The 144,179-nt window shown below is 36.2% G+C and overlaps 2 protein-coding genes across 9 annotated transcripts; one reads left to right on the top strand and one right to left on the bottom strand.

The window, feature by feature from the left end:
* The first annotated feature begins 31,064 nt into the window (after positions 1 to 31,064).
* On the top strand, positions 31,065 to 67,654 carry Tex9 (testis expressed 9). Of its 4 annotated transcripts, XM_047539513.1 has the most exons (12): positions 31,065 to 31,175; positions 31,278 to 31,369; positions 34,703 to 34,766; positions 36,305 to 36,384; positions 44,034 to 44,082; positions 44,859 to 44,941; positions 46,440 to 46,612; positions 48,467 to 48,549; positions 48,964 to 49,137; positions 56,547 to 56,681; positions 66,725 to 66,859; positions 67,398 to 67,653. In XM_047539513.1, the coding sequence occupies exons 1-12, from the start codon at positions 31,149 to 31,151 to the stop codon at positions 67,473 to 67,475; spliced, it is 1,173 nt and encodes a 390-aa protein (XP_047395469.1). In that variant the 5' UTR covers positions 31,065 to 31,148; the 3' UTR covers positions 67,476 to 67,653. The 4 variants fall into 4 exon arrangements, with proteins under 4 accessions (XP_047395469.1, XP_047395470.1, XP_047395471.1 ...); XM_047539514.1 differs by lacking the exon at positions 66,725 to 66,859; XM_047539515.1 differs by lacking the exons at positions 31,065 to 31,175; positions 31,278 to 31,369; positions 34,703 to 34,766; positions 44,034 to 44,082 and having other exon boundaries at positions 36,325 to 36,384.
* Mns1 (meiosis specific nuclear structural 1) lies at positions 37,590 to 101,062 on the bottom strand. Of its 5 annotated transcripts, none has more exons than XM_047539512.1 (11): positions 100,933 to 101,062; positions 100,037 to 100,258; positions 95,090 to 95,217; positions 87,041 to 87,143; positions 83,759 to 83,988; positions 82,948 to 83,164; positions 82,740 to 82,847; positions 77,044 to 77,301; positions 73,632 to 73,757; positions 72,078 to 72,185; positions 37,590 to 37,718 (listed from the first exon to the last, which is right to left on the bottom strand). In XM_047539512.1, the coding sequence occupies exons 1-10, from the start codon at positions 100,933 to 100,935 to the stop codon at positions 72,093 to 72,095; spliced, it is 1,488 nt and encodes a 495-aa protein (XP_047395468.1). In that variant the 5' UTR covers positions 100,936 to 101,062; the 3' UTR covers positions 37,590 to 37,718; positions 72,078 to 72,092. The 5 variants fall into 5 exon arrangements, with proteins under 5 accessions (XP_047395468.1, XP_047395465.1, XP_047395466.1 ...); XM_047539509.1 differs by lacking the exon at positions 37,590 to 37,718 and adding an exon at positions 54,388 to 56,009; XM_047539510.1 differs by lacking the exon at positions 37,590 to 37,718 and adding an exon at positions 56,068 to 58,899.
* Positions 101,063 to 144,179: the final 43,117 nt, after the last annotated feature.

Here is a 144,179-nt window from a genome sequence, read left to right as displayed (position 1 = left end):
GCATCCCTATATCTTTAATCAACACAGAGGGTTTGTTGATTAGCAAAATATGCTAGAGATTATTTTTGTTGGTAAAATAAATCATATCTGAGAGATGTGAGTTGACTAGGAATATTATACTGGCCCTTTCACAGTTGCATGAACAGGAACAGGGTACAAAAATAGAGTGATCCCATTCGTGTAATCATACATGTACATAGGGTGATGATGTCTGTCTCATTCCACCATTTCCCCCCCCCTCTCATTTCCTTCTACATATTCTAAAGTTCCCCCATTATGCTCTCATTCCCCAACCCCCCACCCCCATTATATATCATTCTCCACTTATCAGGGAAAACATTCGGCCTTTGGTTTTTTGGGATTGGCTTGTTTCACTTAGCATGATATCTATTATTGTTTGTGTTCTTGATAATAGCCATTCTAATTGGAGTAAGATGAAATCTTAGAGTTGTTTTTATTTGCATTTTTCTAATTACTAGAGATGTTGAACACTTTTTTATATATTTATTCACTGCCTGTGTGTCTTCTTCTGTAAAGTGTCTGTCTGGTTCCTTGGCCCATTTATTGATTGGGTTCTTTGTATTTTTGGTGTAAAGTTTTGTAGGTTCTTTATGAATTTTGGAGATAAGTGCTCTATCTGAAGTGCATGTGCACAACCATAGAAACGAAATGATGTACCCCATTTGTGTACAATGAATCAAAATTCAGTCTGTAAAATATTAAAAGCTAAATAAAAAAAAGAAATACATCAGGAATCATTAGTGATAATTTCTGATTGTATGTACTTATTTTAGAATATTGAATCAACTTGCTAATCTTCAGGGGAATAAATTTTACACTAAAAAAGAAAATAGAGTGATTCTTTAGTCTCTACCCTTTGGAATTAATTCCAGTTAATCCTTTGTACAGCCACTTAAGAAGGATTTTGTGGCCTGACTACAACTAGGAGATGAGCTAAATCATGTTTCATCTGCCTTGAGTGTGTCTTTCATGCAAGCTACTTGTTCCAGTGCTTAAAAGGACAGAAAGCTGAGGCTTAGCAAGATTACACTGTAGGTTGTATGACTTTTTGCTCTTTCTTACTAAAAAAAAGTGTTTGTGTGTGGCAGAATTTGGCCTGGAACCTGATTTCATTATAAAACCTACATCATAGATGGCACAAGAAGAGATGGATAGTTGCCATCTACTCTAGCTATTGGAAACTCCAATGGAGCCTAATAATCAAGTAATGATCAAATTGACTTAAGTCAGTTTGGAAATGCACCATGGAAGACAGCTTGTTTTTACGGCCCTTGCTTCTTTGCTAGATGAGTATGTGCTCTCTCCTGTGCAGCAGAGAGTATCATCTTTATAGAAATACAAAAATGTTATGTGGTAAGGAAATCATAGAATCATATAATCTGCTTATGAAGGCTTGGAAAGATTAAGCCACCTTCTCAAGGTTAGTGCCTGAGCTAATTAGTGGTGAAAGAGGGACCAGGTCCTGAGTCTTGTGACCCAGAAATCTCACTGTACATAATGGAACCATATTTTCAAGCCAAAACACCTGAGCTATGTGATCTAGAGTCTAAAATGACTTATCAGGGTGAAAGGACAAGAGATTTGGGGTTCCAAAGGTACAGCAAAACACCCTCATTTCTTTCATTTATACTTGGTTCAGTTATCACTCAATTGTTATGCTTTCAATAAAAATGCTAAAAAGATATAAAAAGTGTGGGAAAGAGTACTACATATTCAAATGCCAATGATTCATACTTGTTTTACTGTTTAGAAATATTAATGAATACATTTAACTGTAATTTCAAAATACTATAACTTGCCAGGCATGGTGGTGCTTGCCTGTAATCCCAATGTGTCGGGAGGCTGAGGCAGGAGGATCTGAGTTCAAAGTCAGCCTCAGCAAAAGCAAGGTTCTAAGCAACTCCGTAAGCACCTGTCTCTAAATAAAATACAAAATAGGGCTGGGGATATGGTTCAGTGGTTGAGTGCCCCTGAGTTCAATTCCTGGTACCCCCCCCAAAAAAAAAACTATATCTTAAGATGTAGCCATTTAGATTATAGAGATTCAACATCATGTATTTTATTTTTGCTCTACCTCAATTTAGAATCCATTTTTTCATATTTGCAAAGATTGATTTTTATCTTTATCTGAGTACCACCAGTTCAGAGTCATCATGGTCTCCCATGTGCAGTTTTGTACTTGGTGTACTCTCTTTTCTTCCCAGACTACTTGTCATTTGTTAGTTTATAGTAGTGATAAATAATGCATCATATCCTGTAATCTCAAGTGGCCAGCCAGAGAGCTACCTAACTCTTTTACCCTCACATGAAGATACAACTTCTGCCACTCTGTTCCTATTGACCATCTGGTTGCAGCCCTTATGGTCATTCTCAAGCTGACTCTGCATGCTGCCTGCAACTTCCCTCAGCAGGCATTCTGTGTTCCTGGTATCACTACCTTCTTGGGCTCTCCACTGTAGTTTCAGCTTCACACACATACTTGCCATGCACTGCCTAGCCTCTAGTACTTTCCTTTGAAATCTTGGTGAAAGTTTTCCATGGCCCTAAAACTTTTGCATGCTGCATCCCTGCATCACCTAGATGACATAAGTTCTGCCAGCAGCATGAGTTGTACCTGGGCCTGCTTGAAACACAGCTGCCTTGGCCTCTGCCTTGGCCTCTCTTGCTAGCAAAATTTTCTAGGCAGTCCTTAGTGAGCTGGGGCTTTAACTCTCAAAAGACTCTGTCCTGGAAACTCTTTGAAACAATATGTACTTTTATACCTTTGAGCCTGCAATGGATCTTGATTTCTGAGATCACCTTAGAGTATCTTTCCTATTGTTCTGGTGCAGAGCAATTAACTTCTTTTGAACAATGCTAATCTCCACACTCTTTGAACACATTCTTTTTCTCATTAAGCTGCAAATTTTTCCAAAATTTCAACTCTTCTCTTTACTCCTATTCTCACTATAAATTTAGCTAAAAGCAGCCAGTAATACTCATGGAATACCCTGGGATTCTGTGCTGCCTTGAAATTTCCTCCACCAGATATTTTAGTCCATCATCTTTAAACTCAGCCTCCCACAATGTCTCAGGGCATGGATGTAATGCAGTTAAAATCTTTACTATGGCGTAAAAAACAGTGGCCTTTATAAGTCCAATTTCCAAAAGAGTTCTTATTCCTATTTGAAACCTCATGGGCATAGCCATTACTGTTCACATTTTTGTTCTGGTTTTCTGAGCCCTCACTAGAATTGCCCATTAAGTTCTGCTCCCAGCATTCTAGGCTTTCTTTAGAAAGGAAAAGCCAAACTTTCCCAAATTCCTCCAACAAATCAATTCCAAAGCCTCTTCCACATAGCTTGGTACAATTGAGAGATGTTAGAACTTTAAGAGGTAGATAGAGCCTAGTGGGTGATATATATGTATATTATATAATATATATGTTATATATACATGTATGTATATTATATTGTTATATATGTAAGCAAAAATAACCAACACAGTTTCAGCACTGTAAATAATGAAAGTACGAAGAACTGAGATGGGAGTATACTTCATGGATCAGCTATGCCTTTTATTCAGCAGCAGAGTTAGGTATCAGAGGACTCATTTTCTCGGTAGAAAATGGCCCCAATTACAGGGGAGGTATGGGTTTATATAGGTTACATACTGGGAGATGACTTAACCACTGAAGACTTTATCAGAGCATATCAGTTTGGGCACTCAGGAAACAGTCTGTGAGAATTTGAAATTTGTCTTTACTGGGCAAGCATGGAGGGTCTAGAGTTCAGCATTCAGCTCTTTCCCTCCAGGGTCTATTGTACTGTTACTGGGAAAAGATTTATTTGGGGAAGGATCATTGTTTTGGCTTCTTCACAGAGACTTGTCATTTTAGGCTTGATGGACAGTTCATTCCCAGGGATTGTCCTGTCAATGGGAAAGGATGTATTGGGAAAGGATCGATGTTATCAATGTTTCAACTTCTTCCTCCCTTCCTCCTCCCAGGCCACTGTTTTGGGGGTGTTATTTCCATATCCTTCAATATATACATTATGTATATTATATATATGTAATATGTATATATATGTGTGTTATGTATGTTATATATATATGTATATCATATGTATATGTTATATACACACACATATATATATAATAACCTAAAATCTCCTACCAAAGTTCCACTTCTTAAAGTTTCTAACACCTTCCAATTGTATCAAGCTATGTGGAAGAGGCTTTGGAATATATACCTATATATATATATATATATATTTGCTTCAGAAATATTTCTAAAGTCTATATTTTCTCCACTTAATGATTTTTCAGTTTTACCAAATGGCTGGGTCTACTTCTGAAATCTCTCTTTCTGTCCCATAAATCTATGTATCTACATTTTTGTTGGTACTTACCATCTTAATTACTGTAGTAACTCTTCTTTCTTAAAATTGTTCTGGCTGGTTGTGTTACTTAGCTTTCCATCACTACAACAAATATCTGAGACAATCAGTTTATAAGGAGAAAGGGCTTAGCTTTGCTCACAGTTTTGGAAGTTTCAGTCCGTGATTGTTTGGACTCATTGCTTTGACTGAGGCAGCCCATCATGGTGGGAGCGCACAAAAGAGCAAAATTGCTTACTTCATGGTCAGGAAGCAAAAGAGAAACAGGAAGGAACTGGGGCACCATTATTTCCTTCAAAGGCATATTCTCAATGACCTGAATCAGGCCTCCCCTAGGCCCCACCTCTTAATGTTTTCCCTAACTCCAATAGCAGCAAGCTGGAGACTAAGTCATGAACATGAACTTTTGGGGGCATTTTAGTTTCCATTTGCATAAGATATCTTTTTCCATCTGTTTTTTCTCAGCCTATTTGTGTCCTTACATGTGAACTAAGTCTCTTGTTGGCAGGATATCACCAGATTTGAACTTTTTATCCATTCAGTCATTCTATATTTTTTAATTAAAGAATTGGATCCATTTATGTTCAGTGAGAGGTAAGAACTTATACCTGCCATTTTGTTGATTGTTTTCTGGTTGTTTTGGAGGACTGGCAGTTGATTTTTCCTTCCAGCATTTTCAGTATATCTTACCAATCTCTCCTGCTAAGAAATCTGCTGATAATTTAATTAGTATTCCTTATAAGTTACTTCCATATTCTCTTCTTGTCTTTTACTTTTGTCGGTTTGATTATAATGTGCCTAAGTGAGGAACACTTTAAGTTGAATCTACTTTTTGTTCCCTCAGTGCAGGAGATCCAACCCAGGGTCTTGCGCATGCTAAGCAAGTGCTCTACCATTGAGCTACGTCCAAGTCCTTGAGTTGAATCTTTTGAGTGTCATGAATTTGCATGTCCATGTCTTTAAGACTTGGTAAATTTTCAGGTATTATTTTCTTAAACAAGCTTTTGGTGCCTTTCTCCATCTCTTTTCCCTCTGGAATTCCCATAATGTGAATATATGTTTTGCTTAATCATATCCCATAAGTCCTGTGGGCTTTCTTCGGTCTTTTTCATTCTTTTCCTCTTTTTTCCTTTGACCAGGTTGTCTCAAAAGAACCTTTCCAATTCAGAAATTCTTTCTCCTGTTTTACTTAGTCTGCTGTTGAAGGTCTCAACTGTATTTTTAAAATTTCATTCATTGAATTCTTCATTTGTAAGATATCTGTCTGGTTCTTTCTTATGATAGCTATCTTTCTGTTGAATTTCTCATTTAGATAATGAATTGTTTTCCTGATTTCATTGAATTATTTGTATTCTCTTTTATCTTACTGATTTCATTAATATCATTATTTCAATTCCTTTTCAGGCAGTTCATAAATTTACAGTTCTTTGGGGTTAGTTACTAGAGAATTATTGAGTTTCTTTGTTGGTATCATGTTTTCTTGTTTTTTATGTTTCTTATTTCCTATGTAGATATTTGTTCATCTGGTGGAACAGATCCCTTTTCCGACTTTCATAGGGAAAGAGTGGCTTTCATAGGGAAAGACTTCCACCTGCAGGTGACTCTTAGGGTGTCATTTTTGTAAGATACATTGGTTTTGATTCTGGTTCTGGGCAGTTCCTGTTTAGTTTTTTTCTTGAATTACAGTCCCTCAATAAACCATCTGCACCTAAATCTCTGTTTCATATTCTGATCTTAGAAAACCTTAGCAATGACACATTGCTATCAGGTACAAGAGAGAAATCAGACTCTAGGAATGATATCCAGGCTTGAATCACCCACTGGCAAGTTGTTCATGAGTATCCCATTGGTGATCATAGATAGAGTATTGATAGTTCTTAGTAGGCTGGGCATACTCTTCCAGTATGGTTAACTGCATTATCTCTGTGCATTTCTTCAGAAATAATCGATATCAGTGATGCCTATAAGTGCCTCAGTGTCTCAGCTGCAGGAGTCTGCGTGACTGCAATACCAGGCTGGTTTGCATACAGGGGCAGGTAGATATGGGGTGCTGCACTGGCTCAGTTGTAGCTCTCCTATGGACAGGGCACTAAGTTGGTTTGCACATTGCGGGTAGCAAGGAGCGGGTTCACCAACTAAGTACCCATCTTCTAACAAGAATGAGTGGGACATTTCTAGAGACCCAGAGGGTTCAGGCATACCTGAGATTCAAAGTTCTGAAGTGGAGCTATTCAGAATCCTCACTCAAACCTCAGTGTCTCACTTTTCCCTTCTCAGTGCCCTGACTTTGGCATTTAGAACATGGAAGGATTGAGAACACAATATTTTCTAAAATTCTGCTACTCTTAAAAGTAGGTTCTGAGCAGATGAAAGTTTCTTTTTAAAATTTTTTAATTAAAAAAAATTATTTACAAAGACATTTGGCAGCTATATTGACCATTACTTGTGTTGGGACATAGTTTTCCAACGTTTGCCCTGGCATATTGCTCATGCTTTAATCTATTTTCTTTAAATATATATCCATTGTACCCATTTTCTTTGGTTAAATACAGAACCACAAATTCTGAGCACAAATCCTCACATTTACCTAATTGTGGCAAAGGGAAAGGTGAAAGAAAAAGAAAAACAAGGGAGACTATAACTCAAAATCAAATCTACTAATTTAGATGTTAAGTATGAATTCCTAGGAATACGTAGCTAGAAAAAATAGAAAACTGTAAATGTAAGAAAAGTATAAATATAAAAGTAAGCTGGCCCTGTGGCATACTCCTATAATCCCAGTGATTTGGAAGACTGAGGCAGGAGGATTACAAGTTCAAAGCTAGCCTCAGCAACTTAGTGAGGTCCTATGCAACATAGCAAGACCCTGTCTCAAAATCAAATAAATAAATAAATAGAAAAGACTGGGGGGGGGTTCAAGATGGCGGACTAGAGGGTGACTGCATTACATGTTGCTCCAGGACTCAGGATACAAGAAGAGGAGATATTGAGAGACTTGGGACCAACTCAAAGCCACCGGGTGAGTCTCTCCCATTGGGGAGGCATCCCGGATGAGGTAGTAGTCCCGGAATGCAGGGAACTTTGTGAAGTAGACTTGCCCAATGAGACACCCCTCCCCCCGCTGGAGCAGTGAACTCGGACAACTGGGAGCATCGTAGAGGAGGCCGCTCAGCACAGCGCTTGGACTTGGAGCAACCACTGGGGCTCCAGGTGGCTGCCCAGAGGAGGAGCTGTGCTGCGAGCTGTTTGGACACAGAGCTACCACTCCTGAACACCAGGGGGCTGCCTGGAGGAGGAGGAGGAGCATGGCGGATCACTTGGACTCAGAGTGACTGCCCAGGGCTATGGGCGGTGGCCCAGAGGAGGAGGCGCACGGTGAGTTGTTTGGACTCAGAGCGACCGCTCCTGAACATGGGAGGGGGGGGCGGCCTGGAGGAGGAGGAGGAGCATGGTGGGTCACTTGGACTCGGAATAACTGTACCAGGGCTACGGACAGTTGTCGGGAGGAGGAGGTGCACAGTGAGCTGCTTGGACTCCTAGAGACCGCACTGGAACACCGGGTGGCTGCCGGGAGGAAGAGGAGTGCGGCGGGTCACTGGGACTCGGAGTGACTGTACGGGGCTCCAGGTGACTGCTCAGAGGAGGGGCCACATAGCCAGGCGATTTGGTGCAGAGCAGGGTCCCAGGACCTAGGCGGTTTCTTGGTGGAAGAGCTGCACAGAGACACGCCTAGGGGCAGAGCGAAGATTCCAGGACTGCGGGCAGATTCTCTGAGGAGAGGCAGCCTAAGGAGACTCGTCTGTGAAAAGTGAGGCTCCCAGACCCAGGAGGTAGGTCCGGGCCCCTGGGAATGTTGCAGAGGAAGGCAGCCCAGCCCAGGTGGTAGTTGTGGATTGAGGGGAACCTCTAGGAGGGGAACTGACCAGCAAGACCTCCCCACTGGGTGAGTCTTTCCTGCTGGGTGAGGTTTTCCCACAAGGACGGTAAAACCAGAGACACAGGCCCAAACAGGCCTTGTCTCAGCCCGCAGCCTAGTTCCTCTTTGGATGACCATTGGTCAACAAGTGGAGGCACCTCTGCCCACTAGCAGGGAATATACCCCACTTGAAGGCCACCACCCCTACAGAGGCAGCTTCCTTGTGGAGCACCACATTATCAACTTCCTCCAAGAATTCAGGCTACTGAAGGATAAGAGGGGATATATTAGAAATCTTCAGGGACATTGTAAGTCAACAGAGGAAATCTGCAATATCTCAGCGGTCCACTGATACCTGAACAATATGAGAAAACAAGGGAAGAAAATGCCCCAAACAAATCTAGATGTTACATCAATAAAATCCAATGACAGCATGGCAGAAGAAATGACAGAAAGGGAGTTCAGAATGTACATAATTAAAATGATCAGGGAAGCAAACAATGAGATGAAAGAGCAAATGCAGGCATTGAATGATGAGATGAAAGAGCAAATGCAGGCATTGAATGATCACACCAATCGACAGTTAACAGAGCAAATACAGGAAGCAAAAGATCATTTCAATAAAGAGTTAGAGATATTGAAAAAAAACCAAACAGAAATCCTTGAAATGAAGGAAACAATAAACCAAATTAAGAACTCCATAGAAAGCACAACCAATAGGATAGAACACCTGGAAGACAGAACATCAGATACTGAAGACAAAATATTTAACCTTGAAAACAAAGTTGAACAAACAGAGAAGATGGTAAGAAATCATGAACAGAATCTCCAAGAATTATGGGATATCATGAAAAGGCCAAATTTAAGAATTATTGGGATTGAGGAAGGCTTAGACAAACAAACCAAAGGAATGAACAATCTATTCAATGAAATAATATCAGAAAATTTCCCAAATCTGAAGAATGAAATGGAAAATCAAGTTCAAGTGGCTTATAGGACTCCAAATACACAAAATTACAACAGACCCACACCAAGGCACATTATAATGAAAATACCTAACATACAAAATAAAGACAGAATTTTAAAGACTGTGAGAGAAAAGAACCAAATTACATTCAGGGGGAAACCAATACGGATATCAGCAGATTTTTCAATCCAGACTCTAAAAGCTAGAAGGGCCTGGAACAACATTTTTCAAGCCCTGAAAGAAAATGGATGCCAACCAAGAATCTTATACCCAGCAAAACTTACCTTCAGATTTGATGATGAAATAAAATCCTTCCATGATAAACAAAAGTTAAACGAATTTACAAAAAGAAAGCCAGCATTACAGAACATTCTCAGCAAAATATTCCATGAGGAAGAGATGAAAAACCAAAAAGCAAATCAGCAAAGGGAGGAATTATCCTAAAGGAATTGTTAAATAAAGGAGGAACCAAGTTGTGTCAAAAAAATAAATAAATAAAATTTAAAAAATGAACCAAATGACCAGGAATACAAATCATATCTCAATAATAACCCTGAATGTTAATGGCCTGAACTCATCAATCAAAAAAACATAGACTGGCAGATTGGATTAAAAAGAAAGATCCAACAATATGTTGCCTGCAAGAGACTCACCTCATAGAAAGAGATACCCATAGACTAAAGGTGAAAGGATGGGGGAAAACATACCATGCACATGGACTCAGCAAAAAAGCTGGGGTATCCATCCTCATTTCAGATAATGTGGACTTCAAGCCAAAGTTAGTCAGAAGGGATAAAGAAGGACATTTCATACTGCTTAAGAGAAGCATAAATCAGCAAGACATAACAATCATAAACATCAATGCCTCAAACAGTGGCTCATCCATGTATGTCAAACAAATCCTTCTCAATTTCAGAAACCAAATAGACCATAACACAATAATACTAGGTGATTTTAACACACCTCTCTCACCACTGGACAGATCTTCCAAACAAAAATTGAACAAAGAAACCATAGATCTCAATAACACAATCAATAATTTAGACTTAATGGACATTTATAGAATATACCATCCAACCAAGGGCGAATACACTTTCTTCTCAGCAGAACATGGATCCTTCTCTAAAATAGACCATATATTATAACACAAAGCTAATGTTAGCAAATACAAGAAGATAGAGACACTACCTTGTATTCTATCAGATCATAATGGATTGAGATTAGAAATAAATGAAAGAGTAAAAAACAGAAACTACTCCAACACCTGGAGATTAAACAATATGCTATTATATGATGAATGGATAACAGAAGATATTAGGAAGGAAATTAAAAAATTCTTAGAGGTAAATGAGAATAAAGAAACATCATATCAAAATCTCTGGGACACTATGAAAGCAGTACTTAGAGGAAAATTTATTTCATGGAGCACATTCAATAAAAGAAGTAAAACTCAACAAATAAATGACCTAACACTACAGCTCAAAGCCCTAGAAAAAGAAGAATAGACCAACACCAAAAATAGTAGAAGACAGGAAATAGTTAAACTCAGAGCTGAAATCAATGAAATTGAAATAAAAGAAACAATACAAAAAATTGACAAAATAAATAGTTGGTTCTTCGAAAAAATAAACAAAATTGATAAACCTTTAGCCAAACTAACAAAGAGAAGATGAGAGAAAACCCAAATCACTAAAATTCGGAATGAACAAGGAAATATCACAACAGACACGACTGAAATACAAAACATAATTAGGAGCTATTTTGAAAATCTATACTCCAACAAAATAGAAAATTTCGAAGACATCAACAGGTTTCTAGAGACATATGAATTGCCTAAACTGAACGAGGAGGACATACACAATTTAAATAGACCAATTTCAAGTAATGAAATAGAAGAAGTCATCAAAAGCCTACCAACAAAGAAAAGTCCAGGACCAGATGGGTTCTCAGCCGAGTTCTACAAAACCTTTAAAGAAGAGCTCATTTCAATACTTCTCAAAGTATTCCATAAAATAGAAGAGGAGGGAACCCTCCCAAACTCATTCTATGAAGCCAATATCACCGTGATACCTAAACCAGACAGAGACACATCGAGGAAAGAAAATTTCAGACCAATATCCTTAATGAACATAAGACGCAAAAATTCTCAACAAAATTTTAGCAAATCGCATACAAAACATATTAAAAAGATAGTGCACCATGATCAAGTGGGTTTCATCCCAGGGATGCAAGGTTGGTTCAACATCAGAAAATCAATAAATGTAATTCACCATATCAATAGACTTAAAGTCAAGAATCACATGATTATTTCAATAGGTGCAGAAAAAGCATTTGATAAAATACAGCACCCCTTCATGCTCAAAACACTAGAAAAAATAGGGATAGTGGGAACATTCCTTAACATTGTAAAGGCCATCTATGCTAAAGCCCATGGCTAACATCATTCTAAATGGTGAAAAACTGAAAGCATTCCCCCTTAAAACTGGAACAAGGCAGGGATGCCCTCTTTCACCACTTCTATTCAATATCGTCCTTGAAACTCTAGTCAGAGCAATTAGACAGACCAAAGAAATTAAAGGGATATGAATAGGAAAAGAAGAACTCAAACTATCCGTATTTGCTGATGATATGATTATATACTTAGAGGAACCAGGAAATTCCACCAGAAAACTTTTAGAACTCATAAGTGAATTCAGTAAGGTAGCAGGTTACAAGATCAATGCTCATAAATCCAATGCATTTTTATACATAAGTGATGAATCTTCAGAAAGAGAAGTTAGGAAAACTACCCCATTCACTGTAGCCTCGAAAAAAATAAAATACTTGGGAATCAATCTCACAAAAGAGGTGAAAGACCTCTACAATGAGAACTACAGAACACTAAAGGAAGAAATTAAAGAAAACCTTAGAAGATGGAAAGATCTCCCATGTTCTTGGATAGGAAGAATTAATATTGTCAAAAAGGCCATACTACCAAAAGTGCTATACAGATTCAATGCAATTCCAATTAAAATCCTAATGATGTACCTTACAGAAATAGAGCAAGGAATTATGAAATTCATCTGGAAGAATAAGAAACCCAGAATAGCTAAAGCAATCCTTAGCAGAAAGAGTGAAGCAGGGGGTATCACAATACCAGATCTTCAACTCTGCTACAAAGAAATAGTAACAAAAATGGCATGGTATTGGTACCAAAATAGAAAGGTAGATCAATGGTACAGAATAGAGGACACAGACACAAACCCAAATAAATACAATTTTCTCATACTAGACAAAGGGGCCAAAAATATGCAATGGAGAAAAGATAGCCTCTTCAACAAATGGTGCTGGGAGAATTGGAAATCCATATGCAACAGAATGAAACTAAACCCATATCTCTCACCGTGCACGAAACTAAACTCAAAATGGATTAAGGACCTCGGAATCAGACCAGAGACCTGGCAGATAATAGAAGAAAAAGTAGGTCCAGATCTTCAACATGTCGGTTTAGGACCAGACTTCCTCAACAGGACTCCCATAGCACAAGAAATAAAAGCAAGAATCAACAACTGGGATAGATTCAAACTAAAAAGTTTTCTCTCAGCAAAGGAAACTATCAGCAATGCAAAGAAAGAGCCTTCAGAGTGGGAGAAAATCTTTGCCAATCATACTTCAGATAGAGCACTAATCTCCAGAATCTATAAAGAACTCAAAAAACTCTACACCAAGAATGTAAATAACCCAATTGACAAATGGGCTAAGGATATGAACAGACACTTCACAGAAGAAGATCTACAAGGAATCAACAAATATATGGAAAAATGTTCAACATCTCTAGTAATAAGAGAAATGCAAATCAAAACTACACTAAGATTCCATCTCACTCCAATTAGAATGGCGATTATCAAGAATACAAGCAACAACAGGTGTTGGCGAGGATGTGGGGAGAAAGGTACACTCATACATTGCTGGTGGGGCTGCAAATTAGTGCAGCCACTCTGGAAAGCAGTATGGAGATTCCTCAAAAAACTTGGAATGGAAACACCATTTGACCCAGCTATCCCACTCCTTGGCCTATACCCAAAGGACTTAAAATCAGCATACTACAGAGATACAGCCACATCAATGTTCATAGCTGCTCAATTCACAATAACCAGACTGTGGAACCAACCTAGACGCCCTTCAACAGATGAATGGATAAAGAAACTGTGGTATATATATATACAATGGAATATTACTCAGTCATAAAGAATGATAAAATTAAGGCATTTGCAGGCAAATGGATGAAATTGGAGAATATGCTAAGTGAGATAAGCCAATCTCAAAAAACCAAAGGACAAATGATCTCGCTGAAAAGTGGATGATGACCCATAATGGGGGGTGTGAGGTGTTAGTGTTAGGGTTAGAGTTAGGATTAGGGAGGGGGGCAAGAATGGAGGAAGGACTGTACCGAGGGAAAAGAGTAGAGGGAGGGGTGGGGGGAAGGGAAAAAATAACAGAATGAATCAAACAACATTACCTTATGTAAATTTACGATTACACAAATGGTATGCCTTTACTCCATGTCCAAACAGAGAAACAACATGTATCCCATTTTTTTACAATTAGAAAAAATGTGAAAAAAAAAAAAAGACTGGGTATATGGTTTAGTGGTTAAGCACCCTTCAGTTCAATTCCTGGTACCAATATAATAAAATAATTTTAAAAATAGTGATTTCTAGTGTTCTGATATCCCCATTTATCAATTCTTTTTATCTATTTATTTATTTGTCTTTATTACTTTTTTATTTGTTCTCATTGGTTATATATGACTGTAGAATGCATTTTGACACTTCGTTTACAAATAGAGCATAACTTCTTATTCCTCTGGCTGAGTCACACCTTGTATGTAGGGTAATAATGTCTATCTCATTCTACTGTCCTTCCCATCCCCACCATCCCACCCCTCCTCTCACTTCCCTCTGCACAATCAAATGTTTCTTCACGCTTCCCTACCCCCACCCCCATTATGGATCAGCATTCACTCTTCAGAGAAAACATTTGGCCTTTGGTTTCTTGGGATTGGTTTATTTCACTTAGCATGATATTCTCTAGTTCTACCATTTACCTGCAAATGCCATAATTTCATTCTTCTTAAGGCTGAGTGATATTCCATTGTGTCTATGTACCACATTTTCTTTACCCATTCATCTGTTGAAGGGCATCTAGGTTGGTTCCATAGTTTAGCTATTGTGAGTTGAGCTGCTATAAACATCTATGTGGCTGTGCCACTGTAGTATGCTGATTTTAAGTCCTTTGGGTATAGGCCAAGGAGTGGGATAGCTGGGTCAAATGATGGTTCCATTCCAAATTGTCTGAGGAATCTCTATACTGCTTTCCAGAGTGGTTACACCAATTTGCAGTCCCATCAGCAATGTATTTATGTACCTTTTCCCCCATATCTTCACCAACCCTTATTATTGTTTGTATTCTTGATAATTGCCATTCTGAGAGTGAGATGTAATTTTGATTTGCATTTCTCTAATTGCTATGATGAACATTTTTTCATATATTTGTTGATTGATTGTATTTCTTCTTCTGCAAAGTGTCCGTTCAGTTCCTTTGCCCATTTGATGGGGGTATTTGGTTGTTTTTGGTGTTAAGTTTTTTGAGTTCTTTATGTGTCCTAGAGATTAGTGCTCTATCTGATGTGCATGTGGTAAAGAATTTCTCATATTCTGTAGGCTATCTCTTCATGTTATTGTTTCCTTTGCTAAGAAGCAGCTTTTTAGTTTTAATCCATCCCATTTATTGATTCTTAGTTTTGCTTCATGCACTTTAGGAGTCTTGTTAAGGAAATCAGGTCCTAAGCCAACTTGATGAAACTTTGGGCCTACTTTCCCTTCTATTAGGTGCAAGGTCTCTGTTCTAGTGCCTAGGTCCTTGATCCAGTGTGAGTTTTTTGTGCAGGGTGAGAGAGAGGGATTTAATTTTGTTTTGCTGCATATAGATTTCTAGTTTTCCCAGCAACATTTGTTGAAGAGGTTATCTTTTCTCCAATATATGTTTTTGGTGCATTTGTTTAGTATGAGATAACTGTGTTTATGTGGGTTTGTCTCTGTGTCTTCTATTTTGTACCATTGGTCTACATGTCTATTTTGGTGCCAAGACCATGCTATTTTTCTTACTATTGCTCCGTAGTACAGTTTAAGGGGTGGTATTGTGATGCCTACTGATTCAATCTTCATGCTAAGGATTGCCTTGTCTATTCTGGGTTTCTTATTTTTCCAAATGAATTTCATGATTGCTTTTTCTATTTCTTTGAAGAATGTCATTGGGATTTTAATAGGAATTGCATTAAATCTGTATAACACTTTTGGTATATGGCCATTTTGACAGTGTTAATTCTGCCTATGCAAGAGCATGGGAGATCTTTCCATCTTCTAAGGTCTTCTTTAATTTCTTTCTTTAGTGTTCTGTAGTTTTCATTGTAGAGGTCTTTCACCTCTTTTGTGAGATTGATTCCCAAGTATTTTATTTTATTATTTGGGCTATTGTGAATGGAGTGGTTTTCCTAATTTCTCTTGCTGTGGATTCATCCCTTATGTATAGAAATGCATTTGATTTATGGGTATTGATTTTATATCCTGCTACTTTGTTGAATTTATTTATGAGTTCTGGAAGTTTTCTTGTGGAATTTTTTGGATCTTCTAAATATAGAATCATGTTGTCAGCAAATAGTGATAGTTTGAGTTCTTCTTTTCCTATTCGTATCCCTTTAATTTCTTTTGTCTGCCTGATTGCTCTGGTTAGAGTTTCAAGGACTAGGTTGAATAGAAGTGGTTTTAAAGGGTTTCCCTGTCTTGTTCCAGTTTTTAGAGAAAATGCTTTCAATCTTTCTACACTTACAACAATGTTGGCCATGGGCTTAGCATAGATAGCCTTTACAATGTTGAGGTTTGTTCCTACTATCCCCAGTTTTTCTAGTGTTTTGAACATAAGAGGTGCTGTATTTGTCAAATGTGTTTTCTGTGTCTATTGAGATGATCATATGATTTTTGTCTTTAAATCTGTTGATGTGATATATTATGTTTATTGATTTCTCTATGTCAAACCAACCTTACATCCCTGGGATGAACCCCACTTGATCATGGGACAGTATCTTTTAAATATGTTTTTGCATGTGATTTGCCAGAATTTTATTAAGAATTTTTGTGTCTATGTTCATCAGGGATATTGGTCTGAAGTTTTCTTTCCTTGATGTGTCTTTGCCTGGTTTTGGTATCAGGGTGATACTAGCCTCATAGAATGAATTTGGAAGGGATCCCTCCTTTTATATTTCATGGAATAATTTGAGGAGTATTGGTGTTAGTTTTTCTTTGAAGGTCTTGTTGAACTTGGCTAATTATCTGTCTGGTCCTGGGCTTTTCTTGGTTGGTAGACTTTTGATGGTATCCTCTATTTCATTGCTTGAAATTCATCTGTTTAAATTGTGTATGTCCTCCTGCTTCTGTTTGTGTAGATCATGTCTCTAGAAATTTGGCAATGTCTTTGGGATTTTCTATTTTATTTTAGTATAAATTTCATCATGAATTTTAGTAATTTGAATTTTCTCTCTCTCTCTTCATTATCATGGCTAAGGTTTTATCAATTTTATTTTTCAAAAAACCAACTTTTTTTTAACACAACCTCTTTATTTTATTTATTTATTTTTACAGACTGCTTATTGTTTCATTGTACATAAATGGGGTACAACTTTTCATTTCTATGGTTGTACATGATATATATTCACACCATTCGTGTAATCATACATGTACATAGGGTAATGATGTCTCTCATTCCACCATCTTTCATATTCCCGCCCCCTCCCCTCTCTCATTTCCCACTATGTAACCCAAAGTTCCTCCATTCTTCTCTTACCCCCTGTCTCCCAACCCCCATTATGTATCATCATCCACTTATCAGAAAAAACATTCGGCCTTTGGTTTTTTGGGATTGGCTTATTTCACTTAGCATGATATTCTCCAATTCCATTCATTTACCTGCAAATGCCATAATTTTATTCTTCTTTATGGCTGAATAATATTCCATTGTGTATATATACCACAGGTTTTTTTTTTTTATCCATTCATCTGTTGAACATCTAGGTTGAGAACTTTTTTTCAATTGTTTCATTTCAATTTCATTGATTTTAGCTCTGATTTTAATTATTTCCTGTCTGCTACTGCTTTTGATTTGTTCTTATTCTAAGACTTTGAGATGTAATGGTAGGTCATTTATTTGATGACTTTTTATTCTTTAAATGTATTAGCTTAATGCAATGAACTTTCCTCTTAGCACTGCTTTCATAGTGTCCCAGAGATTTTGATATGATGTATTGGTGTCCTCATTTACCTCTAAGTAATTTTTTATTTGTTCCCTGGTTTCTTCTGCTATCTATTCATAATTCAATAGCATGCTATTTAGTCTCCAGGTGTTGGAATATCTTCTATTTTTTATTTTGTCATTGATTCCTAGCTTCATTCCATTATGATCTGATAGAATGCAGGGTAGTATTTCCATTTTTTTATATTTACTGAGAGTTGCTTTGTGGCATAACATATGATCTGTTTTAGAGAAGGATCCATGTTCTGCTGAGAAGAAAGTGTATTTGCTTGATGATGGATGAAATACTCTATATATGTCTGTTAAGTCTAAATCATTGATTGTATTATTTAGTTCTGTAGTTGGTTTAGTTTTGTTTGGAAGATCTATCCACTGATGACAGAGGTGTGTTAAAGTCACCCAGTATTATTGTGTTGTGGTCTATTTGATTCTTAAAATTGAGAAGGTTTTGTTTGATGTACGTAGATGCTCCATTGTTTGGGGTATATATATTTACAATTGTTATGTCTTGTTGATGTATGATTTCCTTAAGCAGTATGAAATGTCTTTATTTATCCCTTCTGACTAACTTTGGTTTGAAGTTCACTTTGTTTGATATGAGGATAGAAACCCCTGCTTGTTTATGCAGTCCATATGAGTGATATGTTTTTTCCCAACCTTTCAATTTCAATCTATAGATGTCTTTTCCTAGGAGATGAGTCTGAAAGTTTCTTTAAATGCTACCAGTGAGGATCTTTAGTATTTACACTTTGCTTTGCATTGATGAATAATCACCCTTCCTGTTTTAGGGAGCTTTTGCATTGCTACTAGCAGACATGACAAGAATAGCATAGAGGAGAAAAAGTTTATTTTGGTTCACAGTTTCAGAGGTTCAGTCCATGGTCAACTAATTCCACAGCTCTAGGTCTGAGATGAGGCAGAACATCATGATAGAAGGGTGTGGTGGAGAATAGCAGTAAAGGACATAACAGCCAGGAATCAGAGATAGAGCTCCACTCACCAGGGACAAAATATATACCCCAAAAGCACATCGCCAGTGACCCACCTCCTCTGACCACAACCTACCTTGCCTACGATTACCACCTAGTTAATCCCTATTAGTAGATTAATTCACTGATTAGATTACAGCTTTTATGATCTGATCATTTCACCTCTGCACATTCTTGCTCACATTTGAGCTTTTGGGAGATACCTCATATCCAAACCATAACACTTAGCCTACTTTATTTTATTTTCAAAGCATTGATGCTATTCCACAACAGCTATACAATTCCATAATGCTTATAATTGTTACTTCCTACATACTTCCAAAATGCCAGGATATTGCAAAATCAGTGCATCCCCTTCCAGTCAATGTCTATGTGATTTACAAAACTCAAAAAGTCTTAACAATTTTACTGCTTACTATAGTAGAAATTATCGGAAACTGTCATTACTCTACCTACCATCATCTGCAGTATACTCATTGACAGCTGGCTAGTGTATGATTCAACTCCTATATGTCATTATGAGAGCCTGACTTCTGGCTCATCCTAATACCAACGTGTCATTGCTGTGGTTTTCTAAATCAGAATATGAAGCATGGATTTAGGTACAAGTGTTTTATTGAGGGATTGTACTTCAGGAAAAACCCTAAAGAAAGAAAGAGGAGAAATATAAGGAAGAGGAAAGAACATGCAATACTCCCATTGTCTACTGATAATTTAAACATTAAAGTAATATAAGTAATCATTATTTTAAAATCGATTTAAAAAGTTGAGTTTATAAAAGTTCATAAGTGGACAAGACACACAAAAGAGAAAAATTAATATAAAGTACATAAAAAGATGATCATAAATACCAAAATTTCACTTTAATAGAAGTTGTTTAATGTTAATTCTAGGTGCACATGAGAGTTGATGATAAGCAAAACTGCTGATGATTTTAGAGATAGAAGTGGAAAAGATAGTTCTTTTTTTAACTAATGAGCTCATATTGATCTTCCCAGTTTATCACATCATGTGGCTGTTCTCAAATTTTCTCATCAACTGTGTTTGTTTTTGAAATGTGAGATATTTCTACTACATTGACACAGCTTCAGCTTTTTGCTAACCACTTTGATGAAGCCTAGAATGTAGAATTTTTAAAGTTCAAATAAGAACTTCTACTCAGGACTAAAATATCACCCTATCCTCTTCACTTAACTTGGTCATCAGTTGTTACTTCTTTTTCGATCCCATAATAATAATAACCAATCTATGCCAGGCGCTTTCCTTATAGTCCATATTCATTACTCTCTCCTTTCACAATAACTTTGTAAGGAAGGAAGTGTTATTGAAGGATTATGGAAAATAATATTCCTACAAGACAGCTCCCCAAGAAAAACGGAGGGACATTGTGACTTGGGAGGAGGGAGGGGAAATTAGCCAAATATCAAACCTCTCCCAATAAAATCCTTTCCTAATAACAATGGACCCTGAAGGGAAAAAGCAAACTTTCATCCCTTCCCATATTCATCCCCAGTATCTTCATCAAAAGCAAACATTTACCCCTTCCCAACCTCAGTGCATCTTGAAGGAAGGAGGCAAATACTGACATACTGGGCCCTGGACTTTGACCTTCCCCCATTGCAATTAGCCCTAAATGGAGGCATAGCAAATAGTGAAACTCTGGGAAACAATGGATTCCAGAGAAAAAAAGCAATGGGCAAGATTTGAGTACTCATCCCTCGGGATCTGGACTCCTGTCTCCCCAGATAATAATGAGTTTCAACCTTTTCACAACTACCTTCCTAAGTTAAAGTTCTAGCCTGCACAACTAGCCCCTGACTGTCCAAACCGCATGTCCGCAATTTCCAATGAAACTATAAAAACCCAGTTCCTCCTGAAACCTGGGGGCTAACTCCATACCCAGAAAATGGGCCCTCCCATGCCTGATCTATGGACTTCACTGCAGAATAAAGGAAAGCTTGCTGATCCAAGGTTTGCTTCCCGTCTCCTGCCTCCGTCATTTGTGGGCCATGAGCTTACAGTTATTATTCCCGCTTTTCTGATTACAAAACTAAGGCTCAGAGAGGTAAAGTGAAAAGTTTACATAGACAATAAATAAATGAGCTACACATAGTTACCTCTGCTCATTTTAGAAATGCTGTACCAAGATAACTGATTTTAAGAAGTCAAAACTCAAGAATACTTGTCTTTTCAATGACCATTTGTTTTACTTGCAACAACAAACTTCCATCCGCCCATCTGTGGTCAAGAAAAGAAGTAAAAGCAAATATTATGGCTCAGAGAATTTAGTGTTTAGTTAGAAAGAAAGAAAGAGAAGCTTTTGTATGAAGCAGAAAAGTTGGTGTTGGGGAGTGGCAGAAACAGACACACCTAAAAACTGGCCCAGTGCAATGAATTCCCAAACAGACGGTAAAGTCCTTAAAAAAAAAAAAAAAAAAAAAAGGAAAGAAAGAAAGAAAGAAAATAAGCAAAAGGTTTCATTGGGACTGAAATACAATCCACAAGGAAAAATGTGGGGTTTAAAAAGATTTTTTTTTAAGTTGGAGAGAATGATTTTATTTTATTTGTATGTGGTGCTAAAGATTGAACACAGTGCTTCACACATGCTAGGCAAGTGCTCTTCCACTGAGCTACAGCCCCTGCCCAACAAATGTGGTTTTCTAAAGGAGATTACTTAAGATGTTTCCTGCAGTTGTACCCAAAATGGCAGCTCCTAGAGAGAGAAATGGAACTTCTCAGTTGTTCTTTCTCAACAGTTAGCAGGATATATGCATTCCAATGGAGTAAACTCTCAAGTTACTTAACTCCAAACATTGTCAGCCAGATGAGAAAGAAGAGAAATTAACCATAGTATTCAGAAAAAATGATTTTAATCTTCTTCCAAGGACAACAATTTACCATACAAGAATCCAGATGCCATATAATGTTCCAACTTGCCTTGAAGCAAGAAAAATACAATGGCAACACAGCAGGAGAAAGAAAACTATGAAAAGAAAACTCTATGATGAAAAATGAGAAATTATATTCCATTTTTGTATGATTTATCAAAATGCATAAATGCATTCTACTGTCATGTATAACTAATTAGAACAAATAAAAAAATTTTTAAAAAGAAAACCCTATGATGAAGAGGGAAGAAATTCAGAGAAACTTGTAAAAATAATGTTGAATAATTCATGGATCAGGGCTGGGAGTGTAGATCAGTGGTAGAATGCTTACTTAGTATGCACAGGGCCCTGGGTTCAATCCCCAGCACCACCAATCCCCTCCTCAGTAAATAAATAAGCAAACAAATAAATAAATACATATGTATATACAGCTCTATCTTTGGTTAGAGAAGAAATTGGTGCAAAAATTAGAAGATATTTGAAATGCTTGATACTGAATATAGTCCTTAAGATTGTCAGAAGTTATTGAAGTACAACTTAGAGAAAATGGATAGGCTTGAATCTTTATATCAGAAAGGAAAGAAAACTAAATATAAAATTTTTAAAGCTTCCAAGAAACTAGCAAAAGAATAACAAATCAAACCTAAAGAAATAAGACAGCAGGTAACAAGACAGCTAAGTGACAGAACATAGGTTAGTGGTTGCTTTGGAGTTGGAAAGTTGAGGGGAAACAGGAAATGAGTACTAATGGATGTGGGGTTTCTGGGATAATAAAAAGCTCTAAAATTGTGGTTATGGTTATGAAAACTCTGAATATACTAAAACTACTAATAATCCACTTTAAATGGGAGAATTATATACTGTGTGCCTTAATGTTACCTACCACACTGGGTAAACATTATCATATTTGAATATTTAGCTAAACAGGTAATTAGAAAAAAAAATCAAAAGCCTAATGAAAAAACTTTGTTTTCTTCTTGTTTTTAACCTCAAAAGCAGAATTTCAGAAAGGCTAAGTATTTTTTCATTTGTAGTACTGTTTGTCCCTGTTCAAAATAACCCCTAGACCCTATCCATGATTCCTATTATTAAATCTGTTACCTCAACTCAGTCTACTCAGTAAGTAAGGTAGATGGAAGCTAGTATGGTTTAGAGAAAGTATCTCCATCTTACTTGTTTATCTATTTACTGATCTATCTATCTGAATTCTTTTACTTTCTCCCAAACATTAGTGGTAATATTATAAATGCAGATATTCCTAGGAAAGCTTATAAATTTCCTCCCACTGAATGAGTGGTGGGAAAAGAAGTAAGTGGTTCAATGAGTGGACACATATTTCAAAATCCTTATTTGCTGATTCCAACATCTGGGTAATCTCAAGCTCAGTCTCTTTGGATGGATTTTTATTTTGACAATGGATCACATTTTCATGTATCTTCTTATGTTAAGTAAATTGAATTATATCTTGGACTACATAAATACTAATGTATAGACTATGGATTGTCTCATGTTCTTTCAATGAGTTATTTTATCATGTAATTAAGTTGGTTAGACTCAATCTGCAAACTTTATCTCTTGGAAAACATCTCACTTCAGATATTCAGGATTGGCTGAGCTGCTTGAAATCTGACCAGGCATGTATAACTTGGTAGTCTACTGGAGATCTGGGTAGACTTTACACACAAAATTTGGGCCTTCCCACTCTCTTGTCCAGTTGTTCCAGTATCTGCTCTCTTGTTATTTAGACCAGAAGTCTAAGAGTTTTATATCAGAGTTTTAGGCACCCCATGTTGTGCCAACTGCTGTTTGACCTCACACTAAAAGTTATAAAAATGGGAAATACCCCACACTATTCCCTTCACCCAGGTATCATTTCCTTTCATAAATTGCTTGCTTTTGGTCATTCTTTAGTGCTCACAGGTGTGTGTGTGTGTGTGTGTGTGTGTGTGTGTGTGTGTGCGTGCGTACTTTGTGTGTTTGTAGCTATCTGCAAAATGATTGGGTCAGTAAATTAACTCAAAAGTTGAAATCTGTTTCTCTCTTTTGCTTGAAGAACATTTGTTCATTTTGTCAAGAATCAGTTAAGACATTATCTCTTCTGAGAAACTCTCCCTTTTTCCTCCTTCAGGTTGAAAGTTAAGTGTTCCTTCCCTGGGTTTTAATAGGTCCCCTGTGCCAAATTTGTAGATAATACTTATCTGTTGTAGTGCAATCACCTGTTACATTTCTTTTCCAAGAATTTAAACTTTGAGATCCTACTTCATTTTTTCATCTTTGTACTCCCAATGTTTAGTACAAAGTCTAGTAGACATGTATTGAATATTTCTTGAAAACTCCATATTAAAAGGCAAAATATAGGCACATACCTGCAATCCCAGTGGCTTGTGAAGCTGAGGCAGGAGGATCTCAAGTTCAAAGATAGCCCCAGCAACTTAGCAAGGCCATAAGCAACTTAGCAAGACCCTGTCTCAAAATAAAACATAAAAAGAGTTGGGGATGTGGCCCAGTGGTAAAGCACCCCTGGGTTCAATCCCTGGTACCAAAATAAAATTAAATTAAAATTAAAGGCAAAATAAATACATTATTTTTTGTGCTTTCCTATTGACAAGTATGTAACATCCATTAAAATCACAAAGTTCAAGGGCCAACACCAACCTGGTAATAGTAGGGTGATTCTGGAGAACTGCTAAGTAGACTGGGGTCCTAACAAGACTTCTAAATGCAGCAATAGAAATGACAGTTTAATTTAGGAACTGAGGTAGGATCTACACCATGAAGGCACTAGTGATGGAGGTAGAGAAGAAGGCAATCACGTGGTGGGTCCACAGGTGTCTAGAGGATTCTCATTCCATTCACACCAACTACTTCCCAATTCATTCATTCAGTTTAAAATAGTCTTAGAACTATTGAGCCTCAACATTTAACCTCGTAATATTCAACCATTAACACCTTAGAAGATAGTCAATTAACAGACAGATAACTGAGGCAAAGACCAGGAAGAAATGTGACATATAAGTGATTAAGGAAAGGTATTACAGTATGTCTGGCAGTTGCATGGGTAAGGTAGAAGAATGGCAACTGTAAAATATTTATGTAGCTTCTTTGAGAGTATTTTAGGAGATCCTTGGTTAATTTTCCCTTCATAGGCTACCAACACCAGACACTTAGGATTCTATGAATAATAGTTTCTCTTTCTTTTGAGAAAAAGATGAACATAAAGACTTATGGGTATTAACCATGTTTCATAAGTCTTACCCAGATTTTATGCAGCATTCTAAGAAAGATAATTTTCACATTACAGCAATACTTAGGAACTACATGGATCCAAAGTAATTTTATTCTAAGTTTATGCCTGGTTACTACTTATTGTCTCTTATAAAGACAAAGAAAGACCCACTTAATAAAATTTCTCAAGTAGATAGTGGAATTGTTAGGATATCATTACAAATGAACATTTCAACCCTAAAAGCAATTATAAGATGATGAGAACTCTGATCATTTTTGAAGGAATGTGTTTGTCAGACTTGTGTCACTGTGACAAATACCTGAGAAAAACAACTTAGAGGAGGAATGATCTATATTGGCTCATGGGTTCAGAGGTTTCTGCTCATGGTTGACTTGTTCCATTGCTTTGGACCTGAGGTGATGCAGAACATCATGACATAAGAGTGTGTCAGAAGAAAGCTGCTCAAGTTGCACAAGCCAGGAAGCAAAGAAAGGTATGGGGAAGGACCAGGGACAGGATACAGTACCCAAGGGCACATCCCAGTGACCTACTTCCTCCAAACATGCCCCACCTGCCTTGAGTTTCCACCATCTTCCAGTAGTCCATTCAACTATTGATGAGGTCTGAGACTTTACTTCCCAAAAGCCCCACCTATGGACATTGCTGCATTGTGAATCAAGCCTTCAACATGAGCTTTTGGGGGTCATTCTAATTCTAAACCATAATAAGGAAATATCAGAATATAGGCAAAAAGTTTCTCAGTCTGCACTCAAAAAGTCGGGATGTGTAATTCCTCTTGAATATGAAAAAATTTATGTCACAGCTGTGCACAGTAGCATATACCTATAATCTCAGCGACTCAGAAGGCTGAGATAGGAGGTTCACAAGTCCAACTTAGCAACTTTGGGAGACCCTTAGCAACTTAGTGAGATCCTAATAAAAAGTAAAAAGGACTGGGGATGTGGTTCATAGGTAAAATGCCCTTGGTTCAGTCCCCTACACAAAACAAACAAACCAAAAGTCGAAAACTGTGTCAGAAGCAGAGGATTAAAACTATGCACAGGCTTACCTTAACTGATCTCTAAATCTTCGGCTATGCAAAGAAATTAGACCTCACCAGAGGTTATTACCCTTAATTTCAGTAAATGTCTTAAGAAGACTTAGCAATTATTGAAATATTGAGCTCTAAAAATTCTGGTTTCATAAAGGCACAAATTTGGATTAATAATATCTTGTGTGAAAGAGAAAACTGCATTGTGTAGTGTATTTGGCATTGTGTATTCCTTTAATTCAAAATGTTATTCCAACTAAAGTACCAAGTTGGAATCTACAAAATTTTTGCTTCTTGTTCCTCTAAGTCCTAGAATGTAGCTTTGATAACAAGCCACATGGTGCTTCAGGTGAGTAGGAGAAGATGCATAAGAAGTACTTAAGGAAGCCCTTGGTCTGAAGGCATTCCTTTAGGTGAGCTTAAAGCTCTTCTAAAGTGGACAAGATTGAAAGAGAAGCAATTTTGATGCTTTGGGGAATGAACTTCATTTCCAGGGAGTGGGTGTATGCATAGGTTTCAAAGGAATTCCAAATAGGAGATGGTGGAGAGTGTTGAGTGACAAAGTGTTAGATAAAGGCACAGCCAGATGTTAATTACTGCAGTTCTATTTCAAATTTTGCCATGTGTTTATACATTAGTATAAACCTATTTAAATAATTTACTCTTTTCACAATCCAGTGGCCAATGGCACTTCTATTCTTGTTTATTATCTCTCTTGTTTCAGTATTCTCACCATATGACACTTTATACCAGGTTATTGTAAAACAGCAATCATATTTGTTATCACAGCACAAGATTTTTTAAAATAAACTCTCTTTTTGGGTAGTTTCTTTTTAAATTTGTTTTTAGTTACACGTGACAGTAGAATGTACTTTGACATATCATACATACATGGAGTGTAACTTCCCATTTTGGTGCTTGTACATGATGTGGAGTTACACTGGTCATGTATACAGCTCAGTGGTAGAGTGTCCCTGGGCTCAAATCCCAGTACTGCAAACAAACAAAAACTAAACAAACTTGCAGAAAGAGCGTTAGATGTTAGAGACACGGAAGAAAATTCCAGGGAAAAAAGTGAATAATGGAACAATCTTTTTTATTTTCTAAATTTTCTTTCCTTTAAAATTTTTTTTTTTTTCGGTACGGGGGATCGAACTCAGGGCCTTGTGCTTGCGAGGCAAGCACTCTACCAGCTGAGTTATCTCCCCAGCTCCTTAAATTTATTTTTAACTGATACATAAAAACAAAATTATACCCATTAGTGGGGTACCACGTAATGTTTCATACATGTATATATTGCATAATTTTTAAATCAGTTTTGACATGTCCATCTCCTCCAACATTTGTCATTTCTTTGTAGTGAAAACTTCCAAAATCCTTTTTTCTAGTTTTTTGAAATGTATAGTGCATTTTTGTTCTCTACAGTCACCCTACTGTGCAATAGCACACCAAAACGTCTATCTAACTATAGCTTGTTATTCATTGATCAACCTGTCTCCATTCCTCCCTGTACCCTACTTTCCCTAGTATCTGGTAACCACCATTCTACTCTCAACTTCTATGAGATTGACATTTTTAGACTCCACATGTGAGTGAGATCATACACTACTGTGCCTGGTTTATTTCACTTAACATAGTGATCTCCTGTTCCATTCATGTTACCACAAATGACAGGATTTCAGTTTTTAGAGCTGAATAGTATACATACCATATTTCCTTTATTCATCAGTTGATGGGCCTTAGGTTGTTTCTATTTCTTGCCTATTGTAAATAGTGATGCAAAGAACGTGGGAGTGCAGATGTTTCCTCAACATTCTGATTTCATTTCCTTTGTCTATATACCCAGCATTGCGATTACTGGATATGGTAGTTCTATTTTTAATTTTTGGAGGAACCCTCGTACTGTTTTCCATAAGCTTTACTAATTTACATCCCACCAATAGTGTGCAAGGGTTCCCTTTTCTTCACATCCTCACCAGCACTTGTAATCTTCAGTCTTTTTGATAAAAATCATTCACTGAGTGAGGTTATATCTCATTGTGGTTTGAATTTGCATTTTCCTGATGTTGAATGTTTTTTTCATACACCTGTTGGTCATTTGTATGCCTTATTCTGAGCAATGTCTATTTAGATCTACTGCCTATTTTTAAAGCATGTGGCTTAAGGTTTTTCTTTTTATTGTTATTGTTTTAGATATCACCCCCTTGTCAAATGTATATCAATACTCACCCTCTGTTCCCTGTTTCCTGAGGAAGGATGCTTACTCTCTCTTACCCAGGCTTTTCCCTTTTCTGAATAGCTCCTACCCTACCCACTAAGAAGGTAAAGTTCATCTTACCTATGAAACTAGATAGAAGGCAACCAATCATTTCTAATTAATGGGTGGTTAATCACCTGTAATAGTTGATCCAATTTATTATTATTGTAGAATTTCACCCATTATTTTGTCTTTCTGAATTCCATTACTATTAAACCATATGGTTTTAGTCTAAATACCTCCTCCTCCTCCTCCCACTTCTCTTCTCCTCCTTTTCCTCTCCTCCTCCTCCTCCTCTTCTTTTTGTATTTCAATAAATAAATTGCTTATTGTAGGTTATCTGTCTTCTTTTCTCTTGAGATACTTTAAAGATCTCATTTCTCTTTTGGTGTTTTGGAGTTTGTGGCAGGTCTAGGAGAAGACTTTTAAAGTTATCCTCCATATGATACACTGTATTGTTTGAATTTATGCATTTGTTTCTTTCCTAAATTTTGGGAAATTCTAAGCAATGAACTTTTTTAATATTGCTTCTCAATATTTAAAATATGTCCTTGGAATTTGATTATTCATATGTCTGATCCTCTCAAACTTCTGTCATTTAGCATTTCTTTTATATTTCCCATGTCATTGTTCTCTGTTCATTCTGAATAATTTTCTCAAATATTTTAAGGGAAATGTTATTTCTAGCTTAGAAAAAGGGTTTCAGATTCAGGGTTTTTTTCGTTTTGTGTGTGTGTGTGTGCGTGTGTGGTTTTTTTTTTTTTTGTTTGTTTGTTTGGGTTTTCTTGGTACCAGGGATTGAACTCAGGGGCACTTGACCACTGAGTCATATCCCCAGCCCTATTTTGTATTTTATGTAGAGACAGGGTCTCAATGAATTGCTTGGTGCTTTGCTTCTTCTGAGGCTGGCTTTGACCTCCTGGCTTTGACCTCCTGGCTTTGATCCTCCTGCCTCAGCTTCCTGAGCTGCTGGGATTACAGGTATGTACCCCCAGGCTTGGCTTGTTTATCTTACTGTTCACATAGCCTTGTTTATGAACACAGTTCTTCTATAGACATTTTCTTGCATTAATCCTTTTATTCTTAGTTGCCTACTCCAAGGATCAGTTTCATTGACTGCAGGAGAGGGTGGGTGGAGATCTGGAAGGGAAAATGTCAGTGGGACACATGATGGACATTTTTCTTACTTCCTTCAAGTTTAGCAATGTATTTATATATTTTTCAATATAGTCATTTTGCAGTAGAAAGGTGCCCCAGATCATGTGTATCATAAGTCTTTTAGAGCAGAAACACTTTTAATTCATTTTTAAAGTAGACTTTATTTGTAGAAGTGTTTTTATTTACAGAAAAATTGAGAATATGTTAGTGTTCCCATATATCCTGAACCCAGTTTCCCCTATTAACATCTTACCTTAATATGGTTACATTTGTTGTAATTAACGAACCACTGTTAATATATTATTATTAACAAAAGTATGTAATTTATTCAGATTCTTGACTTTTTATCTAACTTCTTTTTCTGTTCTCAGACTCTATTGGGAATATCATTTTATGCTCCCTAGGCTCCTCTGGGTTGTAAGAGTATCTCAGACTTCCCTTGCCTCAGATGACCTTGGTAAGTGAGGAGTAATAATATGGTATTTTGTAAATTTCCCTCTATTGGAATATTTTGTGGTAAAAATGTAAAATTTAGCTTTATAGCCATTTTAAAATGTAAAATTTGGTGGCATATTTAATGTGTCTAACATTTGCAGTGTTGTGCAATGATCCATTGCTATCCATTTCTAGAACTTTTTCACTGTCCTAAACAGAAGCCCTATATTTTTCATTCCATTATCTCTTGTCTCCAGTAACCTTTATTCCATTTTCTATCTCTATAAATTTGCCAGATCTAGGTACATGATATAAGTGGAAGCATACAATATTTGTCTTTTTGTATCTGGTTTATTTCACTTTGCATAATGCTTTCAAGATTCAGTTATATCGTACCATATATCATGACTTCATTCCTTTTTAAGGCTAAATAATAGAATAGTCCGTTGTGTCTATATGTGAATATATATATATAGTTTCTTATATATTCTAGACACAAGTCTCTTATCAGATATGGTTTGGTTTTTTTTTACTGTACGGTATCTTTTGAAACAAAAAGTTCTTAATTTTGGTGATGTTCAGTTTATCTATTTTCATTTGTTGTTTTTACTTTTGGCATAATATCAATGAATCCATAAGCAATTCAATGTCACGAAGATTTATACTTAATGATTTCTTTGAATAACTTTATATTTTGCTCTGTAGTTTAGGTCTGTTATCCATTTTGAGTTAATTTTTGTACATGTGTGAATTAGGGGATCAGTTTCATTCTTTTTTGCATGTGGATATCCAGTTGTCCTCCATTTTTTTACTAGTATTCACAATGAATGATCTTGGCACCCTTGCAGATCAGTTGATAGTAAATGTGAAGGATTTCTGAACTCTCAATTTTAACTGGATTATTGACAACTGTGCTCGACACACAGTCTTAATAGTAAATGAGATCATTACTCTCTAACTTTGAGGTGAGCACTATTTTTACTCCCATTTACAGATGAAGTAGCTGAGACATACAGCGATTTATCCAAGACCATACAACTAGTAAGTGGCAGACCAAGGATGTAAATCTGGGCTGACTGACTTGAGAGCGTAAGCATCTAGTAAATGCTATATATCAGGAATTCAGAATTCTACTGGAAAGTGTATTTTGAACAAAAGATAGGGGGAGTGGGACTGGCTGTAAAACACAACAGGATAGGGGCTTTAGTCGCTGGTTGCATTAGAAAAGGACCTGCCTTCCTTGGCTGAATCCCAGCCACTCCGCAAGTTGAGAACTTTCACCTGCTGTACGTCAAAGCAGTAAGTCAGCTTCTGGATTCCTGGAGTAGAGCAGGCTCTCGGTTAGTTAACTGCCAAGGTGCAGGGCGCCGGCCCCGCCCACGGCCCGGGCCTGGAGCCCCGCCCACGGCCCGGGCGTGGCACCGCAGTAGTAAAAGAGCGGGAGGCTACGGGGCTTGGGGAAACTCTCGCGGGAAGATGTGTCGTAGCCTCGGTAACCGCGTCCCAGTCGCTTGAAAGATGGCGGGTCGAAGTCTTGGTCTTAGGGTCAGTATCCTCCTAGACCTCTTGCCGGCACAGGGGCTGCGGGCAACGAGGACATCCAGCTTCCTTGAACTTCAGGTCTGAAAGTCTCTGCCTTTTTTACAGAGACGTAGCGTTCCAGGGACTCCACTTCCGCCGCGTGCGCAGAAACCTGTTACACCTCGACTGGATCTCCTCGCCAAGGAGGAAGAATATAAGTAAGAAATTAGGCGGTTGAGTTTTCTTTCATCTAAACGAGGCTGCTTACAAGTATTTTTTTACTGGAGACCGGCAGAACTTTCTTGACCACCTGCCCCCTATCTTTTCTTTCACCTGATTAGCCCGACTGTGTCCTAGAAAATATTTGAAGTGGGAGGAGATTCAGCCCTAGTAAACATGTTAGTCCGCAGGAGGACCGCAGGAGGATATTGTTCAAAAGTGATTAGGATAGCAGAGTTGCCACGTTGTTGTAGGGTATTTCCGCTTAACTTCCGGTTCCTAGAGTTAACGTTATGTAGATTTCTTTTAAGCTCGTTTTCTAAATTGAGAGCATATTTTTCAGGGAAACAAGAATTATGTTCTTATCCATATTTGGTGGAGTTAAGAGGAGGATTTCCTTTATCTGTTTTCAGTGTCATTGCAACTATCCTGAGAACACTACATTGATCCTTGTCCCATTCCTCTCATCAATGCCTAATTTTCACACAACATCTAGGGTGATCTTTTATTTTGACTATATCATTCCATTGTTTTAAACACCTCGGAGGTTTCCTTTTGCACTTCAAAAACTCTGCCACGTCCACCTCCTCCTTTTTATTTGATGTCCCTCCATATACCTCCTTTTATCTCCCTCTACCCCTTGTCTGTCTCTGTGCCTAGAACTGACCTTTATTTCCTCAAGCTTTTTTCTTTTCCTTGCAGGCAATCTTCCACCAGTCATGCCCAGAATGCCTTCTTTGACCATGCTAAACAGACCACCCCGTGGTTCTTTTTATTTTTATTATCGATTTTCTTCCCATTTATCATGTGTTTTTCAGCTATTTCACTGCTGTGACTAAATGACCCAACTAGCACAACTGTAGAGGAGGAAGTGTTTATTTGAGGGCTCACAGTTTCAGAGGTTTCAGTCCACAGACAGCTGGCTCCATTCCTCAGGGCTGGAAGTGAGGCTGAGGCTGAACATCATGGCGGAAGAGTGTGGCAGAGGAAAGCACTCACATTGCCATCAGGAAGCAGAGAGAAAAAGACTCCACTCTCCTAATACAAACTATATACCCCATAACCACTCCCCAACTGCCTCCAGTTACCACTCAGTTAATCCCATTAGGGACTAATTCACTGATTAGGTAAGACTTTCACAATCCAATCATTTTTCCTCTGAACTGTCTTGCATTGTCTCACACGTGAGCTTTTGGGGGACACCTCACATCCAAGCCATAAAATGTTACAGTGAATTCACTTGTTTACTTTTTAAAAATTTCTGCCTCTCCACTCTCTGTAAACTGCACTAGAGCAGTGTACTGTTTTTAGATGAAGTAGACAAGCCAACTTGTTTACAGCAGGTAGAAAGATACCATCCTACTCTTTCTGTTAAAAAATGCCTATTGTCTCAGTTCAAGAGTGTACTTAAACAGCTGAGTATGTTATCCATATACAGTTATCAGTGGTGCTGGAACCAGAATGGTTGTTTTTGTTGCCATTCACTAGATAATATTAAATATCTACATTGATAAGGTTAATTTAAGTTATTGAGAATGTTTTGCAGCTGGCTCTGGTGTGTCATTTAGGTTATAGAGTCCTGCTAAAAGTCAGAAATCTATAGGAAATATTCTGTTTTAGTAGGAGTTGTTCAGCAGTGAAAGTGGCCAGTTGCTAGTTCTGTTCTCTGTACTATAAGGTCTGCAAATCTGAGGCAGATTTGAGTATGTACAGAGTAACTCCCTGGCTCTGCCTAAAACTTCTAGAGCACTTCTGTGCCATACTTAATTGAAGAATGTCTGACAATCCTTATAAGCAACTTTATAACAGTATTTTGCCACCTGTTGTCTTAGTATTAAGCATTGTGGTATATAAAGTCATTTAGTAGAACACAGCTTTCCCAGTAACCTCAATCTAGAATCTGCTGCATTTCAGCTCCTGTCATATTGTTGGAGGAAACAGTCACTATTGGAAGGGATAGACTAAGGAACATGATAATCACTCCAGTTGATAGATTCTTCAAACTTCATGTCTCTATTATAAAACCAGGGAACAAAACTAGATTACACCATAGCTGGTAGAGCAAGCCCTCTACCTCATAAATCCCAATTACATAAGATTTATGAATTTTCAGGGAATTGATATCTTTATGCTATTGAATAGTTTGCGAATATGATACATTTTCACTTACATAGTTTTGGGGTTCATTTAATAATTTATTTTACTACATACAGATCTTGAATACAGTCTCAGGGTGCCTTAACAATTTTGGTTACTTTGAGTGACTTTTTAAACTACATTTTCTAATTGGTTATATATGTAAGAACATTAGTAATTTTTGCATGTTGTGCTATATCTGATGTAGACAAAGATCTTCCCCTGCTGAATTTATTCATTCTATAGATTCCCTTGAAGTTTTGATGAAGATGGTCATATGCAAATTATGATAGTTTTGTCCCTCTTCTAATTTCTCATATATTGTCTTTTACTGCCTAGGGCAATGTAATATAGAATAGAAAAAGACATGATATACTTCCTTCTTGGCTGTTAATTTTGAGGAACCCACTTTTAAAAATCTTTTTGATTATGAATTCAGTTTCAATGATTATGCATCTATTTAGATGTACTGTTGCCTCTAAAATAAATATTGGTTGATAGTTTTCTAGAAAAGCATTCATGTGTGTTTTAAAATGTATTAGCATAAGTTTACTGTATACTCTTTTACATCTTGACTATATGTGTAACCGTATATATACCTACTTTTGGTGCCTTTTTAGTGTTTTTTATCTTCTATCTTGCCAGGAGATTTGTGTATTTTATTGGTCTTTTCAGAGAACAAGCAATAGTTTTCTTGTTCATCTGTTTTTATATCATTAGACCTCATAGAAATATAAATTATTCTTATGGTGAATTTACTTGTTAAGCTCATTAATTTTGTTCTTTAATACATACATATTTAGGTCTGTAAATTTCACTTTACTACAGCTTAACTATTCCAGGACCTGTTTTGTGATATATACAGATAGGCTAAGCCCAAGAGGATGACAAGTGGAATTCTTGTTTATTCATCCACTTTATTCTTCCTGAATTTATTAGATATGTTATTTCACCTGGAGTAAAGGGCTTCAGAAAGGCTAGTACTCAGTATGTTTGAGTTCCCAACACAGAGGAGGAAGAATCATGGAGGGTTGGGAATAAGTTCCAATCACTGTGATTATTTTAGAGTACAAATGTCATGTGTACGTTCTGACATTTGTTGATTAGGTCACCTGCTAAAGTGTAATTGCTGCAGTTTAATTTTAAAATTTTTATTAGAATGTCAATATAACTCAGTTATTATTTTCTCTTTTTAGGCGTTTAAATGCAGAATTGGAGGCAAAAACAGCTGACCTGGTTCGACAGGCTGAGGAAGTAATAGTAAGTAGATATACATTTATTAATAATTCCATGTAAGTGCTCATTTAACTTTTTAATTTGATGTATAGCTTATGTTCAAAAAAGTAGCCAAAGCATAAATATTCAACTCAATGAATGATCACAAACTGAACATGAATATCTATGCATATGTATACGTATGTGTACATGTATTTATTTTGGGTAAGCATACATTTTCTAAAAACCACTAAATCTAAAAACCAAAGATTGTCTTCCATTTAGATGCTCCAGTCTTTAACAAGAATACTAATATTTAACAGTCTTTTCTAGTACCAAAAATTAATATCTGAGAGTACCTATATAGAATTAACACTGATAATTCAGTAGGGATAGAAATAAATGATCTCTAGAGGAAAGTTATAACCATTATTACTAATATTCAGATAATTTGTTTTTTAAATTCTGTTGAATCTGAGATTCTTAAGGCTAAACTAGAATTATACTTATAGTCAGGAAAAATGTTGTGAGGTTGTATCTAGGCATATTATTTGCCATTCTGGTACCAGATTGGATATTCCTACTTTAAGCACTCCTCCTTAAGCATTAGCATTCCTATTTTTAATTGATAGGAAGGAGTAGCCCTCCTTAGAAGAGCAAAGCAGCTGCTTTCAGAACTTACCAAAATTTACCCAAATTTAGGTATGATTCTTCCTTTAATCCCCGTCTCCCTGGCCCCAAAAATGAAATTGATGGAGGCAGGGAAAGAAATCTAGCAATATTTGAATGCCCTATACAAATCCATTATTGTTAGTTTAGGAATAAGAAATGTATCATAACTTTTGAAGTAATAGATAATGGTTACAGATATGCCCATTGCATTTGTAATTAAGCAATTTACTAAAATTGTTTTCCATTTTATAGTTCTGACAGTATCTGAAAAGTAGGATCCCTACAGAAGGTTCCCTTTCTTCTCTGAGTCCCCTAAAAAGAACTTTTTTTTTCCCCAAAAAGGAGCAGAAGGGAAATAGCAAATTCTGGGAAATGGAAAGAAGCATTGTCAACCCACCACAGAAACTAACTGGATGTAACTTTTGCCATACTGAATTTTTGTTTGCTCACTTTCATTTCTTGATACATATCTGCCAAAGGTTTTTACTCCTGATACTTCATTTTTAGGATCTTCATGGTCATCTCAATATTAAAGTGTTACCTGTTCTGAGACAAGTTTTTCTACCTGTTAAATGAATTTTTTCATTTCTTATATCTCTAATTTCCAATGCATGCTACTTAAGATGAAAGACTGATATAGTTGGAAGAAACAAGAATTGCAAATATAGGGACCTTGTTATTTGGATTTTTTCTTTTCAAATTAACTTTCTTATTGAAGATAAATGAAAAGTGAAACTGTAACATACCAGACTCTATTTTCATACCATAGTATTTCAGATTCTGTATTTTGGTATCCTAAAAAAACATGAACAACTCTGAAATGATTAATGTTCAGAGAGGCACTTGAATATATCCTAGTTTGTTGGAATTTTTTCTATGTAACCTGTGACTTACCTTTACTCTTTAACTAGAGAGATCAGCAAGAGGTACGAGCCAGGCCTTTTTCAACACAAAATAAATCTCATGAAGAGGAAGATGATTTTAATACAAGGTAAGAGACTTAAATTCTTAAATGCCATTGATTGGTTTTTAAATTCAGGATCTATGTGAATCTTTTATTATATAAAATTTTTGGCATGCAAATATTGAAAATTTACAATTTGAAGAATAATATGTAAAATAATAATTATGGGCTTAGCTAGTTAGATAAAAGGGAAGCCCTTTACTTTATCATGTAATTCTTGAAGTATTATTTTCAAATAGATATTTATGTCCTCATTTAAAAATCTTTAACTCAGAGAGGTTCAACAGCTTGTCCAGCGACAGAGAAAGTACATCCTTTCCCTGAGATTTGAACCACAGTTGATATTTCTAAACCTGTTCTGACATACTGTATATTACCTTTCTCTCAAAACTGCATACGAAGATAAGGTAAAAAATAAATTAATAAAGATAATATATATCAAAATTTTTCTCTTGAATCTCATGTGAACTTTTGAAATGTCAAGAAATTAGAGAACCTTAAAAATATTTATGACTAAATTTAACTGGAAAAGTATAAGAGCAGCAGAGCATGGTGGTCTATGCCTATGATCCCGGCTGTTTGGGAAGTTGAGATAGGGGGATTACAAGTTTGAGACCAGCCTGGCTAATTTAGTGAGACCTTGTCTCAAAATACAATTTTTTTTTTTTTTCAAGGGCTGGGGATATAGCTTAGCAGTAGAGGGCTCATACCACTTGTTCCATGGGCAAAGCCCTAGGTTCAATCCCCGACACTGCTAAACATCTTGTAAAACCTATTGTAGTAAAGGCAGTGATGATCATCAAACAATACAGGTCTCTAGCAATTGTTAATGGAATTGCAGAAATAGACAATTCTTAAGTTTTAAATTGCACAGCGTCCTGAGGCGCTTGATGAAATCTTCTACCCTACTCCATCCTGCCATGTATGTGACTCATCCCTTTGTCCAGCATATCCATTAATCAACCCATTAGTCTCTTAGTAGCCACCTCAGATCAGATCAATTTTTGTGGTATTGCAATGTTTGTGTTCAAGTAAGAAGGTTAATAGTAGCCTAACTCTATGTCACAGTACCGGTGTCATTTCCCTCACTTCATCTCATCACATTGAATCATCCCGTATCATTACAAGAGAAATACAGTACAATAGAAGATTTTGAGAGACCATATCCACATAGCTTTGATTAAAGTGTATATTGTTATATTGTTCTGTTCAATTATTAGATATTGTTTATCTCTTGTGCTTAGTTTATAAATTAAACTTACCAGAGTTAGGTTTCTAGAGGGAAAACCAGTTCCTATGGAGTTTGGTACTGTTGTGGTTTCTGGTATTCATTGGGGTGTAGTAATGGCACATAGAACTGCCTAGAATGAAATAGATAAAAAAAAAAAAATCAACTCTACAGAAATAAATATACAACTATATACCAGTGAAACTTTAAGAGTGGCCTAAAATTATTTGTACCAATATGAATCGTAGAACATCTTGGATTCCCCCATTTTCTAAGATCAAGAAGCAATCTATGAACACTGTATAATCCTAAGAGGGAATAATGTTTAAACACCTCACAAAGCTTAGAAACAAAAGAAGTATGTTACTAAAGTGGCAGTTCTTTGGCTTATGCTTGAAACACTGGGACTTTATTTATTAAAAAACAATCATTGTTAGCCATTCAACAAATGGTGCTGGGAAAACTGGAAATCTGTATGTAACAAAATGAAATTAAACCTCTCACCCTGTACAAAAATGAATTCAAAATGGATCAAAGACTTACACACTACAGCAGAGACCTTGCGCCTAATAGAAGGGAAAGTAGACCCAAAGCTTCATCATGTTGGCTAAGGACCCGATTTCCTTAACAAAACTCCTAAAGTGCAAGAAGTTAAATCAAGAATCAATAAATGGGCTGGATTCAAACTGAAAAGCTTCTTCTCAGCAAAGGAAACAATAACATGAAGAGATAACCTACAGAAAGGGAGAAATTCTTTACCAAATGCACCTCAGATAGAGCACTGATCTCCAGGATATATAAAGAACTCAAAAAAACTTAACACCAAAAAAGCCAAATAACCCAATCAAATGGGCAAAGGAACTGAATGAACACTTCGCAGAAGAAGAAATACAGTCAATCAACAAATTTATGAAAAAATGTTCATCATCTCTTGAAATTAGAGAAATGGAAATCAAAACTACTCTTAAGATTTCATCTCACTCCAGAATGGCAATTATCAAGAATACAAGCAATAATAAGTGTTGGTGAGGATGTGGGGCAAAAGGTACACTCATATATTGCTGATGGGACTGCAAATTGGTGCAACCTCTTTGCAAAGCAGTATGGAGATTCCTCAGAAAACTTTGAATGGAACCATCATTTGACCCAGTTATCCCACTCCTCGGTTTATACCCAAAGGACTTAAAAATCAGCATACTACAGTGACATAGTCACATCAGTGTTCCTAGCAGCTCAACTCATAATAGCTGAACTATGGAACCAACCTAGATGCCCTTCAGTAGATGAATGGATAAAGAAAATGTGGTACATATACACAATGGAATATTACTCAGCCTTAAAGAAGAATGAAATTATGGCATTTGCAGGTACATGGATGGAGCTGGAGAATATTATGCTAAGAGAAATAAGCCAAACCACAAAACCAAAGGCTAAATGTTCCATAATGGGGGTGCAGGGGGTAGGGAAGAATGACGGAACTTTGGATTGGGCAGAGGGGAGTGAGGGGGGAGAGGAAGGGGTGTGGGGTTAGGAAGGACAGTGGAATGAGACTGACATTATTACTCCATATACATGTATGACTACACTGTGGATGTGACTTTGCACCATGTACAGCCAGAGGAATGAGAAATTGTGCTCCATTTGTGTACAATGTGTCAAAATGCCTTCCTCTGTCATGTATAACTAATTAGAACAAATTAAAAATAAAAAAAGTTAAAAAAAATAGTTGTTGTATATAATAATTGCCAAAAATGAACAAAATTTCCATCATGTGGTGAATGGATAAACAAATTTGGTACATCTATGTGCTAGAATGCTACTTAATGGACAGAAATGAACTACTGATACAATAGGGTTAAGTGAAAAGATACCAGACTCAAAAACATAATCTCTTTCCATTTATAGTCATACATTATTTACTGACAGGAATACAGAAGTGATTTCATCACTGTAAACCTCAGAGTATGACTATAGTAGACAATAGGAATTTTCAACTTCATTATAATCCTATGGGACTGCCATTGTGTATGCAGTTCATTATTGACCAAAACATCCTGAAGGGGCTTGTTTTAGTCAGCTTTTTCCACTGCTGTGACTATAAGACCTGACAAGAACAATTTTAGAGAAGGAAAAGTTTCAGAGGTCTCAATCCATAGATAGCTGGATCCATTTCTCTGTGTTTGAGGTTAGGTAGAACAACATAGTGGAAGAGGTGACAGATAAAGGTGGCTCACGCGATGATCAGGAAGCAGAGATATTCCACTCCCCAGATCCAAAATATACACCCCAAAGGCAAGCCCCCAATGCCCACCTCCTCCAGCCATGCCTTACGTGCCTATGGTTACCACTCAGTTAATCCCTATAAGGGGATTAAAGCACTGATTAGGTTAAAGCTGTCATAACACAATCATTTCACCTGAACACAATGTTCTTGCATTGTCTCACACATGAACTTTTGGGGGACATATCACATCTAAATTATAACAGGGCTCATTACTACATTTGGCATTCTGGAAAAGGCAAAACTATAGGGATGCAAAACAGATTAGATTAGTGGTTTGTTTTCTGAGGGTTAGGGTAAACTACCAAGGAGCATATGGTATGGGATGATGGAAATATTCTCCATCCTGGTTGCTGTGGTGGTTGTGTGAGTACATAGGTTGGTTAAACTCTATGGAATTAGGGGCTGGGGATATAGCTCAGTTGGTAGTGTGTTTGCCTCACAAGTACAAGGCCCTGGGTTCAATCCCCAGCACAAACACACACACACACACACACAAAGTCTATGGAACTATATACCTGAAATGAGTATATTTTATCATGTAAATTATAATCTCAACCTGAAAAAAATGTTTGAACACTGTTAGTATCAGATCTGACTACTAGCAGTACAGTAATGAAAAACAACTGACCCTGTTCCCAAGAATTTAATATCTAATATGTTGCTTTTGTAATTTTTTGGTAAATCAACAAAGGTATTTTATTACTTGATACAACCATGTGTAAATATAACATGAAGCCACTTATCTTATATGTAATGATCTGTGATACTTTATTAAAAAATATATTTAAAGGTTTTCAAAATTCCAAAATTTATATTACAAATTTGACTTTTATCCACTAAAGGATTGAAATGATAACAACAGACGATTTCCTAGTTTCTTTTGAAGGAAGTGAAAGAATGCACAAGCATGAACTTGAATCTGTTGATTTTTCTTTTACCAAGTTTTCCTTAAGTGAAAAGTGGTGAAAATGCCTGTTTACCTAGATCACATGGATTTTTACTAGTGTTTGAATGGATGACTTTTAACCATGTGAAACACGGTACTTGATTAGTTGGGAATCATTGAAAATGGGAGTTAAATAAAGAGACCACCCATTTCAGGTCAGAATGATGATAATCCATCTAAATAATTATAATCAAGCAGTGTATAACAGGTCTTCACCACCTAGTATTACTCTTGGAGAAAGTAAGGTAGGAAACCAGGATTTAATTTTTCCTTAAATACACATATCTATCAGACTGCTGGAAGCAAGATTTGCCACACAAATAATTTCAATCACATTATAAAGAAACCTTTCATGGAAAAATCTAACAGAAGTAAGCAGATTACTGTGATGTAGTTCATTTTCCATGGAAATATACAAGTAAAGTAATATCACTGAAATCTAAGCGAAGCATAAAACTACTAAATGTCTTTTGCCCAATATGAATGTGTTTGGGACAGAATGGGGTCAGGGTGGAATGGAAGGTACAGAGAAGGTACAGAGGAAATGATAAGCAATTGAAAATTAGAGTGATTAAAGAAGACACTGAAAATTTGTGTAATTGAAAGTGTTTTCATGTCATGTGAGACTCTAAAATTTAGTCTCTGTAATTTTAAGATATTTTGAAAAACCTTTTTTCCCTTCTCTAATGCGTTTTTAGTAAATCATTAAAAGGTCATATTCAATATTATCTAAACATTTTATGTTTAATATTTTAAAAAATCTATGCACAGCTATTTCAGTAGTGGCATCTGATGGAAAGTAATTTCATGTCTCCTTTGGCAAGGAGTTCTAAGGTAATGTGATGGAATTTTTTTCATAGCAACAATAAATATTATTGTATATTTTCAGAGGTATTAGTGTGGATGCTGTAGGCAATTTAAGGGTAGGTGAACTTTCTCTGTAATAGACTAATAGTAAATATTTCTGAATTTGTGAGCTATACAGTCTCTGAACTACTCAACTTTGCTATTGTACAGTGAATATGGCACAGATAACACATAATGAATGGGTATGGATTAATTTGGCCTGTGGATTATACTTTTGCTGACCACTATAAACACTTCTTGTTATAAACTATAAACATAATTTGAAATCTAAAATAAAATATGCATAAAAATGAATTACACTTTGAACGTATTCATTCATTCAACGTATATTTTAGTGCCAACATAAGAACTTATGAGTGAGATACTGTGCCAAGTTCTAGTTGTTGAGTAATGGAAAAGGGAGATCTGATTCCTGCCTTCATGGCATTCACAGTATAATGAGGAAAACAGACACTGGTCAAGTATTTAAATACATTAGAAGAACAACATTGTGCTCGCCAAAAAACAAAACAGAAAAACTCCTGTGGTGCCACACTCCTGTAATCCCAATGACTTGGGAGGCTGAGGCAAGAGGATCACAAGTTCTAGTTCAGCCTCCACAATTTTAGCAAGACCCTGTCTCAAAAAAGGACAGGGAGTCTGGGGTTGTGGCTTAGTGGTAGAGTGCTTACCTAGCATGTGTGAGGCACTGGGTTAAATTCTCAGCACCACATATAAATAAAGAACCATTGACAACTAAAACAAATTTAAAAAGGAATAGGGACATAGCTCAGTGGCAGAGTGCCTTTGGGTTCAGTCCTCAGTACTGGGGTTGGAGGATGGAGGAAGTCCTGTGGTATATCATTTTTGTAAATGGATAATCCTTCTGTGTAGCCAATAATGATTGTGATTTCCATCCTTTAAAATTTGGGCTACCTTTACCTATAAAAATATTGGCATTATAATGTAACTTCTCAAAGGTGAATTATTTAACCAAAGCACCTTTTTCTTTTTCCTTTTTTTAATTAGAGCTTTATGGTTATACATAGTAGTTGGGTTCATCCTGACAAACTCATACATGCATGGAAATCAGTTTTGGTTCATGATTCCCCGCTTTTCCTTCCTGACCTCCCTCCCCTTTCTCCTTCCTCTGTTAGATTTCCTTTCACTCTTCTATTAATTTGTATTTGATTAGTTCTTTATGTTTTCTTATCCTTCCCTCCCCCTTTCCTTTATTTTACTCTGACTTCCGCACATGAGAGAGAACATTTGACCTTTGAGTTTCTGAGTTTGACTAATTTCATCTAGCATGATATTCTCCATTTCCATCCATTAACCAGAAAATGCCATAATTTAATTCTTTTTAATGACTGAAGAGAACTCCATTGTGTGTGTGTGTGTGTATGTGTGTGTGTGTATGCCACAATTTCTTCATCCATTCATCTATTGGTGGGCATCTGGGTTGATTCCATAATTTAGCTGTTGTGAACTGTGCTACTATAAATATTGATGTAGCTGTGTTGCTGTAGTATGCTGATTTTAGATCTTTTGGTAAAATAACCAGGAGTTGGATAGCAGGGTCTTATGGAGGTAGTTTGAGGAATCTCTCTACTGCTTTTCAGAGTGGTTATACTAGTCTGCAGTCCCACCAAAAATGTACAAATGTTCCTTTTCCTGACACAACCTCACCAGCATTCATTGTCGTTCATAGTCTTGATCATTGACATTCTGACTGTAGTGAGATGAAATCTTAGTATAGTTTTGATTTGCATTTCCCTGGTTGCCAGAGATGTTGAACATTTTTTTCATTTATTTATTGGCCTTTTGTGCTTCTTCTATTGAAGTTTGTTTTGTTCTTTTGCCCGTTTATTGATTGGGCCTTTTGTTTTTTAAGTTTTTTGAATCATTTGTGTGTTCTGGATATTAATTCCCTCTTGGAGGGGTAGCTGGCTAAGATTTTTTCCCATTCTGTACGTTCTTTCTTTGTGCTCTTAATCATTTCCTTAGCTGTGCAAAAGCTTTTTAGTTTAATGGCTTCTCACTTATAGATTATTGGTTTTATTTCTTGCCCTTTGGGTTTTTTGTTAAGGAAGTCGGTGCCAGCACCTGTATGATGGAGCAAAGCACTTTTTTCTACTGACACTCATTCAAAATAAATTAACATGTGAATAACTAGAATTAAAGCAAAACAGTCCTAAAAACACAATTTATTAATATAATCAATTATAGAAGTAATCCTATATAATTTATTCAAATTTAATATGTGGATAACTAGAATTATAGCAATAGTTGTATGTTTTCAAATATAATTTATGTTCAATATCATTGTCTCTATTATCTATTATTAATATGTAACATTTGTTTTTGTGTAGAGGTCTATTATCATCTGAAGAAATAGTTCATCTACATTCAGAAAGTAAGGTATGAAGTCAATCTTTCTGTGAATGCAATTACATTCTGTAGAATTTAAACATACAGAGAAGGGGTAAAACTTGATAGAAATAGAATTCACTTAACATACTTAAACATACAGAAAATGAGTATAACTTGGAGGAACTAGAATACAAAACTTGATACTCAGAAGGGATGCATTCATGAAGTGCTGCTTATAAAATGAATCATTTTCTCTCATAATTTCATTGAACAATTTGGATTACAGTAGAAATTCCAGGTGGATTGAGTTTGTAACCTGAGACTTTTCAGTTTTCTCTCTGAAGCATAATCTAATAGAAGACCTGAAAAAGAAAGGTACTCATATACAAGGAGGGTGATTTTAATGATTTAGTCATTCATTTAAATATCCACCGTGTAGAGATCACTCTTCAGGTACTGGGAATCCTAGGATTTACAAGTTTCCTACCATGAATATCTAGGCCTAGGGAACTGCATACCTGAAGGTCAAGGAAGGCCTGCTTAAAGAATAGTTCATTAGTGAAAGCTAGATTTCTTGAGTCAAAGCATCCAAATTTAATATTTCACTAACTGTGCTAAATATCCTTGAATCTTTGGGACTTATTTTATTGCTGAATCTTTGGTCTTTTCCAGGTACACAATTGTGGGATTCTTAAAAATACAATTGAATTAATTTCATGAAAATAGCAATTTTTTTGTTGTAAAATAGCAATTCAGTGTGTTACAAAATTGCTTTCCTTGGCAAGTGATTAGACTAATCAATCATTTCAATTCTTTTCATGTAGTCAAAGACCAAAAGTATTGGTTCTGTAAACAAGGTTCAAAACAAACTACACTCTGCAAATAAAGGAATGAAAACAAGTTCAAGGTATAGTATAATTTTAAAATTATTACATTCTTTTTTAGTTTTATAAAATATATACCCAAAATATATAAAGTTACAATGCATATATCTTATTCACATTTGGTTATTTTGAACATTGTATACTCAAATGTTTTGTAGCAGTTAATGACCATTTTGTAAAAGGGGAAAGATTTATATGATCTGAAGAGAAACCAGAGTATGAACATTTTGCATTTTTCTCTTAAACACAACCACCACATTTCAAATATTTTAAATGTTATTAGTGAGATATTTTCTTAGAACTGGGATTAGAACTTTTGTCACTTTGCCTAGTTCTCTCAAAATACTAAATAGTCTTCTATTTTTTGAGTATTTAACAGAATGCCATACATTATTATGTAAGACAAGAATGTTGAGATAAGAATGATTTGGCAGTTATAATTTCTTCTGTTGGTTTTGGTGAAATGAATTCAAGGTGATCCTTAGAATTAGAATCATTTTTTAAAAGACACCCAAAGGCTGTGTAGGCTAGGAGACTTTTTCTAGAAAAGGAAGAGGTTAGGTTGTACCATCCAGTCTAATTCTTAGCAAGTTTCATTATATTTATATGACTATTACCCAATCTGATAATCATTATAATTCAGGGAAACTCTTTATTGATTCTTATCTTTTAATTGCTTAAATAACTTTTCCAGTTTTATTAAAAAGAAAGAAAAATTGAGAAAGGGATAAGAAGAGAAATACAAAAAATACTGAGGAGAAGAACATTTGTAGCATATGTATATCACTGGAAAAGGTTAACTTGTTTTTAGACCCTACATATACTTTTTTTTAAAGAAAGGATTTCTGGGCAGGATTCTGATACCTTTTGGAACCATGGACTTGTTGACGTGTAAGGCCTTGCCCACATCTCAGTGCCTTTGTAAAGGCCCTTTATTTCATAGTTCTTCCACTTCATCAAAAAAAAAAAAAAAGAAAGAAAGAAAGAAAGAAATCCAAAGAAATCCAGCTTTTTGATCAAATTTGATTTTAGTTAGAATGTGATTCCTTAGGTGAACAAAAAGGTTGAGATGAGCACACCAATAACTATTTACTCTCTAATTCTCTTTGAGGTATTATTCTTTGTTGGTAGAATTATGGCCAGGCAGTATCAATTTTTATACTTCTTGTCAGGCAGCACATAAAATTAAAAGCCACAGGCTTTTTGACATAGGTGGCCAAGTTCAGTACTTAGTTTTTATGTTCATTTGTTTGGAGGCTATGTCTAGACCAACTATCCTCATAAAGTCATCTCTTAGCTTGTGTGATTTATAAAGATTGAAAGTCTGCAAAGTCTTTTATAATATAGTCCTTCAAAGTCTCAATCATAATTTGCATCTTGAATTTAACATTTGTAATAATTTTGATATTTGGGCAAGGCTGTATCTCCTTTCTACATTTCTATTTTTGCATGCACATGTCCACACACACCCCACACACATATGAACATTTATCTTCATGCATTCATATTTTTTAATTTTAGTGTTAAATTGAAACACTCTGATGTACAAACTGCTGATGATGTTGCCATTCCAGAGGATTTCTCAGACTTCTCACTTGCAAAAACAATTAGCAAAATTGAAGGGCAGCTGGAGGAAGAGGGCTTACCTGAAGATGATGACATTTTCTCCAGTGTTAGTAAAGATATTGGAACAGGTAGATTTTCTTTTGTCATTTTTTTCTTCATATCACAATTACTTAGAAAAAAATGATTTGGGCCAGGCACAGTGACCTATACCTGTAGTCCCAGTAGCTTGTGAGGCTGACACAGGAGCATTCAAGTTTTAAGGCCAGCCTTAGCAAATTAATAAGGCCTTAAACAGCTTAGACCCTGTCTCAAAATAATAAAATAAACAAGAGTTGGGGATGTGGCCCAGTGTTTAATAACCCCTGGGTTCAATCCCTTGTGTGAAAAACAAAACATGATTTGGGGGAACATTTCTTGCACTTAAAATATTTATTGCGATGTCTTGGATTTGTTTCAGAACAATCTAGTGGGATGTGGTGATGGGAGGAATGAGTGGGATTATAGATGAAATAATATTGACTGTGAGTCCATAAATTGTTGAAGATGGGTGGTGGGTAAGTGGGAATTCATGAACTTATCTTTCTACTTCTGTAGATGTTTGATATTTTCTATTACAAAAAGTAAAAATTAAAATGACTATAATGTTGTTTGGGTTTATTGAGCACTTTTCAACTAAAAATAGTGTTGCATAGCTCATGATTAAAACATTAAGAAATCTCTGCTTCTCATGTATTGTTATGTTTTATTTATTGCATGTTAAATCAATACATGCAGAAGGATAAATGAATTAATGATGTATCAACTATAATAATAAGTTTTCTAATATAATTTTCCTTTTTATTAACTCAACCTTTGCATATCACTATAAGAATAATATGAAGTTTAGATCATCCAAAAGCATTATAATATCAGTAATGGCTCTAAATTTGTTAAATTTAAGAGGAGCCAGCTATGTTGTTGAATAGTAAATAAGACAGTTAGACGTATGAACATAGTTAATGCTGAACTATAATAAGTCAATTAATCATGACTTCATGCAAGCCCCTCTGTCATTTGAAATTTAGCAGTTTTGTTATATAATCATAATATTCTCTTGATTCTTTGGAAAATTGTAAATTTGTATGTGTAATGATATCAAACTGTATACTGATCAGTCATAAATGGAGACAATTAATTTCCATATTTATTACATTTACTGGCCTAATCAAGCTTTCCAGGGCTAAGTATGGTAGGGAAGATAAGTGAAATCATAAATCAGCGGTCTTTCAGTCTTGCTTAAGATGCTTTCAAGGAAGTGATGACCAGACCATGGGTAGGCAGTCACCCATGTCCACAATGTTCCTGCTCCCATATACAGAGAATGGAACCAGGACAAAGCACCTTTACCTTAATGCCACTTTTTTCTTATTGCTGAATTATCTCTGCCACTCTCAGTATCTTCCTTTTTTAGAATCTTTGACCTAAGTGGGAGAATTTTCTCTTACTCCAGATGATTGCTTGGAATGGCTGGGTTATGTGTTGGAGGAAAAGATCAAAAAAACAAATCTGCTCTATAAGATTTGAAACAGACTTTCACTAGAGAAGATTTGTATTCTATTCTGTCAGTCACTTTGGGACATTACTGACCTGAGACCACTGTAAATTCTGTTTATTATGGACCACCCTACTGAGTATGAATTTGGTCTGTAAACTAGGGAGTCCAGGTACAGGTTAGATTCTCAGGAGAAAATTTTCTTCCTCTAAACTGAGTTCTAATGATGAGATGTGTATAGTTCCTTGTTGTTCCTTTCTGTTGAGAGGATTTATTTCTCATTCATCTTTATCTTAGAAGTATTTAATGCCTTTAGTGTCCCTTAACAGGGATATATCAGTAGACTCACTATTTTAAGCATTTTTTTCCTCATAAAGTAGTAGTGTGTCTTAAAACTGCTGATATATTAGATTCAGCAAAAGAAAATAAATTCAATCATTTAAATCCACAGAGGCACAGATCAGATTTCTAAAGGCCAAACTCCATGTTATGCAGGAGGAATTGGATAACGTTGTATGTGAATGCAATAAAAAGGTATGATTTTAAAACTTCTCAAAAGAAATGCTCTAACATTTAAAGACATTTTGGGGCAGTTTCAATTATATTTTAAATAGCTTTATTTTTAGGTATAATTCAGTTACATTTTGAATTAAAATTACATATAAATATGGAACTTTATTCTGAGATGTTGAATTATCACAAAGACAAATAAGTTTTAAAAGTGCATTAATTAGAATTCTTTTTCCTACTTACAAAGGTAAACTATTAAACACAAATAAGATATCAGACTTACATTTTAGAAAATGAAAATGGAATATGCTTTGTTTTTCTTCATTAAATGGGTATAAATATCTCATCAAAGACCATATTCTGAAACTCCTCCTTTCTGCTTTGTTTGGATATGAAATTGTGTGTATTTTGTCACACTCTCTCTAATTTCATAACTAGGAAGATGAAATTCAGGATTTAAAGTCTCAAGTAAAAAATTTTGAAGAAGATTGTGTGAGACAGCAACGAACAATTAATATGCAACAGTCTCAAATAGAAAAATATAAAAGTCTTTTTGAAGAAGCAAATAAAAAATGTGATGGATTACAACAACAGTTGTCTTCAGTAGAAAGGGTAATGATTTTGCTATTTTTTCTGAACTTAATGCCAAAGATATATTAAAACTATTAAAGTAACATTTGTATAAACACCACTTTTGGTTGTTCAGTTATTAGTATTTACTGAAAACTCTGCTTTTAAAACAACTCTACTAGAATATAATCCACATACCATATTTCATTCTTTTGAAGTACACAATTCAATGGCTTAGTATATTCACAGGATTGTGCAACTACAACCACAGTCAGTTTACACCATTTTCATAGTCTCAAAAAATACTATGTACCCTTTGGTTACCACACCCAACCTCTCTTCCCCCAAATGCTTCCAGCCCTAGGCAACCACTAATCTATTTCCTATCTCAATAGATTTGTCTGTTCCAGAAATTTCATATACTTGGACTCATATAATATGTGATTTTTATACTGACTTTTTACTTATGATGTTTTTAAGGTTGATCCATGTTGTAACACCAATCAGTATTTCATTCCTTTTTATTGGCAAGTAATATTCCATCGCATAGCTATAACTCATTCATCCATTGGACATTTGGATTGTTTCCACTGTTCAACTGTTTTGAATAATGCCACTATAAACATTCATGTACAAGTTTTATGTGAACATATGGTTTTTGAGTTATCTAGTGACACTGTGTTTAACGTTTGGAGGAACTGCTCAGTTTTCTAAACTGGCTGCACTATTTTATATTCTGCCAGCAATGGAAGGAGGGGTCCAGTTTCTTCACATTCTCACCAAAACTTGTTACATTATATTTTTTATTGGAACTATTCTGGTGTGAAGTAGTTACCTCATTATGGTTTTGCATTTCCTTAATGACTGATGATGTTGAACATCTTTTCATGTGCTTATTGGCTTTTTGTATCTCTTCTTTGGGGAAATGTTGATTCACATCCTTCGCCCATTTTTAAAATTGGATTTTTTTTTATTGGTAATAACATTTATATATATCCTATATATAGCTTTAAGTTCCTTATCAGATATATAATTGGCACATATTTCTCCAAATCTGTGGGTTGCTTTTTATTTTCCTTAGAGTATCCTTTGAAGTATGAAATTTTATCTAATTTTTTGGTTGTTTAGACTTGTAGTGTCATATCTAAGGAAAGAATATATTTAAATGAACTATTTAAAATTTTTCTACTTACCATTGTGATAATAAAAAATATACAGGATTACTTTTTAAAACTTAGTGATGATAAAAATATAATATAGCATGTACTGAGATTTTTTGTAAGAAAATATGCCTCCATTAATACATCATTGTGATCTCTTTAATGTGTTTGTATGAAAGCCTACTTTTAGACATTTCATTTTGGTATAATTGCCATTGTCTTTTGGTAATAAGTTTAATAATCAGATTTATTTAGGTTAAGTTCATATACAGTAAATTTACTTTTTAGTATACAGTTCTATGAGTTTTGATAAATGCACACAGTTGTTTAACCATTACCATAATCATGTTATAGAACAATTTCATCACCCCCAAATTCCTTGTGAATTTAGTCAAGTCCTTCCCCTAATCCCAGCCCCAGTCAACCACTGATAATTTGGCCTTTTCCAGAATCACATAAGCTATATCCTTTATTTTTTCCATTTACCCTAAAGCATTTGAGATTTATCCATGTTGCCCATTCCATTTCATTGCTGAGTAGTGTAAATGTTGAATGATATATATCACAGTTTGTTTACCCACTCATTTAGTAGTAAAAAATAACTTTAGTATCTAATGGTTTAAGTCTGTGCTATCCAATAAGGCAGCCATTTACTATTTGTAGCTAGGCTACATTGTGATGTGCTATAGTATAAAATAAACATACACTTTGAAGATTTACTATAAAAGAATGAATAATTTAAAATATCTCAATCTTATTTTATTTATTAGTTATACATGATAGTAGAATGTAATCAATCTTATTTTTTATATTGGTCACATGTTGAAATAATGTTTTAGATATACTGGGTTAAGTGAAATACATTATTAAATTAATTTTGCCTTTTTCTTTTTAACTTCTTCAAAGTAGCTACTAGAAAATGTAAACATGTTCATATTTTACTTCTGTCAGTTTAAGAAATATAGATGATTAGTATAAAAAAAAAGCTGTGATTAGAAAATCAACTTTTTTTGGTGGTGGTGTAGGAGATTGAACCCAGGGCCTCATGTGTGCTAGGCAAGTACTCTACCACCTCTTTTTTAAAATCTATTTTTATCTATCTTATTTATTTTTCATTACTGAGGATGGAACCCAGAGGCATTTTACAATGAGCCACATCTCCAGTCCTTTTTAGACAGGGTCATTAAGTTGCCCAGGCTGGCCTCAAACTTAGGATTCTTCTGCCTCAGCCTCCTGTTACTGGGATTATAGGCATGTGACACTGTGTCTGGCTATGCTATTTTAATTTGTTATGGCTACCATTTTTCACCACACACCCAAGCACTGGCCCTATGACTAGTCTAGTCTCAAATAATATCAAGACTTTGGTTACATATTTGTTTGCTCTCAAATCCTATCCTATGCATTCTTTCTTTCAAATGTTTTCATTCATCTCTTTCAGTTCATTGTCACCACTTGGTTCAAGCAATTACTACCTTATTTCTGAATCCTCTTAATGGGTGATTTTATGTTCATTCTCTTTGTCATCCTGTACTCTATCAATGGATAAATGTTCTCAAAGGCAGCACTGCTTATACCCTTTCCTTTGGGGAAAAAGAGGAATAATTTTTTTAATGTTACATAGTAGGGGAACTGAGTCTGAGTGGTTAAGCAAACAGAATTCCAACTGTTTTGTCTGACTCCAAAGTCTGCATTCTGCCCACAAACAAGGTCAACTGTTTTTTAAAATATGTGTATTAAGTTATTTAGCAGCTGATGGTGACAGATGGATTACTTTCTAAAGTATAAAAACAAAAAGCATTAGACTTTTTCTGTTGATGATCTTTTAAAAAATTAACTTTATTGAGGAATGACTTAAATACAATTAAGACTTTTAAAAATACACAGTTCAATGAGGTGGTTTTGTTTTCTGTACTGGAAATAGAATCTAGGGGGGTGCTTTACCACTGAGCTACATCCCCAGTCCTTTTTTTTTATTATTATTTTTTTTTATTTTGAGACAGAGTCATGATAAGGTGTTGAGACTGGCTCCAAACTTGTTATCCTCTTGCCTCAGCCTCACAGGCATGTATGTGCCAGTGCACCCATTTGCAGTTGAATGAGTTTTGAGGAATTAATATATCCTTATAAACACCACAATCAAGATAAAGAAAATTTGTCTCTCCTTCAAATGACCTTTGTACTACTTCTCCGATAAACTTCCAGTTTCTAACCAGGGACCCAGGCAACTGATGATTTGCATTCTTTTGCTACAATTTTGTTTTCTCTGTTCTAAAATTTCATATAGATGGAATCATAAATATGCAATTTTTGTCTGGATATTTTTGTTCTTAATGTTTTTGAAATTCATCAGTGTTGTAACCTGTTTTATGGTTCATTTCTTTATATTGCTGAGTAGTATTTATTTGCAGATATACCACATTTTGTTTATATGTTTACTAGTTGATTTGGGCATTAGAATTTTTTTCCAGTTTATTAGAAATAAAGCCACTGAATTTCCATATGCAAGTATTTTGTGTAGATTCATATTTTGTGAATACATTTCCAACATCAGAATGTTGGATAAATTTTCTGGGTCTTATAGAAATTATATATTAAATTTTTAAAGAAATTATCAAACTGTTCCAAAGTGATCATTGAATTTTGTATTCCCGCTAACAATATATGAAAATTCAGTTCCTCTGTATCCTTAACACTTGGTATTCTCAGTCTTAATAATTTTAGCTCTACTAAGGGAGAAGTAGTAGTATATCATTGCAGTTTATTTCTAAACTATTAATGTTGAACATCTTTTCATGTGCTTACTGGCTGTTCATTCATTTCTTGTTATGTGTTGTTCAAACCTTTTTCCTATTTGAAAAACATTGGGTTGTAGGAGTTCCTTATGCCTCTTTATATTTAATCCCTTTTTTAGAAGCATATGTATTATGAATAATTTCTCCTAGTCTGACTTGACTTGGATTTTCCTAACAGTATGTTTCCAAAGGCAGCAGTTTTAAATTTTGATGCATTCTATACATTCTTTTTTTCATTCTCTCCAGAAACCTTTTTCTGCTCTAAAGTCATGGGGATTTTCTCCTATAATTTGTGTGTGCATGTGCGCACATTTGTGTGTATAATGTAAAATAAAAATTACATAATGTCATATTTTTCAAATTTTGTGGTATTAAGGGTTAAAATCAATGTTTAATTTTTTTGTGTGTGCAATTTCTCCCCATTTGGTTACCATGTCACCTGTTTAGAAAATGAATTGACACCATATATATTATATATATGTATATATAATATATATGGTTTATTTCAGGACTCTACTTTGTTACATTGATCTATTTTGATATAATTCATAAGATATAATTTGTAGGTAAAATCATGTGCAATTTTCTTTTAGAAAGGATTTTAATTACCAGTTCAATTTATTTAATGCATACATCTATTCTACATTACTTTTTGAATCAGTTTTGGTAATCTATTTTTTAAGAAACCTGTCCGTTTCATCTAAGTAGTCAAATGTATTGGCATAAATTTATTTATAATATTCCTTTATTTATAATACAACTTATAATTTACAATTTATAATACCTATCTGACCTACAATATGACCCTTTTCATTCCTGATATTCATAATTTATTTTTAACCAATCCTACTTTAAATTTATTTACGAATCTTAAGCATAATGCATTTTCTAATACATTTTCCCTCCCACTTTCAGAGATGATTATTACATAGTTGGTTTTCTTTCTTCAACTTTCCAATACCCTTTCTAGACTCTCTGAGTTCATGACTTTCCCCTGTTTCATTAAGAAAACAAAAATCAAAAGATAACTTCATCATCCTATCATGAAATCTTCCAGCCTCTTTGCTTCTACACTAATATACTCTGTCCCATTATAATGGATTACTACCTCTTCTGTTTAAAGCTGGTCCTTGTACATGGATCCCAGGTGCTCACTCCTACTCAAGGACTTTGCACCTTGCTATTATCCTGCCTTTGTCTTGCAAAATTAAATTTATTGGGTTCTTTTTCGTGAGTATACAAACAAGCCATACAATCTCACACACACACATATATATTTATTTAAAACCTGTTTAGGTCCCATATCTCCTCCCACCCTACATCATTGCTACATTTTCCACAGCTGCCAAGTCTGTTCTTATTCTACCTTAGTCACTTGTTTCTGAGACCTGATCTGATCATTTATTTATCCTTATCTGATTTTTCTCACCTGAATTACTGTAGAACTTTGTCACTCTGCCAGCATTTACATCATTGTGTTGTGGCTGATTCATGTACCTCTCTCTCGCCCCCAATGCCTTTTATGAATGCTTTAAGAATTATGAGAGGATGTAAATTATTTCCTCTTGAAGGTCTTAGCATTTGGGTTTTAAAGTTAAAATTTTATTTTCTTTATGCTACCAGCTTTTTTTCTTTTAAAACATATGACATTCAGAACTTGGGATTTTTCATAAAACTTTTGTCTAGCAGTGTACAAACTGCTTTTTTGGGGTAATAACATTAATTTTATTGTCTATTTTCAGGATGCCAATAGTATCTTGTCTGTACTTAGTAAAAGATACTAGAGTATGATTGAACACAGAAATGTTTTCAAGTTTATTAGATTTTCCTTTCTTATTTGCTTTATGTATATAGAACAATTTTATTTCCTGCTTTACTATTCTTCTGACTACAGTTTATCCTTTTTCTTCCTCACACCTCCCCAGAAGGGGACAGTATTGATTCAAGAACTGGTGGGAGAACATCATGTAGTGAAGGATGTTTTGCATTTTTTGGTGAAGTAGGTTCCAAGTCACCATCAGGAAGGAGAAGGATTGCTTCATTCCCCTGGTCTGTGAGAAGAGGCTGAAATGAGGTAGCAAGAACTGTGGACTTTGCAGCTAATGAGCTTCTTTTGCTTTTTCCATGTGAACAGTGAGATAAATCATATGAGCTTTTAGTGTAGCTGCCACCCACAAAGCTGTGAAGAAGACTGTGACAGCAGATGGTATCCAGACGCAGTTTGATTTGTTTAGAAACCTACATAAAGAACAGCATGTGTTGTTTTGTTTTCCCCCTTAATTACTCAAAGCCAAGGAGATCAGTATCCAAAGATGATATAGTGATATATCCAGGAAAAAAAAATTGTGAAAGAATACAGACTATGTTTTTATTGCATCATTTAAGTTCTACAGTATTTTTTGGGTCATGGCTTTCTGTAAGGCCCTAGACTAAGCCTTATGTTGAAGGGGGTAAAGAGTGGGTTAAGTATTAAGTTCAATTTAATAAAGGTGTGATTAGTTCCTTTTGTATGCTTTAGAATAAAGTGCTAGAAATTAAGACAGTTTTTGTCCTCAAGGAGCTAGTTTACACTGTGGTGGGGAAAATAAAGCAAATGGACAGTTTCAGTGCCACACAGCAGGCACTATAATAAATGTATATCAAGATGTCCTAGAGGCTCTAAGGAAAGGCACCTAATCCAACCTGGATGGATAGTGAGGATTAGAGATGGGAGGCTTCCTGGAGGAGGTAAAGTCCTGTGAACAACAATAGCTGAATATTAAAACAATGAGTAGGTTAAGGGATCAGGAGACTGAGAGGCAGGAAACATGGCTGGGAGTGATCCAAGTATTGCTGATATTAATGAAGGTAGTATCTGTGAGAGATGAGGCTGGTTGACAGGGGCCAGGTTCTGGTGGGAGTTCGAAGTTACCAGTATGTTCATGTTTCTTAATGTTCTTCATGTTGGCCTGTTGACTCTCTGCAACAGAATATCCTAGGTTATTTACAGAAATGTAAGTGTAATCCTAACCCAAGATATAGAAAATCATCATCCTTAAATTATTTTTTCTGCTCAGAATTGGGATTTTCCTATAGGACTAATATAGAATGTTTTGCACTTGATGAATATTTTCTTACATATTTTGCCAGTTCTACACAAAGAGTGTGGGAGAGTGAATGTCTTACATTGGTCTTTTGGGAGGCTTCTGAAAGAACTGTAGTTATAAAAAGTTGCTTATAAAAAAATAGGGAATGTGTTATATTGCTGTGGATCAATAAAGGGAGAAAATTCCAAGGTAATCTGAGAGTTTAGTTCACAACTACATTTTTAGGATATATTTTTCTAATACCAGTTTGGGGCTAGAAGTCCCTGAGAACTCTAACACTTAGTGTTCAGCCACTAGCTGTGTATGGGGCCAGTAGTGGGTAGGGGGTTGTTTGCAGGGATATTTGGGGAAAAGCAAAGAATGAAAAGGTGGAAAATATAAAAATGGAAATTATCTTTTTTACTATGCAGGAATTAGAAAATAAAAGAAGACTACAAAAACAGGCTGCCACTACCCAGAGCACCACAGAGGTTCGCTTGAATAGAGCCCTAGAAGAAACAGAGAAGTATAAACTGGAGTTAAGTAAATTAAGGCAAAGTAACAAGGTATGAAAAGATTAAATAGTTTTGGTAGAGATTGCTTTTGGTAACTTCCTCTTACGCAAGCATCAAAAATAATAGTTTTAAAATTACAATCCCCGATGTTACGTGAACATTTTTCATTTTCAGCAAATTAGGATTATATGCTGGGGCTGTTACCATAACTGGGTGATACCACAGTTCTTTAGAGGATTCATTCATTTCTTTATCCAAAAGATCTTTATGGATGCCCATGTTATATGCCAGACACTTTACTGAGCTCTTGGGATAAGTAATGTGGAGGTGGGGAGTGTCTTTTCCATCATATGTTGGTTATATTCTTTGCTGAGCCTCAGTTTTCTAGTATAGAAAGTGATGGGCTATTTTACTTGGCAGTGGTTCTCAAACTTGAGCTTGTATCGGGATCACCTGAAAAGTTTGTTAAAACAGATTGCTGGGTCCCAGCCTTGGAGATTGTGATTTAGTAAACAGGATGAGGCCTGAGAATTTGGAAATTTAAGAGGTTCCCAGGTGACGCTGCTGCTGGTTCTGAAACCATAGTTCAATAACTACTGTTACAGAGCTATTAGAAGGATCACCATCTCCAAGGTCTAGCCAGTACTTGGCATAGGAATAGCATTCAGTGCCTTAAATAACTGTTAAATAAATGAAGGCTCAAGTACTGATGTATATGAAGACATCTGTACATTCTGTAAATATTGACCATTAGTTTTTGGTTCTCTGTCAACCTGAAAGGACAAAAGTTGATACTCCACTGTAATCTCTCCCTTAGGACAACATTTAATAATTTAACAATGACTTCTTATATGAGGAAATTAGGAACCACCTTTACTTCATACACAGATAATATATTCTGGATTACATTAGTAACATTTAATAGGCATAGAATGGAATTGGCCTTGATTAGTCCTCCAGCATGTTTAACAGAGGCAAAAATGTGACAGTGACTGCAGTTTTAACAATATCATCTGTGAGATCATTTATGCTATTTTGATCAAACTATTTTCATGTTCAAGGGCCATCAGTGATGGCATGATAACTTAGATTTATTAGTAGAAGTTATCAGATGACAAATTAAGTCATCTTTACAGATAATAATTAGCATATTAGAATATTTCTAATTTGCATTTTAAAAGGATTTTGAAGATAGTAAAAGGAAGAGTAACCATGATATACATATACATATCAGTATTTGCAATTCTGGTTGCAGAACTGATCTTTATATTAGCACACATTAGAAAAGTAGAAAGAAAACTCAGTTTCTAGCAGATGATTCCCCTTATTCTACCCGGCCATCTTAAAAATTCAGATGATGAAGACTTGTTATGTGAACAACTTATTTTAAAATCATTAACACTATAAAAACAACTTAGATGCATTCAACATACAAACTTCTGACCCCAGAAATGCATTATGGGTGACTGATTTAAATACAGTGGCATATTTGTGAATATATTGCTTACTATGTACTATAATGTAGACATTTGAGGCCGGAGTTTAAAAATGTAACATTTTAGAATTTAAAAAAACTATGTATTTGTCTTATACTTTTTAAAACAATTATTCTGCCTAACATTTATCTTTGAGGGATGTTTTGGGGCTATATGGTAATTCTCTTATAGTCTAATCTGTGTTTTCTTTTGTAAGCAGTTTTTTTCTTTCAATTTAATTCTTTGTGCTTCTCATTCTGATTAAACATATAATTATTTTTAAATAGGCAATTAAAATTATTCCAGTCTATATGTTTAAAGAATATAACAGGGAAAAGTCATGTTTCCATAAAATTGAACAAGATTACCTCCTAGTCATAAGAAAGTTAAAGATCTGTTTTTAAAAATAATGGTAAACTTATTCTCCACAGAGGTTAGGAAGCAAATTTGGTTTTAAAGTAAGAGTAACTTCTGAAATGTAAAGTCAGTCAATTTAAACCAGGTGCTGTATAAATGTAGGAACCTTAGTCTCAGTCACTATCATGTCCTCAGGGCCTGGCACATGGTCATTGCTGAAGTCACACTGAAGGAAGGAGTGATAGAAGTAAGGTTTTAATTGGAATTCCACTTAAAAACAGGGCATTTGATTTGATGGTTGCTTGAAATCCTTTTACAATATGACACCAAAGTCCATGTTTCTTCATTTAGGAAGACATAATTTCTGATTCTTCATTAATTCATGTAGAAATATTAGGGCCTGATAAGTACTGTATTGGCCAGACCTTTACTAGAGGCTGAAAGATATAAAGGAGATGAAAATTAAATGTGTTCTTTGCAATCATGCAGCTTTTAGTGGATTGGAATAGATGTTTAGATAACCCATCAAGCAAAATTAAGGGGCAACTATGAGAAATGCTGTGGGTAAGCTAAGCTCTGAATAATATATAGGAGTTAAATACCAAGGGAGATAATTATGGACAGAAGGAATACTATTGTAAAAATGGTTCTCTGGCAGGAAAAGAGGACAAGTTAATGAAAGGCAAAAACAGATGTGAAGGGAGTGATACAAAATGAGTCTTCAAGTTTAAGTACATAAGGATCAAATCATCTGACTCCTTTAGGCCAGGGTTAAGGATTTTAGATTTCATCCAAAGAGCAGTGCAAAACTACTGTACAGTTATTCTCCATAGGGCAGAGGATTGATGGCAAGCAGGCCAGAATGGATGCACATAGACTGGTTAAGAGTAAGTGTGTGAGATGATGATGTAGTTTGTGATAGTGGTAGAAATGGAAGGAGTTAAGTACCCAAATATATTTAGAGGCAGGCACAGTGGTGCATGCCTGTAATCCCTGCAGCTCAGGAGGCTAACGTGGGAAGATTGAAAGTTCAAAGCCAGCTTCAGCAAATTAGTGAGGCCCTAAGCAAATTTGTGAGATCCTGCCTCAAAATAAAAATAAATAAAAAGAGCTGAGGATGTGGCTCAGTGGTTAACCCCTAATGCACCCCTAGGTTCAATGCATTAGGGGTTTGTGATAGACTGGATATGGTCTGTGGGAAAGGGAGGCTTAAGGGAGGATTTTTTGACTTCTGGTTTTTAAAAACTAGATAGTACCATTCACTGAAATAAACACTGGAATAGTTCTGGAGAAGAAAATTTTTAGTTGTTTAAGAATATATTAAGTTTGAAGTTATATATTATACATTTCCTCTTGTATTTCTCAGACTAAGTCTGCAATGAGTAGGAAGACAGAATTAAGTGAGAGGGAGAGAAAAGCAAGAGGGAGAGAAAAGCAAGGGCCAGACTGAGCCTTGACGTATTCCAGTATTTCTAAGGAGTGGTCAGTAGTGTTGAATGCTAAGAGGCTGTGAAGTCAAGTTCTGTTAAAAAAAAAAACTGCTATATTCAACCATACCAAAGTGATCACCTGAGAAATGTTTTGGTAGAGTGGTAAGGGAAGAAGCCAGATTTCATGGGGAAAGAAAAATGAATGCAGGTGAGGAAATGGAGATAGTGAATATATATGTGTGTAATTCTTCGAAGACACTCAAAAGGGCTGAGTTGGAGGGACAGAGTTGAGTGAATTTTTTAATGGATAATTTACATACAATAAAATGCAAATTGCACATTGCACACCGATTTTGGGCTGCTCCTTTTAGTCAGTTTTTTCGATGCTATGACTAAAGGACCTGACCAGACCAACTGTAGAGGAGGAAAAGTTTATTAGGGGGCTCACAGTTTCAGAGGTTGAAATTCATAGACAGCTGGCTCCATTCCTTGGTGCCCAAGGTGAGGCAGAACAACATGGTGGAAGAATATGGTGGAGGAAAACAGCTCAAATGATGATCAGAAAGCAGAGAGAGATTCCACTTGCCAGATACAATATACGCCCCAAAGCCACATTTCCAATGCCCCCTTCTCCAGGCACACCCCACCAACCACTCAGTCCCATCAGGTGATTGGGTTAAGGCTCTTGTAACCCAGTGATTTCTTCTCTGAACTTTCTTGCATTGTCTCACGTGAGCTTTTGGGGAACACCTCACATCCAAACCAAAACACCCCTACTTACCTGTATAACCAGTCACTATATAGAGTATTTACATTTCCCCAAAGTGCCTTTGTTTCCCTTTCTAGGTCCCTCCCAGAAACTGCATTGCTCTGATTTCATTGGCTTCTGTCACTTGGCATAATCATGATCATAAGATTGACCTATGTTGAGTTTTTATTTTTTCTTGATTCATCTTATTAATGAATTATTTCCAAAGACTCAACTTTTGTTTTTATTTTCTTTATCATTTGTTTTCTATTTCACTGAATTCTTTTTATTATATCCTTTTGTGTACTTGCTTTGGTTTTAATTTGCTCTTCTATTCTTAGCTTCTTAAGTTGAAGGCTTAGATCATTGATTTTTAGACCCTCCTTTCTAAAGCATTTAAAGCTAGTTTCCCTTAAATTATGCTTTAGTTAAGTCCCAGACTTTTTTTGCCATCTTTTAACTAAAATTTCTATTTTTAATATACCTACTGTGATACAATCAACTTACAATAAACCTGTAGATATTCAGTATAAAATGTATTGATTCTTGACTGTATACCTATGAAATAACCACCCATTATATATCTGTCACCTCTGAAAGTTTGTGTCCCTTTACAATCCTCTACCCCCTGGTAATTTGTTTACATTTTCTAGAATTTTATCTTTAAATTTTTTTTCCCAGTGTGACCTCTTTTATTCAGGACAATTATTTTGAGATTCATCCATGTTGTTTCATGTGACAATAGTTCATTTAATAAATTTTTTTACCCATGGTATAAATGCACCAATATTTGCCCATCCATTAACCTATTGATAGACAGGTGGGTTGTTTCTAATTTTGGCCTATTACAAAACCTGCCATGAACATTCACGTATAAGTTTTTGTGTAGACATATGTTTTCTGTTGAGTAAATATGTAGGAGATGAATGTCTGAGTTATATTGTATATTGCTAAATCTAAGGTAAGAGATTTTTTCTTATGGAAGCTGCATGCCTTTTAGCTTTTATGTTTGGTTTAGTATTTGTATACGATGTGAAATAAACAGTAAGGTTTTATTTTGTTTTGTTTTGGGTTTTGGGGGCATATATCCCAGTACTGTTTATTGAAAAGATGATTCTTTCATCATTGAATTGTCCTGAAACTTGTTGAAAATCTGTTGTTCAGATAGGTGTGGATCTATTTCTGGAATATTTATTTAATTGGTCTGTATGCCTGTTTTTATGCTAATCTTTGTTTTGATTAGAGCCATATAAGTCTTGATATCAGTGAGTCCTTCAACTTTCTTCTTCTTTTTATAAGTTGCTTGGTTATTCTGGGTCCTCTTCCTACAAATTTTAGAACTACCTTAACAGCTTCCACAAAAAATCCTGTTGAAATTTTGATTGGCATTACCTTAATCCATAGACAAATTTTGGGAAATTTGACAATATTGTGTCTTTTAAATCACAAATAGAGACTATATTTAAGGCATCAATTTCTCTAAGCAATATTTTATACATTTTAATATGTAGGTCTTGTACCTTTGTCTCAACTTATCTTAGTATTTCATATTTTTGATATTATAAATGCTTTTTTTAAATTCAAATTTACCTTTGTTGCTAGAATAGAAAAATACAATTTAACTTCAGTATATCATATATGTTTGCAGTAATGCTAGACTCACTTATTCCTTAGGATTTTTTTCTGTACAGATCATGGATAAAGTACCAATTAGTAAATATTTTAGGTTTTATAGGCTATGTATGGTCCCTTTTTGTGTACTCTTTACTGGTTTTCTTTTTAAACTTCATCTAACCCTTTAAAACTAAAAACATTTTTAATTCATGACCTTATAGAAAAACTGACTGCAGTTTCCTAGAAGATCTTATCAGGAATGCCTATGGGATTTTTTTCAGTCGCCGTTTTCTTGATCTTTTAAGATGATAACATATTTTTCTTTTAGTCTGTTAATATGAATAACATTGGTTGATTTTTCAAATGCTAAGACAACATTATATTCCTGGGATGAACCTCACTTGAGGGTGTTTCGTTATCCACTTTATATAATATTGGGTCAAATTTGTGAAAATTTTAGAGACTTTTTTTTTCTTGTATGTATATGTACACATAGGAACATACTTTTAGTCCGTAGTTTGTATGTGTGAGATTGTGGTGTTGGAACTGAACCCAGGGCCTCATGCATCATACAAATGAACTATATCCTCAAGCCCTTGTTTTACTTTTCTTGTAAATTATTTCCAGTCTATAGTTTTTTATAAAATTTTTTGTTTTCTTTTGGTATAAGGGTAATAGAGATGTCATGTAATTAATTCCTAACTCATTTTTCTGGAAAAATTTAACTTTCTGAAAAAGCTTTTGTAGAGTTGGTATGTTCTTCCTTGAGTGTCTGGTATAGTTCACAAGTGAAGCCATGTGGACCTGCAGTTTTATTGTAGAACTAATTTAAAATTCAAATTCAATATATTCAGTAGTTAAAGAAGTATTCTTTATAGAGGCTATTGTATTTTCTTGTTTTTATGTTTGTATCTTGCAAGGAATCTGTCCATTTCACCTATGTTGTTTATTGGCTTAAAGTTTTTATACTATTTCCTGAGTATTCCTTCTACATTCTTTTTGCTGACCACCAGCTTCCTCATTCTTTTATTGGTAATTTGCTTCTTATCATTCTCACTAGAGCCTTACTAATTCTAATTTCACTGATTTTTCTCTATTTTATGTCTCTTTTAATGATTTATGCTCTTTATTATTTCTTTCCTTTTCTTTATTTTGGGTTCAATTTGTTCTTTACTCATTTCTTATAGTGGAGTCTGCTGAATTGAACCCTTTTTTAATGTAAGCATTTAGCCCTAAAAATTTTCTTCTGTGCATTCCTCTAGCTATTTTACACAAATTAAAATTATTCTATTTTTAATACTTTCTAATTTTCCTTTTGATTTTTCCTTTGACTCATTCATAAGTTACTTTGGGATTTTCTTTGACTTTTCTAATTTAATTATATCATAGACAGAGAATGTATGTGGTCTCATTTACATCACTGTAAATTTATGGAGACTTTTGATCCAGAATCTTGTCAAATACTTTTTTGGCATCAGTTCAGATGACCATGTGGGGTTCCTCCATTCTGTTAATGTGGTATGTTAATATTGATTTTTGAATGTTTAACTATGGTTGCATTCTAGCAATAAGTCCCACTTGGTCACCATGTATAATTCTTTAAATGTGCTGTTAACTTCAGTTTGCTATTATTCTGTAAAGGATTTTTAAATCAAAATTTATCAGGGATATTGGTTTATGGTTTTCTGTAGTATACAGAAGTGTTCTATTCAATTTGGGGGAAGTATGTGAGGATGGATGGTATTAATTCCTCTCTAAATGTTTGGTAGAATTCACAAGTGAAGCCAGGCAGTTCTGGGCTTGACTTTATTGGAAGGTTTTTGTTCACTCACTCAGTATCTTTATTAATTATAAGTTTACTCACAATTTATATTATTCAGTTTTGGTAGGCTGAGTTTCTAGGAATTTATCAATTTCATTTAGGTTATCTGATTTGTTGGCTATAGTGTTCATAGTAGTTTTTAAAAAAATTGTAGTTATAAATGGACACAATACCTTTATTTTATTTATTTTTATGTGGTGCTGAGGATCAAACCCAGTGCCTCACACATGCCAGGTAAGCACTCCACCACTAAGCCACAACCCCAGCCCCCAGAGTAGTTTTATGATACTTTTTATTTCTGTAAAATTGGTTGTATTGCCCTTTTTATTTCTGATTTTAAGTATTTGAATCCTCTTTCTCTTTTCTTTGTCTACCTGAAGTTTCATTAATCTGTTAATCTTTCCAAAGCATCAACTGTTTCATTTGATTTTTTTTCTCTAATTTATCTCTGCTCTTATATTTATTATTTTCCATTTCTACTGGCTTTGAGTTTAGTTATTTTGAGTTCTTTAATATGTTAAATTAGGTTGGTTTGAGATCTTTGTCCATTCTTAATATAAGTATCACATCCTTAGTATCAGCAATGTTTACACTCTGCCCTATTAAGTTTTGGTGTACTGATTTTCTAATTTCCCTAGTTATATCTTCTTTGACCCACTGGTAGTTTGAATGTGCTATAGTTTGGATCCTGAATGTCCCCCAAAGGTTCATGTGTTGAAGGCTTGGTTGCCAGCCCATGATTCTATGGGCATTAATGGACCTTTAGGAGATAGGGCCTATGGAAGGAAGTTAGGTCATTGGAGCATGCCCCTGAAGGGGATATTGGGACTCCAACCCTTTCTTCTTGTTGCTTCCTGGCTGCCATGAGGTGAACAGGCTGCCTCTGCCAGGTACCCCCTGTTGTCTTGTACTGTGCCCAAAGCAACAGGACCAGGTGACCATGGACTGAAACCATGAGCTAAGATCAACCTTTCCTCCTTAAATATTCATCTTAGGTTTTTGTCATAGTGATGGAAAGTTGACTAACATAGGACTGTGTTGCTTAATTTGGATTTTCCAGTTTTTCTAATTTCATTCCAATAATAGAATAGATATTTTGTTTGATTTCAGCATTTTAAAATTTATTAAGACATTTTTGTGGTCTTTGATAATCTGTCCTAGAGAATGTTCCATGTGCACTTGAGAAAACTATTCATCCATTGTTGGGAAGAGTATTTTATATTTTTCTTTGGTCCAGTTGGTTTGTAGTATTCAAGTCCCCTGTTTCCTTTTTCATTTTCTACCTAGTGGTTGTATCTATTACTCAAAGCAAAGTACTCATATTTTCTACTATTATTGCAGAGCTGCTTTTTCCTTTAAATATGTTAATGTTTACTTCATAAGTTTAGGCACTCTGATGTTTGATGCATAAATATTTATAATTAACAGTTTTGACTTAGCCTATTTTCCCTTCCATCTCAGAGAAGGAAATGGGGAATGACTATACCAGGGAGGATGTGGGGAAAGAGCAAACACCATTTGATTTTTGCACTTTTTTTTTTTTTTTTTTTTTGGGGGGGGGGTGCTGGGGATCGAACCCAGGGCCTTGTGCTTGCAAGGCAAGCACTCTACCGACTGAGCTATCTCCCCAGCCCCGATTTCTGCCCATTTTTAATGTGGCTTTTGCTTGACTAGCATTCTCTTCATTACTGCCTATGTTTTAGAGTTAAGAGTTTTCACAGAACTACTTTGGTCTGGATATGGGAATGCATAGGCCTGGAGCTTCTTAACGTGCCATAACATCACTTTTAAAGAGTTGTTTTTTCTAAAGAAAAAGTATAGCTGGGTACATGCTTGTAATTCCAGTGATTCAGGCTGAGGCAAAAGGCTCCTAAGTGCAAAGCCAGCCTCGACAACTTAGATCCTGTCTCAAAACAGAAGGGGGAATTGGGATGCTCAGTGGTAGAGATTTCCTTTGTTATCATTTTATTGTATGAAGGACTAAACATTTCAAGTACAGATCTTTCTGTACTTAATAACTTCTACTGATCCACCTTAAAGTTCACTGATTCTTTTTTGCATTGTCCAACTCAATTTTACCAAGATTATAGACTTGGTCTACCTTATGAGCAGTGCATGTATTCTCTGCTCAGACTGTACCTGTTCCCTTTCACAGGTTCCTAAGACCCTCAGTCCTATAAAGAGGGAAACATGTATGCAGATTCCAAGGGTTTTTACAAAGGATTTCTCACATAGAAACCTGAACCACCCTGGCAGTACTGTTACTCCAGCAAGATGGCTATTTTTGGTTTGAGGTTTATCCCTATGAACTCATGAACTGGTTAAGTACACTAATGAAAAATGAGGTGAATGTGGACTCAACCGGTATGTCCTTCAAGGATCATATTTTGCTTACTACTTATTACTCATCTATGACTTCAAATGTATTTTTTGGGTTCAAACATTTGTTACTCTCAGGAGAGTTCATTCAATGCAAGTTTTTTAATGAGACCTGAGCATGATTTAAACCTATCAAATTCCAGTTATTTGGTAATGCAAAGAAAATTTTAAATCATGTATATTTCAGTTAAAAATTTTTATTACCGATGTGATAGTCTTAAGGAAAAGAATTATAAAGATTACATATTAGAAACTTTTTTCTTTTGTAGGACATAGCAAATGAAGAACACAAAAAAATTGAAATGTTAAAAACAGAAAACAAGAAGCTAGAAAAACAAAAAGGAGAATTAATGATAGGGTTTAAGAAACAATTAAAATTAATTGATGTTTTAAAAAGGCAGAAGGTGAGTATCAATGAGCGACTATAGATATTATCTGGACCTTTCTATTAAAATACTTATATTTTTACTTTATTTTGACACCCCTAGACAAATTTCTATCTAAATAAAATCTATTACACATACACTTGTATAATGTATCATGCAAGTAAATTAGTTATGTGGAAAGTGGGATTGGTACAAATACGTGCCAAACATAGATTCACATATAACAATGACTACTTAGGTGACTATTTTCCTTTTCAAACCTTAAAGAACAGAGTCCAAATCACTTTTGTTCCTTGCTCTAAATATGTGGTAAAAGGATATGAACTCATAGTATTCCCACTTTCCTTTTTTATAAAGGTCAGGTATTTTACAATATTGAATTTTAATGGTAGGTTGGTTCAGTATTACTGTTGGATAAGAAAGGCTTTTCAAATAGTTTGCTTATTAGAATACAGGTTTCTACAACTTATATTTTGATAGCATTATCCACACACTTTTCCTTGTTCTATGGTCTACTCAATATTAAGTCAGACAATATTGATTTCTTTTTAAACAGATGCATATTGAAGCTGCCAAGATGCTATCTTTCACTGAAGAGGAATTTATGAAGGCACTTGAATGGGGCAATCCATAAATGATCTACTTCAATTAGTCTCTATAACTTTAAAAACTTATAAGGGGTTTGAAGATATTTGTGAAATCAAAATAATTTCAAAGATTCCCTAATTAGATGTGGGGATATAAAACTTTTTCTGATATGTAATTATTAATAAAAAAGAAATATTATATAAAATCAGCAAGACTTTAATTTTTAATCTATTTCTTATGACCATATCCTTTTTGATTTTTTACAACTGCACTGAAAAATATTTTACATTCTAGAAGATGAAGCAAATGGTAGAACAGGACTCTCCAGTGATCTTCTCACAGGTGTTTAATGCTTAGTACCAGAAACCTACAGGTACTGAGGTCTGCCTGCTGATAAGGTTTGTACATAATCTAAGGCTGCTGCAGTTGGCTAGCAGCCTTGAGTCTGTCTTACAGGGATATGAATTCCTATATTGTACCAGGGTGTGTGTACTAGTCTGGAGTCAAGGGTAAGTCTGCCCAGCGTTGGTTTTAACTGCAGTGGGCCTGCTGTTAGTGTCTCCAATACTCCACAGCCAAGGAAGACTCTAATGGTGGTATATAAGTCATGTATGTTTAGTATGAAGGTTTACTGGCAAAATTGAAAGTACCAATTTGTTAAGGGATATATATAAATGCACAAAGATGTAAACTGACATAAAATATATAAAATGGGAAGTAACTTTATGTGATCAGTTATCAGTCTAACATAATAACCTGTTGTAAATACAACAGGAATTTGCGAAAATTTGGAGATGGAAACTGAAAGAGCTTTAAATGTTATAAGCAAAGCTTAATGGGCGATTCTAGTGGGAGCTCAGAAGACTAGAATGCCCACAGGACAAAGCACAGTAAAGATTTGGTGCATGAGGTTTCAGAGGATGAGGACTCTACTAGAAATTAAACTACAGTCCAAAGAAGTTGTCTACATTTTGCCCATCTTCTAAGACTTTGTGAGGCTGAATTTAAGTGACGGACTAATTAATCTGGTGGAGGAAATTTCAAGACAGCCCAACATGGAATATAGCTGGCAGCTTTTAGCCAAGTTTACTGTGATAATTAGGAGCTGAAAGCAAAAAGATTTGAAAACTTGGTCAGAGAAGTGTGAGTAAAACTGTGAGTGCTAAGGAAAGTGTGGTTGTTAAAGAGATTATTACTAAAGAGACACTGCTAAGTACTTAGTAACAACAGAAGAGATGGCTTGAGGAATCTCGGAAATTGGCAAGATCACAACCATCTCAGGCTCCAGGATGTAAGTTATTTTGAGAAAAGACCCTGTGGGAACCATGTGCAGGGAGGGTTAGGAAGTAGTTTCACCTTGCTAGCCACTCAGAGGTTGCTACAGCCATGGTCCTTAGAGGCTTGGCTACTGCTAAAGATGGCAGGAGACCTTGGCATCAACCATGTGGTGCTGGTTCTGCAGGAATGCAGGATGCTAGAGTTAAGGGGATCATGGAGGCTTCCACCAAGATAAACTTTTCTTCCTCTGATTGTTCTTATCAGGTCTTTTGGTCACAGTGATGAAAAAAGCTGATTAAAACAATTACAAAGAAATAGAAAAACTTAACAGACCAATAGTGTGTCTCAAAATAAAAGTACAGGGACTGATGGTTTCACTGCTGAATTATACCAATCATTTATATAGGATTTCTTCTCACTGTTTCTTAAAAAAAAAAAAAAAAAAAAAAAGAAAAAGAAATTCTTCCAGACACTCTACTAGACCAGCAACACTCTGATACCAAAATGAGACAAAGTCATAACAAAAAAAAAAAGAGGAGGCCAATATCCCTGATGAACACAGATGTAAAAATCCTCAACAAAATACCAAATTCAACAGTACATAAAAATCATTCACCATGATCAAATGGGAGTCATTCCAAGAATGCAAAGATGATTCAACATAAAAACATATCACATTAGTGGAATGAAGAACAAAAACTATATTTCAACAGATACATAAAAACACTTGATAAAGTTCAGTATCCCTTCATGATAAAAATGATCAACAAACTAGGTATAGTAGGAATGTTCCTCAGCACAAAGTCATATGACAAACCCATAGCTAACATAGTACCAAATGGAAAAGTTGAACTTTTCCTCTAAAATCTGGAAAAAAACAAGGAAGCTCATTTTTGCTACTTTTATTCAAGATAGTTGAGGAGGTCCTAGCCAGAGCATTTTATTAGGCAGGAGAAATAAATGTATCTAAGTTGAAGAAGAAATTGTCCCTATTTGCAAATGATCTAATCTTACATATAAAAGACCCTAAGGACTCTACCAAACATGTTAGGTCAAAATCAGTGAAGTTACTGGATACGACAATCAACATAATCAGTAACACTTCAATATGCTAACAGCAAAATATCTGGGAAAAAAACACAAAGCAATCCTTTTTAAAATAGTTATAAAAAAAAAAAAAAAAACCAGTAAATTTAACCAAGGAGGTGAAAGATCTGTTCTGAAAGCTACAGAATACTAAGTGAAGGAAATTGAAAAAAATACAAATGAAAAATGTTTCATGTTCATAGAAGAATAAATATTAAAGTGTTCATACCACCCAAAGAGACATATAGATTCAATGACGTCCCCCTCAAAATACCTAAGAGATTTTTCACAGAGATTAAAAAAAAAATCCTAAAATTCATATGTAAACACAAAAGACCCCAAGCAGCCAACATAAGGAGGTGGAAGGCGAGAGGCATCATAATCCCTAACTTCAAAACATTTTATAAAACTATATTAACCAAAACAGCATGGTACTGGCATAAAAACACAAACAGACCAAGGAACAAAAAACAAAATAGCACAAATAAATTTGTGCATTTACAACCAAATGATTTTCAACAAAGGTGCCAAGAACACACAAAAGTCTTTTCAGAAAAAAAAAATGGTACTAGGAAAGTCAGATATCTGTATGCAGAAGAATCTCAGATCCTTATCTCTTAATATATACAACAATTAACTCAAAATGGATCAAAGACTTAAATGTAATACCTGAAATTATGAGACAACTGAAAGAAAACAGTGGAAAAGCTTCTGGACATTGATCTGGTCAATGGTGGAAAATTATTAATATGACCTCGAAAACACAAGCAATGAGATAAATGGAGTTAAACTAAAAATTTTCTGCATAGTAAACAGTCAACAGTGAAGAGACAACCTACAGAATAGGTTAAAATTATTTTGCAAAGTATATATCTGATAATATCCAAAAATTAATAAAAAATACACAAAAAAACACCCCACTTTAAAAATGGACAAAACATAGACATTTCCCAAAGAACACATGCAAATCCAAGTATATGAAAAAATGCTCAATATCATTAATGATCATGGAAATGTGAATCAAAACCACAGCAAGATACCACCTCACTCTAGTTAGAATGGTGATTACTGAAAAGACTAATGGTAACAAGTGCTGACAAGGATATGGAGAAAAAAACTTGCATACTGTTGGTGAGAATATAAATTAGTAGAGTCATTATGGAAAACAGTATATAAGTTCCTCATATGTTAAAAAAAGTAATTCCATTATTGGATATATATCCAAAGAGATATCCATATGTTGAAGAGATGTGTACTCCTATGTTTACTGTAACAATATTCACAATAATCAAAATATGGAATCAACCTAAGTGTCTAATGATGGTTGAATGGATAAAAAAAAATGATAAATGTAAAAGATAAATGTAATTCTATTCAAAGAATGAAATGCTGTCCATATGCAACATGGATGACCTTAGAGGACATTACATTATTAAAATAAGCCAGTCACAAAAAGACAATGCACAATCTAGCTCATATATGGTATATAAAAAAAAAGCTGATCTCATAAGTAGAGAATAGGATAGAATTATAGTTGCCAGAGGATGAGTGATTAGAGAGGATATTAGAATATGTTGGTCAGAGGATACATAATCACAGCTAGGAGGAATAAGATATTTTATTATATAGCATGGTGACTGGTTAATGACAATATGTTCTTAAAAAATGAAAAATGGATGTTATGTGCTCTTAACACAAAAATGGTTAATTAGCTAGATTTAATCATTCCACAATGTATTTATATACTTCTAAACACTGTCAAACATGATAATTTCATTGTCAATTAAAAATTATTTTATGTTCTAATAATTTTATGTTCAATTATGAACTAGAAAGATTCTTTTTAAGTACTTATGATGATCAAGCTCATTTAGTAATAAAGCATTTTAAATTATTTTTACTTACTTTAATCCTCCTTTAGAGTAGACAGAATAATGTACTTTAAAACCAAAATCTAAATATGCATTTCCCTGGCCAAACCAAATTAGTAAAGTTCCCAAACATAAATATAGATGAAGGGCAGTTCACTAGAAACTAGAACTCAGTACTAGCTAAGGTAAACAGACTGTCTACAGGATGGGATGAGAAAAATCTCTGAACAGGACAGCCTAGGAGTACATATGCATATATATAAATTTTTCAGTTAAAATATTAATCTGACACTTGTTTATAAATTATGAAATACAGTGATAGAAAATACAAATAAAACATTCCTGTCACTGAACTGTAAAATGAAAGTTACGCTGACATCTAGTGGTAATGTACAGAAAAATCCAGGTTTTACCAAATGTTGATGGTATCACTTTTCTTCACAAATTTCACTCCTTTTCTGGTATGCTTTCCTAAACTCTTCGCCAAGAAAATCAATATCATCCTCTTTTTTAAATATTCCCTACAAGAACAATATTTTGTGTTACTTTTGAATGCCAGAATATGCACTAAATGCTTTTAAGATAACAAATACACTGACATGAGGTTAGTAAAGTTATCCAAAACAATTAAATCTATTCAATAAACTTAATGTTTTCCAAAAATATGACTTTATATTATTAGACCCAATTTCCTGATTTATCAGATCCAGAGCAGGTACTTGTGATGTGAATCTGGGCTTTTCTACTTTATAATTAGGATTGCCTGGAAGGAAAAGAATTTAATTTATATTGTACCCTACTCTTGTCTAAACAGTTCTATAATATGAGGAAGGTTAAAGATGAAGACACTAAGTTCTACTACATTCACACATGGGATCAGTTCTCCATGCCTCTGTTCTATAGCTAATCAGTAAACATTCAATCTGGCAGGAAAGAATTCAGATTTAGAGTTAAGTCATTTACGCAAGCCTTTGAAATTCTTCACAGTTCTATTCATTTTTCTTTTCCCCTACAGAATACAGCAAAAGTCTCTTTAAAACAAAATTAAACTGATATATCTGTCTTGCATTCTAAAGAATTTAAAAAATCATTTAGGTCATTTGGGCCTTTAGGACAAAGGATAAAGGTCATTTTGGGGTATCAGGATTATTAAATCATCCTCCTGCCTCCACAGTTATTTTCTCCACAAAAATATTGACACCCAGATACTCTCCTAGAATTAATAATTATTTTATGAAATTTATCTGTTACGAATGGATTTTATCATAAGTCCATTAACATTAATATATATAATTCGTTATTTCTAAGCAATTAGCTATAATGTCCTGAAACCAGGCAATAATTATTCATATATCTATCTTTCTCCTTTCTTAGTTTTGGACTGAACATTAAAGATGCATTCAATTCTACCACATTAATAAATCAAAAGGTAGATTTCTATATTTGAAGGATGGTGATTTTAATTATGTGAATCTAGATGTTTACGTGACCTATGAAACTCATTATGATATATATATGAAAATTTACTATCTTTTGGAATTATTTTTAAAAACTGATGTTACCTAGACCTAGTTGTAACATACCCTCCTAATATAGAAAAGATCTGTTTCAGATTCAGTTCAAGCTTGGGCCTGTCTTTGGGTTATCAATTATAATGTTTTCACATAACTTATCATTGGAATATAAAGTATTGTAGTTGCTTTAGGGTGGTTTATTTTTGGATCTCCAATGCTTGAAAGGGGAGAAAATAACCTAAAATCTAAATTCAGTAAATTATTTCATAGCTCAATGTGCCAAGACCAACTCCCTCATTTTAGAGACGTTTAAATATGATCCCCCAATGAGAGTCAATGCCTGGCCACTGTTACTTTATAACAGCAAGATGTGTGTGACATCTTCATCTTCTGATATTCTAATATCACTTTTTTTTTTTCACTATTAGAGGCCTTGAGATAAAGGTCACTTACTTTAGGGAGATATCCTAATAATTTTGTAGCATGTTCTTTGAGAAGTTTTATCCTTTCTTCCTCAATAATATCGTTAATACACCTTTGTCTTCTTTGCTGTAACTGCCATTCTTCCAGCTCACGTTGCTGGAAATGCAAATCAGTTTTTATTAATGGTCATGAAATACGTTAATCTTTTAAGAATTTTTCAAACAAAACTAAAATAAAACTTTCAGTGAATTATGTGATAAAATTGTTGAATTATTTGATACTTAGTCCAAAAGAAACTAGTGTATAGTATCTCATATCTTGTATGTACACACAGGTTTTTTCATTTTTTAAAGTTACAAGAATAATAGTTATGACTGGAATTTTTAAGGAGACAAGTGCATACAGCAAAATGTCAATACCCACTGACTTCCTAATAAACAGTATAAAAACAGTTTATAGGGTAGGACAAAAACAATTAGTGAATAAAACAGGGATATCCAAAGAATAAATATTTTCTCATATGCATCATATTTTTTCAAAGTCCACATGAAGCACAAGAGTAACAATACGAATTCCAGAAGAACCAGTATTTCTCAGTATTTCTCTTAGATAACCACATTAAAATTCTGTGCCATATAATGCAGGTTTTATGACTGTAGCTCAAAGTTTGAGGTCTTTAAAGGGACTCACAGAACTGTATCCAAATATGCCTATTGAAAAGGGAAGGATACAACATGCAGATCATTGAAACAGTGATGAATCTCTGCCAAGAACTGCTTTAGAGTAATGCTAAAGTTTCCCTTGAAATAATATACTGAGGTCACTACTCATTCAGTCTACTCCTTATCAAAGATAGTAAACCATAAAGGAGGATGTCTGTCTTTGATACAATAAAAGCAAATTTCTACATAAGGTAATAACTCTTCTAAGTTACTGGATAAAAATTAAAATGCTGGCACACAGCCATATCCAATGCCACTTAAAACTGCAACTACTTCTCAAAATATTTTTATCTACTATATTAGATGAATTTTTATTTTTTTTACAGAATAAGTATGGTGATGGTCAATTGAGAAAAAACTTTTGCTCACTGATCTTTCTTGCTACTGAATCAAGGGTTGAGTTGCTCTTAATTTATCTCTAAGGTGAAATAGGATAATAGAATTTGCCATGAAATTGTTGTACCTGATTTTTTTTTTTTTGAGATTACAGTTCTAAGGCTTCCTTATAGCTAGTTATGGCCACAAGGTCAGTGGAATATAAGTGACCTTCATATGGAAACTTCAACCTTTTATCACCATCTGCTGCTTGAAATGTGGATACAAAGGCTAAAGGTCTGGCTTACATCACACACATGCCATAGTGAAAAGCTAAAAGGAGCCTGAGTCCCTGAAGACTATGGAACAGAGCCTTCATTTCATCCCTGAATTGCCTACCTGTAGATTTTCATGTGAGAGAACAATAAACTACCTACTAATCCACTGTTAATTTGAGACTCAATTTCTAATCAAACCTAATCCTGATTGAGCCATTCTTCATTTTTTTAAAAATATTTTTTAGTTGTAGATAAAACAATACCTTTATTTTATTTATTTTTTTATGTAGGGCTAAGGATCGAACCCAGTGCCTCACACATGTTAGGCAAGTGCTCCACCACTGAGCCCCAACCCCAGCCCTGAGCCCTTCTTTATAAAGGGGAGATGCAAGAAACTTCTGTAATGTTGTGGAGAAAGCACACTTAGATTTTTGTCTAATGATGTAGAGTCTCTGATTTGGGTACAATATAGGATCTTCATTCTTGGGATACAGTATGCCACATTATGTGTAAATCCTAAAAAAATTTTCTAGTAAATAGTATAAATGGTTTAGAAAGCATGAGACTTATTACCCATATAAGAGAAATTCTGAATAACTCTTATAGGAAATTATGGGGAGTTTCAAAATTTTTCAGAGGTAATCAGTAGCTAGGAGCAGTTCTGAACTCTAAAAAGAAGAATTAGAGCCTTATACCTAGCAGTGTAAGGCTAATGGAATGATGATTTTTCACTGCCAGAGGCCAAAACAAAAACATTGCCCAATCCTCCTGACACTTAAAGCTAAGTCCACAGCCGCATACTGAGGATGTCTATGATTTTTTTAAAAATTAAGACAAAAATTTTATAATTTACAATTTTTGCTTCAGGTGATTTTATTTCACTGCCATTTGTAGCTGTCTTGCTGACTCCTCTAGGGTCTTTCTGACCATCTCTACAAGCCATGAGAGAGGACAGTCAGGCACTGGTTCTACTTTTTGATAAGATTTAAAGCCTTAAGGGAATTCCAAAAGTCTTTTAATTTTCTGCCTTCTTAATTACTGTACTTCCTAACATGGTTGATCACATTCATTAATATAGCATTTATAAAGTATTTACCACGTCAGGCAGACTGCTAGATGCTTTATAAATAATCATCTCCCTTAAAGTATAGTTAAATCATGATTGGTTCATATTAAGGCTAGGGAATTGAGATTTTATTCTACAAAAATCCACTGAAGTTTAAGCAGGAGAAGACATAAGATTTTTTAAAACCCTGGTAACTTGTGGCAGAAAGTTACAAAGAGACCAGTGGAAGACAATTTCCATAGTCTATGGAAATGCTATTGAATGTCTGAACAAAGTTACAAATAAACTAGATTTCAGAGTAATTGCTAAGGTGGAATCAGAATTTGGTGACCAACTAAAAATCATTGAGTGAGTAAGAGGGAAAATCTAGGAATGGTTCCAAGGTATGTTAGGCTTTTTTCGCTGTGACCAAAATACCTGATAAGAACAGCTTTACATATGGCCCTCTCAAGGATTGCCTGCAGGGATTCTGACCTTGCTACACTTTGTCTGACCTCCCAGGCCTTCCAGTTCAGTGACTCCCACTGGAAAAAGTTCATGGTTACACAGTATTCCAGGTATTCATGATCTATAGCTCTTCTCTGCTATATCAACACATACATACCTATATAACAGCACATGCATGTGACATCTTTTTTTAAAGTACCTTTTTAGTTGCATATAGACACAAAACCTTTATTTATTTGTTTTTATATGGTGCTGAAGATTTAACACAGTGCCTCACATGTGCTAGGCATAGGCTCTACCACTGAACTACAACCCCAGCCCCAGCATGTGACATATCTTTATAATTAGTTTTTGTATTGTTCTCTTAACCAAGACCACAAATTCACAAATGACATGGACTTAGTTGTACTTACCTTTCTCAACATCAGACTGTATGTAGCACATATAAACATCAATAAGTAGTTTCTTAATACCTTAATAAATGATTGGTCAGAAAACATATCACAGATTGATAAACAGATATCTAACACTGGCATATAAAAAGTTCTCAGTAAATGTTTAGTGGATGAACAGATAAGCTGGTTGCTGTTCAATGTTAACAAAAAAATTCTTACTTTGTCTGCGAGAAACTGGTTACGACGTTCTTCAATAAGTTTTTCCACAGCCCTTCTATGTTCCAGTTGCTTCATTCTTTGTTTCTGAGCATTCATTAATTCTATTCGGTCATCCTCAGCAAGTTTGGCTAGCATAGTTTTTCTAAAGGCCTCCTCCTCTTCTTTTGTAGCCTGTAATACTAATTCCTTCAAAGCCATTTGTTCTTCAAAATCTTGCTTCATCTTTCTTTGCTTTCTCAATTTCTCTTCTGCTTTCTCCTAAACAACAATGCAGATAAAAGTTAATTTAGTAATCATTTCCTTAAATCTAATTTACAAAGAGTAAATTAATATTACTCTTTGGTTAAGCTTAATATTACAAAGTGAAATCAATTATGAAAAACCAAAAAATAATGCCTTTTCATAACACTTTGCACCACCCTTTAAAACTATTTGGATAAAGGACATGTTCTTTTGGACAGCCTTCTATTATTGTGCATATTTATATCTTGGTTCTATACTCATAATTAACATATAACACTTTGAAAAGAGTTAATATGAAAACTTTTTTGCACACCTGAGTTTTTTAATCTATGGTCTCTGAAATGTGTACCAACTATGAATCATTATAGAAACTTGCCGGAAACAGCTGTGTAACCACTAAGTATTTTTCAGTTTCCAACATCCTGTTTATCAAAGCTGCGTTTATCCATCTTTAGTCCTCCTTTCATTCTCAAAATTCTCTAAAATGTAAAAACAATAACCTAACTGTGACAATTAGACAATTTTCAGGGAAGTTCAAATTCACTTGGAGCAGCATAACTCTTCCTGCAAGCTTTTATTTTCCAAACACTTATGAAAAATTTCAAACACACCAAAAAATTTAAAGAATTTTACAGTGATCATCCACATACCTAACACCTAAATTCCAATTACGTTTTACAAGTCTTGCTTTATCATCTATTTGATAAGGACTGATATAATTCCTTTTTTCTTATCTAACCAACCCTTGCCCAATTCTAGCACAGGCTCCCATGCAAGCCAATATTCTCAATGCACCTAAAATAACTGCCCTTTAGGAGGCTGAGGCAGGAGGATCGAGAGTTCAAAACCAGCCTCAGCAAAAGCAAGGGGCTAAGCAACACAGTGGGATCCTGTCTCTAAATAAATGTGGCTCAGTGATTGAGTGCTCCTGAATTCAATCCTAAGTAAAGTTAAAGTAAAAAGTAAAGTAAAAAGTAAAAAGTAAAGTAAAATAAAATAAAATACAAAATAAAATAAAATAAAATCTGCCTTAACCCCCACCTTGTTCAGGGTTCTTACAGATAACAGAAACTATAAAGGATTTACTACAAGACATTAGGTTTCATACAGGACTTCCGGAAGGACAAGGAAACCAATGTTTCCCCTTGACAATGCTGTCAAAACTGCCTCCAAATGATCTGCTCTTCCTGTGGTGTGGCTGCTATTTCATTTTGCTCACTTGTATCTTTACACCTTAAAAGGAGGGAGACAAGTGTTGGAGATAATCTAGGTCATATGAAGACCTTAACTAAAAGAAGTGTAGTTTTTACTATTTAGTTTTTATAATATAGTAAAACAATTGTTTCCAAAAAGGTTGGGTAGGAGTAAGTGAACATCAGCTTTATCAGCTTTGTTCTGCTACTCTGAGTATTCATTCTCTCCTTCTTTATCCCTTCTTCATTATGCCCTTTCAAGACCTACTTTGTCCTTAAGATTTTCTCTAGTCTAATATTTGTCTATCTTTCTGGCCTCTTAATTAAGAGACTTCAATTTCTCTATCATCTAATTGCATTTCATATATACAGTATGTCTTATCTCCTCACTGAAAATAAATTCCTATAGGACATATCTTGTTCTTCTTTGGGATGCTGGGTACATAAATGTTTTTATAATATATATTTTGTTCATTTGCTCAGTATTATATAGAAGGCTCACTGACAGCAGAGTTACTGTCTCATTTGGTTTGGAATTCCTCTAGAGTTTATCATAACACTCTGCTCACAGAAATATATACCAAATTTATACCATATATACCAAATTTATACCATATATACCAAATTTAACATAATAATATAGTTGATATTTCCTGAAATCCATCTTCCATAAAAAAAATTTAGTTCAATTCAATAGTGAAGGCATCTAGCTAAAAATCAGGTAAATGTTTGGCAAAAATAAAATGTTTCAAATATGGAGTGTTCCTGTATCCTTTGATAAGTCTAGATTAGTATTATGCTAATTTTATAGTATGAACTACATGATAAAAACCCATTCTGGGGCTGGGGAGATAGCTCAGTTGGTAGAGTGCTTGCCTTGCAAGCACAAGGCCCTGGGTTCGATCCCCAGCACCGCAAAAAAAAAAAAAAAAAAAAAAAAAAACCCATTCTGTGGTTTTAGAAACAGCTGTTCATTGAAAGTTTGAAATAATTTGCTATAAACCTACTTTGATTCTGGGAACTTTCAGGAGATCTCCTAGTCTGCATTCTCCTCTAAAAGATAGCTTTAAACAGACTGATAGGTATTTTACTGGGGAGATAATTGCAGTAAACAGCAGTGAAGGAAAGCAGAGTGAAACAGGAAAGAAAGAAAGCTAACACAATGGCACATCGCTGAGCTGGTGACCACCGTGGACAACTGAGACTCAGTTCTGCCAGGACCTTGTAAGGAGTGCATGGATATTTCTGCTCCCAGAAACTGTCAGGGCAGAGTCTGTCTAAGCTTTCACAAAAGTTCTCCATAGCTGTCACTGAAATCAGAGGTGGGACTAAAAGGATGTGAGGCAAGGCACAAAAGGCTTTGGAGACAGGAGAGGGCCATCATAGTATTTTGCCTGAACATTCTACATTTTTTGAAATTATTTTTAATTTGGAAAATCAGGTGGTTGAGATTTCCATATTAATATATAATTGAATAAGTAACCTCTGATTTTTTTCCTGTCTTCTCTGTTTCCTTTATAGACCACTTGTCCTTTCTAATTTTGTTCAGACTTTTTTCTTTCTTATCTTTTAGAAGATAAAATGTTTTTGTTTTTCCCTAATATTAAGCAATTGGATTAATTAATGCTAGTATTTTCCTGATTTTAGTTAATGTCTACTTGTAATCTTTATTTCCTTCTTCATTCTTGCTTATTACTTGAATTTGTATCCTTTTTCAAAGTTCACTGCCTATTTTTTTTTTCACAGAATTTCACAATAATTGCTACAGGTATCAGTAATATAGAATCTCATTAAATTTGATGTGTAGAAATGGCATCCTCTAAATAGTTGCAGTTTTCCTCTTTAATCAATAATAACTGAGAAGGATGTTTTTGGATTTTTAGTTAGTTGATAAAAATATTTCTAATTTCTTGTAATGTGTCAAACATTTCCTCACTTTGCATTTGCTGGTATATTTCCTTTAGATTTCTAACAGCCTTTAAAATTATTTCAGAATAGGGAATATTTTATCCCAGACTGTGGTTTGCATTTTCATTTTCCTAGAAATGTTAGGAAGTTATTAATGTTGAAAAAGCCTGATCTCTAAATGTTTTTTTTAATAGACATAACTTCTTTTAGCTTATCAACAAATTTCATGAAGACCCTCTAGTTTTTGCTTCTGTAAATTTTATAATTCTAGCTTTTTTGTTCATATCTGAGACCCGTTTTGAGTTAATATGTTACAAAATAAAATAACAAGTGTTGGTAAAAATGTGGAGACATTGGAACACTTAAACATTGTTAGCATGAATGGGAATATAAAATGGTACAGTCTTTGTAAAAAACAAAGTTGGGCAGTTTGTAAAAACTTAAACACAGAATTACCGTACTAGGGCTGAGGTAGATAGCTCAGCAATAGAGCACTTGTCCAGCATGCCTAAGGCCCTGGGTTCAGTCTCCAGTCTCTCCAACCAACACACGAAATGGCCTAGCAATTCTACTTCTAGGAATATACCAAAAATAATTTTGAAAAGACATTCTAACAAAAACTTATATACAAATATTCATAGCAGCAATATTCAAAACTGTCAGAAGGTGAACACAAAATAAGAAAAACTACAATAAGATATCACTACATAGCTATTAAAATGGCTAAAATTAAAAAACAGTGGCAATATCAAATGTTGGCAAGAATGCAGAGAAACTGCATCACTGATATTGCTGGTCAGAGTGTTAAATGATATGGCTGTTTTGGAAAACAGTTTGGCATTTACAAGACTAATGGAGTTACTCTCGAGCCTTTATCCCAGGAGAAATGAAAACTTATGTTTACACAGAAATCTATACCTAAATATTTATAGCAGATGTATTCATAAGAGCCCAAACTTGGAAACATTCCAGATGCCCTTTAATGGGTGAAGTATCAAATTAGCTGGTACATGCATACCAAAACATACTACTCAATAATAAAAAGAACAAAGTATTGATAAAAGCAACATGAATGAATCTCCAGGAAATTATGCTCAGCAAAAGGAGCCACTCTCAAAAGGTTGCACATTTGTTTCTTCCTACTTAAATAACATTCCTGAGGTAGTTTTTAAAAATTAAGATAAAATTAAAGGCTCATCCATACTTCAGTGCATATCAGCACTTCATCTCTTTATCACTGAATAACATTCTACTACATGGATATGTTTTGTTTCTACGTTCATCAGTAGATAGACATTAGGTTATTTTCACTTTTAGCCATTATGAATACTGCTGCTATGAACATTTATATACAAATTTTTGTGTAGACTTAGGATCATTAATTTTTAATTATTGTTCTTTTCTAACATGTATTTAAGGACATAAACTTCCCATTAAGTACTGCATTAGTTGCTTCCTACACATTTTGGTACACTCATCATCAGTTTGAAAAATCTAGTTTCCACTATGATTTCTTCCTGTGCTCACTGCTTATATAAAAGTATATTGTTTGTTTACAAAATATTAAGGAATTTACAGGTATATTTTCATTACTGATTTATAATTGAATTACACTGTAGTCAGAAAATATACTTGGTATATTTTAAAACCCTGTGAATTTATTGAGAGTTACTTATATCCTAGAATATTATGTCTTGGTGAATGTTCTATGTGTACTTGAATGGAATTTGCACCCTGCTGTTGTTGGGTGATGTACTCTCTAAATGTCATTTAGGTCAGATTTGTTGACATTGTTGCTCAGCACTGTATCCTGTGATTCAGACCACTTAGTGTATATATTAATAAGAAAAGAGTATTAAAATCTTTAACTCTTGATTGTGGATTTGTCTGTTTCTCCTTTCAAATCTGTCAGTTTTGCTTCGGGTATTGTGAAGGTTTGCTAGTTAGGTCCATATGCCTTTAGGGCTATTACTTCCACTACATTAATCCTTGTTCGGAAGTTGACTTGGTCTTATATTGAAACAGACACTCTAACTTGCTTTTAATTGACTAGTGTCTATGTGGTATGTCTTTCTCTATCCCTTTGGTTTGAAACTGCATGTTGTCTTCATACTTAAATTGTGCTGATTGTAGACAACATAGTTATAGTATACCTTTTATGATGCAGTCTATGAACTGCTCCGTGGGTGGAGCTTTTTCATCCAACTTGAAAATGTCTTTTAACTGCATTGTTTACACCATTTATATACAATGTGATTACTGATAGGCTGGGTTTAAATTTACTCATTCTACTCCTTTACCTGAATATTATATTCTTCTCTGTTAATAATTTTTTCAATATCTGAAACTTACTTTTAGTTGCCTCCTATATAGTTCAGCTTGCTCTTCCTGATATAATTCCTGTCGTACTTGTTCCAAGTCTTCACGTTGCCGCAGCATTTCCGCCAATTTCTGAGTTAGCTATTAAATTAAAAAATATATATATATATTTATAGGATCCAAATTCTATACCAAATATTTCAGAAATTCACCAGTGTCAGAGAAGTGGTTATTTTAATACCGCATTCTGAAGCTGCAACCTTTTTTCCTCATTTTCTTGAACTTTTGCCATCCTATGTTCTTCTCTTTGCTGCTGCATGTTGGCAAACTCTAAGATTTTTCTGTTTTCTTCTTCCATCTCCTCACGTTTCTTGTTTCTCCAGATAGTCTGCTCTTTCTGAAACTCTTCAATATATTTTCTTGTTGCATTCATTTTTTCTAACTTTTGTTGCCTTTCCCTAAAGAGCAATAGTGGGTATAGTTTTATAGTAACAGAAATAATAAAATATCAAAAAAAATAAAAAGTAATTTACTTCTGTTGATAATAATGTGGGGGAAAACAACTTTCCTATTTATAATTTGTTCATTAATACAACAAACATTTTGAGTGCCTACTATGTGGCCACTACAAATTTTCTCAGGATAAAATCCTACTGTACTTCTAACCGACTAATGAAGTTTTAAACATTTCATTTCAGAAAGGCTACAACCTATTAACATGAGTCACATATTCTACACTTAAGCTGTCTACCAAGAAAATTCATCAGAAAACATGTTCCATAACATGGTATGGACATATTTAAGAAAAACAAAGATTTAGGTCACTCAGCTAGTTAATAAGCATTTATTAATTGAGATAACTTATTAACAATCATGTTGACAAAGATGAAGAAAAGCTGGTCTCAATTTTTGTGATCATAACTAATATTTATTGAGCATTTACTATGTATTCACACTGTTATATGTGCTCCACCTCTTCACAACAAACCTAAGACAAATCTGAAGTAAATATTCAGGCACATAAGAATTTTAAGTTTACATGATACACTTACAATTGATCTTCTTCATAGATTTTCCTAACAATTTCATCAATCATGAGTTTCTCTTTCAGCAACTGCTCATAAGCTTCCTGTTTTTTTCTCTCTTGTTCTTCCAGTTGTTTCTCTAAGTCCAGAGAGTACTGGGCTTTCACTTTGTTTCGTCTGTCTTCTGCAGCATTCTCTTCCTTCATTACTCTCTCGTGCTCTTCCATCATGGTTCTGGCTATTTCAGCATCACGCTTCTGATATTAAAACAAAATTTATCTTTCCCTTGTCAAATCAGAACCCAGTATGATAGAATACTTTAAATAAATATAACTGAATGTTATAAAGCCTATTATATAAAATAATTTTTTTCAGCTGTCTAGGTTAAAAAATCAAAGTAAGTCATTGTGACCTAATGGGTTTGAATGATGAGCAGCCTCTAGAGATGCTTGGGTAATACCTGAGATAAGGATAAGGATAATTAGTAAGTACACATCTGAAAATGTTATAAGTTCTTTATTAAAAACCATTTTAAACTGTCAAAGCAGTAGTTATCTTTTTTTTATATATCAATTTTCATGGCTTTTAGCTCCCTGTTCATCAGTTGCTATCTGGAGTCAAGATGGTACTGCCATTTTCACACAGGTCTGCTATGAAATGATTCTGAGCACCTATTAAGTTTCTCCTAATTGAAGCTTTCTTTCCTGCCATGCGCCCTTGAGTTTTCTCTTTCTCATGTATTAAAGACTTTTGTAATCTCTTTAACTTAAAAGGGTCCTATATGCTATTATGCCCGTTTTCTGCAGTTTGAGTACACTCACTCAATACTATTCCCGTGGAGTTAAAGACAATCCTTTTCTTGGATGGATTAAATTCCTTAATTCTTTTGAGCAGTTTCAAATCATTTAACAAAATAAGTTTTAAATTAAATATAATGGAGCAATTTTTGAAATTACCTTTTGTCTTTCTGATCATATCTTAGCTTTAGCAGCATCAAATATAAAAAGCAGATTGGCATTGGCACCAAAATAGACAGGTAGATCAATGGTACAAAATAGAGGGCACAGACACAAACCCAAATAAATACAATTTTCTCATACTAGACAAAGGTGCCAAAAATATGCAATGGAGAAAAGATAGCCTCTTCAACAAATGGTGCTGGGAAAACTGGAAATCCATATGCAACAGAATGAAACTAAACCCCTATCTCTCACCCTGCACAAAAATCAACTCACAATGGATCAAGGACCTTGAAATCAGACCAGAGACCCTGCGTCTTATAGAAGAAATAGTAGGTCCAAATCTTCAACTTGTTGGCTTAGGATCAGACTTCCTTAACAGGACTCCCATAGCACAAGAAATAAAAGCAAGAATCAATAACTGGGATAGATTCAAACTAATAGCTTTCTCTTAGCAAAGGAAACTATCAGCAATGCGAAGAGAGATCCTACAGAGTGGGAGAAAATCTTTGCCAGTCATACATCAGATAGAGCACTAATTTCCAGAATATATAAAGAACTCAAAAAACTCTACACCAAGAATACAAATAACCCAATGAACAAATGGGCTAAGGATATGAACAGACACTTCAAAGAAGAAGATTTAAAAGCAATCAACAAACGTATGAAAAAATGTTCAACATCTTTAGTAATAAGAGAAATGCAAATCAAAACCACCCTAAGATTCCATCTCACCCCAATTAGAATGGCGATTATCAAGAATACAAGCAACAATAGGTGTTGGAGAGGATGTGGGGAAAAAGGTACACTCATACATTGCTGTTGGGGCTGCAAATTAGTGCAGCCACTCTGGAAAGCAGTGTGGAGATTCCTTAGAAAACTTGGAATGGACCTACTCCTTGGCCTATACCCAAAGGACTTAAAATTAACATACTACAGAGATACAGCCACAATGTTCATAGCTGCTCAATTCACAATACCCAGATTGTGGAACCAACCTAGATGCCCCTCAATTGATGAGTGGATAAAGAAACTGTGGTATATATATATATATACCAAGGAATATTACTCAGCCATAAAGAATAATAAAATTATGGCATTTGCAGGCAAATGGATGTAGTTGGAGAATATCATGCTAAGTGAGATAAGCCAATCTCAAAAAAACAAAGTACGAATGATCTCACTGATAAGCAGATGATGACACATATAGTGGATAGGAAGGGGGCAAGAATGGAGGAAGGAAGGACTCTACAGAGGGATAAGAGGGGTGGGAGGGGTGGGGGAGAAGAAAAAAAATAACAGAATGAATCAAAAACTATTACCCTAGGTAAATGTATGTTTACACAAATGGTATGCCTCTGCTTCATGTACAGAGAAACAAGATGTACCCATTTGTTTACAATAAAAATGAATTAAAAAAATTTTTAAAAGCAGATTAGAATATGAATGATAAATGTCATTCCTGATATAACTGATGCCTACAATATGTACAAAATGACAAAACTTTTATGTACAGATTACTACATACTTATAGAAATATATTGTTCTCATTTTACAGATTTAGGCTCAGAGAGACAGAGCCAAATACTAGTATCTAAATATCCTGACACCTAGTCAAGTCCTTGGAGTATTTGGCTTTAATTTTGTGAATCAATTTTGACTTAGAAAATAGTAGCAATTCTTTAAGAAATCCGATTAAAATGTCTGTAATGGTCTTGAATAACCTCAACTATCAGGATAATTAAAACTATAAACCATGGAACAAGCCATACATTGTGTTCTATTTTATTGTGAAAGGATAGAATTCACATGGCTTTAAGAAATAAATTCTCTCACCTTTTCCTACCAACTTGCCACACCTAAGGTTTTCACTATTAATTAGCATGCTATATAAAATAAATGTCTACATTAACACAAATATATATACATGCATAAAACATGTACCATTTATAGCCTTCATCTATTCCTAATGAATACCCATACTGCACTGCACTATTAACTATTTTGATATCACCTCTAAAATTTTGTGTATCATTTAAAAATAAATAACATGCAAAAATATACTTATTAGGTAGCAATTTGTACTATACTAGTTTGTCAAAGAATAATCAGTGTCCATAAAGAATGCTGAGAGTTGTCTGGGCCTCTGAAAGGCTCTAATATTAAGTTAAACAAGGTTTCCTATGAAATCACTGAAGATTTTGAGACCTTAAGAATCTGAAAGGTATACCAGTTTTTGGAAATCTAGCAGTGTAAATTTTTTTAAAGAATGAAACAATTAAAAAAAAAACTGGTCTATTTTTGGTTTTCCATATGACACTAAAAGCATAATAACCAGAAACAACATTACCATTTGCTCATATTTAATGGCATCCTTTTCAGCAATCTGGGCTGCTCTTTCCTTATTCATGTAAGCTGCTTTTAATTTTTTCTCCAATTCTCTGAGCTCAATACTGTGGGGGAAAAAAAAGTCAAATTTAAATCTGCAGATTCTAAGAGAATTAAGCTCCACAGAAAATTCAGTGACAACATTTTCAATTTTCTCAAAGATAGTATACAACTGGTATTTTAGATCCATAGGAGAAATAAGTTAGTTCCATAATGGATGCCTTACATTCCTATCAGCAATGTCTGAGGGTTTCAATTTCTCCACTTTCTTGTTAACACTTGTTATTTTCCATTGTTTTTATTTTAACTAGTCTAACAGGTGTGAAATAACATCTTGTTGTGGCTTTGATTTGCATTTCCCTAGTGAATAATGATGTTGAATCTCTTTTCAAGTGCTTATGGCTATTGTGTATCTTCTTGGTATAAATGTCTATTTAAGTGCTTTGACCATTGTTTTAATTGGGTTGTTTGGTTTTTGTTGTTGAATTACCATAGTTCTTTATATATTCTGAATATTAAATCCTTCAGAAATGCAAATTGTTCTTCCAACCTAAATGAGTTCTGAGCTAGGTCAAAAGGAAATGAACATTTTGTGCCAATCCTCCCGGTAACCTCAAGGTAAGTAAGAAGAGACATACACAATAAATTGTAAATGAAGTATGCTCTGCTCCCTCCTTAAACCAGGAAGCAAGGTCTCACCAGAAACGTGGGCTACTATCTTAAAGATTGCCTCTGAGCTGGGAGGGGATTGGGTAAGGGTGAATAAAAAAACCACAAAACTTTCCTACCACTTTTAAGTTGCCTTTTTCTTGATTCAGCATTTGCTTGGTTGCTATAAGCCTTTGGATATTATCTAGAGTTCTTAGAAAGTTGGTTCTGACAATTTCTCCAGGTTTTTTTAATGTTTCTGGTAGGGGAAGAGGTGGGGAGGGGCAGGAGTTTGGAGCTGCTCACACTGCTATTCTGCTCAAGTCACTCCAATCCTACAACTTTTACTATGAGGTATTTTCATTATCTGTTAAAATACTTTTGAATTTCAATTTTGGTTATTACTTTTTGACTCAAAGGTTATTTTGAAATACATTTTTAAATATATTAATCTACAAAGATTGGTAATATTTTTGTTTCTGGTACCGAGTGTAATTCCACTTTTATCAGAGAGCATACTATGTGTAATATGTATAAATTGAATCCTTTGACAATCTGTTGATCCTTTCATTCTGGTACAATGTATCATCTATTTTGGTAAATAGTTCAAATATGTTTACTATAACTACTAATAGAGTTGAGTTTAAATTGAAAATTTTAGTATCTTCTACTTGTCCTCTGTTCTGTGTTCTCTTTTCTCCCCTTTTTGACTCTTTAATGGGGTTCCACAACCACTTCCAGGTTAGATGATTCACTAAGAGGGTACATAGGGCTCAGCATGTAGTTTTACTCAACTGCTATAACACATTCCAGTGAAAAAGATACAGAGCAAAATTGGCAAAGGAAGAAGGCACAGGGGGTGAAATCCAGAGGAAACCAGGTACAAGTTTCCAAAGGTCCTCTCTCAGTGGAGTCTCCCATAACATGCTTGGTTCACTCAGTAATGAGTTGTATCAACACATGAGAAATGCTGTCTACCAAGGAAGCTCATTAGAAAGTCCACATGTGGAATTTTTATTGGGGGCTGGTCACTTAAGAAATCTTTCCGTACCAAATACAAAATTTCAGAATCCAAGAAGGAAAACAATGTTCAGTATAAACCATATTGTTTTCTCAGTTTAGACACAATGAGTCACTCTTACCAGTTCGGGTACTTACTGGAAATCCAAAGTTCCAGATGCCTGCCAATGACCAAACTTAAAAGCAGGACTTTCTAAGGATTGCAGTCTCAAGCCTATGTCAGTTGTTTTCTGCATAACCACTTTTTGAGGTCATCATTTTCTCCTCTATTAATTTGTCAATTATATAGTTTTATAAATATTTGATAGAAATTATAGCATGCTTCTTTGTTTAAAGTCTATTAAATTTTGTCCTTATTTCTTAGGCACTGAAAGAGTGACTACTTTGCCTTCATATTTTTCTTCCTATTTCACTTTTGTTATATTTCTAACTTCTTAAATATTTTAAAACCCAAAAGACATGATAGTAAAGATTTTCTACATTCAAATTACCCTGCCTTTAATAAATATTTACCTCCTTCAGTTCTAAAATAAGCTTAGGATCATCTTTTTCTTCTACATAAAGAACAACTGCAAGTATTTCCTTTAGTGCAGGATTCTATCAATCTTTTTGTTTGTTTGTTTGTTTTGGTTTGTTTGATTAACTGTTTTGTGATGCTAGAATTTGAACCCAGGGCCTTGTGCACACCAGGCAAGCTCTCTAGCCCTGAACTATAAAAATATTGTTTTTTTAAAATCTAAAATTAGCACTTTATATGTTCACTTTTTATTCCCCTCTTCTTCTTCATTTTATGAATTAATGGCTTAACCTGTCAATCTAGCATTAATTTAATTTAATAAGGGAAAACTCTTTTTGTGGTGGTTTTGTGGAATTTAAGTACAAATTATATCTGAGGTATTTTTTGTGCTTTCACAAAGTTATGAACTAACTATATAATAAATATAGTTACTAATTGTCCATGAATTATTATTGTAAAGTGCACTGGTTGATCAATGATGTGATTAAAATAGGATTCTTAAAAATAAGCACCAAGTTTCCCAACTTCAGTTAAAAGCACTATAAAATTTAATTCCTTTAAGTATTTTCTTGGATTATAAAATCATGTGTCAAAATCAGTAAGTCTCATGATTTGTAAAATCAAACAAATATTTCCAAAATAATGATTTTAAAAATTTACCCTGTATTTCGAAAATTAATTTTTTTTACTATAAAGAGCCTAATCTTCAGAATTAATATCATTAAAATGGCTATACTACTGAAAGCAAAATATAGGTTCAACACAGTCCCCATTAAAATACCATTCTTAGAGAACTGGGAAAAAAAAAAAAAAACAGTCCAAAAATTCATTTGTAAGAATAAAAGACCCAGAATAGCCAAAAGCAATTCTAGGCCAAAAAAAAGCAATGCTGGAGACATGACAATACCTGTTATGGTTTGGATGTGAGGTGTGCCCCAAAAGCACATGTGAGACAATACAAGAAGGTTCAGAGAAGAAACAATTGAGTTACAGAGCCTTAACCCAATCAGTGAATTAATCACCTGATGGGATTAACTGAATGGTAACTGAAGGCTGGTGGGGTGTGGCTGGAGGAGGTGAAGCATTGGAGGCGTGACTTTGGAGTATATATTTTTATCTGATCAGTGGAGTCTCTCTGTGCTTCCTGATCATCATGTGAGCCACTCCCCACCCCAACTCTGCTGCCATGATGTTCTGCCTTACCTGAACCCCTAAGGAATGGAGTCTGCTGTCTGTGGATTGGAAACTCTAAAACCGTGAGCCCCCAAATAAACTCTTCCTCCTCTACAATTGTTCTGGTTGGGTCTTTTAGTTGCAGCAGTGAAAAACTGACTAAAATAATACCTGACTTCAAATTATACTGCAAAGGTATATTAACAGAAATTCCATGGTACTGGCATAAAAACAGACACATAGACCAATGGTACAGAATAGAAGACACAGCCAAACCCACTCATCTACAGTCATCTGATCCTTGAAAAAGGTGCCAAAAACATACATTTTTAAACAAATGGTGCTGGGAAAATTGGTTATTCATATGTAGAAGAATGAAACTAGACCCTTATCTGTCACACTGACAAATATCAACTCAAAATGGATCAAAGACCAAGGAATTAGACCAGAAACTATGCAACTCCTATAAGAAAACATAGGTCAACACTCCAGCATATAGACACAGGAAATGACTTTCCCAATAGGATGCTAAAAGCTCAGGAAATAATGCCAAGAGTTAATAAATAGGGTGGCATCAAATTAAAAAGCTCTGTACAGCACAGGTAACAATTAGGAGTGTGAAGAGAGAATCTACAGATTGGAAGAAATCTTTGCTAGCTACTCTTCTGACAGAGGATGAATATCTAGAATATACAAAGAACTCAAAACAATTTACACCAAAAAAAAAAAAAATCAAATAACCCAATTAATAAAGGGGCAAATGAGGGACTGGGGATATAGCTCAGTTGGTAGAGTGCTTGCTAGCATGCACAAGGCCCTGGGTTCAATCCCCAGCACTGCAAAAAAAAAAAAAAAAAAAAAAACAATAAATGGGCAAATGAATTAAAAAGACACTTGTCAAAGAAGATATACAAATGGTCAATAACTATATGAAAAAATGTTCAACGTGATTAGCAATTAGGGAAATGCAAATCAAAACTACACTGAGGCTGGGCATAATGGTGCATGCTTGTAATTCCAGTGACTCAGGAGGTTGAGATAGAAGGATCACAAGTTCAAGGCCAAACTCAGCAACTTAGCTAGGCTCTAAGCAACTTGGTGAGATGCTGTCTGAAAAGAAAAAAAAAAATTTTAAAAAGGGCTGGGGAATGTAGTTCAGTCATAAAGTGTTCCTGGGTTAAATCCCAGTGCCAAACCACCCTGCTCCCTGAAAAAAAAAAAAAAAAAAAAAAAAAAAAAAAAAAACACCTACTACACTAAGATTTCATTTCACACTGGTTAGAATGGCAGGCATCAAGAATGCAAATAATAGGGCTGGGGAGATAGCTCAGTCGGTAGAGTGCTTGCCTTGCAAGCACAAGGCCCTGGGTTCGATCCCCAGCACCGCAAAAAAAAGAAAAAAGAAGAATGCAAATAATAAAAGTATGAATAATAAATGCTGGAGAGGATATGGAGAAAAAGAAGAATTTTATAATCCCACAGGTGGGATTGTAAATTAGTACAGCCACTATGGAAATCAGTATGTAGGTTCCTCAAAAGACTAGACATGGAACCACCTTATGACCCAGCTACACCTCGGTATTTATCCTGAAGAATTAAAGTCATAATACTACAGTGATACATGCATACCCATGTTTATAGCAGCATGATTCACAACAGCTAAACTATAGAACCAGTCTAGGTGTCCTTCAATGGATTAATGAATAAGGAAAATGGGGTGTGGGTGTATACGCACACACACACACACACCATGAAGTCTTATTCGGCCATAAAGAAAAATGCAATTATATCATTTACAGAAAAATGGTTGGAACTAGAGATCGTTATGTTAAGTGAAATAAGTAAAACCCACAAGGTTAGAGCTCCTATGTTTTCCCTCATATGTGGAAGCTAGGGAGGAGAAAGGAAAAGGTGAGGGTATGAAAATCAAAAGGAGATCAGTAAAGGAAAGGGACCAAGGGGTGCGAGGTGGGGAAGGAGAAGGGAACTGCCAGGGAGTAATATTAGCCATATTATATTGTTATATTGTGTATTGTGTGCATATACAAATATGTAACAACAAATGTTGAGTGCGGTGGTGCACACCTGTAATTCTAGCAGCTTGGGAGGCTGAGAAAGGAGGAATGCAAGTTCAAAGCCAGTCTCAGCAAATTAGGAAGAACCTAAAAAACTTAGCAAGATTCATCTCAAAAAAAAAAAATTAAAAGGGCTGGGGATGTGGTTCAGTGGTTAAGTGCCCCTGGGATCAATCCCCCCCAAAATCTCATCGGTGTGTAGAACTATAATGCACCAATAAAACAAAGGGAGTGGGGATTAGTTTCCTGCATCTAGGAAAAATGTATTTTTTAAAATTTCTTTGGGGAAAATGATTGCATAAAATGCCTTATAATAAAGGGAATCTATCCACTTCATGTTCTTCTAAAATTTACCAATAAAAACAAGTATTTGTTTAAAAAAAAAAAACCTAATTTAATATTGGTGATTTTGAATTACTTATGATACATTTTGAGCACCAGAGCAAACAGTTCTCTGAATTTAGACTTGTCAATTTGCATATAAATACACCAAACTAAAAAATAATCTATTCCTGCCTGTTGGTCAAAATGTCAGCATGGCTTACACACAAAATAAAAAATAAAACTTGGCAATTTTGACACTGCTGAGTGAGCATACTCAATTTCAAAGAGTATTCAACTGACTGACTCTGTCCTTAAACTTGAAGAAAATTTTCACAAAATATAGAATTCTGGATGAGCTACAATTTTCTTTCAGTTCTTCAAATCTATCATCTAGTTTCTATTGTTTCTGTTCAAAATTCAGTCATACTTCTATTGTTGCTTATTTGAAGGTAATGGCCTTTTTGTCTGGCTGCTTTATTATTTTTATATATTGTTGTTGTTTAACAGTGCAGGGAATTGAACCCAAGACCTCTTTGTGCGCTAGGCAAGTGCTCTACCACTGAACTATATTCCCCAGATTTTTAAATTGTTATATTGTTGGGTTTCAAAATTTTGACAATCCTGTTTAGATAGAGTTTTTATTATTTTGTATGTTTGAACCTGAGGCTTTATGTCTTGTATCATTTTTGCAAAATTCTTGACCAGTATCTCTTCAAAAAATGCTTCTGCATCATGGTCTTTCCCCTGTGCAACCAGGACTAAAATTATGTACCTGTTAGAATTGTCCACCATAGCCCATATTTAAGTTTTTATCTTTATATTTGATCCTTTTATCTCTCCATGCTTTATTCTAGATATTTTATACTAACCTTTCACAAAATATTCATCATGCCTATGTAATAAAATCTATTAAAACTGTATTATTAAGGAATAACAAACTTAAGTGCACAGAGCTTAAGAGTAAAGCTAGATGAATTTTGAACACGTTGCCATGAGTTTACCAGTCAAGCTCTGCTTTGCATAACTCTGTCATGCTTTCAGTATCAGCAGAACCCTCCAGGAGAAATGTAGCTACCAAAGCCAAGCTCACCAATTTGGTTTCCTTCCTCTCCCGGTTCTTATTTTTACATTTTCTCCAGACTTTCTTTTCTCTGAGGGAACATAAATCTGAATCACCTAGTCTGCAATGCCAGAAGTGGAAAACTCTTCTATTTAACTCTTAATGTCAGTGAATTAGACAAAGACATGAGGAAATATTTGTTTCATCTTCAGATGATAAGTCATAGCTAACAATGATTAGAGAATTAAGACTTCAAAAAGATAGTTTGAGATCAGTACAGCATATAGGTTTTAGCAGTAATTTTAAGCCCCCACCTCCACCCCAAGACTAATAATTTCTTAGAGAATCTAGATTAAAATTGTAGAGCCAGAAAAATACAACATGGGTATATTTACTGAATATATATTTTAATGAGGCTCAAAATTCCTGAAGCTATCCATGGTTCCTATGATACACATAGAAGTCCTTTAAAATAAAGTAGAACAATGATCAAAGTAAATTTCCAATATATTCAAATATGCAGAAACAGGATGAACATTAACTTGGCCATAAGTTTTGATCAACAGGTGACATGGTTGTCCCAAAAAGTAATTCAATCTTAGGCAGCATTAAGAAATCTATTCTATGAATCTGACCAAACTTTCCTATCTACATATATGAATATCACAGTGAATCTCATCTTTAGATATATCCACAAGGCACTAATTAAAAAAAAAAACTATAAATCAATAGAAGACCAGTAGAGTAGAGGAAGGGGAACAGGGAAAGGGAGGAAGGGAAGGAAAGGGATAGTACTGGGGAGTAATAGTCTATGCTTGTATAATTATGTCAAAGTGAAACCTAATATTATATATGAATAAAATGAACTAAGAAAAAAGAAATCTATACTAGAATTAAGTGAGCCTACTTTTTATAAAAGGTCATTTTAAAATTTATACTTAAGGAAAGAACAGAAGTGTTAGGATTAGGAAAGAACAGAAGGGGCTGATATTTAGTAAATGTCATCAATCACTTTTATGAATACAAGTTATTTTCTCAAATGAATATTTTGGGATTTAAAGCAAAATCTCCAGGCAAAATATTAATTAAGTGCAATGATCTAAACAAAGAAATTTCACTTTCAGGTTCTAAGAATTACTTAAAAGTTTGACAATAAATAGATCAAATAAATAGAATTGGTAGAAACCAAGATACCTGTTTTCTCTTACTTGTTGTCTCATCTTTTCATCCTTTAGACTTTCATGTTTTAATTTTGCCAATTCCATAGCCAGTTTTTCTTCCTGTTCAAGCTGGAGTTCCCTCAATCTCTTGTTTTCTTCTGCCTGAATAAAAAAAGACAACTTCAGTTATTTATCCTTATTTCTTCACCAAGGTTGAGTCTGTTTATTTTACAATGGAAAAGTAAATGCCTTAAGAGCAAGAGTCAACTATTTATGTTTTATTTTAAAGTATAAAATATTTAAATAAGTCCTTTCTCAAATATTTTATCATGGAAAGATTTGGGAGAATATTTAAAAAAACGCCCATGGCTACTCATCACTCATCTTTTCAAACATTAACATTCCACTCTATTTTCCTTGTTCTTTTGTGCTATAGTATTTTACAACAAATCCTAGACATAATGTCATTTATCATGTAAATAATTCAATATGGATTTCTACCTGATAAGAATTTCTTTTTATATAACAACCATGCCATTAAACTAATTAACAATTCCTTAATAATGTCTGATACCTGTACACATTCAAGTTTCCACACCTATCTTATGTTTTTTCTTCCAGTTGTTTGTTCAAATCAAAATCCAAACACAGTCCATACCCTACATGTAGTTACCTCTTAAATTTCTTTTGTATTCTATAATGGTTACCACTCCCTCATGCATGCAATGTTTTTCCAAGTCATTGCTTTGTTGTAGAAATCAAGGCAGATAGCTTAAAGAATATCCCACATTCTGCATTTGACTGATTGTCAAAAGTATGTCACTTGTTTCTGTTTTATATTTCCAACAAAATGACAGATCTACAAATACAGATCTATATTTAAGAAAAATACACTTGAAAAAAATGTTCAACATCATCAGCCGTCAGGAAAGGCAAATTAAAATTACACTGAGATATTGCTACATCCCTATTAGAATGACTAAAATAAAAAATAGTGGCAAAACTAAATGGGGAGAAACTGCATACTTATAATATTGTTGGGTGGGAATGTAAAGTACTACAGCCACTCTAGAAATCAGTCTGGTAGTTTATTTTAAAGCTGACATGCAATTACCACACAAATCAACAGCTACACTCTAAGCATTCATCCCCAAACATGTTTATTTAAAAAGCTGTACCCAAACATTTACAGATTTATTTATAATAGCCACTGCTAGAAATACACAAGACAGCCAGGCATAGTGGTACACACCTGCAATCCCACTGGCTCAGGAGGCTGAGGCAGGAGGATTGTGAATTCAAGTCAGCCTAAGCAACTCAGTGAGATCCTGTCTCTAAGTAAAATACAAAAATAGGGCTGGGGATGTGGCTCAGTGGTCAAGTCCCCTGAGTTCAATCCCCAATACCCTCCCCTGCAAAAAAAAGGAAAGAAAAGAAAAGAAATATACTAGATAAACTTCTTCAGGTGAATGATCAAGTAATTTGAGATATATTGACACTTTAGAATACTACTCAGCAATAAAAAATATAAATGACAACTTAGATCAATCTCCAGGAATTATGCTGAGTGGGGGAAAAAGTCAATCCCCAAAAGGTAAAATACTGACTGATGTTACCAACGTAACATTCTTGGAACATACTCTTTTTTAAAAATTGAGATATAATTTACATAGAATAAAATTCACCTTTCACAATCCACAACTCAGTAGTTTTTGTATATTTACAATATTGTGCAACCATTACCATTATCTCTTTAAAAAGATAGACTTTATTTCTTTGGAATTTGGGTTCATAGAAAAATACAAAGAGTTCCTGTATGTTTTCAACTCTCTTGGATACATGCATAGAAGAAGAACTGCTGAATTAGTGTGTTTAACTTTTTAAATTACATTTCTGTAAATTTTTGAAATGAAAAAATTACGGAGATGGAGAAAAAAATAATGGTTGCCAGGCATAGGAAGGGTTGAAAGGAATGGGTGTTACTACAACAGAGTGGCAGGCATGAGATCTGTGTGGAGATAGAACAGTTTTATATTTTGAGATGGTGGTTGAGCAAATCTATACATGAGAAAAAATAACATCCAAGTATACACATATATTGTGCCAATGTCATTTTTCAGAGTTTGATATTATACTACAATTATGTAAGACTTGATCACTGGGGGGGAAGAGCCAAGAGCACAACAGACCTCTAACCATACCATCTTTGCAAATTCCTGAGAATCTATAATTATTTCAACATACAAAATTAAAGAAAAGAACGAAAATGACCAGATGTGGGGGAAACAATGGAGTGCAGACTATAGCAAATTAACCTATTAAAAGTGAAACACATAACTACACCAAAGGAGAACAGGAGTGGACCTAAACTTTGGAAAACATTGTTTGACTAGATATTGTGAGGCTAAAGACAAAAAGAACTATATCGGTCTGTACTACAGTTGGAAATTTGTTTCTCATAGGGGTGCAGGTAAGCTATTCGTAAAGTGCTTTACTTATACAGTAGGGTTGAAAGGATAAAGGAAAGCTGTGTAGATAACAATAGCCAACCTTCTTTGTTTTGGAAAGGCAATTACAAGGAAAGGAGACTAAAATGCAGGTTACACTGTCAAGCTAACAAGGCAATGGTTTCATTCCAGTTGCTTCTGAAGGCCTGAGAACTAGGAGGACCTAAGTAGCTTCCTGCATAAAGATCTAAGAAGGGCCAGTGTTTCACTATGAAGCCAAAGGCAGGAAAAAAGCAGCAGTCAGACACGAGGGATTCTCTCCTATTTGGTGAAGAGTCAGTCTTTTTGTACTCAATCTACCAATTTAAATGTTAATCTTACCCCAAAACACCCAGAATGTTAAATCAAATAACCTGAGCACCCCATAGCTCAGTCAAGTTGAAACAAAATTAACGACTAAAAGCCTGAAACATTTTATTCTGATAAAAAGCAAGGAAGATATCAAAGATTAAGGGTGTCTTGTCAAAAGAACACAGAAGCAATATAAAAAAGCATCCATTGGCCGAGGACAAGATCATTTGAACATCAAAAAGAATACTAATATAAGTATATAAAGACCCATGAGTTCAGATATTTTTAAAAATAGTCAAAAACTAAAAACAAAATTTTTATAACAACATAGACACCACTTCTTTACTCTAAAATTAACTATTTATCTCCCTTTCCAGTAAGAATAGCCTAGCTGACAAAGAAAAGTTCATTACAGGGGAATTTTCACTAATTAAATGTGAAAGGAATAACAGAAAAATCAAGTGTACTGCAACCCCTAATGAAAGAAAAAAACTTTGTGAAACCATGAAAGTTTGATGGGAACTTTTATAATGAAGGAAGGAGGCTATCTCACTGAATCCAATGATTAACACTGATATTGCTAAAAGTGGAATGACCAGACCTAAAATGTGCCTTATGATGTGACACAATGCTGGTATCACCTGGCATTCTTGCTAAGAGACCTGGATCTCAGACTAATCATGTCTTTAGGACTAACTTCCATTTAGAGGAAATATTAGAGGTAGAGACACAAATGAAAGGAAACATGAGGAAGCAAACAGATACAGAATGTGGGATACTCTATAAAACAAATGCCCTAGTTAATTTTAACAAGTTAAAAACATGAAAATAGGTCTGGGGTTGTAGTTCAGTAGTAGAGCACTTGCTGAGCATGTATGAGGCAATGGGTTCGATTCTCAGCACCACATAAAAATAAACAAATAAAATAAAGGTATTGTGTCCATCAACAATTAAAATATATTTTTAAAAATATATTTTTAAAAAACAAAGTTAAAAATACAAAGGATGAAAGAAGGGCTGTTTCCTCTTAATCTGAGGGATTATTTAGACATAGCAACCAAATATGCTGTATGAACTGAATTGGGTCCTGATTAAAACAAACAATTAAAAAAGTCAATTTTTGACACAATAACAAAAATTTGTTTAAGGAATGGGTAAGATGATGTCATTAGGGTATTCCATGAAAGAAACTATCCATATTTGTTTGATGCATACTAAAATAAGCAGAAAGATAGTACACTATCTTGGATTTTCCTGAAAAATAAGAAAAATGACAAAAAAAAATTGAATAGAATCTGCCTTCTCAGAGTTTAAAAAAAAAAATCACGTTTAAGTTTTTGGAATTTGGAACACAGAGGAATGGATACCACTTTTAAAACTTGGTTTTATTATTCCCTGCAATATCCTAGAAAATGGGGAACATACAGCCAGCACTCAACAAAATAGTATCATATTTCCTTTACATTTATGAGAACTCATTTGTCTCATGTATCTCACTTCTTATCAGTTTCTCTTTTTCTATAAATTTGTTCCTTTAAAATATTTAGAAATATCATTGAAAACAATCTCCATATTTTAGGAGTTCCATACGCATATGTGGTCCCTGAATTCTTCCAGGTACTATTTAAAAAATGAAAAATAGGAGTAAATTTGTGACTAATACATAAGTGTTCATTTTCTACCACTTGATAATGAACATGTTTAATTTCAGTAAATAAATAAATATAAGACATCCTTATATTATTATCCTTAGAAATATACAGAAAGTAACACAATTACACTTACATGAACTGTGGAAGTTAATAATTATGGATTTCATATTTATGTTAAAAAATCTGGGAACTTTTTGCCAAGAACTATTCTAAGGGTTGTGCATGTATTTACTTATTACTAAAAATTTCTAAGTAGGAGGTACCATTATTATTCCCCAAGTTACAGATGAAGATAAAAAGTAAAAGCAATTCACCTGAGGTTCTGCAGCTATGATATAGTGTTAGGATTTTAAAAGACAGTCTAGCTCCAGAAAGTCGGCTCTTTATAACGATTCTGGATGACTTACAATAAGGATCCCTTACCTGATACTTGTCTCTCTAGTCAACTCCAGTATTAGCATTTGGCTTTTTATGATTTCCAAGGTGAAAGTGAAGGGGAAAAAGAATGTAACTATCAACAGTAAAACTTACTTTTTGGATGGCTTCTTCCATATCCAACTCGAACTGTTCCTTCTGTAATAATCTGAGGAATCTCTTGCACTCAATACTGTCATCATTTTTATTCCTTTCCAGTTGGCTACTGATTTGACTCTGCATCTCTTTTAGTGCTTTGATATCCAAATTTTTGCGAAAGTTTTCATCTACTAATTTCTGGTGCCTTTCACTAAAGTTCAAAGTTCTCTGTTTGGAAGTCTATAATGGATAAAATGGGCATAGTGAAATGTTCCAAAGTCCAATTTTTAAAATACACTGAGGTAATGTAACAAAATAAGTAATAATAATGAAGAGTCTTTGGTTTCCTTCCTAAATTCAGAGTATACCTAATAAAAGAGTAAATGTGATAGCTTACCACATTCATCAATTAAATAACTACTAATATTATTCCCTGTTTTATAGATGAGGCATTAAAAGTAAAAGTAATTAAACCCAAGGTTCCGCAGCTTCTAAGCACCAATACTAGGCTCAAAGATAGGCCGTGGAACTGTAGAGACCTAGCTGTTACCCACGACCCACGGAATTCCTCCTCTCACTCCACCCACTACCACACTACAGGGCCACAAAGTACTATTCAGAAGCTGGTCAGATTTTTCTAATACAAACTAATAGGTAAACCGCTGCTACTGGGCTGTTCGCTCTCTCCCAGACTTATATTTCCACCCATTTGTTCAGAGGTTCTGTAAGGCAGATTTTAAAATAGATCTAATACTGTGCGGGGGGAAATGCAGTGAATGGAAATCACTGTGCTAACGCCCCTGAAAAACAAAGTTTCCCACTGAATTCTCAGATTAGGCACTTCGAGTCCTTTGTCAGAGGCAGACGAGCTCTAAACCATAAAGAGGCAGTTTTGAGTCCCTCGACTGGCTCACCATCTTGGCTGGCAAAATCTCCCTCTCCGGCTCCCACAGCCACCACCTCTCTGCAAATGCAGGCGCCACTGGGTAGAAAAGACCCTGGTCTGACCGCGCGCTCGGGAGTGGACGCGGTGTCCGGGCAACGGCCGCCGCCCGCTCGCCCCGCCCTGCCCCGCCCGCGCAGGACGCGGCTTCCCATTGGGCACGGAAAGGTCCAATCAACATTGAGTTTCTTTGCAGGCCGGTAGAGGGAGCCTTCTAATAGGTCTGAACTCGATAGGCGCGAAGTTCAGATCAGCGCAGGTCCCGAGGTAAGCCTTTTGCAGACCGCTAGGAAACTCAAGATTTCCCTCCAGCGGCTGTACTCTGGTTTAGAGGCCATGCTGATACCTGTGTCAACTATGTACAAGAAATACACAAACTATCGTTTAGTATATTGGCCCTATTCTGCCGGAACTGTGATTGGTTTCATCCTCAGCAGCTGGAGTCCTGGTCACCGGCTACTGTGCTGGGTTACTGTGATGCATTGTGGGTGGTTTGTGCTTCCAGGAACCTTCACCTCGCACTTCACAGAGGCCGTTAATAAGCTTTGGGGTTAAAATATGTGAAGCCATATGAGTCTTATTTTGCCACATGGTCCAGGTACAAATGAGAGAACAGAACAGATGATGGCTCGATGTTGGTCTGAATTTTCACTGTCAGGTTAGACACTAACGTCCATTTTAAATGGAAGAATTTTAAGAACAAGAAGTGATCAGAGAAATTAGATATACTGATTTTAAAGGTGATATATTTGAGAAACTGTCAAAGCTGAATTTGTTTTAAAAGATATCATAACTTGGTTTGTGTTATCCTAATTCGAAGTCCAACCTGGGTAGTAATATGTCTGCTTAAAGATTAATACCAAAAAGAACTTAACGTTTTTTCCATATGTAAAATGGTAAGAAATCGCCCTCCCATCCTTACCACCAGATAAAGGTTGAACAAACTAAAAATACTTTGAAGTCTCTGGCACTTTCAACTATAGCTAATATTAAACACAGCCCAAGTCCTAACCACATAATATATAACCTCACACTAAAGGTCTAACAGTTCCTATGATCCAACAAATTAACATTCAGCTTTCAATAACAAGGCCAAAGGTGAGTTGATTTTAAAAGGCACAGTAAGTACTTGTGGGAGGCATGGGGGGAAGGGTATCAATGTTTTGGTCTTTTGAGGATCTTATAAACCCAGTTACCACAAATATAAAATTGACTGAAATGTGTTTACATGCAAAAATTTTTGAATTCAGTATGCAACTCTTACATGCATAAAATTCCCTGTTAATATTAAAAACCCCCACAGGAACTGTACAAAATAATATGATATACATATACCTATACATACACACACATATTTAACTGACACATAAAAACAATTTACATATTAACAGGTACCATGGAATCTTTCAATACATGTATATATTGCATATATAAATCAGGTTAAACATATATATCTTTTCAAACATTTATTATTATGTTGAAAACTTTCTAAATCCTTTCCTCTACTTTTTAAGCATGCATGGCACATTATTGTAATCGACAATCACCCCACTGTGCACACTAGACTTGTTACTCCTACCTAACTTAGTACCCATTGATCAACCTTTCCCCATCTTTCTCTCCTTCCTCTTACTTTCCCTGGTCTCTGATAACCACTCTTCTACTCTAAGCCTCTATTGCTTCAACTATTTTAGGTTGCATATGAGGGAGAACAATACTATACTGTTTTCTTGTTCCTGCCTTATTTCACTTAACAAAATGATATCTGGTTCAATCCATCTTGTCATAAATAATAGGATTTCATATTTTTTTGCCTCACTAGTATTTCCATTGTGTTTATGTATCACATTTCCTTCATTAATTAGTTGATGATAGCTTATGTTGTTTCCATTTCTTGGCTATTGTGAATAGTGCTGCAACATACTGGTTTCCTTGGGATATATATACATTCAGTAGCAGGATTGCTGGATCAGATCTTAGCTCAATTTTAAACTTTTGAGGAAACTCCGTTCTGTTTTCCATAATAGGTATACCAATTTACAATCTCATTAACAGTGCAAATGTTCCCTTTTCTCCCTATTCTCACCATCGTTTGTTATTTTCATTTTTTTTTTAGCCATTGTTATTGGGGTAATAGCTCATTGTGATTTTGATTTGCATTTTTCTAATGATTGATGTTGAGCATTTTTTTCATGTACCTGTTGGCTACTTGTGTATCTTTTTTTTTTTTTTTTTTGAGAAATCCCTATTTAGATTTATTGCTATTTTTTTAACCAGGTTATTTGTTGTTTTACTATTGGCATCCCCAGCCCTATTTTGTATTTTATTAGATACAAGGTCTCACTGAGTTGCTTACACCTCGCTTTTGCTGAGGCTGGCTTTGAACTAACAATCCTCCTGCCTCAGCCTTCCAAGCCACCAGGATTACAGGCTTGCACCAACATACCTGTCTCTTGCTTTGTTCTTGTTCAAGATGACTTTGACTTGTATAGCTTCTTACAAAGTAGCTCCTAATTAAAACTTATTCAGTGAGCTGTCATCAGAAATTTTGCTTTTGAACACTGATATACCCCAAGTATTGAAAATACAAGTATATAATAGGTGCTAAATAAATATTTGTCAAATGAACAGATTGTTGAAATATGACCACTATTATGCATGCAAAGCAAGCTCTACCCAGAAATTACTTTGGAGAAGCGTTGTTCTTTGTGAGTCCAGCTCAGAGTTTCATCAGTTTTATTTATATTTTCAAAGAACAAATCTCTGACTTCATTAGTTTTTCTATTAATCTTTATTGCATTTCCAAGTCTACTGACATCTGCTTTTACTATCAAAACTTCCTTCTGTTTGCTTTTGGCTTAATTTTTTTTTTCTTTCTCTGTGGAAGCTTGCATGTTTATTTAAGACTACTTCTCCTTTCTGCCAGAAGGTCTTTGTATGTGTGAGTCTACAAGGCACTTTCAGTTTACTTTATCTAGTCCCTTCTCCCTTTATTTTATTTATTCATTTATTCATTTTGCACAGTGCTAGGGATGATCAAACCCAGGGCCTCATGCGTGCTAGGTAGATATTTTAGTCAACTCTTTCATTGCTGTGACCAAAATACCTGACAAGAACAATTTTAGAGGAGGAAAAGTTTCATTTGGTGCTCACAGTTTCCCAGGTCTCAGTCCATAGACAGCCAGTTCCATTGTTCTGGGCCTAGATGGGCAGAACATCATGGCAGAAGGGTGTGGTGGAGGAAGGCAGCTCAGGACACAACAAGTGGGAAGCAGAGAGAACCAACTCTGTTCACCAGGGACAAAATGTATACCCAAAGAAATGTCTCCAATAACTCACCTCCTCCAGCCACAACATATCTGCCTACCGTTACCACCCAGTCAATCCCAGCAGGAGATTAATGTACTGATTAGGTTAAGAGTCTTATTACCCAATCATTTCACCTCTAAACTTTTTTATTATACAAATTTTAATTTCTAAACAAGTAATATCAGTCTCCGTAACCCACTTTAGATTAAAAAAAAAAAAATCTGGAATCCTTTCTTATTCTGAAAATGGAAAAAGTTCTGGAAGACCCAAAGGGAGATGACCACTGGGGATTATGCATGACTGGGCCATTTCTTGCTCTGACCTCACAAGTAGCCATTGCAAGTAAATTTCCAAACAGCAGGTATATAAGAGGGTGGCTGTAGCTAGGATTTTTGTCCATAAGTACAGGAAGCTTTTGGTGACTTGTCAGACTCCCAGATAGTGAGTTTGGTGGTTGGTGGTTGTGGTCTTTGGATGTTGGTTATTTGATTTGGGTTTTTTGTTTTGTCTTGTTTTGGTTTTTTTTATTTTGATTTAAATTTTTTTTTATTCTAATTTGTTGTACATGACAGTAAAATGCATTTATACATTTTGATAGATCATACATAAATGGAGTGTAATCTCTCATTTTTCTGATCATACATATTGTAGGATCACATCGGTCAGGCAGTCAGATATGTACATGAGGTAATAATGTCTGTTACACTCTACTATCCTTCCTACCCCCATACTTCTTCCCCTCCCTTCACTCCCCTCTACCTAATATAAAGTAATTCAATTCTTCCCTATCACCCCCACCCATTGTGAATTAGCATTCACATATCAGAGAAAACAGATGGCCTTTGGTTTTTTGGGGTTTGGCTTATTTTGCTTAGCATGATAGTCTCTAATTCCACCCATTTACCAACAAATGCCATAATTTCATTCTTCTTTAAAGCTGAGTAATATTCCATCATGTGTGTATATATATGTGTGTGTGTGTGTGTGTGTGTGTGTGTGTGTGTGTGTATACATTTATATATATTACATTTTCTTTATCCATTCATCTGTTGAAGGGCATCTAGGTTGATTCCATAGTTTAGCTATGGTGAATTGATCTGCTATGAACATTGATGTGGCTGCATCACTGTAGTATGCTGATTTTAAGTCCTTTGGGTATAAACCAAGGAGTGGGATAGCTGGGTCAAATGGCGATTCCATTCCAAGTTTTCTGAGGAATCTCCTTACTGCCTTCCAGAGTGGTTGCACCACCAGCAGCATTCTGCATTCCCACCAGCAATGTATGAGTGTACCCTTTTCCCCCACATCCTCACCAACATTTGTTGTTGCTTGTATTCTTGATAATTGCTATTCTGACTGGAGTGAGATGAAATCTTACAGTAGTTTTGATTTGCATTTCTCTAATTGCTAGAGATGATGGACATTTTTTTCATATGTTTGTTGATTGATTGTATTTCTTCTTCTGTGAAGTGTCCAGTTCCTTAGCCCATTTATTAATTGGGTTATTTGTTTTTTTGGTGTTAAGTTTTTTTTAGTTCTTTATATATCCTAGAGATTAGTACTCTGAGGTACATGTGGTAATTTTTCTCCCATTCTGTAGGTAAACCTAGCCAACCATCGCCTCACTGGGGCAGAGGTGGCCATGAAAGTCCTAAGGATGGAAGTGAAGAACATCCTGGTCCTCTCCAAACCACAAGTGTTGAAGACCCTGGAGCATCCCAATGTGATCCAGCCACTTCAGTTTATTGGGCCCCACAAAAATATCTACATTGTGGTGGAGCATGCAGGTGGGGAACAACTATCGCAGCACATCACATGTGGTAGCATGCAGGAGGAGGAGGCTCGGAGACTTTTTAGGCAGATAGTGTGTCCCATGGGCTACTGCCATGAGAAGGACATCATGCACTGAGATCTGAAGCCAGAGAACATCATGGAGGATTCCAGATGCAACATCACACTCATTGACTTTGGCCTCAGCACCAGGTTCACAGGTGGACAGAAGCTGAATAATTTCTGGGATACTCTCACATACCTTGCCCCCAAAATTGTCCTGCAGCAAGAGTATGCAGGAGACATCTGGAGCCTGAGTGTCAATGTATATTTTATGTTGACAGGGAGCCACCTTACAGAGACCAAGGCTCAGGAGATGCTGAAGCAGATCGTTCTCGAAAGGTACCACGTCCCACACTCTGTTCCCATCAAAGCTTATCCACAGAATACTGACTGTGAATCCCAAGAAGTGGCCCACAGTCAAGTAAATCCTACAGCACCCATGGCTGAGGCAGGGTGAGCAGTATGTACCTCATTATTATAGTGAGGCACTTCTCAAACACCCAGACCCTGCAATAATGACAATCCTATATACATGGGTTTTGATCCATACAAAATCTGGGTATCACTGGCCCAGAGGAAGTTCCATGCGACGATGGCTACGTACCTGATACTGAAGTACCAGAAAGGCCAAGGGGTAGGGTGCATCTTCCAGGGGAAGTCTGTGCCTCTGAGTGTTATACCTTGCCTGTGCCCAGTGATCTTTCTAATGTCCCTGTCCTTCCACAGAGGAGCACCAGCAAATGTGCCTCTTGCCCCATGAACCTCAGCTGCCTGAGGAGACCCAACAGCCATGGTAGAAAGGCATCAGAAGTGCCAACCTACCTGCCATTCCTCTCTGCTTCCTGCCTGCAGGGGCCCCTACTCTCAGCAGTACCTCCCAGTCTGACTCTGGGTTCCACATGTCCATTCCCTGTACCATCTTCATTAAGTGGTCTAGAACAGAAGGTAGCAGTTCCTCCCAAGATACATCCACAGGTCAAGGCCCTGGCAACAGAAATGGCTAGAAATGGGTGAGGAGAAGGATCGCTGCCTGTGTCTGACAACTGTGCTGCTGCGTGCCATGTGTCAGCAATAAAGTGGCTCCAAGGACAGAGAAGAAACATGTCAGACCCATAAACAGTGTGACTCCAACTAAGCAGCCTGAGTCTGCTCTGCCCCCACCTTGGTGTCTAGGTCTGTGTGATCTTCCCCAGGGTCTCACATGCTACACTGTGGACACATAGGTCCCAGGCTGCCTCTGCAGTTGTTAAATCTGTTTAAGGGGCTGGACACCTCCGACAGGTCTCTCATCACCTTGCCAGGGAGGTTGGTTGGGTGCTTTCACCCCACACACAGTAGTGCATGATCCTATCTTGATGCCCTGACCCCAGGTTGACCACCACGAACTCATTCCACAGTATGGTGCAGAATTGAAACTTCTGAATATCAAAGCTCTGCTGTTCTGTGCACTACTTTATTGGCTATATCTAGAACAATGCTTGACTTTTTACAATAAATACTTGATCATCTTAATTTGTTTACTAGATATTTTCCTTGTGTGATAAGAATCATCTGGGGCAAAATAAGCCTGCTTGCTGACTATTGGGGTAAGGTGGGAAGCTGAACCAACAAGACTGAGTCTCAGGAAAGGTTGCTGGGAGATAGAAATCAAGATCTTCACTGAAAACTCGGCCCTTGAAGTGGAGCCAGAGGAGGGTGGGTAGAAGAGGGAGAGGTGAGGGGAGAGCTTTGGAGGGAGAATGACCTTGGCCAATAGGATTGGTCACCATGGGACTGTGGATGAGGCCCTAGTACCATATCTGATGGACAGTCCCAGAGTTGCATTGTGGACCTGGCTCCATGTGCTTGCACATGAACACCTGGGGCCAGAGGTATGCTCCTGGGTTATGCAAGTGAGTCCTTGTGGATTGGATGTCTCCACCCCAGTCATGGATGACCTTTCAGGGCCATACCTGGAGAGAAGGAAAACGGGGCACTGCCTAAAGTTGGAAGGAAAGAACTGTTCTCCAAGTGGGGCTCATTCTGTGTGAAGCACAGGGTGGCCAGAGGTCCACACAGCAGAGCGGATGAAGACCCAGCTTTTGAATTCTTGAGTTAAAATTCTTACTTTGCAAATCACCTATTAGGGAAGTCCTGGTAGGTTTTCATTTTACCTTATTTTTGCAAACAGTAATGAAGAACCTGGGAGGAAATCAGGGAGCAGAGGTAAGGGAGCATTTTGTTGGAGTCGTTTCTAGTGAAAGAAATTATCTAGGTGCCAGCAGAAGGACATGTGGCGTAGGAACATTTACAAATCGGGGCACGAGCTGTGCTCTCAAAACACCAGACGGTGCTGGATATGGTGGTGCATGCCTGTAATCCCAGTGGCTCAGAGGCTGAAGCAGGAAAATCACAAGTTCAAAACCAGCCTTAGCAACTCAGCAAGGCCCAAAGCACCTTAGCAAGACCCCCATCTCATAATTTAAAAAATAAATAAATGAAAGGGGCTGGGGACATAGCTCAGCAGTTTAGTGCACCTGAATTCTATCCCAGTACTAGAAACAAACAAAACAAAAGAGAAAAAACAAAACAAAACAAAACAAAAAAAAACTACTGGATGGAACCAGCAGGACAGGGTTTTCAGAGCACATCTGTTAATCTATCAATCATCTAATCAATCCCTGCCCACCAGGGGGCACCCCATAACCCACTGGGGCTCTCAGGAGATGATATGGTTTTAGTCCGCCCCCACCCCCAACAGGCCTCAGGGCCTAGGATGTGTTGGCCCCTTGACTTGCCACCTTTTCGGACTCACCTTCCAGGCAGATGTGCTGCTTTCTGGATTCCCTGCCCCTTCTAGGGTGCTAACCCCAGGAGGAAGAGAGCCAAGTGAGGGGAAAGGAGAGGTGCCACACAACCCCCAGATTCTGGGAGAAGCTGCTCAGAGATCTTTGAGAGAATGTTCTGGAGTGACTGGAGTTGGGGCCCAGCAACAAGGAAGCCATTTAGTTCGGGCCTGGAAATGATGTGGAAGAAATTTAATATGTTTGTTCTTAAATTGGACATGATACTAAAAGAGCTTGTTGGAGGCCTTTGTCTTCTCTCTTATTTTGTATTAAGTATTTAGTATTAGTCAGATATCTCTCATTGTAGTAAAATACTTGGAGCACTTATCTCACCGTGTAAATAACACGGGTTGGAGCAGCTTTATGAAGGCTGAGGGATGCAGGCTGAGAAGCAGAAGGTTCTAGTCTCCTGGGGAAGGCAGTAGAACATCTAAACTTTCTTGCATTGTCTCACATGTGAGTTTTTGGGGGACACCTCATAACTAAATCATAATAGTAGGTGCTACATGCCCGGCCCCCAGCTTACCCCCAAATAAGATCATGTGATGACTAGAAATCGATCAGCTCATGTGTCCACAAGATAATATGTTCTTTGGGTTGCGGAGCAGAAAAACAGAAGGAGCCTTGGTTCTTTGTGACCACAGAGCTGCCACACCAGCCTTGGTCTTCCCAACTCCTGACTTCATGATTTTATATATATATATATATATATATATATATATATATATATATAATCATATAATAATATATACAATAATTATATAATTATATATATAATCATATAATCATATATATATATATATATGAATGAAACAAAAAACATAAAAATGAATGCCTAATTAGTCTAAGCCTCCATGTCTGCCTCTCTCCCTAGCGGTCTATTACTGTTAGTCAAATGCAATTCCTACCTGATACAACCAGTATCTCTGTTTAATCTCATGGGTAAAATGATTAAGAAACACAAAACTTAAACATTCTTTAGTGCTTTTTTAATTGATATTTTATTCTAAAGATTATTAGTAAGTAGAGTGAAAAACCTCTGATTTTCTTTCTCACATTTTCCCTTTCCCCTTTTTATCTTCCAGAGGATACAAGTCAAGTCCTTTCCTTTAATCCCTGGCTTCAGAGTCTGGACAAGTTTCAATTCATGCTTTTGTTCTCCAAACTATCAGTATAACATGTTTGCCTAGTAATCTGGTACTTCCAAGAGTCATGTCATTTACAAATTGGATAAGCATGCATTTTATATTTTTTACTATCTCACATATAAAAATATAGGCCAGAACTAGGAGAATAGAGAGGCCTGATGGACACCACTAGAAGATTTCTGCCAATAGAAAAAAAGCAGCAAACTTGGAGTTTGGTCATTCAACTAGTTACCAATGCATTCATTCTAATAATGTACTACCAATATTTCTTTAGTTTTTCTATAAGAATTTACTGGGGGATTTTTCCAAAACTATTTCACTAAAGTCCAAATAAATTATGATTTCTTCATTGCTCTTATCTGGCAAGATTCAATTGATTTCTTGACATCGAAATAACAAATTATTTTGGTTGCACATATTCAGGTCAACACTGTTTACTTGAAATGTTCACAGATCAATAAATATAAATGTCATTAAAACATTAACCAGGTAGAATTCTGATCACTTATTTTAAAAGGTAGACACTATTATGTTTTGTTAAACCTAAAATTATATTATTTACAAAATAGACTTCTAAATAATATTAATATATTATTTTTGCCAGGAAATAACTAACTTAAAGACTAATTTATCAATGAAATGTACAAAATACTTTACTTGTCAATATATAGATTATCAGTTTAGTCAGGCAGTTAGATATGTCAAATACCATTCACTTTTTGAAACACAGTTAATATCTCAGAATACCATATACAGCAATCCATAGTTTAATTGCATTACTAATTCTCTAAATTTACCAAAATTTCCTTAGCACTGAGCCCTGAACATGGTATAGCTTAACAAATATACATTGAAGGATTGACCATGTCTATAGAATGCAGTAATTTGAGAAGATAATCAGAAGAGTAATTCAGAAGGAGAATCTATCCTGAAGGAGGATATATTTTAACCCATAGAAAAAACAAAGGGTAAATCATGTAAGTCAAGACATGTAGGTTGATGTAAAAGAATTTTTTGAAAGGTTGATGTATCAAATGGTTTGCATGTTTTTAACCACGAGAGTGAAGAAAGTCAGAAACTGGACAGAACTCTGACCACGTACAGTGGTGCTCACACTGGTACTGGTGATAGGATCCAGTTGCCTTGGCAAAAAGACTCCCACCTTAAATAATGGCATTATGATAAGTAACATGTGAACTAATGAAAGGAAAGACCACATGCACGTTGAAGGAAATTGTGGTGACGAGGGTGAGAACTGTATATATGCAGCAAGGACCAAGACCATGATGAAAAGAACATAAAGCATAAATTTTAAAGAAGCTCAACTTGAGCCTCAAAAGAATATGTGGGGGCTGGAGCTGTAGCTCAGCAGTAGAGCACTTGCCTCTCATGTGTGAGGCACTAAGGTTCCATCCTCAGCACCACATAAAAATAATAAATAAAGATTTGTGTCCATCTACAAAAGTAAAAAATATTTTTAAAAAATAAGTAGGATTGGCTTATTTCACTTAGAGAAATGAAAAGTTGTACTTCACTTGTGTACAATGAACCAAAATGCATTCTGCTGTCATGTGTAACTATATAGAACAAATTTTAAAAAACAAATATGTGGGAGCTGCAAACTTTTTGCTCCTCTCTGTCCTGGGGTCATTTACAACATGGTTGCCTAACTATGTTATCTCTACTGTTCTACTCATTGGCTTTCCCGTCTGAGAGAAACAGAAGGCACAAACACACTCTCGGTGGTTCTGTGTCAACTGGTCAGGACTGGGAGAAGCGGGCAACCTGCTAGATTTCTCTTCTTGGCACAGTCATCTCCCCAAAGGGTTGGAGTCTCTGTGGTCAGGGTAGGAGATGGGGCAAAACACCTGCACCCATTGGAATGTGAATTAGAACAATTTAATTCCTAACAGCAACATAGCAGCATTGCGAAATATTTTAGCAAACAAGTATGCTTTTTCCTTATTATTTGCCTTTCGAGCTGAAGTCCTTTGGTTCTACAGGGAATTTCAGTTATAGCTCCTTACTTCTAATCTATCCGTGAGTATTATAGAAGAATTCATGTAGTTAATAGATGGTCTGTCCTAGAAAAAGATTATGGGGCAAAACAACCTAACAGTTATTACTTTTTGAAAGTTAATAGACTTTATAGTTTTAGGTTTTACAGAAAATTTGACAGAATACATCAAAATTTCCTATGTCCTCCACACCTATAATTTTCCTTATAATTAGCACTATACCTTTGTGTGGTATATTTGTTGTAAATGATGAACCACTATTGATACTTTATTATTAATGAAAGTTCATGGTTTACATTAGAGCTCACTCTATTTTGTACAGATCTATGGCTTTTAACAAATGTATAATGTCATGCATACACCCTTATAGGATCATACAGAATAGTTTCACTACCATCAAAATCCTCAGTGCTGTGCTGATTCGCCTCTTCCTCCTTCTCCTTCCCTCCCAGGTCCCAAACCCCTAGAAACCATGAGTCTTTCTATTGTCTCCATGGTTTTGTCTTTCCTAGAAGGTCATATAGCTGGATTCAGACAGTATGTGGTCTTAGCTTCTTTCCCTTAGCAATATTTGTTTCCTTCATATTTTCTGTCTTGATAGCTTCATATATTTTTATCACTAAATAATATTCCATTGTATGTCATTTTAAAAAACTATTAAAAGATTATTTCTAGGGGTAAATCATTACCATCATAAATAATACTTATTGTTAAGGGAAGATTTATGTCCTCCCAGCATTAGGGTAAAACTTTTTGTTTCATTTTCCTTTGGAAAATGGTTTTTAACCTACAGGTCTATATTAAAGGTCTAGGATACTGAGGAGAAAGAGATTTCCTACTATTAAGTGATGGATTATACTGATTAATGTTTCCCGAGAGTTACAACATAACTGGGTTGAACACATCAGAGTTGTCTATCTGAAACAAAGCATGGGTATGCAGTATGACTTGTTACTGTACAGTAAAAATTATTTCCCCAAATTGTATTGCTTTATGAAATAAAGCAATTAGAACAAAACAATTTTTCTTTCATTCATAAAAATGCCCAAATCTAATCTAATTTGCTGCAGCTGGACACCACCTGCAGATGACTATTTAAGCACTCTGAACATTACACACTTATCTTTTAAATATTGATAATGCCATTTTTCATTTCCTCGACATGAAATCCCACAGGGAATAATTATGCTAATAAACCTTAATGATTCTTGCAAATAAATGATCAAACCAAATTGCTACTGTTGATTTATATTAATGGATGCCTTTAGGATGAGATTTGCCAGTACGGTGCTGCCTCTTGAATCTCAATTTATCTTATTTAGCTAAAGAGTGTACATAGTTTGTTAAATAGATGGAGTGTTTAAAATATAATGTGTTCGTGCAGTTTTTGCACTTCATAATGTTCAAGCATTACCATCTTGCCTCCTGGCAAATCTGCACTTAATGGCATCATTGTATATAACTTCTTTTCCTACTTGTTCTGTTACATGCAGTTAAAAAGTGACTACTTTCCAGTTGATTCAGAATAAACCAGTTTCCATATGTTGAATCTGATTGTTTCATTAAGACTTTAAAATGTGTTCCTGGATATATTAGCCACCGTAGTCTGGAAATCAGATTAAACTATGTGATGATGTGATCAAGTGCTAACTGTTTGGAGGTTAAAAGGACACTATTAAATGGCTTGTCACTTATTAGTGGTCTTTCCTGCTTTCTCACTCTTACTTGCTCTTGCATCTTCACCAAGTTTACCAGAAATAGGGGATTGCTGACTTTCTGAATTCTTCAAAAAAAAAAAGAAAGAAAGAAAGAAAGAAAGAAAGAAAGAAAGAAAGAAAGAAAGAAAGAAAAGAAATTGGGAAAGAATGACAGACTTATTCTATCCTCATTTTCTGTACAGTGGGGAGTGCTATACAGAAAAAGTGCCTATTCATTGTGGGTATGAGTGCAAATTCATCCGAGTAATTTCATTAAATTTACTTTAATGAATTTGTTTAAAATACCATATAACTGAGAAAAATCACCTTGCTCCAGATAATTTTCCTTAATTATCCATTTCCACACATTGAAAGTCACATTCTAAGCACAGGAGAGATTATATACACAACAGATATAGGCACAGAATCAAGTTAAAAAGCTAGGTAAGTTGGTAGTAAAACAGGAGACCAGATGTACTTATATACACTTACACAGAGTATAGAGCTCATGAGGTCAGACTGTCACAGAGGGATTTGTCATGAGGTACACAGAGACTGTTATTTGATTAATAGTGAACGTGACCGCATTAAACGTAGTGGCACACGCTTGTAATACAAACAACTTGGGAGGATGAGGCAGGAGGATTTCAAGTTCAAGCCAGCCTCAGCAACTTAGCGACTTAGCAAGACCCCATCTCAAAATAAAAAATAAAATTAAAAAGGGCTGGGAATGTGGCTCAGTGGTTAAACACCCCGGGTTCAACCCCTGGTACCAAAACAAACAAACAATAGCAACAACAAAAAAAACACCTGTAAGTCTTACTGATTAAAAAAAATATATACCTATATTGATGCATATGTTCATATACATGTTAAATACCTTTAAAATGTTTTTTTCTTTTCTTAAAAAATAGTGCCCAATATGATCAAAATTTTCTATTTGATATTTTTTTCTCATGGAAAATTAACCAGACCAAAAATTTAAAACCACTAAACACATAATTTTATTTATTATAGGATTTTCAAATTTAGCAAAAAATGAGAGTAGGGTGATCCAAAAATGCTACAAGGGGATAGCTAAGTCATTTACAGTGTATGAGCTCCATGCCTGAAAAATGAGAGAGATGATAGGGAGAGAGAGACTGAATCAATCAACTAAAAGAACAAGCAGACAAGAACAGCTTTAAGGTAACAGATGACAAAGTGTGCAAGGAAATGCAGTGGAAAGCACCATCCTGCTACCTTAGCATTTATTGAGCACCTATCACATGCTAGTCACTTCAGATATTAATTGTCTTCACGCATCACAACCACCCTACTCATTTTACATTTGAAGAAAATGAGTTTCAAAGCAGTAACTAGCCAAGTTCAAAACTGGGGCCACAGTGGGACAGAGATTTGTACTAAGTCTGATTCCCCAGCTCATGATTTTTTTATGAGTCCAGTGTTTTTAAAACTGCAGATCTCAAATGGAAGAGAACAGTCCACAAAACATTAGAGAACAACAGATCTGGTAAGTTAGGTATCATTTTGTGAAATCTTGTGATAGACAATAGATAAAATGCATATATTGGATTAGGATGAAAATGTATTTCTTGCTATGGGTCATGGTAAAAAAAAAACTTCGAAATGACTTAGGACACAATGCCTTTCTTTCTCAATCTTAGGAAAATCCTTTTCTGAATTATAGCAAATTTCACATTTTATTGAATATTTTCCTCAGTATCTCAGGCATCACTCTAGGACAATACTTTCAAAGAATCACTGAATCGAACATATCTAAACTGTTTAACAAAGTGTACTAATTCTTCCCATGATTATGGCATTAAAAACCAAAGTGACCTTTCATTTATTCTTTCCTAGATAGACCCAACTTTGTTTTATAAAAATATACATGACTATAATCATAGCATATATTAATATATATTATATAACACTTTATATGCAATAAAATACAGATACTAAATGCATTGTACAATGTATGTTCTACGGCAATGATAACTATTTATCAAGTATCCAGTGCTGGTTGATTTATGTCCAGATAAATATTAATTTTCTCAGGGGCAAAAACTTACCCATTTTGGAAATATGGGGAATGTTAGGGGAAACTTAAATAGGCATGAAGGCAGCTTCTCTCCAGAAGACACAACAATTTCAAGCTTAATTTTAGAAGCCGTCAGTGCCAAGGAATCCAAATAGATCAGCAGATTCATTGATGGAATCCAGGCAACAGATCCTTCCATCAAACCCATTTCTCTGAGACAGTTGGTAAACTTAATTTGTTTGGTTCTCCACTCAGTGACTTCTGGTCACATGTAACAAGAGGTTAAACACATAGAGTGAAAACTTGTATTATCATTGGTCTCTTGTTCTATAGATGCTGCTGGAAAAATTATGGAATAACTAAAACAAACTGAATGGCCAATAAAGAAGCATCAGTCATAAAAATAGCCAAAAAAGAAAAAAAAAAGTGAGACTGTAAGTGGCAAGAGCCCATGTTCTGCTTCCTGTGATTTTTTTTTTTTTTTTTTTTTTTTTTTTGGTTAGAGCTTCTTTGGTTCTCGATTTCTAGATTAATGTGTTCACATCAACCATTACCCACTCTGTTCCTCTCTACCACACATTGTTCCCTAAGACTTTCCTTTCTTAGTAGATATTCCTAGGAAATAGTCAAAAAATAACACACAAAAGCTAATCTAGCCCCTTAATTCTTTAGAATTTATTAAAGAACCTGGCATCTGGTGACTGGAATTGAACTAACATTTTATTCATCAATAAGGAAGAAAAAGCCCTGCAAACCAAACCATCCTAAATCATCTATTTTTATAGACATCTCAATTGCAGAAAGGTTAATTTTTTAAAAAAATGTGTATCTTAGAATCTGAGGCATGGATTTTTTTTCCCAAGATGTAAATTTTATTCCACTACACATGTCGGAATGCAATGCTACCATGAAACTGTGGAACTGTCAAAATGGCAACTACAACAACCAAACAGAAAGCAGTGCTGTTAGGCCCTCACCAGAAGAGCGAGTTCCTAACTCTTCCTACAGGTACATTTTTTTCCTTTCTCCATGGCATCAACCAGGTTAATCACTACACTTTGCATCGGCTAAGATTTCATTTTTCTGAAACAAATACCGAGACGGAATTGAACGGTCAAGAGATTTCTTTGGGGAAAAGCCCATAAAGAATAAAAGGAGAGTGGGGAAGCAGGGGAAGGCTGGCAGGGCCTTCAGACTTAATATAGGTCTGACACCTGTAAAAGGAGAGAGGGGGAAAAAAGGAGCACCTCAAACTGCAGGAAGCCTCCGCCAGGCTATTGGAAATTTCAGAGTAAAGACTTCCCTTTAGAGATGTCCCACGATGGGCCCAAAGTCCTGGCTCTCATACCCTGACTGTGCTCAGGCATTGACCGGGAGCACTCAGGGAGAGCCTGGTCTCAGTATGGATGCAGCGGCAAACCTGCAGATTCTGGAGGTTTGTAGCCAGAGACTTTCCCTAAGGGCACACCTGAGCAGGGTACCTCCAGACTGACACAAGGTGTGCCTCAATGCTTTCCACATTTATAGTGGCCATCACTTCCTCTGATCTTCCCACGTCATCTTTGTCATTGCTGCGCTCCTTCTCTCCACATCACTCCACATGCTAGTCTGTTCTGCCCGCATTTTGTAATCAGGCACATAGAATCCTTGAGGGATCGCATAGCCAGTAAGGTACAACCAGGACCAGGAATCACTCATGCTGTCAACCCACGACCCATGTTTTTCCAGGAGTCCATATCCTGCTTCTCCTCTGTTCCCAGAGTTCACCTGTGAGGTATGCAGATCAGGACACAATCCGCCCCCTCCCCTTTTGCAACCCTTGCTGCATAAACAATACGAAAAGATTTAAATTTTAAAAACTGAGACTTGGACAACCTTGTAAGGAAACATTCATGAGATAAATCTTCAGGTACTTTATGAAAGGCTATGACAAAAGAACAAAGTACTCAAGTAACATTTGAAACACAAACTCATAGGAGCTTTAAAGATGCAATACTGAATCAATTTGTAGAGTGCAGTGGCAAAGATAAACAGTATCTTTGACCTTGAACAAGTCATTTAACCTCCCTGATGTCTGTTTCCTCCTCTATAAAATGAAGAGGGCGGGCTAGATGATCCTTGAGGCCTCTTCTAGTATAACGTTCTATGATATAAAAGTCAACTTAGAGATTAATTGGGTTTCTGAGCCTGGAGCAATTAATTACACTGTCGCTGCCCTTTAACAGACCCATCACAGAAGAAAATTAGATTCAACCAACAGATTTAATCTTCACAAACTCATGTTGATTTTAAGTCCAACATTATTTTTTAAGATTTGCAAATTAATGCTTTCACAAAAAGTTCAATAGCTTTCTGGGCAAGGAGTTTGACCTGATAGACAAATCACAATACTAAGGTCATTCCTTCCCATTTAAAAAAAGTTGTCATTGTGCTGACTTTTTTCTCTTGATTCTTTTAGTACTCAGAACCTCAGCAGGATTATATTATTGTATCATGTGCATGTTCAAAGATGTAACAATGAATTCTATTGTTATGTATAATGCACCAATAAAAAGGAAAAAACCACAGCTCAGCAGGTACTCCACCCAAGTTTTATACAATGATAGACTCTGGTTTTGTGAAGTTCTTTGCCAATTTCTAAAATGCTCGAGGATATCCAATCGGAGACTTTAATTGCATGTGTTTTCTTACTGACTTTATGCATTCCCCTACTTTGCCTTTACTGCAGTTGGGTCAACTTTGAACTATTTGTAGGAAAAACATGGTTAATTTTCCAGCAATTTTTTTAGCAAACCATAAAATGAGTTTTGATTTCTAGTTATAAGGAACTATTTTATCATTTTAATCTTATACATTTAAACAGTGCTGATATTTTCTCACTTTCCTCTTGGATATTATAGTGTATACCTAACTTAAGATTCTTTTAGGTACTGGAGATTGAACCTAGAGGTGATTCCACTGAGCTACATCTTTAGTCCTTTTTATTTTGAGGCAGGGCCTCATTAAATTGCTGAGGTTGAGGGCTGGGAAGATAGCTCAGTCGGTCGAGTGCTTGCCTTGCATGCACAAGGCCCTGGGTTTGATCCCCAGCATCGCAAAAAAAAAAAAAAAAAAAAAAAAATTGCTGAGGTTGGCCTTGAATTTGCAATCCTCCTGCCTCAGCCTCCTGAGCCTATGGGATTATAGACATGTGCCACTATACCCAGCTACCTACTTAAGATTTTAAAAATCAATCTTACTACTTCAATAAACTTTAGTTCATTGAATTTTGATAGCTTTCTAATATTCAGTTTCTACCTCTAATTCATGTCTCCTTGCCCTAATATTTCTGACATACAAAAAAGTATGGAGAATACTGCAAGGACCCATGTACCTATAACTCGATATGAAAACTATAGAAGCCGTTTTTGTGCATCCTTCCTCCCAAGAGGTAACATCATTCTGTATTTAATAGACGTCATCCCCTTGCATGTCTTTATGCTTGCCGTGCCTCTAAAATTTGTGATTCTTTTTTGCATGCTCTAATAAGATTGAACCATACTTCTGCAAACTACTTTTAATTTCACATTATCTGTGAGGTTAGTCTATGATATTACATGCACATCTACTTTGTTTTCACTAAGCTATGGTTTATATTTTTTACTTTCTCTAAGAGATGCCTTTTAATGAACATAAAATTTAAATTTAATGTCAAATTTAATCATTTTTTCCTATGTCTTATGCTTTTGTCTTAAACAATCCTTTAAAATATGAGATCATAAAGCTTTAAGTGACATACTTTTAATTCACCTAGGATTTACTTGTATATTTTGTCAAATGTGAGGTAGCCATCCGAGTTTATTTTAGACATGCCTTGGAGATATTGTGGGTTTGATTCCAGACTACTACTAAGAAAAGAGTATCACAATAGTGTGAGTCATGAGTTGCTTTGGTTTCCCAGTGAACATCAAAGGTAATTTATATTATGCTGCTTAGTGTATAGTAGTCCACTATGTACATAATAGCATTATGCTTAAAAAATAATGCATACACCTTAATTTAAGAGTACTTTATTGCCAAAAAAAAAAAATACAATCATTTGAGCCTCCAAGAAGTCATCATTTTTTTGCTGGTGGAGGGTATTACCTCTATATAGCTGGTTGCCAACTAGGCAGGGTGGTGATTGCTGAAGACTAGGGTGGCCAAGGGGATTTCTTAAAATGAAGCGGTGAAGTTGGCCTCATTGACTGACTCTCCCTTTCATAAAGGATTTCCCTGTGGCATGTAATGCTGTTTGATAGCATTTTACCCACAGTAGAACTTTTAAAATTGGATCCAATCCTCTCAAATCCTGTCACCACCATTACTTATATAAGATTATGTAATATTCTGAAACTTTGGGTTTTCATTTCAGTAATGCTCACAGCATCTTCACAAGGAGTAGACACCACCTCAAGGAACCACTTTCTTCATCTATCCATATGAAGCAACTCCAAATCTACTAAAGTTTTATCATAAGATGGCCACACTTCAGTTTCACCTTCAGGCTGCATTTCTCATTCCAGTTCCCTTGCTATTTCCACCCCATCTGCTGTCACTTCCTCCACTGAAGTCTTGTATCCCTCAAACGCACCCTTGAGGGAATCAACTTCTTCCAAATGCCTGTTAGAGCTGATAGGTTGACCTCCTCCTGTGAATCACCAAATGTTCTTAAAGGCATCTAGAATGGTTGATCCTTTCCAAGTTTTCCATTTACTTTGCCCAGATCCATCAGTGGAATCACTCTAAGGAAACTACAACATTATGAAATGTATTTCTTCATTTTATCTTAGCCAAAAGGCTGAGGAGCAATGCAAAATACATTTCTTAAATAGTAAGTCTTGAAAGTCAAAATAACTTCGTTCCTGGACTGCAAAATGGATGCCTAATTTAGCTCCCACCATTATTCTAAATATAAAGAGGCAATTATCTCATTGGCTTCAATTCTACATGAAAACTATTCTTTATTGCTACGTTATTTACTTTTTGGTATCAATTCAAAGTATTTTCAATTTATCCAGGACTGGATGCTCCAGAAATGGTCCAAATGATTCTTTACCTCATCTTATGTCTGTAAACTCAATTCTAGCAAGTAGGACCTAATGCTTACTCATTTTCCTATTGCTATTAGCACTTCACATGCACTAATCCAACCTTTTTAACAACTCTAGGAGTAGGCACTGTGATTATTGTTGATAGAGACAAAAATGAAGACCCAGTGCAGTTAATTTAGGATATCTAAGATGATTCAACTGTGAAATGATGAAGGTAGGATTCACTACTCCCTGTGCCAAGCCACTGTACCACATTGCTAGCCAAACGACACGGGAATGGCAATAAACTGGAGGGAAGCAGATGAGCTTCTCTCATCATCCCCAGATGCAGGGAGTAGTGCAGAGAGAAGGAACTGGGCCTAAGAAGTGCCTGGTACCAACTCTTAGCCCAACCACAGTGTTAGAATTTCAGACAAGTAGAACATAATAAGAATCTGATTTTCCAAATGCTCTTCAGACACAAGCAGAATTTACTATAAGTTCCTTTCTCTTTCATGTTCATGTTTTTGCAGAAAGATGGAACAAGATAAGGTGTAATTTAGTCATATTTCACAGACTTAACTTGCCAGGGTGAAAAATCAAGGTAGAAAGAGGGTGTTTTGTTTGTATCTACTAGCCAGGTCTGAGTTATAAAGCCTTATTGCTTTACTGACACAAGAATCCATTTTTCCCTCATGAGGGCTGCCTCTGCTTTATTTCCCACCTCTAAGCTACAGAACACATTAATTCTCGATTATGCTTACTCAGGGCCCAATCTGCAGTTCTTACATAGGCAAAACTATAATAGGAAACCTGAATAATTAGTTCTTCCAACATCATCCAGGCTGAGGATTTTATTTTGTTTATTTTAAAGAAAACTCAGGGGACATGAATGTAGATGAGGCTGCAGCATTTAAGAGTTGGTTCTTATCTTCCTAATCAGCCAGACTGGCCACTGCAGGTGGCTAAGAAACAATCCCAGGACCTGGTGCACACTATGAATTCTTCACAAGATGTTAAATAGGAAAAACGATGACATCAAAAGCAACACTCTTATCTGCCTAGGATTAGACCACATATTGAAAATAAAAAGTCCAAGTATTCTGGAGGCACAGCATCAGCAAGAAAGATTCCTCAGCAACAAAACCAACCAGCGGAGACTCTTAGTACACCATTTATCCAACTACCTCACCACGGACACACAGAATAATGTTAGCAACCAAAAAGTGTGACCTCAATATGAAAACACTCTTTGTAATGGATGCTGTCTTCAAGTTTGGTGACTTCTTTACCTGGGTACCAAAAATGCTATCAGTAGACAGCCCTGAGCTGTCTGCCCTGCTCAGGAAATTTCCTTTCAGGCCAGAGCATTCTCTGGGATCGGTTTGCATCCAGTGATTGAATGATGTTGAAGAATGAAGGCCTAGATTTCTCAGTGGGAGGGGAGTCAACTCTGAGGGCCTATACAGCTTTAGAGTTCCCAAAGGGAGGAGCTAAGTCTTTCTTTGATATTGCTTCGAGTTCACTTTTTCCCTTTGCCCAGTCTTGCTTTCTTCCCTTCACAAATGTTGATCCCAAGAGCACTCACTAATACCTATTCTGCTTGCTAATATGTGAGTTTGCTTTTCTGGGAACTCAAACTGCAATCCTGGGGCAGTCAAATTCTTTGTAACATGTTATTAAAAGAGGCACAAGTTTTTAATAAGTTGATAACATGGTATTGTTTAGATATTTTAAAACTATGTGCTACAAAACTACTTTCCTCTGGAGAGGTAGGGCTGGTAGATTTGCTGTGCTGGAAATAACAGTCAAGAGGAGCTTTTGAAGTAGACCAACAAATTATCAAATTCCTGTATTCAGGAAATTAGACTGGGGAATGAAATTGGAGGTGTGTGTGTGTGCATGTGCATTTAAGAGGTTGCTAGTGCTAATGGGATCTACGCAGTTTTTTATTTAGGCCTATATGGCTCCCTGATGATCAGGACCGATTTTCCCAAAGGGCCCTGGTTAAGGCATTATGATATAGTGGAGAAAATTTAGTATGTCCATCACCTGCCTTTCCTCCGGTTCTACGCTCCTGTGCTTTTGATCTAATCTCTCAGAATAGTATTTTTCCTCTAGTCTTTTATTAGCCAATAGGAGTATGCTATGGGTCATTGAAGTTTAGCAGAGACTTTTAAAAAAGGCAAAGCTTTTCAGCATATAGGCATAAATCTGAAATGCTAAGGAAAGCTTCAGATACCATGACTAGGGAAGACAGTCTACCCAGTGTCTGAGCTACATATTCCCGAGACACCTTTAATAGAATCTTTAATCATGCCTGTGCTGAGATTACTCATCCAGCTCACAGTGACACATTGGTAATATAGGCTGTTTCACTATCAGTTCAAATTTTAACTATGGATTCAACAATTCATTCAACAGGCATTTACTGAGAATCTACCAAGTGCAAGAGATATAGTAGTAAACAAAATGTCCTTTTGCTGGAGGGACACAAGGAAATAAACTCATAAGCAAACATTACCATTTCAGATGACAAGAAGTACTAAGAAAAACACAAGACAAGGTTCAGGTAGAGGGCAGCTGGGATGGTGGTGGCTATTTTGACTGTGCAGGGCGAGGCCGTGGAGGCATTTCTGAAGAAGTCACTTTGTGCAGACACCTGAATGGCCATCATGAGCATGTGAAGATTTGGGTTGTAGAACATTCTACGCAAAGGCCATATTCCACAAACAGCAAAAAGGCTGTGTAACAAAAGCCCAGCAAACACTGTGGGAGAATGAGAGGTGGGTTGGAGAGGAAGGCAGGTGTTGGATCACTGAGAATCTTGAGGGCCAGAATCAACAATGTAGACTTTGTTTTAAGTAATAACAAAAAGCCTCTAGAGGATTTTTTTTAAGAGGGAGAAGCGTGATAAGTTTTGAAATGTTCCTCTAATTACTGTTTAAACAAGCAAGAGTGAGGTCGGATAAGGCTAGGAAGTGATGGGTGTGGAGCAGGTGAGAGTGTCTTGGGAAGTGGTTAGTTCTGGAATGTATTTTAGAAAAAAACAAAACAAAACAGAACTGAAGGATGGATTAGATGTGAGGAATGGCAAAAAAAGAGGACTCAAAAATAACTTCAAAGTTGTCTTTACCAGAACAATTGGATAGATGATAAACCCATTAAACATAATGAGGTCATTGAAGAGATTTGGGAGGCCCAGAAAAGTCAGGAGTTAGGATCTGTAAAATCTGAGGTGCCTACATCTCAGAGTTGTGGGTACAACTCTGCAGTCAGAGAAGCGAGGGCTAGAAGTACACTTCGACACATTGGCCGAGGAAGAGGCTCTCAAAACCCATGGGGCCAGAGCTAGAGAAGGGAGGAAAGAGGTCAAGGACTCAGAGTTGAAGAACTTCAGTATTTAGGGAGGTGTTTTACAACAACATGGAACAAACATTGAGACTGCATTCATCTTTCAGAGATTATGATTTCATGGGTCTGGGGTTCAGTTTGAATGTCAAGAGATTTCTAAGCTCTTGGGTGATTCCAATGTGCAGCTCAGAGGGAGAACCATGGATCCAGAGATTGGGACAACAGAGTTGAGCTGGAATGACTGGAATGAAGGAGACCGTCATTGAAATAGAAGGAAACCGTGACAGGAGTGTCCTGGAAGCTCTGTTAGGAGGGTGTTCCAAGGAAGAAATGGTCAACTGTGTCAAATGCTGATGAGGAGTTAGCAGTAGCTCAGTGGTAGAGCGCTTGCCTCGCACATGCAGGGCACTGGGTTCGGTCCTCAGCACCACACACAAAAAATAAATAAAGATGTTGTGTCCATCTACAACTAAAAAAATTTTTTTTTTAAAAATGAGAAGGGAGGGAAGGACATGATGGGTGGGTTGCCTAAGCATGAGTAGTTTCAACAGGCTGTGGAGATGAAGGCCTGCCTGGCATGGGTTAGGGAGAGAATAGTGGAGAGATGCATACAGCTGCTGTCTCTTGTGTCCCAGGGATGGGATTTGGGGCCAGGGCCACCCAAATTCAGGGCTCAATTCCAACATCTCTGACTTCCTCTTGTCCAGGTGCTTGGATACCCAGTGCCCTTCAAATAACACTATCTCAGCTACTTACCAGGTAACAGGTATTCTGCAACACGTTTAGTGCATATTTAGCACTTGTATGTGCTAGTTATTGTTAGGCAGTGGGGATGCAAAGCCAAATAAGATACTTTTTGTTCTTATGAAATTTTCGATTTACTGAGGAAGAAGGTCACAAATAATTACAACACAATAATTATCTTGATTCTATATCAGTATCAATCTGTTTTCCATCCTCATTTCTACTAACCTAGTTTAGGTCTTGAAAATGACTAATAATGCCCTAACCAGTCCATTTGTACAATCTCTCCCTTCTTCCTTATCCAGGTTAAACCTTGCTGCCAGATTCCTCTTTTTGAAACACAACACTATTCATGTCATTTGTTAATTACATAAGCATTAATTGAACAACCTACTAAGTACACACACACACACAAAACAAAACAAAACAAAACAAAACAAAAAAAAAAAAAACCAAGGTCTTCCTATAATGTAAGGTCAATCTCTGGTTCAAACATCTGAACTGTATAATAATCAATTAGAAGTAACCGTAGCAGTTATCTAGTTCATTCATGAATGCCCTTAATGGATCTATAAATGGTAAGTGGAAAGCTGAATAAAAGCACATCTACCTTAAACACCTCTAAAGACAGACAATTCCGTTTTATGAAAGGAGCCCAGTACAAGTTCAAAAAGCTGGGAATTTGTGTCAGTCCTTGCTGTTTACTAGGGAGAGCACTAAGGCTCTTGCTGGTATTCAAGATCTTTCCCAGCTTAAAGCATTCCAGGCTTAGCTTTTGGGATTCTCCCTTCACACTACCTTTCCTCAATGTGTTTTCACAGTGTCACACTTCACCCCTGTTCCCACACAATCCAATCCTACATATCCTTCAAGGTCAAGTTTAAATCCCACCTCTCCATAAAACCACCTCCAGTACCCAAGCTGAGCCATCACCTTAGATCCATAAGACTTTAATTTTCCCCTCTTTCTTGGTTTCCATCACTGATGATTGGTGCACCTGTCTCTGAAAAGTCTGTGAAACCTGGGTCCCTCTCTTGGATGCCTCTGTCTCCTAAGCAGTGTCCAGCATCCGGACTTGAAAGTTTTATTAGAGACTTGTGGAATACATAGAGCAGCATTTTTCTGGATCTGTTCCCTATTTTGTAAAGAAAGGAGGCTATGTTAATCTTCCTACTAACTGTAACATTCTGATCCCTAAATTTAAAGCATTAGATACCTATGGCAGGTATCAAATACTGACATCTACCACTGTCTGATACCTATCTGATATTCTGTGTTTACCATTTTGAAAGAAAATTGTGATTTTTTTGTGTGGGGAAGGGGATAATAGACAAGAAACAATTAGCTTATATGTGAAATATAATAAGATGTTAGTTGTAAGCAACAGAAGATAACAAAGTTGCTTCTAGATGGAGGAAATGCATGTGATTAAGAGTCAGCGTGAACTATTGAAATGGAAGAGTCATTAGCTGAACCAGGATTTGAATCCCCATTTAAGAGTTTGGAAGTCCTGAGCAACTTAAGGCTGAGCCAGGGACACTAGAGGGAGCCAAGGCTTGCAGTGTGGAGAGAATGCTTCCTGGCTCAATCAGCCTTGGGTTCACCAATCCTAAAACGTTTGCTTAGTAAGTTGAAAAGGTTAATCTTTATCACACATTCAGATGCATCTAGAGAGGAGTTTCTAAAATTCAAACTATGTTGTCTTTTTTCAGTTGACTGATATTAAGCCTCTTATGAGGAAATAAACACTAAGCACCCGGTATCTTTATTTTGTATTGCTTTGCCAGTGACTATCTCCTGAGCCTTAAGTGTGAGCTAATCTAAGACATTTAACAACCACCCCATTACGGGGTGGAAGTACATGAGGATCATGAAGGACCCTGTTCCATGAACCTCCCACCCACTTGGACTGGCCCAGAGCTGGGCTGCCCCAGGGACCCCGCTCTCAGAGCCCTGGTCCTCACCCCAATAGGCCTGGTGTCCAGAGGTTCTCCCTATGTTTCCCAATCCCAAACCTCTGGGACTGATCATGACACAGAGGTCATCCCTCTAGTCTTTTTAATCAGTCCCGCCCACAGGAAGTCCTAAGCTAGTAGTGTTTAGAATTACCTGGATGTTCTGGGGTCATAGTGTGAGGTCGGTCTGGCCAACATCACCAGACAGACCCTGGTTCAGGGTCTCAATGGACAGTTCAGGCCTATGGCTGAGGCTCCCTCCATGGCAGGTGTTAAGAGTGAGGAGAGGTTGAGTCGGGGGTATGAAAATAAATTGGGTAAATCTACCTCAAACAGTGTGACACTAAGCAATGTGAAATTATATGTCTACTGAAAGACTGAATCATGGTTTTTTGCTGTGTAAAAAAGTGTTGATTTGTTCTAAACTTTGGGATGCAAGAACTTAAGAAATAAAAAGGATCCTCTGACTCTAAAGCAACGGTAAACTGGAGCTCACCGTGGCCTAAGGGGAAAAGAACTCTCAGGGCCAAGAGGACCCTCGAGGGTACCCCAGCATGGAGAGTCTCCCCATGCTACTTACCCAGGGTCTTCCCGACTGATGACTAAGGAATCAGAAGGCACAAGAGCCTCACCAGCCACTGCAGAGATGTGAAGGGCAAGGGGAACACCCAACAGGCTCCCTTTTCATTCAGAACTCCTCACACAAGGCTGTCACCCTGCTCCTGGTTAAGTCAAAGACAGGAGACTGAAGACCCAGTGCTGGAAGGAAAATGGAGAGAAAATTGTAGGGATGGGCTTCTAAGGTGAGGTGAGGAGAAAGAAGATCATCCAGGGTCCCTCTGTGCCAACCTCCCACAGCCCTGTGCTGCTGTCCAGGCATCCTGAGGCCTTCTCCCCGCCCGCCCCCCCCCCCCATTTCTACAAAAGGAGTAAGAAAAGAAACAACAGCAAACACAGTGGGGAGAATCACTGTGGCCTCTAGAAGCCTGGTGTGGGGAGCCCGGTGAGCAGAAGTGAGAACAAGGCTGGAGTGGAGGTCCAGGCAGGGGTCAGGGAGAGCAAACAAGAGCCTCCACACTGGGCCAAGGAGCTTTCTGTGCTGGCAGGAGGACTGTGGAGACCAACCTGAAGGCAGAGGGGCGGGGCTGGAGGCGCAGGGCCCAGCAGCAGAAGGGCTGCAGCTCCTTGCCTATGCTGAGCTGCTGAGCCATTCTGGCTTTTCTCAGAAACAGGTCCAGTCTGGCTTCCTTCCAGAGGAAGTGCAAACCCTAGAGCGAGCATGTGGACCATGCTGACGGAGAGAAGTGGGCAGCACTCCCACTCCACATCAGGGTGCACCGTTTAAACTCCAGGGCCAGGCCCACAGCAGGGAGTGTGAACGCCCACCACGTGTGAGCAGGGAGATGCTGTGCCCACAGGTGACCCTTGGCCTTACATGAGGGCAGGACCAAGTGGGGTCATTCCATATCTCCACCTGCCTCCGCAAGAGGCAAGTTCGCCTGGAAGTTGCCCTGCACATATGAGATGAGAAGAGGAAGGAACAAGAGAAACTGAGAAACAAAAGGAGAGTGTTCTTTGTGTGGGGGGAGTTAGGGCAGCCACATCAAGAGGAGCTTCGATTCTAGCAGATGGAAGCATCCTTTGTCAGTAGTTCCTCAGGAGAATCTGTGTCTTGAGTCCATTTTGTATTACTGTCAACAGAGTACCTGAAACTAGGTGATTTATAAAGAACACCAATGTATTTCTCATTTTTAGAGGTAGAGAGTCTAAAATCAAATCTGTCCAAGCAGTACTTGCGTTATCATGTGTCAGAAGGCATCAAATGATGGAAGGACAAAGACAGGGTGAGAGGACAAAACCTCACTCCCTCAATCACAGCCTTAATCTGGCAGTACCCTCAGGACCTGAACACTTTCTCCTAGGCCCCACTTCCCTGCATCATTAGGGACCAAGTTTCCAACACACAAACTTTGGGGGCTGTCAAACCAAAGCACTCAGCACAGATGGTGGCCACAATCACAGTTGTCACAAAAGACTCTGGTCTGATTTTGAGTCAGACTTAGAGACCAAAATGCATTCACACTTGTATATTCTTCCTTCATCCCCATATAGCAAATCCTTCAAGACTGGGCTCAGGTGCCCATAAATCATCATAAAACCACCCTGAGTCCCTCAGTGGACCCACTGCTCCCTCACCTGAGAACCCCAAGCTTTATTTCTCCCTTCCTTGTGGGCTTCTGCCTTTCATGGTTGGTTACACACTTTTTCATCCTTCTCCGAAAGGTCCATGAGGCTTGGGTCCATCTCTTGGATGTCTGTTTCCCTCACAGCAGCGTGACTTGAAAATTCCACTAGAGATTCATGAAGCAAGCAATTCTCTCGATCTGTTTCCTGTTCTGTTAAAGGAGAAAGCTACACAAATGTTCCCACAAACTCTTGCTTCTAATTCCCTAATTTAAATTAAGTATTGAACACTTGCCACATTCATCTGATCACATGTCTCTTGATTTCAAAGACGTGAAAGACAATTGTGATTTTGTTGTGGAAACACAACATAACGAGGAACACTTAGGTTTTGAGACTGAATAGAAAAAAAGGCTAAATTGTACATTGTTAAGAGGAGCTTGGAAGTAGGAGAAAGGAATGTGGTCCAGAAAAGGAATGGAAAGCTAAAAGGAAAAGTAGTTTGTTGAACTAAACTTGGAGGATGGGTGGCATCTGCCCAGGTCACAGCCCTGCAGATGTCGTAGCCCTTGCCCTTGACATCAGGCCAGTGCAGGACTTGACCAATGGTGAGAAAACTGAAGCTGAGTCAGGGGCCCAGAATGGTCCCTGGCAGAAGAGGACACTATTTCCTTGGACCATCCTGTTATCTTGATCATTCAGTCTCCCAGGCAGATATTACAGTAGTTACCCAGAAGGGACAACTATCAGGACTTTTCTTGGATTTCTCCTACTCAGAGCTTGAGAAAACTGGGCTGAGAGTCTTCCTTGACTTCATCTTCCTCAATTAAGTAGGCTCAGCTAAGTTAAGCGTGTAATGTTTTCTGAGTGTCAAGCATAGACCTTGCCCTGATCATCCAGGATAGAAGCTTCCAACTTGGGAGCTGCCCCTGTTTTTACTGTCTTGCCTTGCCATGACACTCACAGTGTCTTCTTCACGGTGTCCATCCTTCCAACGGGGAAAGTGATTCCACAACTCAGTTGGTGGTCATAGGAACTTAATTGTGCTCAGGGACCTAAGATGCTGACAAAGCCCTCTACCTGAGAGCTCCAACCTTCATCCTCCAGTCTGGTCTGCCTGTGGCGTAAGTTCCAATACAGATTGAGTGTGTCCCCCCAGGGGTTGATGTGGTAGAGATTTGATCTCCGGTGTGGCAATGCTGTGAGGTCATGGAATCTTGAAAAGGTGGGGCTTAGTGCAAGGTTATTAGGGCATTTGGGTGTGCCCTCAGAAGGGATTAATGCAGTTCTTATGCACTCTGGTTAGATTCCCCAAGAGTGAGTTATAAAAGAGCAAGCCTGGCCCCTCCCTACTCTCTAACTTCTTGTCTTGCCATGTAATCTTTCCCTCTTATACATATTCCTACTATAATGCTATCCCAAAGTGATGGGGGTGCCAGATCTTGAACTTTTCAATCTCCAAAAGAATGAACTAAATAAACCTTTTTATTTAGAAAGTACCCAGTCCCAGGTATTTTGTTACTGCAACAGAAAACAGAAAAATACATTTGGTTTAATAGGTAGGAAGAAAAGTCATGGACCCTTAGAGGATAAATTTGTTGTCTTATCTGTCAACATGATGGATGGGAACAGCAGCCTGTGGGAACAGAGTGGAAACAGCATGCTTAGAAACCAGTCTTTGGCCTCAGCATTGCCTTTTCATCCAGATTGGACAGTTCCTCTGGGATAACATGATCTGCAGCTCCAGCAAAATAGGCATATGCTAAAGAAAGAACGCAGGCCCTATGACTTCCCAAGGAACTTGGCTTTGTTTCCTCCTATGGCCACCATTTCCCTCCTCCAAGTTGTCTTTACTCCTCCTTACCTAGCACAGAGCCTGGCATGTAGAAAACGATCTATAAATGATGCTGAATCCCCAGGGAGACACCTGGCAGATGAATGGCAGGAGCTAATACAGTCTTGAAGTTATGGTGTGACACAATGATAAAAATAAATATCCTCTATCTCATTTCATAACAGTAAATCTGAAACCCCATCTTTTCGAAGAGCATTGTCTGCACTGAGATGCCCATGTCAACGATCCTGCTTATCAAATTCTGTTGAGCCAGCGTGGAAGGAGCGACTGTCTGTAATCTATTTACCTTAAGGAGCTCAGTCACGTGTTCAGCTCACAGCCCGTTTATCAGGATGAAGGATGCTCTCTGGAGAGAGCAGACAGCAGGACAGGCCGAGCTCAGATGACAGTCTGCCCAGTGGAGATTGACTTTAATGAAGCACAGAATAAACAGGAAGATTAAGAGGGTGCAAAAAATCAGTGACAAGTTCTAAGTTCACCTCTCTGTTGGAAATGAAGAGTTCTATGTACAGCTGAGAGCTGTCTCTGGGCTATAGATGGGGCATCTGTTTGGTCACTAATGATCCCACGCTATCCAAATCAGACTCTGTGTGAAAGAAAAGTTTTCTTCTCATTTATGGAACTACTTCTGTGCTTTTTATTTAAATCTACCTACCAGGCAATTTTCTTTAGAGCAAGTAAAAAGGCTGGATTTACTAAAGGGGTTGAGAAAATACTCGATAGATTAAAATGTTATCCTGACAAGTAGGAATTATTTTTTATTTTGTTTCATTATATAATCCCTCCACTTTATGCTGAGAAATTATGCTCACTCAGCCATTCATGACAAAGGTGGTCAATCCTGCACAGACAGTTCACCTTCTAGAAGTGCTAATTACTTGGAATAAAAAAGCAAAATAAAAAAGTAACCTTCTTCATAAAACAATATCACTTGCATAGGAGTTTGATGACATTTAGATATTTTTTTGTACATTGTTTCAGTTTTTCATTTCACATATGATTTTTTTTTTCAATAAATAGAAAGAAACCTAGGTTACAAAACAGCCAGAGGGTATGATCCAGAATTCCTATCTATCTTTTGGAGATGATAGTTTCATTTATAGGATTCTCATAGAGAATTTTTGAAAAATGTCATTGTCATGTCTTTTTGGAAAAAAATAGGTTTTACCAAAGATGGGAGCAAAGGATTGGCTTGATGTAGCATATTATTCTTTAATCAAACTGTGAGAACTAATGTGTGAATGTGCGAATACCTATTGAGCAGAATGTAAGCTTGGTGGTGATGCCGCATTCCACCAGTAGATGGCACTCTGATTCAAATTGCTTTCCCACTCTGTTGTCCATCCATCCGTTTATTCAGTGGTAACTGTAAACAGGACACTGCCGAGATGTACCCCAGTGAAAATGTGTGGAAACACAAAAGTAACTCAAGCTGATGTTTGAGAATTATTTTATAGAAGTCGACGTGTACGTGGGTTCAGTGCACAGTCATAATAGAGTCATCAGGATGCCTGGAACCAGATGGGATTCCTTGAGAACCCCTTCATGGAAGGGGTTCATGAAGTAGACTGCTTGGAAGGGAACAGAAGGGACGTGGGGCAGCAAGCAGCAGCCGTTCCAGAGGGAAGTGTCCTCTAGAAAGGTTTCTTGGAAACCAAAGAAGTATGATGAGTCTGCTTTGAACAAGTCATCTGAGACAGACTTAAAGTCAATAGCCAAGCTTCATATAATGAGAAGAAAGTGGGGGCGGGGGTGGGCTTCAAGAGAAACATCAGCTTCATACAAATAAACAAACAACATGGCTGGTCAAAATTATTCCTTGCATCCAGTTTTTGCTTTTGATCTTTATTAAGTAATAGAATTCAAATCAGCCAACTGAGCCAACATTTTTATGAGTGTAAGTACTTACACTTATATTTTAAATTATGTAATTCTGCAGCTGGTTCAACTTGTACTAGTCAAATATAAATGCTGACTTTTCTACCTAAGTAAAGAATTCTGAACCCCGGGTCTCCAGCACAATTGTTGTTACCTTGGTAAATAATTTCCCAACCTTCTGGCAGCTTCCTATAAATTCTGTGTGTGGTTTATTTATTTTTGCCTAAGCTTAGAATAACATAAAGGTCATAGGGAAAGAAATGTATCTGTGGTGAGAATTAAGCTTGTACTTATTTTTAGAGCATTTGAGGCAATGGAGGAGACTTAATTGGCATTGTACTTTCTAATGCAAATTCAAAGTTAGAGCAGGAAGGAGGTGTTTTAAATAATTCAGCAGAAACTGCACCAAATGAACAGTTAGTGAAATCTCTTTAAGGTCTCAAGTACAGTGAAGCATTAATGGGAACTGTGTTGCTTAATCTACAGAAAGTGCTTTCCATTCACCATATGTTACCAGGACTATCATTAAAGTCGTAATTTATTATGAGGATGAGCCGTTAAAATGCTGTGCTGAGGCCCCAGGTTCTGGAACCACTGGCTAGGTCAGCACTTTGTTTGTGGTTTTAAGCAGTGATGTGCCTTAGGTAAGAAAAAGAGAATGAGGTTCATTAATTCTCCAAGTGCCTTAAACACAGAAATTCAATGTTTTTTGTTTTTTTTTTTTTTTTTTTTCCCCCTCTAGAGGAGGGAAAACCATTTTTAAACAAATGGATTAAATATGTGATTGGCTAGTTCTACTCAAGAATAATAACATCTCTCTTTGAATTTGTCTCCTTTTTTTATTTGTTCTGTTTTGAAATAAAGGTCTCACTACATCGGCCAGGCTGGTCTCAAACTTGTGAACTCAAGTGATCCTCCTGCCTCAGCCTTCCAAGTAGGGGGAATAAAGGCCTGTGAGGACCAGTTCCCTCTGAAAGTGAATGGATGTTCCCAAGCAGATGTCATTACAGGGCTTTGAGGTTTGTTGAATGCAGGGGTTTTATGTGAACCCAGTTCTGACCAAGAGAACCACTCTGTAAGATGAAGAGGTAAAGTGCAGTGCAGTCTCATAGCAAAGAATAGAAGAAAGGCAGCTACCATGTTGGGGCTCAAACCCATGACTATGCTCTGTCAGCCACTCTCTTCGGTGACTCTGAGCTGGTCGGTGCTGCTGCCTGTGTCCTATTGCTGGCCTTGGTATTTGAAGGAGTAGGCCACAGGCCTTGAATATGAAAATGCAGGCCCTGCTCAATAAGTTTGTGTGATGTAGGGGAGGGATGGGTTGAATTAAGTGGATGGGGGAGATTAATCTCAAAAGATAAGAGGAAAAAGAGTCACATTATGGATGGCCTTGACAACCAGGACTTAATTTGGGTCTTTTAGAAACAGATCTGGGACCAAAGCCACACACACATTCTTACTTAGTCCCAGTAGTTCATTACATATTTGCCAAAGCAGTTGCAACTTAAAAATTTTATTTCCAAACATAACCCACAAAAAGAATCATCCGGCTTCTAAAATATTCATGTTATTGCTGCTGCATGCTCGTGCTAGCATTTGAGGGTTTGCCTTCAGCTATACCTTAGCATAAAAGAAATCGTACTAAAAATAATTGGCATAAAGCCATCAACTTGCTCATTTGCTCTCTTTCACTGTAAGACAATAAAGAAATTAAATGATGTCTCATTTGACTTTATACATTTGCATACTTAAATGTTTGGCTATATCCCTACTAAGTAAATTGGGCTTGATCAGACAGACTAGTAGTGGGTGAATATCTAAAATTTTTAAATGTGTTAATTCTTTCTGGCTGTGGACAATTAGCAATTTTTTGACTATTATATGACATCAATGATATATTGTTGAATGAATGAAGCAGGTTAACGCAGCTATATAGTGTCATGAAAAAAAGTTATATAAATGTTATTTATATTTTTCTAAATACATATAATATGATAATTCACACATATAAAATCCTCTAGGTCACCATCCCATGAGCACAAGTTAAGTCATATTAACATTTAATATCCAAAACACAATGACTGTGGGCCCTTATCCTGCTTGTTTTCCAGTCTTTTACAAAGTCCATTTCCCAGTATATTTCTGAGGAATACTCATATGCATAAGAAATATTAGTCTCAGGCCCAATCATCCCATTAATGTGTAATCTTTATCAGTATTTCTGATAAATTTGAGATTAGTTCACACAAACAAGGGAACTGTAAACAAAAAATAGTTGCAATTTAAATACCTGCCCCTGCAAACTGCAGCATAGAGCTTTGTCATTTTGTTGCACTGCAGGAGTTCACAGGTAATAGCAAAATGTGCTCCCTCTCTGTGTTCCCCCAACATTCATGATGTCCCAAAGCGAAGAAATTTGGTGTGTGTGTGTGTGTGTGTGTGTGTGTGTACATACTTTCTTCAGGTTATGTTCTATACACAAGGTCTAAATTGGAGTAGCTTTCTTTAATTGTAAGGCCACCATGTGAAGGATGCATCCAGCAAAGTCTCCTCTACTTTCTTCCTTCATTTTCCACTTCCACTCTTCTCACAACAACTGTAAATAAAACACACTCTTTATGAGAGTAGTTTCTCAGCATAATCTACTCATGTTGGATAAAGAGCATCAAAATACTCCTTCCGCCATCACCCCGCACATGGCCAATATTATTTCATTGACACTAAATTCTGGATTGTGAGATTTTAAGCACGAATGGCCAACTTGTGTTCAAATATATATATGCATATATATGATTTGAATAATAAAATTAAGAACTTTAGTCTAACTACCTATATCTGTCATACATCATGTATCTATCATCTTTAAGAGAAAATAATACACTTCTTTTTCAAGCACATCTGAGACAATACAAATGCCAAATACAAATACATAAAGTTAATGAGAGATAAAATTAAAAATGAGAATTGACTCAAACTATTAATTAAATTGAAAAAACAAAAAATCCACTCGTCCATTCAAAATAAGTCTCCATCCACAGACTGTTGTACAAGTAAATTCTACCAAGTTCTCAGGAAATATACAGTTCCCACCATGTGCTAGGTGATCCAGAAAGAGGAAAAAGAGAGTTTCTCAACTCTCCTGGATTCCAGTACAGAATGGAAAACTATAGTATCAAAAACCTGTTAGAATTAATAACACAGTTCATAAATGTGTGACAAACTCAATATCAATTTATAAAAAGTCAATAGTATTTCTATTAATACCAATAATAATTAAAGAAAAATATGTAACTTTAAAAAGGGCACCATTCACAATTATAACAATTGCTATTCAATACCTCAGAGTGAAATAACAAAGCATATATAAGACCTCTATGGAGAAAAATATGAAATTATTAAAGGACATTTAAAAAAAGATCTGAGCTGGGCATGGTGGCACATGCCTATAATCCCAGCAACTTGGGAGACTGAGGCAGGAGGACTGCAAGTTCAAAGCCAGCCTCAGCAAAAGTGAGGTGCTAAGCAACTCAGTGAGACCTTGTCTCTAAATAAAATACAGGGCTAGGGATGTGTTTCAGTGGTCAAGTGCCCCTGAGTTCAATCCCCAGTAGCAAAAAAAAAAAAAAAAGAGAGAGAGAGATCTGAATAAATGTAGAGATTTTGTATTTTAACAGAAGACTTCAAGATGTCAGTTTTCCTCAAATTTACCTATAAGTGCAAAGAAATTTTTATCTTAATTTCAATAGCATTATTTGAGGAACTTGACAAACATTCCAAAATGCATATTACAGAATAAAATACAACATCATCAATTTTGAAAATGAAGGAGAGGGTTGAGGACATTTACCTTATCAGAGACAAGGTTTATCCTAAAGCATTGTGATAAAGCTGTAGAAATTGAAAAATAGAACATGGAACAAAATATAATCATCAGAAATGGACCCATGGATGTATCAGTACTTGATAAATAAAAAAGATGGCACCTCATATCAGATGGATTCTTGTATAGGTAGAGTTGGAGTAACTTGCTCAGTAGTTGGAGAAAAACAAATTTAGATCCCTACCTCACCATTCAAAAAAGTGAATAAATGAGTCACAAACATAAAAGATTAGATCTATACAGATAGCAAAAGAAAGTGTAAAAAAAAAGTTTTTAGGGGGCTGGGGTTATGGCTCAGTGGTAGAGCACTTGCCTAGCATGTGCAAGGCACTGAGTTCGATTCTCAGCACCGCATACAAGCAAATAAATAAAAATAAATAAAGGTCCATCGACAACTAAAAATTATTAAAAAAAATTTAAAAAAAAAGTTTTTACCTACTTGAGATTTGAAGAGAGAACTTAAACAAAATGTTAAAAATCTATGTCATGGATTTAGAGATACAGCTCAGTGACAAGCCCTTGGCTAGCACATGCGAGTCCCTGGATTTGATCCCCGGTCTGCCCCCAGTCACCACCACTGAGGAAAAAAAAAAAAGTCTATGTTGTAGGGTAAAGAAAAAAAAGTGATGGATTTGACTTTATTAAAATTGAGTATTTCTGTTCAATGAAGAACACTGTGAATAAAATGAACAGGTGATACCTGGGGGGAAATGTTTGCGATGATTAAAGAAGGCAAGGTATTTGTAAATACACAATGAAAATAGGAATGTTACCTTGTGTTTTAGTCAGCTTTTTCACTGCTGTGACTAAAAGATCTGACCAGAACAACTATAAAGGAGAAAATGTTTATCTGAGGGCTCATGGTTGCAGAGGTATTAGTCCATAGAAGGCCAGCTCCTTTCCTCAGGGCTTGAGGTGAGGTTGAACATCATGGTGGACAAGTGTGGGAGAGGGAAGCAGCTCACATGATGCTCAGAAAGCAAAGAGAGAGTCTCCACTCACCAGATACAAATTTATACCCCAATGCCACGCCCCCAATAAACCACCTCCTCCAGCTATACCCTATCCTTTCAGCTACCACTCAGGGGATTAACTCACTGATTGGGTTAAGACTCACAACCCAATCATTTCTCCTCTGAACTTTCTTACATTGTCTCACATGTGAGCTTTTGGGGGACACCTCACTTCCAAACCTTAACACCTTATCTGTGGGGAATACATTCCAAGAATCCTAGTATATGTCTGAAACTGCAGATAGCACCAAATTCTATAAATACTGTGCTATTTCCTGTACATACATACCTATGATGAAGCTTAATTTATAAATTAGGCACAACAAAATATTAACATTAATAATAAATTAGGCCAATTTCAGCAACATACTGCAATAACAGTCATGTGAATGTGGTCTCTATCCCTTGTAATACATTATTGCACTGTACTTGCCTTTTCTCTTTTTGTGATGATGCGAGATAGGGTAAAGCCTATATGAGAGGAACGAGGGGAATGACATAGGAATTGTGTAGAGTATACTGTGTGGATACACTGAACAGAGGGATGATTCATGCCAAGGGCAGGACAGAGCAAGACAAGGTGAGATTTCATCATGCAACTCAGAACAGCATGCAATTTAAAACCCATGCATTTTTTATTTCTGGAATTTCCATTTAATATATTCAGATTAGTGTTGACTGTTGGTAAGCAAAATTGCAGAAAGTGAAACCACAGAAAGGGCATCTATGTTTACCTACAAATCAGTAAGAAAAAGAAAGGATACCCAGCAGAAAAATAAGGAAGATTATAAATACACATAAAAGGAAATCTGAACATTTACCAAATCACTGGAGAGATGCTCAACTATTAGTAATCAGAGAAACATATGAATGAGATACCACTTGACATGACTAATTTTGGCAAAGTCAGAAAATCCAATATGTTGGAGAGAATGAAGGGACATTGTGCTCTCAGGTATTATCAGTGGGAGCAGAAACTGGTGTAGCTATTCTACAGAGCAATCTGCCAGTAACTGGTGAAACCAAAGATTCACACAGGCCTTTCCTGCCATCCCAGTCTTGATTCTTGCCCAGACACAGAAAAGGACATATAAACAGATGTTGATTGCTGCAGGGCTTATTCTGGAGGGCCCTGAACCCCTTGTTCAACTTGAAGAAAATGGATTAGAAAATGTGAATAGATTCTGTGGGATATAATGCAGGGGTAGGAAGCAATAAATAAAATATACATGGAGCTACTAGATAGACCACAAAATGTAGGGTGAATGAAAAAAAACTCATATCACACTACTATTCATGTGAATTAAATACAATAGCACAGCACAAGTTACAACGATACATCAGTATCTGAGGACATGTGTCAGGTCCATCAGAGTGGACACCTCTACAAGGAGGAAGGAATGGGTGTGGGGATCCTAGATGAAAGAGGAAAATAAAATGAAATAAAGTAAAGTAAAATAAAATAAATATAATTAAATGAAAGGGTCTGTGTATAGACCCAAGGACAGGGTGCCATGAAGGAGGATTGCAATGAGCTCTGCTCTTGGTTCTTAAGGGGGTGCAGACCCACAGAAAGAAAGAAAGGAGGAAGGTGAACTGGGTCTGAAATGAATCTCCATGTCTTCATAGTAGAAAAACGTCAGGAAGTCCTCAACCTGTCCTTCACCTGTAAAATAAAACCCATACTTCTTAGCATTATATTCAAAATTTTCACCATCTGATTCCTTCTCTTAAGGACTCAGGGAAGATCCAACTCATGTCAAAGACCTTGCCACCTCCTCTTCTTTTTCCTGCATTCCATCTCCATCACTCTAGAAGTAGCAGCTGGCATGTTCTGGGGAGATACATCTTCTTAGTATCTCTGACTTCTTGGTTTTCCCTAGAGGGCTGTTGCTGCAGTTGTCGTCACCTTTGTGCCCTTCCACCCTGCCATCTTCCCTCAGTCTCACACTTTTATCCTCATCAAACTGAAACCTGATGTTCTATGCATGTTCTGAGCTGGCTCATTCCATAAATTAAGCAGATACAATCCTAGGAATTCTGGCATTTCAGAACAGCTTCCTTCCCACAAAGATATCCCTAAATGGCTGCCTCCCATGATGGATCTTCTCTCCATTAGTGTCAGACAAGTCCCAGGCTACCCAAACCCTCATTGCAGAATTCAAAGACAGTGTCTTGCAGACACCAGCAAATGTACACTGATTGCCAGGTTACCACATTAACAACTCCATTATCTGAACCAGGGATCCAGAGGTACCTCCTCATGAGGATTAAGGTATGACAGGCAAGACAGGGAGATTTAGGGGAGATTCTCTGGGTCAGGCAAAGTCAACAGGGGAGGACTTAAATCATTAGATAAATACCACATGGGAAAAGGAAACAGAATGAGGGCAAGGTGAACCAAGGACCCATGATCTCTTTCTTAACTTTATTTCCTCTTTTCAACAGTTCTTTACTTCTTATTATGGGGTTCTTACACCAACACCTTTTGTGAATGTAACTTTTCTTTTCTTTTTTCTTTTTAAATATTTTTATTTGGTAGCGGGAATTGAACCCAGGGGCATTCAACCACTGAGCCACGTCCTCAGCCCTTTTCATTTTTTAATTTTGAGACAGGGTCTCCCTAAGTTGCTTAGGGCCTCGCTAAGTTGCTGAGACTGGCTTTGAACTTGTGATCTTCCTGCCTCAGCCTGACAAGCCACTGGGATTACAGGTGTGCACCACCATACCCAGCTTTTTTCTTCTCTTTGGTCTATTTCCTCATTCTCTTCAATGACCTCTTTTTTACCTCTGCACAGGAAATTTTTCATCATGAGGCTTGCCCCACTATCCCCAGTAAACTCCTGGTTTAAGGTTAAACTGATTGGGCTATAGGTCAGCCACTTTATATTCAAATAAACCTAGGGAATATCAAAAACATCAGGAAAAACAGCACAGATGTCTGCAGCTACAGTTTGATAAACCTGGCAGCTGTGGCCATTTGAACCCTCTCGTGGGAATTAAGAAACTGAAACCATAAAACAATCTTCAGGCAATAAGACCGGATCTGCCTGTCCTCAGAGAATAGGAATCTCTATGGAGTTAGGATTTGGCATCAGTGAGTTTGTTGCCAAATCTAATTATTTTCTCGTGTGGATTTGCTGTGGGAAATGCAACCATTGGTACTATCTTTTAAACAGGTCTGAGCCTATTGGTTTTGTGACCTCACTTAACAATGCATTTCCCATTAAGTATTGTTGAGAATGAAGCCAAAATGGAGGGAGGGAGAGAGGGCAAGTTTTTCTTGTCTGTTGAAAATAGGGTAAGTGGAGCACCTCATCAAAACCCTCAAACCGCTTATACAACCCTGGAACCTACTCCTTCCTTGATGTGAACTACAGGCTCTAAATGTCAGTCTGTCAATTAAAGGAGTATGTTCCACTAATGTGTTTATGCTTTGCTAACCAAGAATTGTGATTTTTCGAGTGAAAAGACAAAAAAAAATAATGAAAAGGTAGTCATAGATATATTCTTATCACAAAGTCCACTTGATATCCAGTACCAACAAGCTGATTATTGCTTCCCTCTTCAGGAAGCTGCCCATAAGAAGCAAAGAAACACAGTGTAAGTTAGTGCAGCCTTATCCTGGCACTGTCCAATACAGGGCAAGTTCAATTCAGCTCATGAGAAACACTTTATAAGAACACAGAATTTACAAAACACAGAGTTGTGGCTATCTGCTTCTGATGAAATTAAACACTTTTAAAATTGCTAGTAATAATAACTGTAGCCATCAGTGTCCTTTTATTGAGTACCTACCATATATTAGGTCCTATTCTAGGCAATGATATGTATGTTACATACTAAAAGGAACATTTTTAAAATAAGGAACATGAGATTCAGAAACAGTAAGGAAGTAGACCACAATTTCAAAGACTGAGGGGCAAAACAAAGATGGGAATGTGCTTTTGCAAGACCCTAGAGTGTAAAGTTCTTCCTTCTGCTCCACATACTCTTCCCTGAACTAAGAGGTATTCAGAGGTGCCAGCACATGTTTCTGACATCTTTGGAGAGGGAAAGTTTGTCTTTCTAGAGTGTATTGGATAGTAATCAGCCAGTCAGTTGGAGCCACATCTGTTGAATAAGGTGAGTGATCAATCCTGATATGTATAAAACATAACATATAACTGTTGAGAATGAGGCTGTTTTTCTGGTGTATCTTACATTGCTACCTCATCCTCTTTCACTGGTAACAGGGGTAGTATTTAGACAATGTATCACTGTGCTTTTCTCATTTACTTTCCTGAATATAAGACTTTCCCCTTGTTCACTAGGGCATCCAAATATGTTTCGTGGTGATGGTGAAGGCTCTAAAAGGCATGTAAATAGAGGGAAAGATTTTTTGGTTTGAAAAATGTATTTCGGGGGCTGGGGTTGTGACTCAGTGGTAATGTGCCCACTTAGCATGTGTGAGGCACTGGGTTCCATACTCAGCACCACATATAAATAAATGAATAAATAAAACAGGGGCATTGTGTACTTCTACAACTAAAAAATATTTTTAAAAAATATATTTTACAGAAAGATGTTAATTCTAAAACTGGACTATTTTCTCAAGATGGAATTTTGAAAATTCCTTTATTTCTCCTTGAACACCTTAAGAACTCAGTCTAGAAACACTAACTAAAAGAGTTCCCTCATAACAGAGAAGATTGTGGTGTGTGTGTGTGTGTGTGTGTGTGTGTGTGTGCATGTATTCTTTCTATAGATGGATCAAGAAGTTTATCATTTTATAATAAGATAAACAATATGGTAGAAAAGGAATAAATTTCAGGAGAGAAAGACTGACCCTTCTGGCCCTGGGGAATAGTACACATCAGGGAGCTAGAAACAGTGGATGCCAGGATTTTTATTTCCTCTCTTGTCTTGGGACAAATTAGTAAGACAAGATGGTTACAGAAAACCCAGCTAAACTGCAGAGCACACAATGTAGGGAGCAAGCACATGAGAAAGAGCCTGGAGCCTATTTTTATTGCCATGTGTCCTGGGTTGAGGGGCCTTGAGGGCTTTCCCTGAAATCAGTGAGGTGACATCATGACAGGGGTTTGGGGTGGACCCTTGGGGCCAGGGAGCTATGGGGCTGGTTGGAGCCCTGTGTGGTAAGGAAAAAGCCTCCAGACCAGGAGTAGGCAAGCTAGGGCCCATGGGTCAAATCCAGATGGATGACTTATATTTGGAAATAAATGCTCTTTCCTTTACATATTATCTATGGCTGCTCTTGAGCTGCAGAGCTGGGGAACTACAACAAAGACCACATAATCCTAAAATGTTTGCTATCTGGCCCTTTATGGAAAAGTTTGCTAACTGCTGCTGTGCTCTGCAGGACAAGAAGCAGTAAAGCAGACAGAGTGAGAGATGAGAGGAGCGGAAGGGCACAGGCAAGTCCAAAGCGAAAGGCTCCTCTTCAGTCATGAGGTCTCTTAACACAAGTGCCCCACTCCTAGACACCCAGAAGCACTCCTGGAGAGAAGCTAGAAAAGGGACCAAAGGCTGAACTAAGAAATTCAAGAGACTGAGCATTTTTACCCAGAGAGCCTGTGATTACCTAAAGGGATAGTTATTTCATTGGATTGGACTGAACATAGTTTCTCCAACACCAAAGGCTTGAGATTCATAAGGAAGTCCAGATCAGTCACAGATAAAGAAATGACACTTGCTTCACATAATGTAAATCATACCACACACCCACTCATTTATAGATTGTGAGACCTGATGAGAACCTTAGAGATATTTTTCTCTCATTGTACAGATAAGAAAATAGTGAGGGACTGCTCTAGTAGTTGGGTAGAGGATGAACTGAGATTAGAATCTAGTCCCCTGAGCCTTTCCAAATACCAACTTTTATTGGGGGATTATGAGACCTCAAGTTCTCAAGAGGAAAAAGCAAACTCAAAACTGAAAGAAATGAAGAGAGTTTTTTAAAGAAACTGTCTACAAAGGTGCATCCATATACCAACCAGAGAGAGCACAGCACCACAGGGCTACCAACAGTGTGGAGTTCTTATTGTCCAGGGACTGGGGTTAGGGAGGGATAGAGAGGGAGCACCCCTTAGGAAAAGAGCCAACAAGAGTGGAAAAATGCAGCTAACAAGGTCACCAGCCCAGGAGAAGAAAGTCCAGAGAGATAAATTTCCTACACTTTAATCTTCCTGTTAGTTATTTCTATTAGCTGAATCCTGAGGACACTGAATTTCTATAGAGTAGGTCACAAAATTCAACATCATCAATAAAAGCAGACCTGGAGTATGCCTAGTATATGGTAAGCACTCAAATACTTTTTTCCATAGCTTTATTGAGGTAAAATTAAAGTACAATAAAATGCATATATCTGAAGTATGCAATTTGATCAGTTTTGACATGTATGTAACCAATACAATCAATATAAAAAGCA

Source organism: Sciurus carolinensis, chromosome 2 (genome assembly GCF_902686445.1).
Source record: "Sciurus carolinensis chromosome 2, mSciCar1.2, whole genome shotgun sequence".
NCBI classification, from domain to species: domain Eukaryota; kingdom Metazoa; phylum Chordata; class Mammalia; order Rodentia; family Sciuridae; genus Sciurus; species Sciurus carolinensis.
Note: the sequence above shows the minus strand (reverse complement) of the source record. Positions and strands in the feature narration are given on the sequence as shown.

What these genes read in the sequence shown, in the direction of transcription:
- Tex9 (XM_047539513.1), top strand. Translation starts at nt 31,149, where the DNA reads ATGGCGGGTCGAAGTCTTGGTCTTAGG. An exon ending in GAAGATGATTTTAATACAAG is followed by an intron (nt 36,385 to 44,033) that starts GTAAGAGACTTA and finishes GTTTTTGTGTAG; the next exon opens with AGGTCTATTATCATCTGAAG. An exon ending in TAGTAAAGATATTGGAACAG is followed by an intron (nt 46,613 to 48,466) that starts GTAGATTTTCTT and finishes TTAAATCCACAG; the next exon opens with AGGCACAGATCAGATTTCTA.
- Mns1 (XM_047539512.1), bottom strand. An exon ending in CCATTAAATATGAGCAAATG is followed by an intron (nt 83,989 to 87,040) that starts GTAATGTTGTTT and finishes TTTTAATATCAG; the next exon opens with AAGCGTGATGCTGAAATAGC. An exon ending in TATTAGGATATCTCCCTAAA is followed by an intron (nt 72,186 to 73,631) that starts GTAAGTGACCTT and finishes TTGTTCTTGTAG; the next exon opens with GGAATATTTAAAAAAGAGGA.